Source organism: Tamandua tetradactyla, chromosome 15 (assembly GCF_023851605.1).
Source record: "Tamandua tetradactyla isolate mTamTet1 chromosome 15, mTamTet1.pri, whole genome shotgun sequence".
Lineage (NCBI taxonomy): Eukaryota > Metazoa > Chordata > Mammalia > Pilosa > Myrmecophagidae > Tamandua > Tamandua tetradactyla.
This window is the reverse complement of record NC_135341.1, coordinates 40,644,265-40,788,443: the sequence shown is the minus strand read 5'-3', so window position 1 is coordinate 40,788,443 and position 144,179 is coordinate 40,644,265. Positions and strand designations below refer to the sequence as shown.

The following is a 144,179-nucleotide window of genomic DNA, read 5'->3' as shown; positions in this document are numbered from 1 at the left end:
GCAAGAGTGAGAGCGAGGGCAAATACATAAAATCAGAAATAGGAGAAGGGACACAACTACTGATCCCGCAGAAAGAAAAGAGATAATGAGAGGATACTATGAGCAACTATATGCTAATAAACCAGACAACATAGATGAAATGGACAACTTCCTAAAAAGGCATGAACAACCAACATTGACTCAAGAAGAAATAGATGACCTCAACAAAGTGATCTCAAGTAAAGAGATTGAATCAGTCATCTAAAAGCTCCTAAAAAAAGAAAAGTTTAGGACCAGATGGCTTCACATGTGAATTCTACCAAGAATTAATGAAAGCATTAGTACCAATACTGCTCAAACTTCAAAAAATTGAAGAGGAGAGAAAGTAACCTGGCTCAGCCTATGAAGCCAACATCACCCTAATACCAAAGCTAGACAAAGATACTACAAGAAAGGAAAATTACAGGCCCATCTCTTTAATGAATATAGATACAAAAATCCTCAACAAAATACTTGCAAATGGAATACAGCAGCACCTTAAAAGAATTATACACCACGATCAAGTGGGATTCATTCCAGATATGCAAGCCTGTTTCAACACAAGAAAATCAATTAATGTAATACACCAAATCAATAAATCAAAGCAGGAAAAATCACATGATGATCTTGATTGATGCAGAAAAAGCATGTGACAAAATTCAACATCCTTTCTTGATGAAAACACTTCATAGGGCAGGATTAGAAGGGAAATTCCTCAATATAATAAAGGGAACTATATAAAAAAAAAAAAACCCACAGCTAACATCATTCTCAATGGGGAAAGACTGAAAGCTTTCCCTCTAACATTGGGAACAACATTGTCAACATTGTTATTCAACATTGTGCTGGAAGTTCTAAATAGAGCAATTAGACAAGAAAAAGAAATAAAAGGCACCCAAATTGGGACAGAAGAAGTACAACTTTCACTGTTTGCAAATGATATGATGGTATTTCTCAAAAATCCTGAAAAATCTACAACAAAGCTACTAGATCTAAAAAATGAGTACAACAAAGTGGCAAGTTACAAGATCAACATGCAAAAATCAGCAGCATTTCTATACACTAGTGATGAGCAAACTGAGGAGGAAATCAAGAAAAAATTCCGTTTGTATTAGCAACCAAAAGAATTAAACATTTAGGAACAAATTTTACCAAGGCCACAAAAGACCCATACACAGAAAACTACAATAAATTGCTAAAAAAAAAATAATAATAATAAAATGAAAAAAGACCTAAATTAGTGGAACATGAACATACGATGTTCATGGATTGGAAGACTAAATATAGTTAAGATGTCAATTCTACCCAAATTGATTTATAGATTAAATGCAATACCAATTAAAATCCCAACAACTCACTTTGCAGAAATAGAAAAACAAACAACCAAATTTATTTGGAAGGGCAGGGTGAATAGCTTAAAATATCTTGAGAAAGAGGAATGAAGCGGGAGATCTCACACTACCTGACTTTAAAGCATATCACAAAGCTACAGTGGTCAAAACAGCATGGTACCAGCATAAAGATAGATATATTTACCAACAGAATCAAATTGAGTGTTGAGAAATAGTCCATCTCATCTATGAACAGTTGATCATTGATAAGGCAGTCAAATCAACTCAATTGGGACAGAGTAGCTTTTTCAATAAATGGTACTTGGAGAACTGGATGTCCATATTCAAAAGAATGAAAGAGGACCCCTATCTTACATCTCATACAAAATTAAGTCAAGATGGACTCAAGAACTAAATATTAGTACTAAGAACATAAAACTTCCAGAAGAAAATGTAGGGAAATATCTTAAAGATCTTGTGATAAGATGTGGTTGCCTAGACTTTACACCTAAAGCATAAGCAATGAAAGAAGAAATAGATAAATGGGATCTCCTCAAAATTGAATACTTTTGTGCATCAAATAACAAAAAGTTATTTTTGCCTGAACAATGGGAGACAATATTTGGAAACCACATTTCAAGTTTATTATCCAGAATATATAAAAAGATCCTACAACTCAACAACAAAAAGGCAAACAACCCAATTAAAAAATGGGCAAAAGACATGGACAGACACTTTTCTGAAGAGGTAATACAAATGGCTCAAAAAAACATATGAAAAGATGCTCAAATTCACTGGTTATTAGGGAAATGCAAATCAAACACAATGAGATATCATCACGCATGAACTAGAATGGCCATTTTAAGAAAAACAAAACAAAACAAAACAAACAGACAGAAAATTACAAGTGCTGGAGAGGATGTGGAGAATGGTGCAACTGCTCCAGAAGGCAATTTGGTGGTTCTTCAGGAAGCTAAGTATATAATTGCTATAGGATCCAGCAATCCTATTAGTAGGAATATATTCAGAGGAACTGAAGGCAGGGACACAAATGGACATTTGCACACCGATGTTAATAGTGGCATTATTCACAATTGCCAAGAGATGGAAACAGCCCAAATGTCCATCAATGAATGAGTGGATAAACAAACCGTGGCATATACATATGACAGAATGTTATGAAGCTGTGAGACAGAATAAAGTCATGAAGTTTGCAACAATGTGGATGAATCTTGAGGACATTATATTGTATGAAATCAGCCAGAAACAACAGGACAAATACTGTATGGTCTCACTAATATGAACTAATATTAATGAGCGAACTTTGAGAGTTAAAGTTGAGAACACAGGTTTTCAGGAGACAAGGAGAGGGTGGAGATTGGGCATTTGATGCTGAAAGAGTGCAGAATGTTTAACAGGGTTGATTGTAAAGATCACACAATACTATCTGATGGTAGCACAATATTGTAAGTACACTGAACAATGCTGAGTGTAATTATGGTTGAAAGAGGAAAGCTAGGGGCATGTATGTCACCAGAAGAAAAAATAGAAGATAAAGCTGGGACTGTATAATTTAGCAAAACCTAGAGTGGACAGTGTTGGTGATTAAATGTACAAATATAATAAAATTTTTACATGAGGAAGAACAAATGAGTGCCAACATTGCAAGGTGTTAAAAAAATGGGATGGTATATGGAAAAAATGCATTCAGTGCAAACTAGGGTCTATAGTTAACAGTAACATTGTAATATGCTTCCATTAAATATAACAAGGGGTATATCAAAGCTAAATGTCAATAAGGGGGGATATAAGAGAAAGGTATGGGATTCCTGCTGTTGTTTCTCCTTTTTATTTTACTTTATTTCTTCTTCTTCTTCTTCTCCTTCTCCTTCTTTCTTTGAGGAAGAAATGGAAATGTCCTCATATAGATTGGGGTGGTGAATGCATAACTATGTGATTATACCGGGAACCATTGACTATTTACTTAGGATAGATGGTATGGTATGTGAATAAAATGCTTGAAAAATAAGCAGAAAGATAAAAGTGCTGGAGAAAATGTGGAGAGAGAGATGCATGTATTCATTATCGGTAGGGAAGTAGATTGGTGCAACCCCTCTGGAGGGCATTGTGGTGGTTCCACGGACTAAGAATAGGGTTGCCATATGACCCTGCAACGCTGTTATTAGGTATACACTTGGAAAAACTGAAAGCATGGATATGAATGGACATTTGTACACTGGTGTTTATGGTGGCAGTACTCACAGTTTGCAATAGATGGAGGTAGCCTAAGTGTATATCAATTGATGAATGAAGGGCGAACTGTGGTGTATACATACAATGGAACAGTGAGTGTAAGAAGGAATGAAGTTGTGAGGCATGCAACTCAGTGAATGAAACTACAGTATGTTGAGTGAAATAAGTCAGAAACACCTTATTATTTATATTATATTTTATAAATATTATCAAGTCTCATTAAAATGGACTAACTTTGATGTGCAAACTCTGAGAATTGAATTAAAGAGCATGGGTTATCAGAGGATGGCTTATTGTAAAGGTTCTTAGGCTGTAAGCTATTACAAAAGTCACATCTTTTCCTGTGTTGTAATGGTTACTTCTAAATTCTGAGATGCTAAGCTCTTCGTGTAGCATCTAAGATGCTAAGCTGGTCGTTCCCTGGAACTTCAGTTATCTGTGTGACATCTGAAAATCAGAGCTAGAGTTCTGCAGCTATGAAAGTCAGCAGTACCCCATACAGCAACTGTTAAAAAAGCTGAAAAAGTGATCAGACTTCAATTAAGAGACATGAATGAAGCTGGTCTGTACGGCACTAAGGTAAAGCAGACTGAAAGGTAAAGGATTATATTCACTTCATTTTAAACTTCAACTTCTGCATGAGACTAAAGGAAGAGATGCTTATTTGGTGCAAAATTTATATTTTCAGTAGCACACTATCTAATTTAACTTGTATGGTCAGTTAATTTGAACACCATAATTTCATGGAAACCTGAATGGGGGGTGGGCCACGGTGGCTCAGCAGGCAAGAACACTTGCCTGCCATGCCAGAGGACCCGGATTCGATTCCCAGTGCCTGCCCATGTTAAAAAAAAAAAAAAAAAAAACCTGAATGGGTAGTGACATCTTGTTGGTTTGTATAGGTTTGGGTGATGGCGTGATACATCCTTGAGTAATCTGGGCAGAAAATAAAAAAGTGTTTGCAAAGTCCCCTTGAGGGACTGGGGAAAAATTTGGAAATATTATACTTCTTCACCTGGGGAATTCCTGATATTCTAGCAATTTAATAGGCCAAGCTCTCCATCTAGGGCTTGCCCTTTTGAAACTTACTCCTGCAAAAGAGAAGCTAAGCCACTTTATTATTTTTTTTTATAATTATGCCTAAGAGTCATCCCCCAGAGAACCTGTTTTGTTTCTCAGATGTGACTCTCTCTCTAAGCCAACTCAGCAGGTGAACTCACTTCCCAGTCCCCTAAGTGGGACATGACTCTCAGGGGTGTAAATCTCCCTGGCAACATGAGACATGACTCCTGGAGATGAGCCTGGACCTATCATTGTGGAATTGAGAAAGCTTTTTGGCCAAAAGGGGGAAGAGAAATGAAAGACAATAAAGTTCCAGTGGCTGAAAGATTTCAAATAGAGTTGAGAGGTCATTCTAGAGGTTATTCTCATGGATTATATAGATATCCCTTTTTAGTATTTAGTGTATTGAATAACTAGAAGAAAGCACCTGAAACTACTGAACTATATTCCAGTAGTTTTGATTCTTAAAGAGGATTGTATCACTATATAGCTTTTATGGTGTGACCATGTGATTATGAAAATCTTGTGACTGATACTCCTTTAACCCAGTGTCTGGACAGATATAAAAAAAGAAAATAAAAACAAAAAATAAAACAGATATTAGGGGGATAAAGGATATGGGATGCTCTGGGTGTTGTTTTTTTATTTTTATTCTTATTTTTTTTTTGGAATAATGAAAATGTTCAAAAATTAATTGTGGTGATGAATGCACAACGATACGATGATACTGTGAACCACTGATTATACACTTTGGATGATTATATGGTATTTGAATATATCTCAACAAAATTGCATTAAGGAAGCAATAAGATATGGTGAAATGGTTCAAAGATTTTTAAAAATGGGCATGAAATAGAAGTGGAGTTTCTGATTTAAAAATAAAAACATACTTTAAATAATTTATAAGTTAAAAAAGAATTACAGGACAAATGATAAAATATTTTAAGTTGAATAACAATTAATACACCATATCAGAATATGTGCTATGTAACTAAAGCAGTGGTTGGAGCAAAACCAATGACCTAGCTTCAGAAGCTAGAAAAAGGAGAGCATATTAAACCCAAAGTAAGTTGAAAGAATGAAATAATAAATATAAAAGCAGAAATCAACAACATAGAAAATAAACAAGAGAGAAAAGGAACAAGCCCCCCTCCCCCAAATTGGTTGTTTGAAAAGGTAAAAAGAAAATGATAAAATCCTAGCTATACTGATTGAGGACAAAAAAGAAAGAGAATACATATTGCCAATAATAGTTAAGAAAAAAAAGGTTATCACTACAAATCTTAAGGACATAAAAATATTGGCAAATAAATATTATGATCGATTTTATATTAACAAATTCCACAACTTAAATGAAATGGACAAATTTCTTTAAGAATTCAACCTACCAAAACTGACATGAGGTCATACAAATCCGAATAGTCTTACATTGATTAGAGAAGTTGAATTAGCTATAAAAACCCTTCCCACAAAGAAAATTCCAGATCCAGATGATTTTTTCTAGTGATCATATCAAATATTTAAGAAATAATTAACATCAGTCTTACACAAACTATTTCTGAAATAAAGGATGGAATACTTCCTAACTCTTATGAGACCAGCATAGCCTTCACACTAAAACCAGACATAAACATTACAACAAAAGAAAACTTTAGACCAATATCCCTTATGATCATAGTCACAAAAATCTGTAACACCATATTAGCAAATAGACCCCAGCAATATATTAAAAATGTTAATAAATTATGACTAAGTGAGGTTTATCCCATAAATGTGAGCTTGGTTTAATATTGGACCATCAATCAATTTAAGGTATCATATTAGCAGAACAAAGAGAAAAACTATATGATCTTTTCAATAAATACAGAAAAGGTATTTGACAAAATTCGACACCTATTCATGATACAAACTCTCAGAAGATCAGATATCAATGGAACATAGAGCATCTATAAAAAAACATGGCATGTTTCTGTTGGTTATTCATTCCTTCAATCAAAATTTCAGAGTCACTCATGTTTTGGAGCTGGAAGGCCCTGCAGATGTAAAAGTGGTGTCTCCAGATGTTTTACATTTTACCATTTCTCCTCTCCCCATCTCCATATCCCAACTCAACTCTTAGAGAGTGAATTTACTTTTCTGGTCCACAATATAATTTGGATTGAGAAACACAGCTTTTTTTTTTATGGTGACTTTTTCTTATTTATTTTTCAAATATTATTTTTGTAGTAAAATATGTTAATTTAAATTTAAAAATAAAAAATATTCTGTTATTACACCTTAGTGAGGCAGGACACTCTATTAAGTGACTTGATAGAAATTGCGATCCCGTTATGGGGAAAAGATGTGGAGATGGAGGCAAATTAAAAAAAAAAACAAGGTAATGAACAGCAGTAGTCTTGACTAGATGTGTTTACTGCTCTATGAGCTATTCCTTCACAGGTATGACATTTGCATTTTAATTGCCATTTGCTTTCCTTACATGGCATTTTCTATTTTAACACAATGAATAGAGAGGCACCATTCCTTGCCCAAAGTGGCCGAGATCTTCAAAAACTCTTCTGCATAATGGAATATCTTATCTGCCTGAAGCCAGAGAACTGAAACAAATTGGAGAAACGCACTTTAAAATTATATACCACAGATAAAAATAAAGGCCAATAAACAAAGAAGCCCCTTCACTTCCTTCAGCAGGAGGCAAAAAATAGCAAAAACATGTTATAAGTTAGTTCTACTCAAAGTTGATTCATAGACCAGCATCATCAGCATCAGGTGGAGCTTGTTAGAAATGCAGTTTCTTGGACCCCAGTTTCTGAATCAGAACCTCTAGAAGTGGGATTCAGGAATCTGCATATACCCAGTTTCTCCAGCCCGTTCTAATGCTCACCAAAATTTTAAAAAATTTCTGATATAGATTGTTAAAATTAGAGGAAAGCATAAGTTTAGAGGACCTTACCTGAATCTTGACCTCTTTACGTGTGTCTTGAATCAGAAATTATGCTTCTTTGTTTCATATTATGCTTACAGAAACTGAAACACCTGACCTGTCTACCCAGAAGTGAAGCCTGGCTAGGGTGAGGTGGGGGCTCTCAATTGGAATATTTGCTCTCTTTCTGTCCTCAATAGGTCTAGCGATGGTTTTATCATAATGATGTGAACATCTTTTCATGTGATTTTTGGTCATTTGTATATGCTCTTTGGACAAGTCTCTATTTATATCCTTTGTTCATTTTTAAATGAAATTGTCTTTTTTGTTGTTGAATTCTTATATGCTCTGGATAGGCCAAATATATATGCTCTGGATAGGCCAAATATATAATTTCAAATATTTTTCCTATTCTACAGGTTCTTGTTTAATCTCTTCATAGTATCCTTTGACACTCAAAAGCTTTTAATTTTGAGGAAGTCCAATTTATATGTTTTTCAATGAGTTTTATATTTCAGCTCTTATATTTGGGACTTTGAACCATTTTGAGTTAATTTTTGAATATCGTTGTGAAGTAGGAGTTCAAATTCATTCTTGGTGCATTGTCCCAGCATCATTTGTTGAAGATACTATTCTTTCCCCATCTTGGTACCCTTGTGGAGAACCTGTTAGCCATAGATGTGTGGATTTACTTCTAGACTCTCAATTCTCTTCCATTGGTTTACATGGTCATGTTTATACCAATGCCAAACTGTTTTGACTAATAAAGCTTTGTAAAAAAATTTAAAATTAGGAAATGAGTCCTCCAACTTTCTTCTTTTTCAAGACTATTTTGGCAATTCTAGGTCCCTTCAATTTCCATATAAATTCAAGGATCATCTTGTCCACATCTGTAAAAAAAGGCAGTTGGAATTTTGATATTGGATTGAATCTGTAGATCAAATTGGGGAATAATGCTATCTTAACAATAGCATTATTGTTTCTTTGTTCTCTAATTCATTTATCTGTACTCTAACTTTCACTATTTACTTCCTTACATTGCTTTTGGTTTAGCTTTCTCTTCTTTTCCCATTTTCTTGGAAGGTTAGGTTATTGATTTGAAATATTTCTTTTTTTGTTATGTAGGCATATACAGCTATAAATTTCCTTCTGAGCACTGCTTTTGTTGCATCCCATAAGTTTCAGTTATGTCGTGTCTTCATTTCATTTACTTCCAAGTATTTTCTGAATTTTCCTCATGATTTCTTCTTTGATCCACTGGTTATTTGGTAGTGTGCTGTTTAATTTCCACATTTTTGTGAATTTTCCAAATTTCCTTCTGTTACTGACTCCTAATTTCATTTCCTTGCAGTCACAGCAGATACATTATTTGATTTCAGTTGTTTTGAATTTATTGAGACTTGTTTTGTGGACTAACAAATGGCATATCCTGGAGAATGTTCCATGTTTTCTTCTCAAGTGTTGTAGAGTGTTCTATAGATGTCTGTTTAGTTTACTTGCTTTATAGTGTTGTTCAGTGTTTTATTTCCTTGCTGTTTTTGTCTAGTTGTTCTATCTGTTATTATAAGTGAGGTGTTGAATTCTCCAACTTCTACTTTTGAACTGTCTACTTCTCCCATCAATTCTGTCCATTTGGGCTTCATATATTTTGGAGGCCTGTTGTTGCATATATGCTTATAGCTATTATATCTTCTTATTGTCCCTTTTACCATTTTATAATATTCTTCTTTGTCTCTTGTAAAAATGTTTGTCTTAAAGTCTAAGTTTCCTGATATTTGTATAGCCACTCCAGTGTTCTTTTTGGCTACCATTTTCAGAGAACATCTTTTTTCATTCTTTCATTTACTACTTCTTTGTGACTTTGAATATGGAGTGCATCTCTTAGAGACAAAATAACTGAATCTTTCTTTAAAAAATCATTTTTGCCAATCTCTCCCTATAATTGGAGAATTTAATCCATTTATGTTAGATGTAATTACTCATAGGGATGGAGTTACTTCTGTCATTTTGCTATTTGTTTTCCACATTTTTTATCACCTTTCTTTATTAGAGAATTAGTAAAAATCATTCATAAAATACAAAGTTCCCATATTTCTCAATTCCTCCATTATTGGATTCTTTTGTTTTAAGTAGATATTTTCTAGTGTAACATTTATTTTGAGGTAGTTATTTATGGTATAGTAACATTTTAGTGATAAGCAGCATTTGGTTCCTTTGTCTTTTTTATTAGAAAAGTTCTTGGTTTACAGAAAAATGACAGAGAAAATTCAGAGTTTTCATATTATCTACCACACACACACACACACACACACAGCCCATTATTAACACTTTGTAATAGTGTGTACCTTTGTTACAATTGATGAAACAATATTATTACATTTTTGTTATTAACTATAGTCCATAGTTTACATTAGAGTTCATTTTTTTGTGTTGTAAGTCTAATGGTTTTATAAAAAGTTTATTATGGTAACATAAATATACTCTAAAATGTCCCCTTTTAACAACACTTAAGTATACAATTCAGAGTTGTCAATTACATTCACAATGTTGTGCTACCATCACCATTACTAAATTTTCCAAGCAGAAATTCTGCACCAAGTAAGCATTAACTCCCTATTCTCTACCTCCAACCCAGCCCTTGGTACTCTGTATTCAAGTTTCTGATTCTATGAATTTGCTTATTCTAATTATTTCATAGCCTTGAAACCATATGATATTTGTCCTTTTGTGTTTGGCTTATTTCACATAACATAATAACTTCAAGGTTTATCCATGTTGTCACATGTACCAGAGTTTCATCCCATTTTATGGCTGAATTATATTTCAGCGTATGCATATAATCAAATTTGTTTATCCATTCATCAGTTGATGGACACTTGGGTTGCTTCCATCTTTTGGGAATTGTGAATAATGCCACTATGAACATCAGAGTGCAAATATCTGTTTGAGTCCCTGCTGTCAATTCTTTTAGGCATACGTCTAGAAGTGGAATTTCTGGATCATAAACTAATTCTATAATTATGTTTTTGAGGAAATGCCAAACCATTTCCATAGAAGTTGCACTATTTTATATCTCTCACCAACAATGAGTGAGTATTACTATTTCTCCACATCCTCTTCAACACTTGATATTTTCCATTTTTAATAGCAGTCATTCTAATGGGTATAAAATGGTACCTTGTGGTTTTGATTTGCATTTCCCTAGTGGCTAATGATACTGAGCCTCTTTTCATGTGCTTTTTGGCTATTGTATATCTTCTCTGAAGAAATGCCTATTCAAGATTTTGTCCATTTAAATTGGGCTGTTTGTCTTTTTGTTGAGTTGTAGGATTTCTTTATATATTCTAGATGTTCAACTCTAATCAAACATGTGGTTTCCAAATATTTTATCCCATTCTGTAGGTTTCCTTTTTACTTTCATAATAAAGTCCTTTTATCCACAAATTTTACAAGCTTTGATGATGTCTCATTTGTCTATTTTTTATTTTGTTCCTCATGCTTTTAATTTAAAATCTAAGAAACCATTATCTAACAAAAGGTTCTGAAGATGTGTCCCTATGTTTACTTCTAGGAGTTTTATGGCTTTGGTTCTTATATTTAGGTTTTTGATCCATTTTTAGTTGATTATTGTATAAAATGTGAGGTAAAGGTCCACCTTCATTTTGCATATGGACATTCAGTTTTCCCAGCACCATTTATTGAAGAGAATATTCTTCCCCCTTGAGTGTACCTGGTACCTTTGTCAAAAATCAATTGACCATAGATGTGAGGATTGATTTCTGTACTCCCAATTAGATTCCATTGGTCTGTATGTGTATCCTTATCCAATTCCATGCTGTTTTAATTACTGGAGCTAGATTTTAAGATCTGGAAGTGTGAGTTCTCCAATTTCATTCTTTTTTTTCAAGAAGGTTTTGACTTTTCAGGGTCCTTACCTTTCCGTATAAATTTGCTGATTATCTTTTCCATTTCTGCAAAAAATGTTGTAGGAATTTTGCTTTGGCTAAATTGATATCTTAACAAAACTTGATCTTCCTATTCATGATCATGGAATATCCTCCCATTTACTTAGGTCTTTTTTTGTTTTCTTTTAGCAATATTTTGTAGTTTTCCCTGTATAAGTCCTTTACATCCTTGGTTAAATTTAGTCTTAGTTATTTTATTAGTTTAGTTGCTATTGTAAATGGAATATTTTTCTTGATTTCCTCTTCAAATTGGTTATTACTATGTATAGAAATACTACTGAATTTAAATATTGTTATTTTGCTCATTATTTTGATATATTCATTTATTGTTAGCTGTATTTGCTTCATGTGGATTTTACAGAATTTTCTACATATAGGATCATATCATCTGCAAATATGGAAAGTTTAATTCTTCCTTCCAATTCGAATGCCTTTTATTTCTTTTTCTTGCTGAATTTATCTGGCTAGAATATCCAGTTGTGACAATTGGGTATCCTTTTCTTGCTCCTTGTCTTAATCTTAGATGGAAAGCTTTAAGTCTTCACCATATAGTATGATGACAGCACTCTATACCATATATCATGCTGAGAAAGTTTCCTTCTATTCTGGTTTTCTAAGTTTTTATCAATAAGTGAGGCTAAATCAAATGCCTCCCTACACCAATTGAGATGATCATGTGATATTTTTCTTTTGTTTTTTGAGTGTTGTATATTACACTGTTTGGTTTTCTTATGTTGAACCACCTTTGCATACTAGGATAAAACCCACTTGTTCATGGTGTATAATTCTTTTAGTGTGATGTTCGAGTCAGTTTGCTAGTATTTTTGTTGAGGAATTTTGTGCCTATATTCATAAGAGATATTGGCTCATAATTTTCTGTTGTTATGATATCTTTATGCAGTTTTGGTTTTAGGGTGATGTTGGTCTTATAGAATAAATAAGGAAGCATTCCCACCTCTTGAATTTTTAGGAAAAATTTGAGCAAGATGGTGATTAATTTTTCTTTGAATATTTTATAAAACTCACCAGTGAAACCATTTTGTCCTGGGGTTTTCTTTGTTGGGAGGCTTTTTAAAATGTTTTTTTTTAATTGTAAAATATAACATATATACAAAGAAAAGAAAGAAAAAGCAATTATTTTCAAAGCACACTTCATCAAATAGTTACAGAACAGATTTCAGAGTTTGTTATGGGTTACCAGTTCACTATTTTAGATTTTTCCTTCTAGCTGCTCCAAAACACTGGAGGCTAGAAGAAATATCAATATAGTGATTCAGCAGTCATACTTATTTGTTAAATTCTATTTTCTCTGTATAACTCCCACTTCTCCTTTGCTCCTTCTCCCAATCTATAGAGATTTTTAGGCAATGCCCATTCTGACATTTTCATGTTGAGAAGGGGTATCCACGCTAAAGAATAGTGGGATGTAATGAGTTGATCATCATAGAGAGGCTAATTCCTTTGGGTTTTAGGATTTATCTGGCTTAGAAATCCTCTGGAAATTATAGGTCCCAGGAAAGCAAACTTAGTGCATGAAACTTTTATAGAGTCTCAATTTGAGCCCTAGGTGTTTATAAGAGTTAGCAGGAGTGATGTTGGTTGGGGTTTAGCACACCACAGCAAGTAACACTATCTAACTGAAGCTTGCATAAGAGTAACCTCCAGAATAACCTCTTGCCTCTATTTGATCTCTCTTGGTCATTGTCTTTTTGTTACCCATCTTTCCCCCCTTTTAGTCAGGAAGGTGTTGTTGGTCCCATGGTGCCAGGGCTAGACTCATCCTTGGAAGTCAAGCTCTGTGTTGTCAGGGAGACTTTTACCCCCGGCAGGGGGGAGGGTATTGATTTTCCTTGCAGAGTTGGTCTTAGAGAAAGAAAGAGGGGCCAGATATGAGCAACAAAAAGGGTTTCCTGGAGGCAACTCTTAGGCCTTGGTATAGGTAGTCTTAGCTTCTCCACTACAGAAATAAGTTTCATGAGGGCAAGTCTCAAAATCAAGGGCTTGGCCTATTTTTTTGTGAATTCCTAATGATTGAGAGGAAACCTGGGGTTTCCCAGATAAGAAAGTTTAACAGTTCCATTTGTTTTTTCCTTCAGACCCTCAAGGGACTCTACCAATACTTTTTAATTATCATCCCACCATAGTCTGAAATGTATCTGGATATCACATTAAGCTATACAGAGTTATAAGGCCGCATTCCTGTTCTGGGCTCCAGAAGTTTGGGTTGTTTAAATGAGTTATCTAGACAGGTTGATTTAGATTGTGTGTTATGGAAAATTTAGGTTCTAGACACGGTAAACCTCTCTGCCTTTGGTCTCATATCATAGGTGAAGGTCCAGAGTACATACCCAATCATCTTTTATCTTGTTTCCTGATTTACCTTAGTCCCAGCCAAACTGGCTTCATTTTTATCTCTAATTGAGGTCTGATCTCTTTTTTGGTTACTTTAACTGTTATTATATATAGCTATGCTAACTTTCAGGGCTGCAGCACTCCATTTCTGGGTCTTCGGTGTCACAGAGTTACTCAGAGTTCCAGGGAAATACCAGCTGATACACATACAGCTCAGGGTCTTAGAATCTAGAAATACACTTATTACTTCAGATTAAGTGTAGCTGCTATGAGGGCTTATGACTTAGGCTCCAATTTTCTTATAATCTTTTCTGAAAGAGACCTTAGTATATTTGTTCTTTTATTCTGGCTTATTTTGCACAACACAATTGTTCCCAAGGTTTATTCAATTTGTTGAGTGTCTCTCTATGTCCTTCCTTTTTGTAGCTGCACCATATCACATCATATAAATGTATCACAGTTCACCATTCTGCTTCTCAGTCATTGTACCCTTTGGCTCTCTCCATCTATTGGACATTATAGATAGTGTTCAAAATAAATAAGCCATATCTTACAGTGTCCTCACTTGGTTGAGCAATCAGCAGCACTCTCAATTTTAGACAATTTTCATTGGTCCATAGAGAAAAAGAACTAGTAAACACTGTGTGACCAACTATCAAAACTACCCCTTATCACCTGTCTGTCACCCCCAATTAGTTGCCCTGATATTGTTGTGTTACTGTTGATGTCTTCCTCTTAACTATTGGCCATAGTGTACATTTTTAGTTTCCCCCATACCCCACTACTTCTGACTCTTTGTTCAGTATCAAACTTTTGAAATAATTCATATGAGAATTTATTTATAATTGTAGATTTAATCCGTAGGCTATATGGCACTACACATCCCCTTTCAATCATATTGACCTTTAATATAGCAATGTTACTTATAACCCCACTAATTAGTTACCATCATTTCTAACCATTCCTTTGCATTAAGTTCAACCTCATTGGGTAGCCTTTCCCCCACCTCTAACTTCTGTGTGTGTGCCTCTGCGTCTGCTATATTCTATAGTGTAACCTCTGAGATTACCTTTTCCAGAGTAATAATGGCGAAATCATACAGTATCTATCCTTCTGTGTCTGACTCATTTTACTCAGCATTATGTTCTCAGTGTTCAGCTATATTGTCATAAACTTTGGAATCTCATTTCATCTTACTGCTGCATAATATTCCATCATATGGTATATACCACATTTGGTTTATCCACTTGTCTGTTGATGGGCACTTGGTTTGTTTCCATCTTTTGGCAATTGTGAATAGTCCCGCTATGAACATCAATGTGCAAATGTCTGTTTGTGTCACTGCTTTTAGCTCTCCTGGGTATATACCTAGTATCGTAATGCTGGGTTATAGGGCAATTCAATATTAAGGTTTCTGAGGGATCACCCAAACTGTTTTCAACAGAAGTAACACAATTTTACGTTCCCACCCATATTAAATAAGTGTTCCAATTTCTCCACATCCTCTCCAACATTTTTAGTTTTCTGTTAGTTTAATAGCAGCCAAACTTTTAGGTATGCGATATCTCATTGTAGTTTTGATTTGCATTTCCTTTATAGATAATGAAAATGAACATCTCTTCATGTGCTTTTCAGCCATCTGTATTTGTTCTTTGGGGAAGTATCTATTCATATCCTCTGCCCATTATAAAATGGTTGTTTGTTCTTTTGTTCTTCAGCTGTATAATTTCTTTATGTACACAGGATATCAAGTCTATATCCAATATGTGGTTTCCATGTATTTTCTCCCATTGAGTTGGCTGCCTCTTCCATTTTTCCACAAAGTCCTTTTAGACATATAAGCTCTTTTTTTTTGGTTTTTAACATGGACAGGCACCGGAAGTCAAACCCGGGTGGGTCCTCTGGCATCACAGGCAAGCATTTCTGCCTGCTGAGCCACCATGGCCCGCCTGGCATATAAGGTCTTGATTTTAAAGATTTCCCATTTTTCTATTTTTTCTCTTGCTGCTGTGCTTTAGGTATAAAGTTTAAGAGGCTACCTCCTATTACTAAATCTTGAATATGTTTTCCTACATTTTCTTTTAGAAGTTACATGGTACTGGCTCTTACATTTAGGTCTTTAACCCATTGTGAATTAATTTTTTATAGGGTGTGTGCTTGTTTGAAAGTGTTGTGTACCCCAGAAAAGCCATGTCCTTTAATCCTGATTCAATATTCTAGGGCAGAAACCTTTGGTTAGATTGTTTCCATGGAGATTGACCCACTCTATTGTGGGTGTGGCCTTTTGATTAGATGGAGATGTGACTTTACCCATTCAAGGTGGGTCTTGATTAGTTTACTAGAGTAAATGAATCAAATTTATCGGAGTCCTTTAAAAGGGGAGACATTTTGGAGAAAACATAGTTCCTTCAGAGATGAACAGAGACACAGATATTTGAAGACCCCTGGAGTGCTGACAGAGACAGCAGACACCTAGACATGGACGTTTGGAGATGCAGAACCCAGCAGACACCGCCATGTACCTTCCCATGAGATGCTAAGCAAGACAGAAACCAGAGTTGTGTCATGGAGGAGCTAAGTGAAGGCCCTCAGACACAGAGAGGAAACCACTGACATCAGAAGCTGGAAGCAATAGAACTGGGAACAAAGACCAGCAGATGCCAGCTCTGTGCCTTCCCATGAGGCACACATCAGCTTTTCTTGAGTCAAGTTATCTTTCTCTGGATGCCTTGGTTTGGGCATTTTTATGGGCTTAGGACAGTAAACTTGCAATTTAATGAATTATCTTTTTAAAAACTCTTCCATTTCTGGTATATTGCATTCTGGTAGCATTTAGCAACCAAAGCAGGATATAAGGTAGGTGTCCTCTTTCAGTTTTTGACTATTGATATCCAATTCTCAGATGCCTATTCATTGGAAAGACTATTTTGTCCCAGTTCGGTGGATTTGGGGACCTTAATAAATATCAATTACATGGATTTGGTGGTCTATCTCTGTACTCCTGATTTGATTCCATTGACTGATATTTCTTTGTGCTATATTCTTTGTGACAGTATGTTGTTTTTCCTACTATGGCTTTCTAGTAAGCTTTAAAGTGAGGAAGTGATAGTCCTCCCAATTTGCTATTCTTTTTGAAGATATCTTTTGCTATTTGGGGTCTCTTTCCCTTCCAAATAAAATTGATAACTAGCTTTTCCAAGTCTTCAAAGTAGATTGTTGGAATTTTGATTGATAAGTCATTGAATCTGTAGATCAGTTTAGGTAGAATTGACATCTTAATGACATTCAACCTTCCTATCCATGAGCATGGAATGTCTTTCCATCTTTTTAGGCCATTTTTTATTTCTTTTAACAATGTGTTGTAGTTTTCTGTGTACAAGTCCTTATATCCCTTATTAGGCTTATTCCACGATACCTGGTTCTTTTGGTTGTTATTTTTAATGTAGTTTTTTCCTTAATTGTTTCCTCAAGTAGGTCATTACTTGCATATAGGACCATTACTGTTTTTTTTGTATATTAATTTTGTATCATGCCACTTTGCTGAATTTGTTTATTACTTCAAGTAGCTTTATCATAGATTCCTCAGAGTTTTCCAAGTATAAGATTATGTCATCTGCAAATAATGAAAGTTTTACTTCTTCCTTTCTTATTTGGATGCTTTTAAATTTTTTCTCCTGTCTAATCATGTCAGCTAGGATTTCTAGTACAATGTTGAATAATAGTGATGACAGTGGGTATCCTTGTTTCATTCCTAATCTTAGGGGGTGTGCTTTCAATCTCTCACCATTAAGTTGATGCTGGCTACGGGTTTTTTATATATGCCCTTTATGATACTGAAAAAGTTTCTTTAGAGTCCAACTTTTAAAAATGCTTTTATCAGGAAAGGTGCTGAATTTTGTCAGATGCTTTTTCAGCATTGAGCAATATGCTCATGCGATTTTTCTCATTCTCTTTGTTAATGTGCTATATTATGTTGACTGGTTTTCTCATGTTGAACCACGCTTGCATTCCTGGTATAAACCCCACTTGGTCATGATGTATAATTCTTTTAATGTGTCATTGGATTTGATTTGCTAGTATTTTGTTGAGAATATTTGCATTTAGGTTCATTAGGGAGATTGGCCTATAGTTTTCCTCTCTTGTAGTGTCTTTATTTGGTTTTGGTATTAGAGTGATGCTATCTTCATAAAATGAGTTAGGTGACATTCTTTTTTCATTAATGTTTTAGGAAGAGTTTTAGGCATTCTCTTTGGATTGGTGTTAGTTCTTTTTGGAATGTTTGATAAAATTCCCTCATGAAGCTGTCTGGTCCAGGGCTTTTCTTTGTGGGAAGATTTTTGATAACTGATTGTATCTTTTCACTTGTGATTGGTTTGTTGAGATCTATTTCTTCTCAAGTTAGTATAAGTAGTTTGTGTGTTTATAGGAATTTGTCCATTCTATCCAGTTTGTCTATTTAGTTGGCATGTAGTTGTTCATACTATTCTCTTACAATCTCTTCAGGATCCAAGGTAACAACCCCCCTTCTCATTTCTGATTTTTAAAATTTGTGTCCTGTCTCTTTTTTTGTCCATCTAGCTAGGGGTCCATCAATTCTATTGATTTTCTCAAACAACCAATTTTTTGTTTCGTTAATTCTTCCTATTGTTTTTGTTGTTCTCCAGTCCATTTATTTCTGCTTTAATCTTTGTATTTCTTTTTTTTGCTTTGCTTTGGGGTTAGTTTGCTGTTCTTTCTCTAATTTCTCCAAGTGAGCAGTTAAGTCCTGAATTTTTGCTCTTTATTCTTTTTTAATATAGGCATTTAGGACAATAAATGTCCCTCTCAGCACTGCCTTTGCTGCATTCCTTAAATTCTGATAGGTTGTGTCCTCATTATCATTCATCTCCAGATATTTATGGATTTGTCTAGTAATTTCTTCTTTGACACATGATTATTTAAGAGCATGTTCTTCAAGATGTGGTATATACATAATGATGGAATATTATGCAGCAATAAGATGAAATGACATCCTAAAGCACATGACAAGATGGATGAGCCTTGAGGACACAATGCTGAGTGAAATAAGCCAGACACAAAAGGATAGAACTCTATGACTCCACTTTTATGACCATGGTAAATGTAAAATCAGAGGCTTATAATACAGAATATAGGGGACTTAGAGTTACATAGAAGCTAGAGATAGGTAAACGGTTAGCTAATGAGGTTGAACTCAAATGTAAGGGAATAGATAGAAGTGAAGATGGTTCTCTAGTGGTTCTCTAAATAATATTACCATATTGAAGATGAACGAGATTGAAAGGGGTTATATAGACCCATGTGTCCCACTGATTAATACTAGAAATATAAATAAGTTCTTGCAAGAACTACTTCAAAGGTATGATTCATGTGCAAAGAAAGAGTGTTTTAGTCCAGGGTAAAGGCGGAGAACTGCTATCGTATGCTATGGGCTATGTTTAACAGGAAAACATCAGCAGTAGCACAGAAACAGTGGGGGTAAATAATGGGGGAGGGACAAGAGTTAAGAGGAGGTTTAGATTTTCTATTTGGTGAGGGTGTGTTTGTTGGTCATCTTTCTCTTGGGAGCAATGAAATTATCTAAAATTGAGAGTGTTGATGAACTGTGGACCTTGGGCATTATGTGTGATGCCTAATGAATGCAGCTGGCTGCAGAATGCACTGACTGAGAAGTAGATTGGCAAATGATAGTGGACACATATGATCAAATATTGTGCTGCTATAAAAGGGAACCAAGTTGTGAGGCATGCAACGATATGAATGAATGTGTGGGAGATTTAATGAGGCAAAATAAGCCAGAAATGAAAGAACAATTATTGCATGTTCTTCTTTAGAAAATGCTTATAAGAAAACAGGGGCCTAGACTGTAAGCTCTTATAACAGACACATTTAGCCTGGAATGGTAATTATTATTTCTGGATTTTGAGAGGACGCTTTATATATCTATAACCTGGTATTTAGAGATAAGAATGAAGCTGATCAAGTTGGGATTAAGGTAATTCAGAACACAGGGGTAAGGAAGACATTGTCTATATTTTAGAACTTTACCTACTCCTTGAGACCAAAGGAAGAAAGGTTTATTTTGTCCAGAACCTAAATTTTCTATAGCACATAATCTAACTAAACCTGTTTGGATAGCTCATTTGAATAATTGAAAACAGGGAGCCCAGAATAAGAATGAGGGCCTTTAGTCCTGTACAGCTTAATGTAATGCCTGGATGCATCTCAGAATATTTTAAGAAGATAATCAAAAAGTATTGGCAATGTCCCTTGAGGGATGGAAGAAAAAATATGGAACTATTAAACTTTACCATGAGGTAAAGTTGTTTTGATACTGTGTCAAACACTGGGGACAACTAAATCAATAGGCCAAGCCCTTGATCTTGAGACTTACTCTTATGAAGTTTATGTAGGTAGCGGAGAAGCTTAGCATACCTGTAGGTATGCCTAAGAGTTACTTCTGGAGGACTTCTTTTGTTGCTCAGATATGATCTCACTCTCTTTGAGCTCAACTCTGTAAGTGAAATCATTGTCCTCCCCTCTTATGTGGGACATGACATCCAGGGGTGAAAGTCTCCCTGGCTGTGTGGGAGATGACGCCCCGGATGCATCTGGCCCTGGTACCAGGGGTTCAACAGTTCCATCTTGACCAAAAGGGGGAAAAGAAGTATAACTAATAAAGTATCAGTGGCAGAGTTGAGAGGCTACTCTGGAAGTCACTCTTACACAAGCTTCATTTGGACACTGTTACCTATTATAACTTGCCAAACACCAACCAAAACCATTCCAGCCATTTCTAAAGAACACCTAGGGCAATATATAAGATTCTGCAAAGGTCCTATGCACTAGGGTAACTTTCCAGAAACCAACAACCTCCAGATGGATCCCCAGACCAGATAGTCCTGAAACCTTGAGGGCTTAGCCTCTTCAGAACATCAGATAGTTCCATCTTCCTACCCCATATTATTGCCAGACCTTTCCAACATGAAAAAGTTAAAATGGCCATAGCCCAAATATCCCTAACAAGTGGGACAGAAAGATCAAAGGTGATAGTAGAGTTACACAGAAAAGGTGGGGTTTAACCAAAGAATGTGACTGCTAAATCATTAAATTGATATTTCTTTTAGTCTCCAATACCTTAGAGCTGCTAGAAGTGAGAAACTAAAGTTGTGGAATTCTAGCTATACCAAACTCTGAAATCTGTTCTACAAATAATTGTTGTGCTGGGTTTTGAAATTTACTGCTTTTTTGTATATGTTATTTCTCACAAGAAAAGAAAAAAAGAAGTCAATTGTGATGATAAAAAAAATTTATTCCTTCTCGCCTCCTATATTCTGGATCAGCCAGAAGGAAAAATCTGAGGTGATGGTATGATAGCCCATGACAAACTCTGGGATGTGCTCTGTAACTACTTGTTGAAGTGCTTTTAAATCTATTGCTTTTTTCTTAATGTTTAAAAAAAGAGAGTGTGTCATTTAATCTCCATATATTTGTGAAAGCTCTGGTTCTTTGGTAATTATCAATTTCCAGCTTCATTCTATTGTGGTCAGAGAAAGTACTTTGGATAATTTCAATCTTATTAAATTTATAAAGACTCCTTTTGTATCTCAGCATATGATCTCTATCTGGGAGAATTTCTATGTGCACTAGAGAAGAATGCATATCCTGGTGCTTTGGGGTGTAACGATCTATATATATTCATTAGGTCTCTTTCATTTATCACATTGTTTAAATTCTCCATTTCTTTGTTGATCCTTTGGTTGTTCTATCTATAGTGGGGAGTGCTGTATTGAAGTCCCCCACTATTATTGTTGAAACTTCTATTGCTCCCTTCAGTTTTGCCAATGTCTGTCTCATGCACTTGGGAGCGCTTTGATTGTTAGCATACACATTTGATTGTTATTCCCTCTTGGTGAATTGCCCCTTTTATTTGTATGTACTGCCCTTCCTTGTTTCTTATTACATCTTTACACTTAAAGTCTATTTTATCTGATCTTATAATAGATATTCCTGCTTTTTTTTTTTGGTTACAGTTTGCATAGAACATATTTTTCCATCCTTTGACTTTCAATCTATTTGTGCCTCTGTGTTTTAGTTTGTTAAAGATGCCAGAATGCAATATATCAGCAATGGAAAAGCTTTGTAAAAGGGAATTTATTAAAGTGCAAATTTACAGTTCTAAGGCTATAAAAATGTCCAAACTAAGTCATTCAGGTAAAGGTACCTTGACTTAAGAAAGGCCAATGGCTCTGGAATGCTTCTATTAGCTGGGAAGGCATGTGGCTGGCATCTGCTGGGGTATTTAGCTTCTCATTTCAAACAGTTTTCCCAGGGGCATTTTATTTCTTCATCTCCAAATGTCTCTGTCTGTGTCCACTCCCTTGGTTCTGAAGCCTTTTCCAAAATGGTTCCCACTTAAAGCATTCCAGTGGGCAGATTAAGACCCACCTTGTATGGGTAGAAATACATCTCCATGGAAACAACCTAATCAAAAGGCCCCACCCACAATCGGGTGAGTCACATCTCCATGGAAACAACTTCATAAAAATGATATCACCCAACAATACTGAATTAGGATTAAAGAACATGGCTTTTCTGGGGTACACAAAAGTTTCAAATCAGCACATCTTGGGTCTAGGATGCATCTCTTGTAAACAACATATAGATGGATTATATATTTTAAATCCTTTCTGCCAATCTGTATCTTTTAATTTGTGAGTTTAGTCTGCTAACATTCGAAGTTATTACTGACAGCTCCTTCCAGAATGAAACTTATTACCGTAGTTCTTGAATCTACCGTCCTATCCTTTTTTTATTTGTCCAATCTATATATTCTTTACCCTCTCTCTCTTTTTATTCTCTAAATTACCCTTACTGGTACTCTGCAATTCTGTGACCTCTTTCAGATCTCCCTCTCCTGTCTTTGTTTTTCAGGTGACAGGACTTTCTTTAATATTTCTTTTTTTTTTTTTCAGAGTCAATGTGTATTTTATTATACATCTTAGATTTATAGATTTCATATACGCTTTTAAAGCTTCAATAAACAATTTCAATAGAAGATTAAAAAAAATACATATATGCAGCAGTGGTTCTCAGGCACAGAATTTAGGAGGCAGCTGGAGCAGGTTTTTTCCCTAACATACAGTGAATACTGTGAACCATGATAGTGGAATGTCTCCTCCTAATCTTTCTGATTGAGTTTTATTATAGTGAACAGCTTTAGAAGGTCAATATTGCTGACTGGAAACAACAGTATTTAAAGTAATAGCCTGTATTTTCCTGGCATCTTTAAGACCTAAATGATTACTTTTCTCCTAATAGAGCTCCAGGATCATCCAATGAAAATAATATTGTCCATAAAATATCTGGAGCATCTGCCTAAGAACCACTGCCCATGGTTATTCAATGTCTTCCGGCCTCACAGGATGAGGTAATGGTATGATGGATTTCTTCTCTGTGTCCCTGGAAAGTGCTTTCCTCATGTCATAAGCATCCTCATCAGGCTCTCCATTGCTGGCTGAATAGTACTCTATGACCATCCTATATACACTGTAGCCCAACTGCTTATACATGTTGACTGCAACTTGGTTGGAAACTCTTACAAAAAGATCAACAAAAAATCCACCCTCTCTTTCTGAAATCTCTTCTAACAACTCCATAAGTTTAGCAGCCAAACCAAGGCGTCGAAATTCTGGAGCAACAGACAGAGCTGTGACATGCCCATGCCATTCTTCCCTTGCTACTGACCCTTCTGCCTTACCCATGATATAACCCATTAACTCCCCACCAGGTGCCTGTGCAACGATGAAGTACTCTGGCCAGCGAGCGAGGTACTGTAAGTAAAAAGGAATCCCATAAGTTTCTGTAAGTGGATCCAAGTTAATGTTATTGAAATGGAACAGGTCATCGCAGGTAAAAGCCTGGAGAGTGGTCATCGCGCTGCCACCGAAATGGGCTCACCGCCACCCCTTGCCTGCCTCTACGGAAATCGCCCCGCGCGCGGGCCTCTTTAATATTTCTTGTAAGAAAGATCTCTTTTTGATTAGTTCTCTCAGTTTTTGTTTGTCTTTGAAGATTTTAAACTCTCCCTCAATTTTGAAGGACAACTTGGTCAGATAAATAATTCTTTACTGAAAGATTTTCTCATTCAGGATCTTAAATATATCATACCACTGTCTTCTTATCCCCATGGTGCCTGTTGAGTAGTCTGAATTCAGCCTTATGTGTGTTCCCTTGTATTTAGTAGATTGCTTTTCTAGTGCTGCTTTCAGTACTTTCTGCTTCTCTTCAACATTTGACAGTTCGATTAATATGTGTCTTGGAGTAGGTTATTTGGATTTATTCTTTCTGGGGTTCATTGGCCTCTTTGATTTGTATATTTATGCCTTTTATAAGGGTTGGGAAGTTTTCCCTTGTTATATTTTCAAGTAACCTTCCAAGGCCTTTACTCTTCTTTCTCCTTCTGGGACTTCTATGATTCTTATATTTGTGTGCCTTTTGTTGTCCATCATTTCCCTAATATCTAGCTTCATTTTTCTTGCCATTTGTTATTTTGTGCACTCAAGTTCAATTTTTCTGTCTTCTAGCTCATTTATTCTTCCTTCTGCTTCTTTGATTCTGCTATTATATGTCTTCAGTATATTTCTAATTTGGTCTACTCTATCTTTCATATCTATGAGATGTGCCATTTTTCTATTTAATCTTTCAAATTCTTCTTTTTGCTCTTCTAATGTCCTCCTGATATCTTTATTTCTTTATAGATATCCTTGTGTATTTTTTCCATATTCTTTATTCTGGTGTTTTGATTTGGTTGTTTGGGTCATTTCTGTCTCATTATTCATGTGCTTTGTGATTTTCTGTTGTTTGGGGCATTTACTTATCTTAATAAGGTTATTTTCAAGTTGGTTTCCTTCACTCATCTAAAGTTTTGAATTTATTTAGTTTTGCATTGAAAGTTCCTTTTGCACTTGGTTTGTCAGTAATTCCCCGCCATGCCAAGGCCAGGATCTCATGTAGGGATATGATTCTACTTGAGGGTCTATTAAAAGCTAGGTAGTATGTTCAGGTTGCTCAGAGGCATAATGCCTGCTTGCAGGAGACCTGGGCTTGATTCCTGGCCCAGGACCCATCCCCCCAAATAATAATAATAATAATAAATTTTTTAAAAAACCAACACACCTTAACAGTAGCAAGCCCCAACGTCAGAAGGAGACACTCCAAGGTATATTGGGAATGAACTCTGACTGGTGCTCACAGAAAGGAAAGAAAATATAAAAAATAAGAAATAAAAAATATATAAATAAAAAATAACAATAACAAATTATTAAAAAATATTTTAAAAACTAGACAGGGAGTTTGTCAGACTGCACTTACCACTTCTTCCTAGCAGGTGCTGCTCCTGAGGTACCTATTCCGCTCAGACCCATCCCTCCCCGAATACAGCTGTTGACTTGGAAGATGGTGTGTATGGCAGGGGGGATGCTTCTGGTGTGCAGCAGTGGGATGGGGGAGCTTATTACAGTGCCCATGGGAGCAGCTGATTGCAGAACCTGGCACCTGGCGAGTTCACCATTCATTGTGCCAGATGGGATGGCTGTTCATGGTGCCCAGCCAGGTGACTGCTGTCAGGTCCCAGGGGCACAGCTTTTTGTGGTGGATGGATAAGCACACCTTTGGGCTCCCCATGGGCATTACCAGCTGTGGAGATGCATGGGAAGGTTTCCCCACTCAGCAGCTGGGGCTGGCTGGAGCAGAGGGATAGTCAGTTCCTTCAGATCTGCAGTTCTCTGTGCACCACCGCCCACCCCTGGTTGGGGTCACATCCGATAAGACCCACCCTGCTCTCCCCATCTTGAGCTCCCTGCCTCTCTCCTCCCTATGAAATATATATATATATTGCATGGGTAGGCACCAAGAATTGAACCAAGGTCTCTGGCATGGCAGGCCACTGAGCTACTGTTGTCCAACCTATGAAATTTTGAAGGCCTTCTTCAATCACTCACTGCCCCCCACCCCAGGACTGCAGTCCCAGTCATTTTTTCCCTGTCCCCTATCTTTTTCTATGAAGCAAGTGTGAATCCATCCTACCCTAATCCACTATCTTCCTGGAAGTCTGTTGGGAGGTTTTTTTTTTTTAAACATTTGATATTGTTAAATATATACAAACAAAAGAAAGAAAACAATGATTTTCAACATACATTTCAACAAGTAGTTACAGAACAGATTTCAGAGTTAGTTATGGGTTACCATTCTACTACTTCATATTTTTCCTTCTATCTGCTCCAAAACACTGGAGGTCAGAAGAATTTGTTTTTCTTTTCTTTTTTTGTGTGCATGAAAAATAACATATATACAAATAAGCAATAAATTTCAAAGCACATCACAATAATTAGTTGTCAATCAGATTTCAGGGTTTGGTATGGATGACAATTTCACAATTTTAGATTTTCACTTCTAGCTGCTCTAAGATGCTGGGGACTAAAAAAAACATCAATATAATGATTCAGCTAGCATAGTCATTTGTTATGCCCAACCTTGTCTGTAAAACTCCACCATTGCCTTTGATCTTTCTTGTTGGGAAGTTTTTGATTACTCATTCAATCCTTACTTGTTATTGGTCCGCTGAAGTTTTCTATTTCTTCTTGAATTAGTGTAGGCAGTTTGTGCATTTCTAGGAATTTGTCCATTTCATCTAACTTACTTGATTTGTTGGCATACAGTTATTCATAGTATCCTATTATAATTCTTTTAATTCTGTTGGGTCAGTGATATTCCACCTTTCATTTCTGATTTTAGTTATTTGCATTGTATCTTTTTTTCTTTGTCAGTTTAACTGGAGTTTTCTCAGTTTTATTGATCTTTTCAAAGAACCAATGTTGGTTCCATTGATTCTATTGCTTTTAAAATTCTCTATTTCATCTCTTTTTGCTCTAATCTTTGTTATTTCTTTCCTTATATTTGCTTTGGGTTTAATTTGCTCTTCTTTTTCTAGATCCTCCAGTTAAGAGGTTAAGTGTCTGATTTGAGCTCCTTCTCTTTTTTAGTGAAGGCATATAAAGCTATTAATTTTCCTCTCAGAACTGCCTTTGCTGCATCCCATAAGTTTAGTGTGTTATGTTTCTGTTTCCATTCACTTCAAGATATTTCTTAACTGCCTTGTGATTTCTTCTTTGACTCATTGATTGTTTAGGAGCATGTTATTTAATTTTTACATATTTGTGATTTTTCCCATGTATTATCGATTTCTGATTTCATTCTACTGTGGTTGCAGAAGATTCATTGTATAATTTCAAAATTTTTGAATTTCTTGTTTTGTGTACTAACACTTTGTCTACCTAGAGAATGATCCATGTGCTCTCAAGAAGAATGTATGTTCTGCTTTTGTTGGGTGAAGTATTTTACATATGTCTATTAGGTCTAGTTGGTTTAGAGTATCATTCAAGTCATCTATTTCCTTATTGATCTTCTGACTAGATGTTCTACCCATTATTGAAAGTGGTGTATTATAGTCTCCTACTGTTTTGGTTTGCTAAAGCTGCTGGAATGCAATGTACCAGAAATGGATTGGTTTTTACAAAGGGAATTTATTAAGTTACAAGTTATAATTCCAAGGCCATGAAAATGTTCAAATTAAGGCACCAAAAAGAAGATGCCTTCCTGGAGGCAAGGCACCTGGCATCCAGGGTTTCTTTTTCACACGGGAAGGCACATGGCAATATCTGCTGTCCTTATCTCTTGGTTTCTGGTTTCAAATGGCTCTTATCTCCTGTGCATCCTTCTTGCTTCTCCCCAGGGTGCTTTCCATCTTAGCTTCTTTGAACTCTCTTGGCTTTCTCTCATAAAGGGCTCCAGGAAAGGATTAAGACTAACCTTGATTTGATGGGTCACATCTGCATGGAAACCACCTAATCAAAAGATCCAGCCCACAACAGGACTGCACCCATAAGAATGGATTAGAAGAGCATGGATTTTTTGGGGTACATAGTAGTTTCAAGCCAGCGCACTTACTATTGATGTAGAACTGTCAATTTCTCCCTTCCAATCTGTTAGGATTTTCTTCATGTATTTTGGGGGCTCTGCTGTTAGGTGCATATATATTTATAATTGAAATATCTTGTTGTATTTTCCCTTTTATCGGTATATAATGACCACCTTTGTCCCTCATAATTGTTTTTTACTTAAAGTCTATTTTATCAGATTTTGTAGGGTGGGGGTTGCTAGGCAAAGTATCCTATAATCTTGTGATTAGGTCTCAGTCTTTTTGTGGTCCTGCATCTCTGAGCTTCACAAATTTCTCTGTTTTTTTCTTTCTTATTGGGACAGGAAGGCTCAAGGCATTGAGAGTTGGATATCTCTTCCCCTACTTTGCTTAATGCTCTGTTAATATTTTTTCCTTGATGGGTCAGCCTTTATTATAGATAGATATCCAGTCTTATTTCAAAATGTTTATATTCCTTCTCCTCCTGGACAAATATGAAGGGGTTTATCTCTGATCAACAATTTGTGAACCTTATGGGGCTCCTGGAGGCAAAGCCCACAAAATGTGGGTCCCCCCATCTAGGTTAGACCCCCAGAAGATTTTAACTCTCACACTAGTCCAACTCAGCCTCCAGAAATTTGTCAACATTGCTCTTTCGTGTTTCTACAATTTACTGGTTCCAGCACTTTCTTCTTCGGGTAAGTTGACCTATACTCTCTGTAACCATCTGTCTCTCCAGTTTTCAGGGTAGCAGTTGGCCTTATGACTTCAATTCCCTGCTAGTATTGATTTCCACTTTGCTCAACTTTCTGTTTGAAGGTGGGAGTAATAACTTCAACGTCTTTACATGTTGGAGCTGAAACTGGAAATGCTTCCAAGTTAGCATTTTAAGTCATATCTTTCCAGATATTTTCTCCATACTTGAATAATCTCATACACATTTTCATATACTCATATGCACAGAAATGCATAATGTTTATTAAAAAATGGACTCTTACTACACCTATTCATCTAACCTTCGTTTTACCATCAAGCCAAACTGACGGACTATTGGGTCATGGGTATGCAAGTATTATATTTTGGTAGATATTGCTTGATTACCCTCTAAAATGGTTGTACTGGTTTACATTCCCACAGTACTATACAAGAGTGCCGATCTTTATATACCTGGTAAAAATTTCATGTTATTAATTTTTAAAATCTTCATCATTTTGAAAGGAGAAGAGTAGCGTCATGTTGTTTTGATTCAAATTTTGTATTATTTTTTATGCCGGGCATTTTCCTGCAGATTTATTGGCTCTTTGTGTGTGGGTATGTATGGTGCACATGTGTAATTGCTCTTTGCTGATAGATGATTATTGAGAAGATTCATATAGCAAGTGCTTAAAAAATGTTTATTTCCTAAATATGAAGTCAATCTGAAACTTAAGTTTTCACACTTCCTCAAATATGGTTTTAATGCAAAAAAAAAAAATCATGTTCTTGCCTAAGCAGGAAGTTCTACAACATAATTTAGGCTGGACAAAGAGGAACTTCCAGAGGTGAAAGTCCAGTTCAGGAGCATCACAATATGAACAAGGGGTTCAATTACCCATAGCTAGGGTCAACCCACAACAATTCAATGCCACTGCTTAAAGGATTAGAAAGATCCAAGTGTTTGTTTGTTTGGCTGAAACATGACTTATCTGCCATAACTACCTTAGTTTAATGTACAGGAATGTATCCAAATCTTGGGAGATTGGAATATTACAGAGGATTTATCATGTAAGGCCTGCTTAGCCACCCTGTGAAGCTCCAGAAGATATACCTTTCACCACTACTATGGGAAGTAAATTTGTGAGAGGAGATCCAGCATCCTTGAGTTCTTTGGCCATTCTTCCCTATAGGTCAGAAATCATAATGGAAACTGCTGTCACCAAACTGGCAGTCTTAAATGCAATGGAGAAATTGGATCCCAGAGTGTCAGAGGCCAAATGGTAATATTTAATCATCAAAGAAAAAGTGGGTGTGGTTAACATAATGGAGAGTGGAGTTGGAGCAGTTCAGAATGATCTGACTTAGAGACCTATGGTTTGGGCTAGTTGATCACGTCCCTAGATGAAAAGTAGATGGGAAGTCTACTGAATCATTGCTTGGTCTGTAAACACAGATGAATTTTAGTTCAAATGAATAAAAATCTAACTTGAATCACCAAAATAAAGTCATAGCCACTCTATCAATTCCCAAACTTGAGCCTCTTTACAAACTTGGAACTCTTAAACTGAATGGAAAGCTGGGTCCCTTGAGAAAGATCTTGCTACACTATCCAAAATTTATTCTGTTAATCTTTCTCCTGACCTATACAAGGAGACCTATGGCTTTTTACCAGGTGACAATGCATTGCAGAAAGGAAAATGATAAAACTTTGTGGAGGTATTACTGGACACTGGCTTTGAACTGAAATTAATTCCAGGAGTTCCAAAACAACACTGTGGCCCACTAGTTAGAGTTTGAACTCATGAGAGTCAGAAGATCAATGGACTTTTAGCTTAGGTCCATCTCACAGTGGCCCAGTGAAAAGCTAGTGGAAATCACTAGACATGCCTCTACCCAGAAAAATAGTAAACCAAAAGTAACACTGCATGCCTGGAGGGACTGCAGATCTTAGTGCCACCATCAAAGACTTGAAGGCTGCATGGGGGGTGATTCCCACCACATCTCCACTCAACTCTCTTATTTGGCCCAAGCAGAAAACAGATGGGTCTTGGAGGAACAGTAGATTATCTTAATCTAACCAGATGATGACTCCAATTGCAGCTGTTGCTCTTAATGAGGTATCATTGCTTGAGCAAATTAAGAAATCCGTGGTACCTGGTATGCAGCTATGGATTTGGCAAATCCTTTTTTTTTTCTTTTTTTTGATATATGTTAGTAAAGACCATCAGAAGCAGTTTATTTTTCAGCTGGCAAAACAAATAATACACATTCACTGTCTCACCTCAGAGTATATCAACTCTCCAGCTCTATGCCATAATCTACTTTGCAGAGACCTTGATCACGTTTTCATTCCAAAATACATTACACTGGTCTGTTATATTGAGGACATTATGCTGACTGGACCTAGTGAGCAAGAAGTAGCAACTATGCTAGACATATTGATAAGACATTTGCATGTCAGAGGGCGGAAAATAAATCCCACAAAAATTCAGGGACCCTCCACCTGTGGAATTTCTACACATGGAGCATGTTGAGATATCTCTTAGAAGATTAAGGATAAATTCTTGCATCTGGCCCCTCCTACAACTGAAAAAGAGTTGGTCTTTTTGGATTTTGGTGACAACATATTCCTCATTTGGGTATGTTTCTCCAGCCATTTACTGAATGACTGAAAAGTTGCTAGTTTTGTGTGGGGACCAGAACAAGAAAAGGCTGTGTAAATCATCCATGTTGCTGTGAAAACTCTGCCACTTGGAATCTTTGATCCAGCAGATCCAATGGTTATTAAAGTATCAGTGACTGATAGAGATGCTTTTTGGAGTCTTTGGCAGGTCGTTATAGGTGAATCACAGTGCAGATCTTTTTTAGGATTTTGGAACAATGCCCTGCCATGCTCTTCAAATAATTACTTTTCTTTGGAGAAACAGCTTTTGGTTTGCTACTGGCCCTTAGTAACTAAATGCTTAATTGTGGTCCACCAATTGTCCATGAGACCTGAGCTGCCCACCACAAGCTGGGCATTATAGCACCAAGCTATAATGTTGGGCATGTACAGTAGCACTCCATCATCAAACAGAAATGGTATATATGAAATTGGGCTCAGTGGGCTCTGAGGCATAAGTAAGTTGCATAAGTAAGTTGCCCAAATGCCCAAGATTCCCACACTTACCACATTACTTCTCTCTCCCAGACCACACCTAGGGCCTTATGGGAAGTTCCCCACAATTAGAGAAAGCTGGGCCTGGTTTATAGCTGGTTCTGTGTGATAGCACTGCAGCCCATTTCTGACATGTCTCTGAAGGACAGTGGTGAAGGGAAATCCTCCCAGTAGGCAGAACTTTGGGCATTGCACTTGGTTATTTATTTTGCTTGGAAGGAGAAATGGTTACCCAAACTCTTAATCACGTTATTTATAGATAATCTCTGGGTGCAGTTCCACAGATTCCAGCCTGTGCACACAAATTTGCTAGTTGATTCAGAAAGATGTTAGTTCCCTGATTTCCAACTTAGAGAACAGTGAGGGAGGACCTCTCACTCTTACTTCTATATAAGTGGAACATGCAGCTTTCATATTTCACTTACCACTTCTTTAGAAAAAAGAGGAAAGGATGCCTGCTTACTTTTCACTTCCACTTGGCTGAGGTCTGTCCACCAACGTCCCCTCCAAGATTCTGTTTTTGAAGGGGGTACAACTTTGTTGAGATGTAAGTCAAGATTCTACCAGAGAACTAGAACCAACAGGATATATATCTATGTATATAATTTTATTTATCTACATATATCTTACTATATATAATATTATGTTATATACTATATAATACTCCATAGTATATAATGAGGAATATGTTGTCACCATAGTTAGGATATAATATTATTTATCTTGAAGAGATTTATTGCAAGGAGGCTTGGCTGGAAACTCTCAGGCAGGAGCTGATGCTGCAGTCCACATGTAAAATGTCTTCTTCCTCAGGGAAAATCCCAGTTCTGCTTTCATGGCCTTTCAACTGACCGGATCAGTTATTCTTCAGATTTTCAAGGATAATCTCTTTTGCTTGAAGTCAGTTTATTGTAGATCTTAATCACATCTACAACACCTCAATTAGTGTTTGAATAACTGGTACTATAGCCTTGCTAAGTTGACATATAAAGCTGACCATCATTGTCTGCTCTGTCAACGTGGTACCCATACATATCTCCGTAAACAGTACTCAATCTCCAAACAAAGCCAAAAACAAAGTCATATTTTTGCAGAACCTGATGAAACTATCCTGCCTACAACCAAAAAGTGCACTAACTCTTTCCTCAGAATAGGATACAAAATCCTTGGGTGATGTTTGCTTTGCTCCTTGACATCCTGAAACTTAAAATCTGTGATAGGAAGCTAATTAATATATCCTTTGTTAGATTTGACAAGGGGTTAAGATAATGAAAAAATTAAAATATGCTTAATATACAAACATATCCATAATAGAAAAAGAAAGAAAAACTCAAAACAATTACATTCCTCATTTCTGCAGTTGGTCACACAGTCATAGCTGGTATTTGTCACTACCTTCTTCTACTCCGCATTCCCTTTGCCCTCCACAAGAATGTCGACTGGTGGTAGTTTTTTGCCTGATGGTGACCAAACCTTCATTCCTGAAGGGTCCAGGCTGTTAGCAGTTCTGTCTGAATTGGGTTGTCATAGTTTTCTATTCAACTTAATCACAGGACATAGTAATACTAAGAGATATCCTAAGGAATCTCTTGTATTCTGGGCATACTCTTCCTTACTTTCGTTGTATAGCAGTAGCTCAAGTTCTCCTTGGTGATCAGGATCAATCACCCTAGTCAGTAACTTAATGTCCTTCTGGCCTGTTGATTCAGAGGCATAAGGAGCCCAAAGTGACCAGGTAGAAGCCTTAAATTCCAATTCAGTGGAACCATTGGCGTGTCTCCTGGTAGAAGCATTCTCTTCTAGGAAACTAAGTTCACTAGACCAGCAGAGCATGAGACTGTGTGTGTAGGAAGCAAAAATGTTGCTTGTGTATTAGTAAGGCTAATAGTGAATGGTGCCATTCTCATATCCACCCCTTGATTCCTGGACCCACGAATCCTGGGTGTGGGAGGAACAACACCATATAATGGGTATTGTCTTGGAGCACATACAGTCTCTCGGACAACATTGTTCCAGCCCTCCAAAGTATTGCTACTTTGTTGTCACTGTAACTGAGCCTTCAAAGGCTATTCTACAGTCCTGTCAAGCCAGCTGCTTGAATGTGGAAAGACCAGTAAAATCCACCAGCATGGGATCATTGCCACACTTAATTTATTATGTGGAATACCGTGATGGTGGATAAGACATTCTGTAATCCCATGGCTTGTAATCCCATGGTGAAAACATTGATAGTTGAGAAAACAAATCCATTTGCAGAGTTAGTGTCTAATCTAGTAAGAACAAAGTTCTACCCCTTCCACAATGGGAATGGTACAATATAGTCAACCTGCCGCCTTGTAGCTGCTGATCACCTTAGGGAATGCAGATGGGGCACTCAACAATGGCAGTAGCCAGGTTGGCCTTTTTGAATGGAAGTCCATGTTGCTAAGCCAGTATAAAACCTCTATCCCTGACACCATGGCCACTTTGTTGATGAGCCCATTGGACAATGACAGAAGTGGATGGGGAAAAAGACTTGACAAGATCCACAAAATGTGTTATTTAGTCCACTTGATAATTAAAATCCTCCTTTGTTCAGGTCATTTTTTGGTGAGCATTCCCGTGGATTCTCCCTCTTTTATCCCCCTCCTTTTTTTATGATTATCAATTTATATTTTAAGTTCTCTTAAGTACTACATTCCTAGAATAAAATCTTACATAAAGCTGCTCAGCAAGTTTTTAACAGGGTTTACCCATACCATTTTACCACCTACTAAAACACTTAAGTTTACTTTATACATGACACTGTCAAGCACCATTTCCCTCATTCTTAGATTCAGCCCTTCCTCCATCTCCCAATATATTTCTTAAAGTTTTTTTCTTTGTTAGAGAAGTTGAGGGCTTACAGAAACGTTGTGTGGCAAATATAGGATTCCCTTACATTACTCCATCACCAACACCTTGCATTGGTGTAGAATAGTTGTTACACTTGATGATAGCACATTTTTATAATTGTACTAATAATTAAAATCCATGTTTTAACTTAGGGTTCACTGTGAACTGTAGTTACATGGATTTTTTACATTTTTTTTTCTGTTACCATATATACAATCTAACATTTCCCCTTTTAATACTGTTCAGATATATAGTTCAGTGTTGTTAACTGCATTCACAATATTGCGCTACTAGTACCACCTCCCATTACCAAAATATTTCCATCATTCCAAATAAGAACCCTGTACTTTATAAGCCTTAACTTTCCATTCCCTATCACCACCCTGCCCTCTGGTAACTTATATTCTAGATTCTGACTCGATGAGTTTGCTTATACTAATTGTTTCTGATCAGTGAGATCATACAATATTTGTCCTTTTGTGTCTGCTTATTTCACCGTACATGAGGTCTTCAAGGTTCCTCCATGTTGTTGCATGTTTCCTTTTCATGGCTGAATAATATTCCATTATATGTATATACCACATTTTATTTATACATTCATAGATTGATTATCCCCCTTGAAGCATGGTTTCTGGTGTTCTGGTTTGACCTGTAAGGCCACTCTCAAGCCTACTTCCATGGCCTCCAACAACCCTTTGGAATAGGCCTCTCCAAATCAGAAGATGTGGGCTTAGTCAGTGGAAACTGGAGCCGAGGTTTTTTGGGGAGAAGGGAGTGTAGTGAGTTAGAGGTACAGAGAATGGAGGTCTGGTAGTTGATGATGGAAAGAGTCCTAGGGAGTGCAGGGCTTGGACCCTTTTCCCTGATCTCTTGGGCTCCTGGGCATGGCAGGTAAATGTAGACTGTTGAATCAAAGGCTTAGATTTTTTTTTTTTTTTTTTTTTTTAAAGAGAGAGGGAGGAAGGGAAGGAAAGACAGAGAGAAGGAAGGAAGGATGGAAGAAAGGGAAACATCTTTTAAACATTTTCTTGTTTTATTATATTTTGTTTGTTTGTTTGTTTTTTACATGGGCTGGGGCCGGGAATCGAACCGAGGTCCTCCGGCATGGCAGGCAAGCACTCTTGCCCGCTGAGCCACCGCGGCCCGCCAAAGGCTTAGATTTTGAGGCCCAGTTAGACCCAGCACAGGGGGAAGACTAATGTAGGATTCAGAAAGTCTGGCATATAAGGTATCCATTCCTGGAGCCCCCAAAGGCAGGATTTTGAGGGGCAATGAACCATGGGGGAAGTAGCAGAAGGCTCTGGGGGAGTCTCAATAAGCCACAGGTCAATTTTGATAATGTCCATTACATAGACAAGCTGATGGTAACGAAATTGGGTCCAGGATATCTCTGGGAATTTGGGATCTTATCAGTGAATGGTTAGAGTTCAGGAGAAGGTAGATAGATTCTAAACTTGTCCTGGCCAGAAAACATAAGAACCTGAATGCTCTGAGAAAATTCAAGTCTCTGGGTAGCAAGGCCAATGAATGTGAATTCCTGTAGCATCCGTGGAAGTGCCCGGTCATACCTTTTTCAGGAGACTTTGCTGCAGGGTTCAAGATTGATTGACAACTCCAGTTTGCTACCATAAACACTGAGGCTACATGCCACTGTCCTCACTCCAAGCTGCTTTGAGCCAATGACTGAGCTTGGCAGGGTATTAGATTCATCCCATTCCTGCCTGGACCAGCATTCCTCTAAAGGGCACCTTTTGCTCTGAAACTACACATTGGTTTGGACAAGATTTTCTCAGAACTGTGTTGCAGTGTGAGATTTTTTTCTACCTGATCCTCCTTCTTTCCCTCCCTTCTTAAACAGGTGTTGATCCTGCATCTCTGCTTGAGTACCCTCCCTGCCTATTTTGCTCCCTTTCCCTTTATCCTTTCAGGCATTTCCACCTATACACCTCCTGTACATCTAATCCCCTCTTGGTTGTGTTCCAAGAGAACAAGGGCCCAAGAGCCAGTCTGAAATGCCTCTAGTTTGACTCGGGGCCATCCTTTTCCAGGGGACAACAGGTCCTAGGGAAAAGGAGCAGGAAGAAGAAACTGACATGATCCAGAGGGCCTTTTGAAACTTTCAGCCTGTCTTTGGGCTGGGGTAGCTCTACTTATAGGAGAAACTAGAGCTGGCTTTGTTTTTTTTTTTTATCAGCATAGAGGTGTGCTACAGCTCATCCCAGTTCATGCTATACTTTTAGAAACTTTTTTAGCTGGTGATATATCAATAGATTGAAATCATCCGTGGTGGAAGTTTTCACAACTCAGAATTTGGCAAACACTACAAATCAAGGCTTTTACCCTGGAAAGCAGGTTATTAAACATTATCAGCGCTCCACTAGATGTAAGGTCATCATTTTCTTAGACTTCTAGATAAAGTCCTAAATTCTTATCCTGGTTGATGTAGTTCTATTATTCAGGATCCCAACAGGAGATGGCCCTCTCAAAAGTGATTGAGGATCGAGGTAGGGACTATTTACAAAGTGTGCACAGTGTGTAAGGAATCCAAGAAGGGATGGTGAAGTATCTCTGAGCAGTACCAGGAAATCTCTGCAAATCCCAGGTCTGAAAGGGCAGAAAAGGGAGCCTTCAAAGAACCTGGTGAGACCTATAGCCTTAGAGGAAGGCAGCTTGACAGGGAGTGCTGCCTTTGGCAGAGGAATGTCGTCACTTATATCCCAAGTCCAGCAGAGAGGGAACCAGAAGAGTAAGTACTCCAACTTCTCTCCCTCACGTCCACCCCATCCAAACTCCAGCTGGTGGCTTCCATTGGCTGAACACAACCAAAACCAGAAGGCGAGGGGGGCCTGTTGATGTCGTCCACACAGGTCAGCTATCAAAATCACAGGGCAGGGTGTCGAAGGTGGAAAGGAGATCTAGAGGGACAAATGGAAGTGTGCCAGTTTGAAAGGATGTATGTACTCTAGAAAAGCCATGTTTTAATCATAATCCCATTTTGTAAAGGCAGCGTTTCTTCTAGTCCCTATTCAGTACTGTATGTTTGAAACTTTAGTTAGATCATCTCCCTGGAAATGTGACTCAATCAAGAGTGGTTGTTAAACTGGATTAGGTGTGTCTCCACCCATTCCGGGTGATCTTCATTAGTTTACTGGAATCCTGTAAAAGAGGAAACATGTTGGAGAAAAGGAGAGAGCAGAGAAGAATGACATAGCCACGAAAAGCAGAGAGTCCACCAGCCAGCAACCTTTGGAGATGAAGAAGAAAGATGCCTCCAGGGGAACTTCATGAAACAGGAAGCCAGGAGAAAAAGCTAGCAGATGACGTCGTGTTCGTCATGTACCTTTCCAGATGAGACAGAAGCCCTGACTGTGTTCACCATGTGCCTTTCTGGATGAGAGAGAAATTCGGACTGTGTTTGCCATGTACCTTTTCACTTGAGAGAGAAACCCTGAACTTCATCAGCCTTCCTGAATCAAGGTGTCTTTCCCTGGATGCCATAGATTGGACATTTCTATAGACTTGCTTTAATTGGGTCATTTCTACAGCCTAAAGACTGCTAACTTGCAACTTATTAAATTCCCTTTTTAAAAAGCCATTCCATTTCTGCTATATTGCATTCCAGCAGCTTGCAAACTAGAACAGGAAGACTCCAGTTCAACCTTGGGTGATTCTCACTTTGTCCTACCTGTCCAACTTCATTTGATTCATATGGCTCCTTGCCTACCGCACTCTGCTGCACCCCATTTTCTCTCTCTGAAAGCTCCTTTGCTTCCCCTTTCTCTTATTAATTACTACTCATCCTCAGCTTAGAATTTACTCTCCTGAACATATCAGGCTCTTTGTTGATCATATTCTTTTCACCCTGTCCTCCTTCAAAGCATTTATTTGCTTACAGTGAAAGTGTTATCAAACCATTATTTGTGTAACAATCAGAATGCTAATAGCCAACATTTGTTGATCACTTACATGTGCCAGCACTGGGTAATTATTTGTTAGACTTTATTCTAGACTATAATTCTAGGAAATTTTTTACAACTCCCCCCGTTGAGAGGTGAAATCTAATTCTACTCCTCCTTAATCTGGGGTGGTCTTAGTGATTTGCTTGACCAGTAAAATGTTGCAGAGGTGACATCCCGAGACTTCTGAGGCTTGGTCATAGAAACCTTGCAGCCTCCACCCAGGCCTCTTAGAGAACTCTCCCTGGGAGCCCTGAACCAGTATTTAAGAAGTCCAAGGACATGAGGCTGCCATGCTGTTCCACCTGAGCCCAGCTATCAAACCATCTCTGCTAAGGAGCCAGAAATGTGAGCAAAGCTATCTTGGACCAGCTTATCCCAACCAAGGAATCTCTGTTGATGCCACATGAATAACAGTTACCCAGCTGGGCCTTGCCCAAATTCCTGAGTCACAGATTAGGAGATATAATCAAATGGATCTTGTTTGAAGTCTGTACATTTTTGGGGTGCTTTGTTATGCAGCAATATATAGTCAGAACAAATAGTACTGGTTAGGGGAAAACCCCAAGTGCTTTGCAACCCCACCTCCACTCATCCCCACACACTCAAATTCCCCTAGAAGCTATTACCACCACGAGTCCTGCTGACTCTTAGCAACATAGCTTTGATGTGGCTCAAGGAGAGGTGACTTCTTTCAGTGTCACTGAACATGTTCAGTGTCATCCACAGCACTACTGGGAAATCCCCTAAGTGCAGGCCTGCTGCCTCCATAGTGCAGTTCAAAGAGCTGAGTTGTTCTGGGCCACCCGCCAGATCTCCGTACGGTCTCCTCTCAAACAAGACTGTCAGCAAAATCACCTATTCCTGGGTAGAGGCCCTTTGCTTTGAAGCCATTTTGGCGCATTTGACCATGCGCAGGCCATGGGTGGGAGCAACTGGTAGGGGATGACAGCATTCCTGGCAGAGGGATCAGAGGGAGTAAGAATCTGGAGCAGGGTAGTAAATGCAGGGCAAGTTCATGATGCAGTGAGACAGGTTCATCAGGACCAGACAATGTAAAACCTTAGACACTCTCCAGGCTGTTCTTTGGTTGCAGCCACCATTCCTTAAAGGGCAGTTGGCCTGAAACCTACAGTCTCTGGGGCTCATGACAAATGCAATTTCCCAGGCCTCAACAGACCTATTGAAACAGAAGCCCCGAGGGTAGGGCATCTGTAACAAATTTCTAGGTGGTTCAGAGGAAGGAGGGCAGGTAGTATAGAGGTTAATACCAAAGGCTCAGCAAGGAATTCAGAGTAGGTGAAGTGCTCAGTACAAAAGGTAGGATTATCAGGGTTTGAGGCTGGAAAAGACAAACAGTATGAGCTACTTGGGCTGAATTGGATTGGGCTGAATTGAACCCAGTGCCTTCAGTTCCGGCCAGCTCATCTCACACACCACGTGTAACCACGAAGCTTACCTAGTATGTAAGTGAATAACACCCCTTTTGGATTAATCAATTTGCACAGTTCTTTGGTTCATACTCCTGTCCAAGGAAACATGCACGCACTCTCGATTGGAGAAGTGGCAGAGAATTTTGGGACCATGTTTAAAATCAGCACATGAAGATTCAGGGAAAACTTCCTGGAGGAGATGACATGGGCGAAGTCTTGAAGGGAGAACAGGAGTGAGCAGGGGGAGAAGAAGACTACGACAGGTAAAGGGTCAGCAATTGTGAAAATCAGGAGACAGGAAATCTCAGGGCTGGTTTAAAGGACTCTAATTATGGCCTAAAAGAAAAAAAAATGTGTATGCCTAGAGGAGGGGTGGTGAAAGAAGTAGAAGAGGGGCAGAGGTCCTTGGTTGCTAGGCTGAGGGGTTTGAAATGCATCCTGAATGAAAAACTAGTGAAGGATTTTTAATCAGGGGAATAAAGAGATCAGTGAATTTGTTAGGCTGCTCTTGCCTGCAAGTAACAGAGCACATGGTTACGTGGTTTAAATAGTGGAAGCCATTAATTTCCCCTAGGAAGGTGATTCTAGAGTTGGTGTAGCAATTGTGTAGTATCTTTCCTCACAATTACAAGAGGGCTGCTATGACTCTCAGTTTTGGGTTTGTATAGCATCCAAAGCGTAAATGAGTGGCTTTTATTGGTGTAATTTTGCAATGTCTGGCAATGTTTTGGCTGTCACAAGCAGGGTTGGTGGCGAGGCCACTGCTGACATCTAGTGAGTAGAAAACAGGGATGCTTCCAAATGGACAGACCTCCACAAGACAGAATCACCAAAATGTCAGCAGTGCCAAGGTTGAGATACCCTTGATTCAATGGGGAGGTTGAAGTTGCTTCCCTCACATTTGTAACCCAAAGATCCACTTTCTCAGCTCAGCTGCTGAGGTACCACAGTCACAACCAGAGACATAAATATATTAGAAAGCTACAGCTATATGGAATTCCAGATAGATTTATATGTAAGAAATGAAACCATAAAACCCAGAAGACAGAAATAGTGATCAGAAGAATGGAAAAGACTTCGTAAGCATAAATGCCATGTGGCTGTGTTTCTCAGCGCGTACCCTTTGAGAAAGACCACATTATCATTTATCAGAAATTGAATCTCTTTGCTGGATATAGCTTACTTGTTCTTTCTTCTTGATATATCTGTAGTGCCTGGGCTTTCCATCTTCTGTGGTATAAATGGCTGCCTTTGATTCCTTTCAACTTTTCAAAGTGGAAATAGTTTGATTGATCCTGTTAAGATGGATCAATGGTGATAAGAGGTGGGGAGGAGAATGACTCAAAAGGCAAATGTCAACATTTGGTAAATATAACTTGCCTATAGCACATTTCAGAACTTGAAATGTTGTCTCTGGTATTTCCGCTGGAGGTTTTTGGTTTGGCCCAATTCTTTTAAAATTGTAGTGCTGACCATATACTTTTTCCCCCCTAAACATCTTCCTTTTCCTGTTTCTTATTCAACTTGGTATCTGCTGTCAGCCTTATTTCTGACAATGAAGTTTGAGCTCTGATGGTTAGATGGATGTGGGTGTAAGTACACCACGGCCTGGGTGTGAGTGTAGGCATGTGGTTCCCTATATGTTTTCCAGGTCAACACACATTAGCTGGTAAATTCTGGGCTCTTGGAATAACAAAAATGTGGTCCTCTTTATAACACACCCTCACCATGAAATCAAAACCTGAAAAGAAGAAATAATAAGAAGGAGTAAACCAAGTTACTGTGCTTGACAAATCTACACCACGTGAATCTTTGTGAAGTCTTCACACAGGCCTGGGTTGTTTTTCTTGGTAGGTGGACTTAGTATCAGACTGTTTAGCTTCATTAGAAAAGAACTTCTTGCCATAATTGTCCCCTTCATGTCAGTACTTTCATCATTTTTTTTCCGTTTTGGCTAATCTTTCTGGGTCTCTAAAAGTTTGTTGCTTTGAAGTTAATTCTCCTGAACTCTCTCCTCTCCCATTTGCTCTTTGCTTTCCCCCAGACCTGCCTGCCTTCTAGCCCCTAAGTTCCAGGATGACTCCACCACCCAGCACTGCTCTGGACAAAGTCACTAAATGGAGTCACACAGTGCCATATAAATTCACTGGGACCATTTAACTTCAGCTGAGCCATGCCTCCCAACAGTTGCATTCTTGAGAGACGTTGTTCCAAAATTGTCCCTTTCGCCTTAATCTGCCTGTCTGATGCCCACTCTCCCCTGCCTAGTTGGTGGACTTACTCCTTCTGTACTCAGGAGACCAAGCTGTCCAACATGCACTCCTCAGTGCTCTCATCCTCTCTGCACTGCTGCCTTCACTTGCCTCCTTTTCCTTCTCTTCAACTCATCTCCAAGGCTAACTTCACCCTGTGGTCTTTTTTTTTTTTAATTGAGAAATCTTCACACACACACATTCCAACCACATGATACAATCAATGGCTCACAATATTATCACACAGTCCTGTATTCATCACCATGATCATTTTAGAACATTTGCATCACTCCAGAAAAAGAAATAAAAAGAAAAAAGAAAACATCCGTACATCCTATACCCCTTGCCCTTCCTCTCATTGACCACCAGTGTTTCAATTTGCCCAATTTTTGATGCTTTATCCCCCCATTATTTATTTAATTTTTAGCCTTATTTATTTATTTATTTTTACTCATCTGTCCATCCCCTGGATAAAAGGAGCATCAAAAAACAAAGTTTACATAATCACACAGTCACACTGTAAAAACTAAATAGATAAACCGCCTTCTTCAAGAATCAAGGCTACTGGAACCTTGATAGCTTCAGATACTTCCCTCTAGCCACTTCAACACACTATATACTAACAAAGTCTATCTTTATAATGCATAAGAATAACCTCCAGGATAACCTAGTGACTCTGTTTGAAATCTCTCAGCCACCGACACTTTATTTTGTCTCATTTCTCTCTTTCCCCTTTTGGTCAAGAAAACTTTCTCAATCCCGTGATGCTGGGTCCCGGCTCATCCCCAGGATTTCTGTCCCATGTTGCTAGGGAGGTTCACACCCCTGGGAGTCATGCCCCATGAGGGGAAAGGGCAGTCCTCCATGGTGTCAATCTACCTCTAATACTTCAGCTGGTGTTGTTTTGGGTTCTCACCTCTAAGTTTATGTGGCAGCTTGCTTTAAAAGCTGGCCACATTTATTACCCTCCCTGCATGCATGCTCCTTTGCAGTGTGGTTTCACAGATCATCCAAGCCCTTCAAATCTGGGCCAGACCTATCATGTGTTTTGATTACTGAAATGTAGCAGAGGACACGTTGCACCAGTTTTGAGCCTGGTCTGGCACTCTTCTGCTCTGGCTCTTGGAATAGCCTGCTTTAGGGTGAGGTATCAAAGGGAGACAAGTCCCAGCCAGCTCCAGGTCACTCACCTGCTGGTCACAGCACTCTGCTGCAGGATAAGCTAAGACCAACTAAGCCAGGCCCAGATCAGAAACTGCCCAGCTGACCTGTAGACAGTAATATAAAATTATTATTTTAGCCACTGAATTTTTGGGATAGTTTGTTGCACAGCAATATTAACTAATACAGTGCACAAACATGCAGGGGCCCTTGTTCTCCCAATAGCATATTCCTCCTGCCAACAGCATCTTCCAGTAATAGTCTTCTCTCTCTTTCACTGCCACACTTCTCGAATGAGCAGATTGGGCTCATGGTCTTATTTACTCACACAGATCAATGTCTTCTCCCCAGTGAGGTCTGGCTTTCCCCCTCTCTGCTGTCCTGAAATGGCTATCTTGTTATTGCCAGATTGCCAAATAAAATGACCTTATTATAATCCCTGTCTCCTTTGAGCTCAGGTATGCCCCTCTGGAAACTCTCTGCTCCCTTGACCTCTGTGGCTCTGTCTCTCCATGTTCTCCTCCGCTCTCTGCCAATGCCTTCCCTGTCTCCTTCCCTGGCTCCTCTGCCTTATTTGTTCTGTAAACATAGGCCATGCAGGGTCCTCTCCTTGAAGCATGTCCTCCTTTGTGGTTCTTTCATTGTTGCCTTGTGAGGAGGGCTTCCACACCCATCTCTGGACCGCCAGCCTCTTGCTTGGCATTTCCTGATGGCTAGACAGTCATTTCCATCTGGATATCCTGCTGGCACCAATGTGACCACATCCCAGTATCCTCTTCCATAGGAATTTCCTGCCAAGATAGGTTACCCACTAATTAACGACGTCTTCATTCTTCCTGTCACCTAGCTCAAAACTCTTCCCTTAATCTCTCATTGTTCATTCATATGCAATTCAACTCCTGAATGCTGGGAGTCCAGGATGAGAAAGACAGGGTTCCTACGTTCAAGGAGCTCGAAGTTGAATGCAGAGTCCCCCACACTTTGGCCATTCACGGTTTGCCTTCACAAGGTTTTGCTGAACCCATACATGACTGAAGCATTACTAGTCACTTAATAACTTACTTTGATTTTTTTAAAAAGACCTTTATATTGCTATTATAAATGGAAAATCAGTGTCATTATTCATTAATAGACAATAAGCTCCTCCCTCCTCAGCAAATAAACAATGGGGACAAAGTTGTATATGCGCTCACTAAACACTCTTGCCTGACAAAGTTTCTGAGCCTGAGACTTACCTTCCATTAAAAAAAAAATGTTTTTTCTAGCAATGTGTACAACATAAAACCTCCCATTTTAACCACTTTCAGGTGTACAATGCAGGGGTATTAATTGCTTTCACAATGTGGTGTTACTATCAGCACCATCCATTACCACCTCATCACCTTAAACAGAAACTTTTCACCCACTAAGAAATAACCCCCATTCCCTGACCCCACACCTGTAACATGTAATCTACTTTGTGCCTGTATGAATTGACATAGTCTAAGGACTTCATATAAGTAGAACCAGACAATATTTTCCTTTTAGGTCACTTAGTATGATGCCTTTCATCTATGTTGTAACATGTATCAGCACGTTCCTTTTTAAAGCTGAATGATATCTCGTTGTATGTATGTACCATATATTGTTTATCTATTCATCTGTTGATGGACACTTGGATTGCTTCCACATTTTGGCTATCGTGACTAATACTGCTATGAACATTGGTATATAAATATTTGTTTGACCCTCTGCTTTCATTTCCTTTGAACATATACATAGAAGTAGAATTGCTGGGTCATGTAGTAATCCTATATCAACTTTCTGAGGAATTGCCAAACAGCTTTCCACAGTGGCTTCGGAATTTTATATTCCCACCAAAAATGTTCCAGGGTCCCTACTTCTCTTTATCTTCTCCAACACTTGCTTTCTTTCTGTTTTTAAAATGATAGACATCCTAGTGGATGTGAAGTGGTTGCTTTCTTTTTTTAAAACTCATTTTTATTGAGAAATCTTCCCAGACATTCAGACCATATACGGTGTACAATCAGTGGCTCACAGTATCATCACATAGTGTGTATTCATCAACGTGATCATTTTTAGAACATTTGTATCATTCCAGAAAAAAGAAAAAATAAATACATCCCATACCTCTTACCCCTACCTCTCACTGGTCACTAGTATTTTCATCTACCCATTTTTTTCTCCTTTATCCCCACAATTATTTATTTATTTTTATCCTTATTTTTTTACCCATCTGTCCATACCCTGGATAAAAGGAGCATCAGAAACAAGATTTTCACAATCACATGGCCACATTGTAAAAGCTCTAGAGTTATATAATCGCCGTCAAGAATCAAGACTACCGGAACACAGCTCAACAGTTTCAGATATTTCCCTTTAGCCACTCCAATATACCGTAAACCAAAAACAGATCTCTATATAATGCAAAAGAATAACCTCCAGGAAAACCTTTCGACTGTTTGAAATCTCTCAGCCACTGAGACTTTATTTTGTCTCATTTTTCTCTTCCCCCTTTTGATCAAGAAGGCTCTCTCAATCCCACGATGCTGGATCCTGGCTTATCCTGGGGGTCCTGTCCCACGTTGCCAGGGAGGTTTACACCCCTGGAACATAGTCATGTTATGACTAAGTCAAGCTAAGTAGGCTTAGCTTCTCCTTTGCAGGAATAAGTTTCATAGAGGTGAACCCCAAGATTAAGGGCTCAGCCTATTGAATCGGTTGTCTCCTCAGTTTGCCAGAATATCAGGAATTCTCCAGACAAAGATGTTGAATATTTCCTCCTTTCTCCTCAGTCCCCCAAGGGGACTTTGCAAATACTTTTTTATTCTCTGCCTAAATTCTTCTGGAAAACATGGCTGCTTTCCTTTTTTAATAAAGAGAAATTAGCCAGAATTTGACAATATATACTAGTAACACACTGAGACTCTCCCTGGAAGAGATCTGAAGAATTAAAGAATTTACAAAGAAATAGCTTTCTCACTATGCAGCCACTTGTTATTCAGTGCAGAGATGGTGGCAGGCATGAAGCCTGTAACGGCATAAAAGAAATTCTATTTGGTGCCTCATCATCCTTCCTGGCTTAGTCATAAGCTTCTCTTTTGAGTGACACCCAGTTAGCCCTGCTGAGTTTAACCGCAGTTAGAACAAAGCCTGCACCTCTATAGGGCTTGGGATGAAAAAACCACCCCCAGCTTTTTAATACTCCTGATGCTTCTTCTCCGAACAGGCCTTGCTGCAGATTCGTTGAAGTTCTTTGTGGCTTCTATTGTTTTGTGCGGCATAATTTACTAGCAGGGCAGATACTTCCTTATGGCTTTGATGACACGGGGAGCTGCCTTCAGCTTCTCCAAATAGTCCTCGCTGCTTCTGCTTTCCACATCTCTAGTGTTTGAAACTGCCCATCCCCAGTATCCATGGGAAAACCTAGCCCTCCCCTCTGAGCCACAAGAAAGGCAGAGAGCCTGGGACCCATGTGTGCCTCTTCACCGAACTGACTCCATGGACCCTCCCAGGAGCCTAGGTTAAGGAAGCCCATGGGCCCCACCGCCAACCAGCCTCTCCCCTCTTCCCCCTCCAGGGCCTTTGATCTAACAAAGCTATCCTTTCTTGCATTCTAGGCTGGCTGGCTACCTGTGTTTACACCCAAAGAATTTCATATAACATCCAAAGCAAAACCGCGTCAAGAACCTTCTATGACCTCTCAACAGTCCTCTTGATGCTGGGAAAGACTTCAGACAACATTGGTCAAGGAAAATTCTATCAATGCAAATCTCTCTCCTTCAGTGCCACGCTCCTCCTCCTTTCCATCCTCACATATCTGGCCTTTTTTCTTTTTTCTTTTTGGCCCATTTTGCCTCTGCCACAGGCTGCAGTGATATGTGATGTTTCTTCAATAAACTTTTCATCTCTTACCTTCTCAATGCTCTGAAGCATTCTTTGTACTTAATTCACCTAATTTTTTTTTAAAGAACAGCTATGATTGAGACCTAAGATTTCTGATTCTGGGGCAAGCTGTAGCAGAATCATTTCTCCCCATTCCTCCTGCTAAGTATAGCTAAAAACCCTGAATATCATATATGTAACAAATATAAGAAGATTCTGAAATGTGGAGAGAAGAAGGAAGATTTGCCAGGGATCTCAGGATCTGAGGTGGTAAGTTCCCTGGGTGTTCTCGTTCCTAATATATCCCAGACTGGTACTGGAGAAACCAGCAATCCACAAGTACCAACAGGTGCAGGAAAAAAAAAAAAGCCCCAAGGAAAGCCTTCTCTCTCTAGCTCCAGATAAAGCATAATTTAGCAGGAAGAACCTTGAGCCTTGAGGAGGGGTCAGGACACATGGCTCCTTCTTCTGGTTCTAGTAATAATTGGCTGGGTGACCCTTGGGACAGTCATTAAATCCCCTGAGTCTCAGTTTCCACATCTGCTGGGGGTACCTCCCAGGGCTGTTGAGAGCAACAAAAAAGCTAACGTAAATGGAATCTCCTTGTGAAGGACTATTACCTCTCAGGGACAATGACAGTTCTTAGATTTGAATTCCAATCTGAAATGGTTCTTTGAACAGGAGATTTCAAAATAGGTATATGCAAATTAAAGCACCCAGACATCATTTTGTAACCACGTGATTGGCAAAAATTAGAAAGTCATAGGGCTGACTGAGAATGGGGAAAATGAGGACCTCCCTGGCATGGCTGGTGGGAGTGTGACCTGGCATAGCAGTCTAGAGAACAATCCAGAAGTCAGGATCACAAATACCCTCCATCCAGCAGTTCCTCTCTTGGGTTACTCGTTTGGAAAAACTCTGTCCTAGCCACAAGGAGAAATGCGAGGAAATGCGTGTTGTAGTTTGGTTTTGATAGCTGGGATAGGACACAACCCAGGAGTCTGTCACTAAGGAAATGGCATATGCACACTGATAAGACAAAGCAACAATCGCAAATGCATGTGCTATAGCTACACGGTTACAATTCAAAAGCATAATGCTGAATAGAAGAGAATCAGAATGATCTCTCTGACACAGTGCCATATGTAAATTAAAACACACACACTGGATTTTTCAAGAGCATACATCATCTGTATCTATCTATCTAATCTATTGAAAGTTAACGAGAAGAATTTACATTAAATATACTAGGAAGATAGTACCTGAGAGCGTGGAAGGGTATGAACTTGGAATGAGGGAGGAAGGAGGAAAATAAGAAAAATAAAATAGAATAGAAAGAACTTTGCATGGACCAATGATTACAATAATCCATGATAAGAACTTTCAATTAAATTCTGTGCACCTAAGGGGCTTGGAAAAATGTTCCAGGGTGGATGCTGAGGACTGGCCAGGTTTGAGAGTCAGAACTGCGGAAGCAAAAGTGGTTCTCAATTTAGTTATACAGTGAATCCCTCGTGCAGCTGTGAGAACAGTGATGTCAGGGTCTCACAGCCAGAGATTCCTATTTATTTGGTCTGCAAGTGCAGACATGGACCACCAAGATTTCCAGGTGATTCTCTGTGTGACCAAGACTGAGAACCACTGCTCAGGATTGTATGTTAAAGAACTGGCCCACGTGACCCTGCACCTTCGGACAAATTTGGAAGACACTTGAACCTCAGCTTCCTCCACTATAAAATGGGGACAACACTCATCTTGCAGAGATTGATGGATTAGAAGTGATGTTGGTCAACAACGGACATTTAGTAGGGGCTCAACAAATGGTAAACCTTATTTTGGAAAAAAAAAGATTATTGAAATTGTCAGCATCAGAGTTAAAAGATGGAATTGTGAGTCCCGATCAGCTTTCATGTTTCCCTGAGAAGAGAGGGGCTCAGGGTCTACATTAGTGAGATAAGCAGCTGGATCTTGAAGGTGCTGATGTCCTGAAGGTCCCTGCTACATCAGGCAGCTCAGTCTTCTTGGCAGTTTTGATCTGAAGATGCCCCAGAAGTTTGCTGTCAGCCACTGCCCTCTATTGAAGTAATATTGTCATTTCTGAGTAGAGAATATTTAGACTTGCTGTATAATTGCACTTGCATATCAATTCACTGGAGAAAGTCTGACCACTGGGTGAGTAATCATAGAAAATGCTGCTCCTCTTGCATAATTTCTATAATCATAATAGCTAATACTTATATGACACTTCTTATGTCTATTCTAAGCACTTCACAATTGATTTGAAAAAAAAAATTACTCCTTACCACAAATGCAACTGATCTCATGGCAAACACAAGTGGCAGCTGCTGTTATTATCTACATTACACAGATGAGGGAACGGAGGCACAGTAAATAACTTGGACAAAGCTGGCTCCAGAGTCTGTATTCTGGATCAACTCTATTATTCTGCTCCTCCAATGCTTCTGATTTCCTTTGATCTGACCATGACAACTGTTGTATGGCTATATTGCCCAAGTATTTTTTTCTATTGAAAACACACTCAAGTCTGTGTCCCACCCCCTGCTTGCCCCTTCCCATTCACAGCAAAATTCTTCAAGAAGGAACAGTCCATACATACTCTCTTCCCAGTGGCAGGACTGTCAGCAGTTTTGCCCCCACATTCCTCAGGGCTCTGGCCTTGACCTGCTGTTCTGATCTGTTTACATGGGCTCTCCAAATGCCCTCACTCACTTCCATGGTTCAATAATCACATTTAATACAAGCACCCCCCAAATCCATGTATTCAGCCCAAATCTCCTTCTTGAGCTCCAGATTCATAATCTGTCAGCTTTGGTTAAGGGCCTCACTGCTCAGTGCGGTCCTTGGATCAGCAGCAGCAGCGTCTGGAAGCTTGTTAGACACGTACTGTCAGGCCCCACCCCAGCCAGACCTACTGAATCAGAATCCGCATCTTAGTAAAACGTCCTGCGTCAGTTAGGGTTCTCCAGAGAAACAGAACCAATAGGACATATACATATTTAAGGAGATCTGTTTTAAAGAATTGGCTCATGTGATTGTGGAGCTGGCAAGGCTGAAACCTGATATGCTGCAAATGCAGGCTGGAGTTGATTTCGTTTTGAAGCAGGATTTCTTCTGTGGGAGACCTTAGCGTTTGCTCTTAAGATTTTCAACTGATTGGATGAGGCCCACCCACATTATCGAGGGTTCTCTCCTTTGTTAGTCAATAATCTGCAGATGTTAATCATCTATAAAATACCTCACAGCAACATGTAGGCTAGTGGTTGACCAAACAGCTGGCCGTCAGAGCCAGCACCCGAGAGATTCTAATGCACATTGGAATTTGAGACGTGCTGGTGTAGTGTGATGTTGCAGGTGCTGTAGTCCCCACCCAGGCCTCTATGCGCCGGTGCACCCACTTCCTCAGGGCTTTGTGTGCTGGCTGCTAACTGTTCACACCCGTAAGCTTTTCTGAAAGAGTGCCCTTAGCTCAAGCTTGTCTTCACATTCGAGTCTCCTGGGGTCTTTGAAAAATTCCAAAGCCCAGGCCACACCTTAGAGCAAGTAAATCAATCTCTGCGGAAGAGATAGACATTAGCGTTTTTGAAGATCCCTGGTGATTTCAGTGTGTAGACACGTTTGGGAATCGCTGGTTTAGCCTATGGGAGCTGCCTTGCTCAGAGATTCCTGGAGGGTTCACACCCTCCTGAACCTATGCAGTGACTGCCTAATACCTGGCTGTAAAAGCTCAGCCTCCTTGTCTCAATGAGGTACCACCTCTGTAGTGCAAGGCTTGCTTAGGCATTCCCCCTTAATATGGCCTGAGGCCAGACGTCTGCCCTGCGCTATACTCATAGAATTCTCCTTGAAGAAGAATCTCCTTTTTAGGTCTCCAGGACCAATCCAAGACATAAGATCCAATTTATCCCAAACCGAACTCAAGAGTTTCTCCCCACATTTTCTCTTCCTCCAGGCCCCCTTCCCATATTCAAATCTAAAAATGGCTGATGTCATGCCCCCGCATCCCTAGCCTGTATGCCTCTCCTTTCCCCTGGGTTGGATCTTGTACATCTATAGCCTGGACCATGACATTTGGTTGCTAATTGTCATTCTCTCTCATCTTACCCCTTCTCGGATCCATCCTCCACACAGCTGCCTCTAAAATGCAGTTTTTATTATATCAGTCTCCCACTTTATGGCCCCAGTGGCTCCAGGACTGGGGTTGTTCTCTCATCAATCTCCACATTCTCAGGGAGAGGTTTAGAGTTGTTCATCTTCATTTTAATGGTATTTAAAAAATCAGTTTTTATGAACATATTCCTGTTTGTGGGACCACACCTGTTACCTGATTTCACGGGCCCACACTTGGGTTTATGATCTTGTTTGGCTCGAATGATCACTCAGAGAAATAGCATTTCATTTTTAAAGTGTTGGTAAGTGAGTCTGGCTTGTGTTATTTAAGGTCCTAACATCAAAATGACAACAACTCTCATGGAGCCTACTCATGTTACTACTATTACAGTGATAGCTACTAGTTGAGTGCCTAGTATAGCACAGGACCTGAGCTTTACACGTGATCTCATTTGACCTTCACACAGCTTTAAGAGATAGTCCTATCTAAATAACACATTTGTATCAGGGATCTGTTGCTATCTAAAGAACCACTCCAAAACATCGTGGCTTAAAACAATAGCAATTTATTATTTCTCATGGTTCTTTAGGTTAGAAATTCAGGCAAGGCTCAGCTAGGCTGTTCTTCGGTTCCATGTAGTATCAACTGGGGTCTCGCACTTGGTTGAATTCATCTGGTGGCTAGACTAAGCTGGAAGGTTCAAGGAGGATTCAACTATGTCTTTGGGCTCCTTTAAGTGACATTTTTTTTTCTTTGTGTGGGTTTTTGTCTTTTTAGTACTGTAGCCCACGTTTCTTTACAGTATGGTGGCTGGCTTCCCAAAGGCCGCACGAGCAGGACATAGGCCTAGAACTGGTTGAGACTTACTTTGCCCATTCTGTTGGTCAAAGTAAGTCACAAGGGCATCCTAGATTCCAGGGGAAGGCGAATAGGTTCAGCTTTTGATGGGAAGAATAGCAGGCATGTGCATAGAGGGATGGGAAGGATTACTGATGACCATATTTGGGTATGCCCATTTAACACATGTAGAAATTAACACATGTATGTGTTAATTTACATACAGCCAATTTACCCATGGCTAAGTGGCAAGGCCAGGCTTAGAACCCAGAAGGTTGGGCTTTAAGGTCTATGCTTTAAACTGTGATAGAGTGCTATGCTTTGAACTTATCCACCAGGCTATAAAGACAGAACTTCTCTTTCATTGTGATAATTTGCAATCCAAAGACATCTTCATAGGAATTGAGACCTAGACAAGATGTCATGTCAACTACATGGTGAAGGAGAAGGTCAAATGAATTCTTGGGTTCTACTCTCATACTCCCTCCCGACTCCTCACTTGCTGAGCCATTTGCAGTCCCTAAACATACCAGACTTTCCAGCATTTTGAAACCTCAATGTCCTTTCCTGCTTTATCCACCAGAGGGTGTGCCTTCTCCTCTTAAAGACTAGATTCTCCCTCCCCCATGCACAGGTGAAGTGCACAGGTCTGCCTTTTGTGGCTACTGAGCACTGGAAATGTGGCTTGTCTGAATTGAGAGGTGCTGTAAGTACAAATTATACCCCAATGCTGACAACTCAGTATAAAAAACAATGTAATATATCGTATCAATTAATGTTGTGTAATGACATGTCGAAACGGTAAAATTTTAGATAAATAAAAAATATTATTACAATCAATTTTACCTATTTATTTAAAAAAAATTTTTAAGATGGCTAATCAAAACTTCAAAATTGCACATGAGGCTCACTTTATATTTCTATTAGAGAACATTGGTCCAGAGACTCCATCTCAATGGCAGACTCAAGGTAGTAAGTTCTGCTGAACTTCAGGGTTACAAGGAATCTAGTTTGAAACCATTAACTTGACTTTACTTATGAGGAAAATGGTCCAGCAACTTGCCCATGGGTATCCAAGAGATGGGATCTTGGGTTTAGTTCGAACCCAAGTGTCCTATACTCTGTTTTTGTCTCCTCTCCTATCATGGAGAGTCTTGAGTGCAATATAAGGTGTACACCAAGTTTTACCCTCTCAAGTCTCTCTCCTGTTCCCTTTCATAGGTCTGCAAAGCCAAGGTCCTCTGCCTATCCCATGAGCATTTTTCTGCTTGTTGTTTGGAATATCAGTCCACACTTTGAAGCTCTGCCCAAACGCTTTGTCCATAGTCCTGAAAGAGCCTGGCTGAGACCCTGAAGACAAGCAGTGACTGCTCAGCCCTTCTCACCCCTTTGTATTAAGCCACCCTCCTGACTTGCCTAATTCCAGACCTACCCAGGGGTTCTTAGTAGCTCTTGCTGGAGTAAGTCCATTTTAGCTGGAAGGACGAGAAAACAGAACCAGTTGGACTTGTCACTTGCTGACCCCATGACCACCATACTCTGTTCCCTGCTGAGGACTCATGCCCTGCGCGTGGTGGGGTGACTGGTGCTCACGTGACCAGTGATTCACATGGGAACTGAAAGTATTCCTTGATGGGGCAACTTCTCTAAAGTGGGCATATGAATCAGCAGTAGGGGTGCTGACAAATGGGGCCCGATTCTGAGTTGTAGTCAGGGATCCTATGGGTAAGCCCCCGTACCACAAACCTCCGCCGCAGCCCAGTAGAACCGCAGCCTTCATGGGGTCAGCAACATTTTTGTTTGGTGTGAGTTGAGGCCTAGGACACCGTGTGACTGTATGTGCAAGTCTGCCTATGTGAGAAGAGGTCCCTGTCACTGGCTTGCTGTTCTGAGTCATGAAGGCCCCCAAGCAAGAGGGGCAAAGGGTCTTTCCTTTCTGGTCAGAGGTGTTGTGTAGGTCCAGACGCTGAATGCAGCCAAAGTGACTTGGACAATCGCTGCCCCATGCCTGCAACCTCACCTCTGCCTCTTCTGAGGCCACATCAGAGAAGTGCTGAAGTGGATCAGAAGTCACGAAATGAGGGATCTCTTCCCAATTCTGCATGATCCTAGCTATGCGCTAGTCACTGTATGTCTATGAGACTCAGTTTCTCATCTGTTTAATGGATGCATGAGTAACCTATTAATGCTCAAATGTAGTAGCTTAAAGAATACACATTTAGTATCATACAGTTTCTGTGGCTCAGGAAGTCAGGAGTAGCTCAGTTGGATGATTTTAGCGCAGAGTCTTTCATGGGATGGGCTAGATGTCAGCCAAGACTGCTGTCATCTGAAGGCTTCACTGGGTCTGGAGGACCTGCTTCCAAGATGCTTCTTCATGTGGCTACTGGCAGGAGGCCTCAGATCTTCACCACCTAATCCTCTCCATGGAACTGCTGGAGTGTCCTCCTGACATAGGAGCTGGCTTTCCCCCAGAGTGAGCAATCTAAGAGAGCAAGACATAAGCCACGATATCTTTTATAAACCACCTTGGAAGTCAAGCTCTAACATTTCTACAATATCTTATTTGTTATGCCAATCGACTCTGTGGCTGTAACTAGCAGGACATGCAAACCATTGAGAACCATTTTGAAGGCTGGCTATCACAACAAAGTTAATATCTACTTTGCCCATCTCATGAGGGATTGTTAGGTTTCATTTGCTTAATCCACTGCTAGGAGGATGCATCTGCTGAGAGCCAGAGCAGCTGCTGCTGAAAATAGCTGTTAAAGAGGCTCCACTGGGACTGGGTTCTCAGACTGCCACTGGAGCAGAGGGAGGGACCGCTGGGCCACTTTGTAGCTCAGAGGCCCTCCAGCCCTCTTTATTCTCCCCATGCAAAGGTAGAGGATAGAAACAATTAGGAAAGGGCCTGGCAATGTGCCATTACACAGTGGTACTCACTGAAGGGAAGTTTTGCTCATCCCTTAGTGTTCTCACTAAGAAAGAGAATAGGGTCATAGACCTTAGGAGTTCTGGAAGGGAGTCTGAACCAAGAAGGAGGTTGAATTGTGGCCTAACCCTTACCTTTCTGAGGTTCGAATGAGAGAGTTTGTTCTTCATGAACTCCAAAGGCCAAATAAATGTGGAGGTCCACTGATCATTACCACTTGTGTTGGCAAGACCTTCCCAAACTGTTCCTCAAAGAATCTGTCCACCTGATTCCTTAAAACTGCCACTTAAAGAACTTAGATATCTTCAGTGTTTCATAACCATAAAAAAATGTTTCCTGGTACATTTATGCCCACTTCTTCTGTAAAGATGTTCTGGTTACCATTGCTGCTTAACAAACAGCACCAAAACACAGGGATATATAGAATAACAGCTGTTTTATTTTGCACATGAATTTTCTAGGTCAGGAATCTCAGAAAGGCTCAGCTGAGTAGTTCACCTGTGGGATTTTTCATGTGGTTACAGTTTAATGTCAGCTGAGGTTTTGGTCATCCAAAGGCCAAATTGAGCTGGATGTCCGACATGGCTCACTCATGTGGCTAGTAGCTGATGCTGGCTGTTGACAGAACTCAGCCAGGATTGTCAACTTCAAAGCCTATACATGGCCTCTCCAGCATAGCAGGCTAACAGAGTAGTTGGATTTTTTAAATGGTGCTGGGTTCCCCAAGCTAGAGGCTCAAAAGAACCAGATGGAAGCTGCATGGACTTTTTGGAAGTCATGCAGTGTCACTTCTGACATATGTTATTAGTTATATGCTATTATGGCCCCTAGGCATAAGTCAGCCATAAGCACAGCCCAGATTTGAAGGAATGAGAATTAGATTCTATTTCCTGATGGGAAAGCAGCAAGAACCCATTCTGGATGGGCATGTAGGAAGGGAGAAGTTGCTGGGGTTGTCTTTGGAAAATATCTTCCACAAAGGACTAGAATCATTTCTTATACTCAAAGGCCTGTGTTGAGTTATCCATGAATATAACTAAAGAATCAATCTAATTTCCTAGAGTCAAAGATGACGTAGAGATAGAATCTTCAAGATTCTGTAGTTTAATCATTTTATTGTAAGACAAAAAAAATTGAGGCCTGAAAGAATTGAAGTGGATTATTCCAGTTTACCCAACTAGTCAGAAGCATGATAGCATGAGAATCCAGGTCTCCTGTGCATCTGAGCTCTATCCTGCCTTTGGTGAACTCTACTGGTTAACTTGCAGGTATGAAAATGGAATACTACACTAACTATCTTGATTTGCTCAAGCTCCCACATTATTCAGGGGAGGACTGAGACAATTGGGAATCTGATGAAACATCTCCAGCTTGACATACCCATGATCCCTTGAGTACCCAGGACACTTCTGCAGCTACAGCAACCAAAGTCTCCTCGAAAGAATCATTTTAAGCTACTTACAGAAAAATCCACTGGCAAACATCCTGGCTCCAGGTATCTGAACTGGCTCACTGTGCTCAAAGACACTGTACCCAAAACCACCACTAACAATGCCCTACACCCTCCCAAAGTAACCAAGTCCCAGATAACCCATATAAGCCACTCTCTAAACCCCATTCCCTGAGCAGGTGCTTCTTTCTGGCTCTGCTCCACATGCATGTTTGCTCTTGCTCAATGAAAATTAATTCTTGCTTTTGCAGTAAGTCCTGGTTATTTCTTTCCATGACACAGCATTATTTCCACTTCCTTCTTCCCAACAGAAGAATGATTATGTTCAGACATCCACCCTGCCCAATGGCTTATGTGCCCCAAGGGAAGCTGACCCCGTGATGTTGCTCTGTCTGTATCCAAGGCCAGAATAGCAGGAGCCGTTCTGAAGATGACATCAATATCCTGAGAGAGGCAGAGTCAAGAAAGTCACTGGAATGTGGAACTGGAGCCCCTGGATTAGGTTAACCATAAGGTCTACTCTGCTGAACTCCTTGTGTTGTGTGTCAATGATCTCCTTATGGCTTAAACCACATTGAGGTCAGTTTTGTGTGACTCTCAGCAGGATGAATCCTATATAAAATACTCCTCCCATTTCTGGGATCATTCCTGACTTTGTAAAAGGACGTTTAAGGAGATTTAGGTCAATATTCCACTTTAAGTTTGGCCTGTGTGCCTCTAATACTGATTTCTGATCATTGGGATTTTCTCTCATTGCCTCTACCCAAATCTCTTCCTGACAGTAACCCAGAACCTTCAGAACACATTCTTATTACTTCTGTCATTCTCAGTTCCTGCTCAAGGCTTGAGTCCTCTCTTCTTCCAAAATATTACTCCAGTGACTTCAGACCCATAACCCACACATACCCCAGGTATCTTCCTCGCTGCTGCCCATCTGCCTGGATTTGTGAGAATCATTGTTCCCAGGGTCGTCCTTGTTAAGAGTTCTGTCCCCCTTGGTGCATGGCTGGATGGACCCCAGGGCTGGATGCTCAACCAGCATCACAATTTTCTATCATTGTCCTGTGCAAATCCCAGCACCCAGTCCCACCTGCTAAACTGAATCTCCTCCCTGCACCTGCAGCTAGTCAGATAAAGCCTATCCCTTTGCCAGTTCCCTTTGTACCTTTGTGAGGGTGTCTCATTGCAGATCTCTCTGGTAGACACACTGGGGGAAAATGTTTGGTTTGGAAGGTGCATCATCCCAAATCTCTACCTGCACTGTCTACCCTTCACAGAATAACAGAACGAAATCATCATTTATATTTCACAGTGAACAAGGCTAATTTGTACGCATTCAAGGTTCATGTTTTATCATATTTCTTTCCTGCTGGTTGGTTGGAGAGTGAGTTCACATCTTGAACAAGCAGTACTTGCCTTCAATAAATTTTTAATGAAATAATTGGTGTGTATAAATAAAAACACTAGAAAATTAATTTACATAGTTGTTACTCAAGTACATGTTTATCTTCGCTTGTGATCTCTGCTTTTATTCTTTTGGCTCATATCCTTTATGGCTCCCAAAGTCATACTTTTTCACTTGAAAGCATTGCCTACTTACTATTAAATGTGTGTATTTTGAGAAGAATTCATTCTGAGGTTTGCTTTTAGGATAAACAAGAATGAGGTTGAGAGGGTGGAGGTGGCCCTTGACTCATTTAACTAATGTAGGCTGCTGATATTAACCAGCAGTAACCTCACGGTTGTACAGGACCAAATTGGCTTAGGTCAGTTCCAAATTCTGGAGAGTAGGAACATTAATGAGCAGTGGAAAATATACTAAAGATTTCAGAGATTTCAGGGAGGAGACCAGGACAACTTGAATCTCACACACATCCAGCAAACCCCTTGTAATCTTCCTCCAGCTATGGCAGCATCTCTCCTCTTTTTCCCTGGCCTTTTGTCCACAGCACCCAGCCCTGTTCCATATTCTCCCTCCTTCATGCTATCGAAACACTCCCTTCTGCAGAAAACCTGGGAGCAGCCCAAAGTTCAGGCTGGAAGTGAGAAGTGGACTTCTCAGACTCTTTCTTCTCAAATAAATTCTCATGATAGCAGCCAGAAAGATTTTATCCATGTCTTTGCAGTCATCTTGGAAGTGCTGATCCATGGAAAGCTAGGGTAAGGATTCAAGGTTCCTCATGATAAGAGCGAGGCACCATGAGTTCTAATCTCTCTGCATTTGCTCATGGTGTTTCCAGGGTGTGGCTGGGATGGGTGTTGGGCTGCAGTCTTGGTATGGCTCCATGTTTCTGCAGGCTCCTCACTGCAGCTGACACCCATCCTCAAACTCTCCCATGCCAGGTCTCTAAGGAGTTCCAGCTTAGACCCTAATGTGCAGTGCAGTTCCATGGAGTCCCTTGTGTCCTCTTGCTCCACCTAGTATTCCAATGCTGGCTAATGGATCTTTGCCTTGTTTCCTGGATCCTGCCCTATCTCTCCTTCATGGAAACTCATTCATTCCCCAGTCACTCTATGAATGGACGTTGGCTTGTACTTAACACCCTCCCGTTACCTATTTAGGGGTTAGATCCTGCTTTTGTCTTCAGCCTAGTGGCTGGGAGCCTGAGACTTGATGGAGGACAGACCATCCTAATGAAAACTGACTGGCTCCCTGAATTTTCAAGGGCATCTCCTACTTTTTAGATGTTGGAACTGCCAGAAGCCAATTTGATCCTATACAGCCCGAGACCCCTGGCTTACCCAAGCCACGGGCCCCCTCCTGGTACCAAAATGCCCAGATAAGACGAAGGAGCCCACCTTATCTAAAAAGCTGTCGAAACCAGTTTGCTGTGCATGTGCTGAAAGAAGGACCCTGAATTTAAAGTGACCCCAGCACATAAAATACCCTGTGAATGAAATTAAAGTGAACAGCAACAGCAGAAAAAGAAACACTGGACCCAAAAAGAAAGGAAGAGACCAGACCATTACCAGTCCTGGCAATGTCAGCCTCCTCCACCCCACTCTATCACAATAAAAGACCAATTAGCAGAAGTAGCTAGTTTGCAGTCCCTAATTTGAATATTTTAAATAGCTAATGGCAATAGTTAACCTGCACTTGCTAATTTAGATATTTACTAACCAATCACCATATGTCACCTCCCTTTGTTTGATTTTAATAAAAGCCCACATTTCTCTAGTTTGGGGAGGCAGGTATGAGACTGTGAGGTCCTCTGTCTCTGCTGGCTAATAAATAGGTTTCCTTTTGTGACCAAACCAGTGTGACAAACCATTCTTGGGCAAGGACCCAAGGTCCGCAGGGTTCCCTTCATAACCACAAGGTTCCTTTTGGTTAATAGCAGCTGCCAATAGTTAAAAGAGTGGTGGGCCAGTTCCTACCCCATAAACTTGCTTCGGGTTTCCATAAAAGCAAGTGGGGCTGAATTCTTCCGAGTACAACCACTTACTAGCAAATTAGTCGCACTACCTCATGTGAGCTCTCAGTTCTTTAGGGCATTCAACAAGGCCCTGCAGGAAAGCGAGGTCCGTTTGAGGCAAATGTGACAATATTCGTGCAGTTGGATTAGTGACCCACCTAGTCAGACTCAGGTTGACCCACATTCTCTGAAGCAACAGCTTGACACACAGGCCATGGGCAGCTTCCTAAGTGGGGAGGGTGGAGGCCCACTAGATTCAAATACGCTGTTCCTGCATGTTTGGGGAATTCCTCTATACTTTACCAGTAAAACCCATTTCTATACCATTATTCTGTTAACAAAATCTTTGATGCTTATAGTTGAGGTGCACCTGGGTGGAAGCCCTCAGGTGTATGGCTTTCTGATTCAATGCTAATTAACCACCTCTGGAGGGCCCTTCATTAGGGCAACTGGCCACCTCTGAGGACATAGAGTAAAAGGAACACACTCATATAATTTTTTTAAAAAGTTGTAATTGTTAAACAACACACAAGCATACAAACATTCTTGACATGGTTACAATCAATGGCTCACAATATCATCACACAGTTGTGTATTAATCACCATGATCATTTTTTGAACATTTACATCTCTCCAGCAAAAGAAATAAAAAAGAAAAACCTCATACATGCCATACCCCTTACCCCTCCCTTTCATTGACCACTAGTATTTCAACCTGCTCAATTTATTTTAACATTTGTTCTCCCTATTATTTGTTTTTTTAACCCATATTTTTCACTCATCTGTCCATACCATAGATAAAAGGAGCATCAGACACAAGGTTTTCACAATCACATAGTCACGTTGCAAAAGCTATATCATTATACAATCGTCTTCAAGAAGCATGGCTACTGGAACACAGCTCAAAAGTTTCAGGCACTTCCCTCTAGCCTAATACACCTTAAACTAAAAAGGGGATACCTATATAATGCGTAAGAATAACCTCCAGGATAACCTCTCAACTCTGAAATCTCTCAGCCACTGACACTTCATTTTGCCTCATTTCTCTTTCCCCTTTTGTTTGAGAAGGTTTTCTCAATCCCTTGATGCTGAGTCCCAGCTCAACCCAGGATTTCTGTCCCACATTGCTGGGGAGGTTTACACCCCTGGAAGTCATGTCCTGCTTAGAGAGGGGGAGGGCAGAGATTTTGCTTGCGGAGTCTGCTGAGAGAGAGAGAGGCCACATCTGAGCAACAAAAGAGGTCTCTGGGGATGACTCTTAGGCCTAATTTTAAGTAGGCTCAGTTTATCCTTTGCAGAGATAAGTTTCAAAGGGGCAGACCCCAAGATCAAGGGCTTGGCATATTGATCTGATTGTCCCTATCACTTGTGAGAATATCAAGAATCCTTCAAATGGGGAAGTTGAATTTCCGCCCCCCTTCTCCACATTCCCCTAAGAGAACTTAGCAAATTCTTATTTATTCACTGTTCAAATCACTCTGGGATTTTTTTTGGTATCACACTAACCTGGATAAACCAACAAAATCTCATGCCCTATTCAATGTACTTATGTTGCTCCATGTACTTATGGTGTTCAATTAAACTGACCATACAAGTTAAATTAGGAAATGCACTAGTCAAAATATAAATTTTGCACCAAATAAACATTTCTTCCTTTAGTCTCACACAGAAGTTGAAGTTTTAATACTGAATGACCATCTGTTTTCAACACCCTGCAGTACTGACATTTCTTTGCTCTTCCTCACACAAAAATATTTTTAAATTTGTACATTTAGTCACTATTATTGTACACTCTAGACATTCCTAAATTATACCATCTCAGTCTTTATTGTCTATCTTTTCGTCTGGTTTCATATGTGCCCCTAGCCCTCCTCCCTCTATCATTCTCACATTCAGCTTCATTCAGTGTACTTACATTATTGTGCTACAATCAGGTATTGTGCTATCTATTTCTGAATCTTTATGGTCAGTCCTGTTGCACAATCTATATCCCTTTAGCACTGAGTATCCAATCTCGATCTTATTTCTATTGCCTAATAACCTGTGTTCTTAACTGAAATTTTCCAAGTTCACTCATTAATGTTAGTTCAAATCAGTGGTACCATACAGCATTTGTCCTTTTGTTTCTGGCTTACTTCACTCTGTATAAGGTCTTCATGATCCATCCATGTCATTACATTACTTTACTCTGTCTTACAGCTGTGTAATATTCCATTGTATGTATATACCACAGCTTGTTTAGCCACTCATCTGTTGATGGACATTTGGACTGTTTCCGTCTCTTGACAATTGTAAATAATACTGCTATAATACTGTGCAAATGTCCATCAACAGATGAGTGGCTAAACAAGCTGTGGTATACACATACAATGGAATATTGCCCTCATGTCCTTGTCCTCATATCCTCTGAATAGATACTTAGCAGTGGGATTGCTGGATCATATGGCAATTCTATACTTAGCTTCCTGAGGAACCATCAAACTGCCTTCCACAGCAGTTGTACCATTTTACATTCCCACCAACAGTGGATAAGTGTGCCTCTTTCTCCACATCCTCTCCAGCATTGATCATTTTCTGTTTTTTTGATACTGGTCATTCTGGTGGGTGTGCGATAATATTTCATTGTGGTTTTGATTTGCATTTCTCTAATAGCAAAAGTGAAGTTGAGTATCTACTCATGTGCCTTAATTTAGCCATTCGTATTTCCTGTACTGAGAAGTGTCTCAGTATCTTTTGCCCATTTTTTAATTGGGTTGTTTGTCTTTTTTGTTGTTGAGTTGAACAATCTGGATGCTTGACCCTTATCTGATATGTGGTTTCCAAATGTTGTCTCCCATTGCATAGGGTGCCTTCTTACTTTCTTGACAAAATTCTTTGATGCACAGAAGTGTTTAATTTTGAGGAATTCCCATTTATCTATTTCTTTCTTCAGTGCTTGTGCTTTGGGTGTAAGATCTAGAAAACTGCCTCCTGTTACAAGTTTCATAAGATATTTCCCTACATTTTATTCTAAAAGTTTTATGGCCTTAGCTCTAATGTTTAGGTCTTTGATCCATTTGAGTTAATTTTTTTTTGTTTTATTTTGTTTTTATGAGTTAATTTTTGTATAAGGTGTGTGATATGGATCCTCTTTCATTCTTTTGTATATGAATATCTAGTTCTTCAAGCACCATTTGTTGAAGAGACTGCTCTGTCCCGGGTGAGTTGGCTCGACTGCCTTATCAAAGGTCAATTGTCCATAGATGAGAGGGTCTATATCTAGCACTCTATTTGATTCCATTGATCAGTATATCTATCTTTATGCCAGTACCATGCTGTTTTGACTACTGTAGCTTTGTAATATGCCTTAAAGTCAGGTAACAGTTGACCTCTGACTTCACTTTCCTTCCTCAAGAAATTTTTAGCTATTCAGGGCACCCTACCCTTCCAAATAAATTTGATTATTGGTTTTTCTATTTCTGCAAAGTAAGTTTTTGGGATTTTAATTGGTATTGCATTGTACCTATAAATTTAGGCAGAATCAACATCTTGACTATATTCAGTCTTCCAATCTATGAACACTGTATGCCCTTCCATTTATTTAGGTCTTCTGTGATTTCTTTTAGCAATTCTTATAGTTTCCTGTGTATAGGTCTTTTGTATCCTTAGTTAAATTTATTCCTAAATATTTTACTCTTTTGGTTGCATTTGTAAATGGAACTGTTTCCTTGATTTCCTCCTCAGATTGCTCCTTACTAGTGTATTGAGACACTACAGATTTTTGAGTGTTTATCTTGTACCCTGCCACATTGCTGTACTCATTTAATAGCTCTAGTAGTTTTGTTGACACACATATTTTAATTACACTGTTGGTGCTGAAGTATTTTAAAGGAAATTGCAGAGGCATTCCAGCCTAAATATTAATAGAGGTAAATTGCATTTCTTTGGCTTTGGTCCCAAAGTGTTATTCCATAGTTTTCAGCCTCTTGCAAAGCAGGTATCCTGAATTATTTCTAACCTGCTTCTCCAGGCATTTCACACAAGCTCACCAATAGTTCCAGAAGCTATATGCAACACAGCTCCCGCTTTGTGCATTTCCACTTCCAGTTTCCTCTGCAAAGGGCATTTGTTGTTTGGCACTCCTCAAACTGTGTCTTCCCTACTCCAATTATCTGTGATCCTATGGCAATGATCACGTGGCCTGCGTGGGCCAATCACAGTAGCTTTGCCCCTTTGGCCAAAGTGTTTGCTCAGGAATGGGCAAGTGGGCCTTACAAAGCCAATCAGAAGCCTTCCCTGAGATGTTTTTCCATCCAGCACTGGTAGTTTCTTTCCTCTCTGGTAGTCACATTCAGAGCTGCCTGCAGGTATGAATTTGGCCTTGCAAGGATAGCTGAATTGAGAGAATGAATCCAATGCTCAGAGAGAATCAAAACATAGAGAGGGGGAAGTCCTGACAATATTCAGATCTGGGAATCCAGTTGTCCCTGAGTCAGCTGCATCTCTGCACTCTGTGGTTTAGTTATGCAGCCCACAAATTCATGGGTTTTTTTTTTTTTTTTTTTTTTTTGCTTAAACTGGTTTGATATGAGCTTCTGATTTGTTTTTTTATTTTTTCATTTATTTATTTATTTAAAAAATTGAACAAACGAACTAAAACATTAATATATATAATCAGTAATTCACAATATCATCACTTAGTTGCATATTCATCATTTCTTGGACCATTCGCATCAATTCAGAAAAAGAAATAAAAAGACAATAGAAAAAGAAATAAACCAGAAACAGAAAAAAGAAAGATTATACATACCATTGATTTATTTGTTTATGATCCACAGCCATAAACTTGTTGGTATCCAGGACAGAGCCCTTACTCCTTGCTGAAGTCCTGGGCTGTTAGGGTCTCTGGTGTTTGCTACTGTGAAGTTAGAATGGTAAATAGCTTTACTAATCATCTTAATTTGCTTAAACTTACATTTTTTTATTCAGGAAACTACAAAAAAGAAACAAAAAAGCAATTAAGACAAACTGACGTACCCACTATCCTTTGCAGTGCTAATTAAGACCCCTTCCTCCCTGGGAAAGGAGGAATTGTAATAAACAACGCCCAGCAAGTCTGCTTATCGTCAGCAGATAAGCCCATGCCTATGTCATCATTCTCCCGGGGCAGCTTTTGCAGATTCGTGGCACCCAAAGGTGATACTGCCCCAGACAACTCACATAGCTCACGTCCTTCTTGCCTCCCCCTCTCCATGACCCTATACCCTTTATTTGTTCTAAGCAGGTATATAAACCGTTTCCTCACCACTTTTCTTCGAGCAGTAATTTTTCTTTAGTTCTGCTCCCACGCGTGTCACTTAGCTCAAAAAAAACTAATTCTGCATCTTGGTTTTCAGAACCTGTTTTCAACTCAACACTACCAAGGACCAAAATTGCCACATTGTCCTGGCGTTGCCTTGCATGTCCTCAGTTAGAGGACCACTGAGGTAAAACCAAGACCCTCGGTCTCCAGGTGCAGTTTGCTCGTGGCTGGCATGCCTGGCAGGCACACACTCTCAGGCTCAGTCGGCAGTCCACATATCCAGGCTTGCTCACAACTGGTTTATGCATATTGCAGAGCAGTTAAAGCCTGTGAATTGTTTTGTTTGTTTGTTTGCTTGCTTTAGGGTCTCCTTTTATTCTCAAAAGGGCTCCTGGTTTGGACAATAAATTATATTGTCATCCATGTAGTCACACCAGCCTTACCCTTCTGGAATCATATTCTGAGAAGGACTTTTTTCCCCTAGGACCTAGAGCTAGCCATGTTCTCCCAGGTCCTGGCACCCCTCTCTTTTCCTACCCCCATCCCTGGGCTGCGTCTTACACCCTCCCCATCTGCCATATGCTACCTGGGCTGTGCCATCACACCTGCATTACTCAGTGAGAGCCGTGTGTCTGGTTGCTCTGTAGCCATTTCAACACCCCAGTCTCACATCTCATCTGCGGGTGTATTGTATGGCTGACTCACCCTCTGCTTGTGGTCTCAGCAAACAGGACCCTCATGATCTCTATCTGCACCTTTCACACAGAGGAAGCCACATCATATCGTATCACATATGGATGCTTTGTTTCCATAACATTAATCAAGAGGCCAGAAGATATCAATTCTGATGCATCTTTTCTTCTTTGATTGATTTGGGGCTGGGACTTGAGGACAAGCAATGAAGCATCAAGGGTTCAGTTACCCCACTTGCAGAATGGAACCACTATTGAAACATTGCTTAAACCTCACCTCTAAATGGGACTGAGTCTCCTGGATGTGAGGCAAAGCCACCTTGGTGCCTCAAGTCCCTTAAGAGAAGGGCATTTCCTGAGAGGACGCCCACCAGGAAGAGTCAGAGTCAGAGCTTCTTTGGGTGACACAGGCAACCCACAGTGGACACCCATTGGTGCTCTCTGCTCCTCACGGCGTCATTTGTCCATTTGGCAGTTCTCTTTGCATTAGGCCATGTCATAGCCACTGGCAATTTACAGTAGGGTGACTCCCCCTCCCCCACCCCGGACCCATCCATGGGCACTGCTGACAGAGGTTATATCCGAACTTCTTTTCCTAGTCTGGGTGGGGGTGGACAGACATAGGCCAGGTAGTTTCAGCCACAGTGGTCAAAATACCAAAGTATTGAGGAATTGGAAGTAGACACTGGTGAGGAGTTAGGCAAGTTCTAGCACTGGGGAGGTTCTACCTAAAGCAGGAAGAGAGACCCATGAATGGTGAGTCCTTAGTCCAGTCAGAAGGGCAGTGGCATGAGCCAGAAGTGAGACCCCAGGATCCCTGGAATACACCCAGCAGCAACCAATCTCTGAGTAGGGTTTGGGGGTAGGGGTATGGGGTATGGGACCAAAGAGGTTTTTAGGCCACAATTGGAGCCCAACACCAGTCTTAAGTCTCAGACGCAAGACCAAGGCCAGTTTTCATGGTGGGATACAAGGTCTGCTCATGGTCTTTCCACTTCTCTGCCTGATTCTGTGCCTGATTCTAGCAGAGGAGGCCAGATTGCTCTGTTGGATTCATTCTCCCTCTTGCCCTGCTATCAGCATTTAAATACGTTCTCACTCTAGCTCCTAAATGAGCTAGACACCCAGACAATACATATGGAGGGCTTATCATAGGAGAACAGGAGCAGCCAAAGGTGCTCTGGTAGATGGCACAAACTCAAAGTGGCAGGAAGGGGAGAGGGAGCAGATATCCCAATTGCCCATTGACTACCTATTCTCCCCTTCTTCCTTACAGACAGAACCCCAATATTTAGCTGGGCACATTGGTTCTGGAGCAAACACAATGTTTCTTAGCCTCTCCAACATCTCTTAGCCTCTCTGCAGTTTGGGATGGCCAAGTGGCTCAGCAGAAGGTATGGACCTGCAAAGAAAATCTTTCAGAGGTGCTGGCTTGGCTAGTGGAAGCACTATTTTTTTTCCCCTCCCTCACGTCCCTTGCTGTTGGCTTGGAGCCTGGATAGGCAGGCTGGAGCTGCAGGGGCAACCTGGATTTCATAGTGAACTTAAGTTTGGAAACCACCTGCTGAAGATGGAAGAGCCGAGTAGCTAATGCTACTGTGGATCCCCGCATAACCTGGCAGGTCAGCCTCCATGTTTCTTTTAAGTGAGAAACAAACTTCTGTCTCATGTAAGCCCTTGTTACTCAGTGTCCTCTATGGTTCAGCAACATTGGCATCTCCTGGGAGCTTGTTACAAATGCTGAACCTGCTCCAGGCCTGCCCCAGACCTTTTCAATCAGGCTCTGCATTTAAACAAGATCCCCAGGTGATTTGTGCACAGGATGGTTTGAGAAGCATTGGTTTGAGCCCCTGTTATACTTGTTCCTGTTTATTCTAGCTGAAACTAATTCTTAAGGATAGAGAAGATACCCATGTGGGGTCACTGAGGGAGTGGACTGGAGAAGAGAAGCTGAGAGGCTCACTAATGAGCACGGCCCCACCTCCCTTCCCTGCCCCCAAAGACATCTGAAAACCCTCATTTCCTCATGTCTCATGGGAGAGGATTGGGAATCCTTGACCAGAGTTGCTCTGCAACCTAGCTTCTTCTTTTTTTTTTTTTTTTAAATGCTGTGAGGGTTACATTTCATTCTTTTCCCTGTGAATAACCCGGTGTCGTAGTTTGTTGAATGTGCTGTTTTGTTTTTGGTTCCTGGCCCGGGATCCAATCGGGTCTCTGGCATGGGGACAAGCTTTCTACCTCTGAACTACCCGCGCACTCCGGCACATGGGTTCTTGAAAAATTTCTCGTCAGCTGCAATGGCCCGGACCTCCAAATCCCTCTGTCTCCAGACCTGAGAGTGTCAGGGCGTAGATAATAGAGTTTAATTTAGAAGAGGTGGGCGAGGGAGTCTGTAGTCATTCTGAAACCTTAAGGTACAATGAGGTTGATCATGCTTCCCGGAAACTTCGTCCTCTGCTTTTCAAACAGCGGCGTTTCTAGGCTGGGTTTCCGGGCTGGCCGCCACCCCCTCTCCCTCCGTGCCTCAGGCTTGACCCGCCGGGCGGAGTCACACCCTCTCAGCACCCCGTTCCCATCCCGAAGGATGGCATTCCAGGAGACGGGTCTTAACCCATTACCAGCTGGAGAACCGCTTCAAAACATTCAACTCTTGAGAGACAAAAGGAAAGTGATGATTCAGAGCATGCGATCTGGGATTCAAAAAGATCTTGTTTTAACTTCTGTTTCTTCCTTTTACTACTTTTGACCTTGGGTTGCCTCATTTGCATATGGAACTGATAATAATAATACCTTCCTTAGAGGGTTGTGGTGGGCTCAGGCCCTTGACATCGTCAATAGCTAAACCTGAGTTGGTTTTGTTGTTGTTTTTTTAATGCAATTTTATGGAGATATATTCACACACCACAACACAAACCATCCAAAGTAAACAATCACTGGCTCACAGTCTCATCACATAGTTGTGCATACCTCCCCATGCTCAATTTTAGAACATTTTCATTATTCCAGGAAAAAAATAAAAAGAAAAAAGAAAGCCCCAATCCTCCCATACCCCTTATCCTCCCCATTATTGACCCATAGTATTGGCGTTACATTTGTTACTGTTGATGAGAGTATTAACATATTACTATTAACTAACATAATTTTCTATAGGTACATTTCCCCCATATGCCCCTCTATTACTCACTCCTTGTAATAGTGTCATACATATGTTTCCAGTTCATGAAATAATTTTTTAATGTTTGTACAGTTAATCAGAGACATTGTCCACCAAAAAATTCACTATTATACATTCCTATGTTTTAACCTCCCACTTTCCTTCTAGTGACGTATATGACTCTAAACTTCCCCTTTTCATCACACTCACACACCACTCAGTACTGTTAATTATTCTCACAATAATGTGTTACCAAACTTCAGTTTTTGATGTATGTAAGATGAAATATTCGGCCTCTATATTAATTTACTATTACCAGTTAAGCAGTTGAGACCGTTGCAAGCTAAATTACTTAAAACATGGCTTCATGCAAAGGTTTTGATTAGAATCAGTGAGAGTAACCTTTATGGGATATAAACAAAAAATCTATATTCACTCAGTACAATAGTATGTCTCAAATTTGCAGACTTCTAGGTTCTTGTAGGCTAGTGCTTCTCAAATTTTAATGTACAAGTGCATCACTTGGGATTTCGGATTCAGCAGGTCTGTCTTGGGGATTAAGGTTCCATATTTCTAAAAGCTCCTGGGGAGGCTGACGCTGCTGGTCTGTGGACAGCAGTTTGGGTAGCAAGGCTGTAGATGTTCCACTCATAACTGGTGGGCGTTCCTTAATTACTGCTCTGAAACTCGACTCCAAAAGTTGCAGACACCGTAACTACCAAAATTGAACGAATTGCCATTTAAACTATTTTTTTGTTGTTGTTTAGGTGATCTCACCTCAAACGCATCTCACTTTGAAAAAGTGAAGATTAAGGTTTATGTTTCTGTTTGCTCACTTATTTTGTGGGGTTTTCTGGTTTCTTGTTTTTTTGTTACTGCCATACTACATATAGGACTTTCTTCATTTTGGATGAAATGCCCTTGCCTTGGTCAAGATGTTGACAAATGCTTAACCCTAAAGACAGCAAGATTTGGCTCCATCTGGGCTCCTGAGGAGGGTGATAACTCCAGGTTCAGAGAGCACCTCTCAGTTTGATGTGGCAGTTTTTCTGTGGTTGTGGCTTTCAACACACTTCCTGCTTTTCTTGCAAAACAGAGACTGCTCACCCCTGTCTCAGAGGCCACAGCCCAAACAATTCGCGATGTTTTCTTCGAGGGCCTGAGCAGGGGACACATGCTTGGCCCTCCGCGCGTGGGGTCTTTGGCCGTTTTCCCTGTAAGCCCCAAGGTTAACCTATGTGGACTTTACTTTCTGCTGGACCAAATGACCTCAATGCTGTTAGGGGAGTGTGGAGTCTGCAGCCCTTCATAGCTTCAGATGTCAAGCAGAAACTGTGTTCACCCCCTCAACAGCAAAGGAAAACACAGCTCAGACATTTTTGTAGTCACGAATACTTGTGCCACATGATTTCAATGGCACAGGTCACATTTGCTAGAAATTCAGAGCTTCATAAGCTAGCTATGTCAGCTGAACAGGACCTGAGACATCTTGAAGCCAGCTTCTCTGTGTGCAGAGGCAGGATTGAAATCCAGAGAGCTGCCCCGGGTCAGCTAGTTTGGACTTCACGGCTATTGTAGAATCTACTCACAAATATTCCAGACTAATTTCTTTGTCTAGTTATCCCTATTTCCCACTGTTTCTAACCACTGTGTTATAAAAGTATGCATTAGTTATTTCCCCCTTTTTCTTTATGAATTTTCCACCATGGAAATAACATAAAAGTACAAAACAGTATGTGGAAAATAGAGGGGAAAAAATCAGTTATGCAATCTCTTTCTGCCCCTGTGGCAATGTCATCGTTACTTTAAAATTCTTTGGTAGTTATCATATTTGGCCCTTTCATTATAAAAATACAGGTGCCTGGAAATAAAAATTCAAATAATATAGGAAGTCATGAAAAGTAAGTCTTCTTCCTTACTCCCTTCCTAGGTTTCCTCTCCATACATAGGTTTCTTCTTTTGATTGTTTCTGTTTCTGGTTCTTCTGGTAGTTACCTCCATTCTGCTGAATAACATAGTTTCCCTCTGTTTTCAATTATCAGCTTTAAGCATTATCCTTATACTTTTAACTGTGACAGGGGAGTAACTTATTCACCCCTTCTCCCACTGCATTTTTATTTCTTCTGATGGTTGACCTTATGAATTTAAATATTATTCTTCAACTCCATAAATCAACCCATTCGATTATTAACTTTAGGTAGTAGTTCTTGACTCCCAAGTTTATAAGAAGGAAATCAATACCCCTATACTTCTCTCTACTTCTCTTCTCTCCTCCACTCCTCACCCTTTTGCAGCTATACCTCTTGTTTTTATATTGTCAAGGTTGATAGCATGCACATGCATTTTGTTTACTAAAATTTGTCCTCCATGTTTTGTCAGTTAATTCTGATAAATGGCAACAAAGAATACTGTTTAAAATATGAGGATTATGTAAATATTACTGTAAGTATTATCTTGACATCTCTAGAGGGGAATGTAAGTATTATCTTGAGATCTCTAGAGTCAAGTTGACTCTGCCAACTACACAGAATCATGATTTTATATTTGGACATATATGTATATACATATATGTATATATAATGTCTATACGTATGCATATTATATATGTATTTACAACTTCGAGTTCCTTCTTTAATGAATTCATCTTTCTGTTGATAATAGAAGCACATGCCTTCTTTATAATATTATAGACACCTTCCAGCTCTTTAATTATATCATATATTGAATACAAAATGTACTGACTTGTTTCTAGGTTGGCAGTACATCTATCCTGGAATTTCTTTGAGTTGCATTTCTGGACTAATTTGATTGTTTATTTATTTATCTTTTTAAAGTTCTCCCATCTTTTCCTTTCTTGGTAGTGGCACATCATCAAGTAAATTTCTTTTCGGAAAGAGTATATGGGAGTTAACTCTCTGAGTTCTTGCATTTCTGAAGAGGTCTTATTTTTCCTCTGCAGCGGATTCATAGTTTGGCTAGATATCAAATGCTAGGTATAAAGTTATTTATTTTACTTTGAAGGTAATTACGCTGTTGTCTCCAAGCACTGGATGCTGCTGATGAAAAGAATAATGCAATCTGATTTTTATTCTTTTATTAGTTATCTGTTTCTTGTCTCTCTCTGAGAGAATTTAGAATGTTCTTTTGTCATGGAATAATTCCATGAAGTTGTTTCTGTGGCTTATTCTTTGTTCATTGTGCTTGGCATTGGCAGGGGGGTGTTTCAATCTAAAACTTATCTTTCACCAACTCTGGGAGATTTTCTTCGGCTATTTCTTCGAGAATTTCCTCCTCTCCATTTTCATTCTTCTCTCTTTTTGAAACTCTTAATACATAAATATTGATCCCCCTGAAATGAACCTCTACATATTTAACTTTTTTTCTCCAATTGTCTACTGCTTTGTTGTTTTACTCAATAATCTGCAGAATCTCTTTGATTTTTTAAAATGCAGTCCTTCTATTGAAATGTTATTTTATATTCTTGTCTAATGTTTGAATCTTTTTCCATTATTACATGCATTACATGTATTATAAAGAGTGCAAATAAATAAAAAGGAATTTAAAACAAACTTTTTCTTAGTCTCTAACTGCTCCTTTTCAATAACTGTTCTTGTTTTATGGATGAAACATCTTCTTGAATCTCAGTGAAGATGATGCTTATTATTTTTATTCAGTTCTCTTCCCTTTGCTTCTCTTTACCTCCTCCAGGTTCATTTGTTGTGTTTATTTTTTCTTTTATTTTCTTCCTGGAAATGCAATTTTTAGCTATCTATTCCTTTTTATGTATGCCAGGCTGGGTTGCTTAACTGAGGGTTTCCTTTGACATTGTGAGTCTTGCCTCTGAATGAGAGGGCTTGGTATGGGAGGGCATTGACTGGTAGTGAAGTTTATGGAGAAGGCCATCAGGCTGCCACACTTCCCCACACAACCCCCTCAAAACTTAAGGAGGGCCCTACTCGGAGATTTTTACCCTGCTCTGTAAGCTCTAGGCCCTCCTACGATCTACCTCCAGGCAGATGCTTGCTTTTTTTCAAAATGATTTTTCCAACTTCTCCTTTGCAGTAAAATTTGCCACCCAAATCCAAAGTATTGGAGAAAGGTGGGATGGAGAAGACCAGCTCCTCCACCAGCTTAGGTACATTTGTTCCTGCATTCACCTCCTCTTATGCCCATCCTGCTCTTTGTACTTGCCCATTTTGGGAGAACCTTCACTTCTTCCAATCAAGCAATCAAGACCTCTTCACTGCAGCCCTAGAAGTGCTCTGAGCAGTGGCCTCTTCAGTTCAGATTTTTTTGGCCAATGTTTCCATCATTTTCCATTTTTACAACATTTATCATGATCTTTGGTCTACATCTTTCTTCCCCGTAAACAGAGTTCTTATGATTTTTTTCATCCTTGCAGTTCTTTATTATTTTGTTCTTTTTGTTTTTAATAGCTTCTTACACAGATATATTCACCTGAATGTTGCCTGATTTAACTTAGAGTTTGTAATAGGTTGACAAAAAGAGCACTGACTGAGTTCTCTCCACTACTGAGATGGCCTGGTAGGTTGGCTTGAAGAGTTCAACAGATTTTCTATAGAGGTTGATAAGCATGGCTGTCTATTATCTCGACCTAGAAGTCAACCATTATTTTAAATAAAATTATTTTCTTTTAAATGAAGTTAATTTTTTGTTTATGTAATAATGTATGCTCATCATAGATAATTTGGAAAATAATTAATCTAAATAACTCCAAACCTCCCAAATTTGTGAGTAAAAATGATGTTCTGTTAATGTTATATTTTACCAACTCATCAACCTGCACTTTCAGTACTATAGGAGTGTCCTCTATTTTCATCCAAATCTTTCCATTTTTTTCTGAGTGTTTCTGAGGGAGTACCAAGAAAGAAGTGTTTCTGGGAAATACAGGTAGGACACAAAGTTATTTGCTGTTATGTTATTTATACTAATGAAAAATTAGGGAAAATATCCAGCAATAAGAGAATATTTAAATAAATTGTGGCATCGTCAAGAAATATGTACAGTACTTAAAAGTGATGCTTATGGACAACTTGTAATGATGTGGGGTATTTTTTAAGATGGAGTGTCCAGTATGAAGGGATACTAAATTGCATATATCATTTTCACTATCGATGATGTACATATACACATTTATATTAATTAGTGTTATCAGTGGGGGAATAGATTAAGTGATGCTTATGTTCTCCTTTATACTGCTCTGAATTAGCTTTGTCCTTGATATATTGGTGGGAAGGGTTTCTCCTCTAGAAACTGCATCCCCCCACCAACACCCTGTCTATTTCTTTAAAACTGGGGATTTAAGTAACACTTTTCAGAATCTGTCCATTCAGCTTCCTCCTGCCGCCTCACCCCCCACCCCTCACCCCTATGGTTTCTGAAAAAAGCAACTTGACGATGTCAAGGTTTTTCTGATTCTGCTCTTGACAGCATTTTTTAAAGTATGATATGGTGTGACACTTGCTCTTTCTTTGGCTTGAATGCTGCTGGAGAACTTTTGTCTTTTTTTTTTAATCTTCTTTGGTATCTATTAGATTTGGAGGGAGGGAGAATTTCAAATCTGCTTCATCTCTCACATCTTTTCCTGCCTTCTCACAGAACTAATATTGAAAAGCACAAACAACTCTAATTTATTTTTCACTTTTAAGAGAAAACTCCCTCTTCTTTGAGATTTAATTGGTTTTGTTCTTTTTAGTTTTAATAGCTATTTACACAGCTGTATTCGCCTGAATGGTACTCCATTTTGCTTAGAGCTGTAATAGGTAGAAGGAAAGAGCACTAGCTTGGTTTCCCTCCATTACTGATATGGCCTGCTAGGTCAGCCTGAAAAGTCCAGCTCTGAGAAATGACAGAGCAGGAAGCCATAAAATGAAGTCTTGGATGCCAGCACCCCACACCACTGATGACCGTATAAACTGGTTCCATATTGATGGAAGGCAATTGACAATACACATAAAAACTTTAAAATTTCCAAACACCATAACCCAGAAATCCCACTTATCCTAAGAAAAAAATCATGGGTGGTCTCTACAGCAATGCTTAGAATAGCACCCCTGGCCCTTCAGTGCTCAACTCTAGGGGACTGATAGATGAATCCAGACCAATTCAAGAATAATATAAAATGCCTATTGTGTTTATATATGTCAGGCACTGTTTTAAGTGATTTATACTGATTTAATGTTCACAACAACCCAGTGAAGGAGAGAATATTATTTCTCCCATTTTATAGATAAGGAAACTGAGGCTCCTTTTTTTTTTTAACATGGGCAGGTTCCAGGAACCAAACCCAGGTTTCCAACACAACTGGCAAGAATTCTGCCACTGAGCCACTGGTACACTGCCCCACATTTTTTTAAAAACATTTTTTTATTGTGAAATATAACATATATACAAAGCAAAGAAAGAAAAAGCAATAATTTTCAAAGCACACTTCAACAACTAGTTACAGAACAAATCCCAGAGTTTGTCATGGGCTACCATTCTACCATCTCGGATTCTTCTTTCTAGTTGTTTCCAAACACTGGAGGCTAGAAGGAATATTAATATGGTGATTCAGCAGCCATACTCATTTGTTAAATCCTATTCTCTCTGTTATGCCTCCTCTTTCTCCTTTGAGCTTTCTCCCAATCTATAAGGATCTTTAGGCAATGCCAGTTCTGCCATTTTCATGTTGAGAAGGGGTGTCAATTGTAAAGGATAGTATTGATAATCACTAATAAATTGATAATTAACTGATAGTCTTGGAAAGTCTGGTCCCTCTGGTTTTCAGGATTTATCTGACCTAGGAACCCTCTAGGAATTATAGTTTCCAGGAAAGCAAACTTTGTATATGGAACTTTTATAGGGTCTCAGTTTGAGCCTTGGGTTTTCTTAAAAGTTAACAGAAGTGTTGTTGGTTGAGGTTTAGCAAACCATCAGAGCCCATGCTTTTTTTTTGGCATGGGCAGGCACCAGGAATCAAACCTGGGTCTCCAGCATGGCAGACAAGAACTCTGCCAGTGAGCCAACGCCGCCCGCCCACAGAGCCTACACTTTGAATCACCATGCTCTGCTGCTCTAACCCATGATCTTTAAACACCAAAATGATGTTGTAGAAGAACATATGAAAAAACTATAAAATGGGGGGGACAAAGCAGTTTGCAAAGCACTATATTCATTCTGGTTATTACTTTTTTCTTTCAGTATACATGAATAGTATATACATGCATAGAGCAAAGAATGGAAGGATGTCCATCAAATGGGGGGTTGGGTTAAATGTGATTTTTACTATAATAAAGCTATAATCTTAACACTTTCAGTGAGCTATATGAGTGGTTCTAGTGAATTACTGAACTTAGGGAGGTGATGGGAACCCCCAGTTTGTAGCCTGTTGGTCAGAAGAGTGGATGGTCTGGGCCCCTGAACTTGCTATTGATGCCTGAAGGGTTGCTTTGCAGAGGATTACCCTTCTCCTGTGGTGTCTGGCGTAACTCTGGGTAGAGTCAGAATTTAATTGATTGAGTTACTACATCTTTGCAGCTGCTGGTTGCACTTTTTTACCCTTATAGTGAGCAAAGTCAGAGGTATTTGAGGATTGGAGGGAAGCAGGAAGTCTTCATCAAAGAGGGATTTGGATTGGACCTTGAAACAGTACAAAACCAGCAACAAGAAACACAGGGTCAAAATGATGGCTTTTCTGCTCTTCATGAAAATATCCTCTTGTTTCTAGAGTCACATTCTCCTTTTTATTTGCGCCTCTGTGTTGCTGAGTCTGAATCATTCTTTTGGGATGGTTGGTGGGTGCTTTCCAGGGTGCAATGGAGTGATATCTACCATTGCCTTGGGGGCTCTCTGTTCTTTGAGAGAATGTTTCCCACCTGCTCAGTCAGATCACTGCCATCTCCTGAATACCAATGATTCAAAGGGGGCAAGGTCCCTTTTGCGGCTTGCAGAAGTAAGTTTGGAAAGTTAATAATTTTCTTTTCCTGGAGATGACTGTACTCTACATAGGGGTGGGGATCATTTAGGTTTCAAAAAGGGCCCCACTAAGAGGACAGTGAACCCCACAGAAGCAGGTCCCTGGAGGGGTCTCTCCAAGGCTTGGCCTCTATGAGGTTCACACTTGGCCAGGCACTTCCCGTGCACCAAGTTCCCACAATAGCATCTCAGCGACTCTAGACTCAGTGAAGAACTTTAGGTATTTATTCTCAGAGATGACGCCAAAATATACTGGGCACATTCCTTGTAAAACCAACACTCTAATTGAAGCAGAAGCATCTATCACTGCAGCAGGAAAGCAGTTACCACCTTCCAGGTCCTGAAGAAATTCCCTTTGTGTCAGCTGTTGGTCATCACCTGCTCCCTAATCATTTTCCTCTGGAATTTGTGAGGTAGTTGGCTGTGGAATTTCCTACAGAATTTGGGGAAGGAGACCCATGTCTCACCCATGTCTCAAAGCCTCTCCATTACTGTGTAAAGGTAAATTAAAAGATTCAATGTTCCCATTGCCTAAAGGAAAAGTGCTTTTCTCCTCCCTTTTTAAGAGTATTTCTATGAGAAAACTAGAGTTAGTGAATCTTTCTTTAGACAGATGTGTGTAAATCTTCATAAAGTCTAAGTAAGCCTCTGTTTTGGTTTTCTGGCTGCTAAAACAAATACCATGCAATGGGTTGGCTGAAATAATGGAAATATAGGACAGGCCATGGTGGCTCAGCAGGCAGAGTTCTCGCCTGCCATGCCGGAGACCTGGGCTCGATTCCCAGTGCCTGCCCATGCAAAAAAATAATAATAATGGGAATGTATTGGTCACGATTTTGAGGCTAGGAGAAGTTGAAAAGCAAGGTATCATCAATGCAATCCTGTCTCTCAGCAGTGGTGTTCTGGGGCTGACTGCCAGCCACCCTTGGTCCTTGGCTTTTCCGTCATAGGGCAAGGCACTTCATGGCCTCTCCTCACTTCTTTAAGTTCTGTTGACTTCTGGATTCTCCCCATCTGGCTTTCTCTTTCTCTGTGGCCTTCCCTCCAAGGCCTTCAGTCATACCCGTCCTGATTCAGTTGGACCACACCTTAACTGAAGTAATCTAATCAAGATGCCCTATTTACAAAGGTTCCCACCAGCAGGAATGGATTCAGATTAAGAATATGCTTTTCTGGAGTACATAACTCTAAGCTACCACAGTTTCTTGCCAGCCTTACAACCCAGGAATGTTTTTCTGCAGCTCAGATCACCTCTTAAAATTCAAACATCAAGGAAGATAGCACCCCAACTTCCCTGCCACCAAGGGAGCTGAGCTTAGGTGCCTTGCTCCAAGCTGTGACCATCTCCTTGTCACAGGAGTAAAGGCGTTTCAGGGAAAGGCAATAAGCACAGCTGGCCTCCTCGGTTACTGGGTGAACTTGCAAGGAAGTATGAAAATATGCACAGAAAACTGAAAGACCGTAAGTCTCTTTATGGGATGACAAGTCACTGTTAATCTTGAGAGCATGTATGCAATGGATTGAAATTGTTCATATACAAGGAGTGAGATTTCTTTCTGTCAGATTATGAACAATTCACATTATAGGTAGGTTTAATGATATTTTGGAATGAAACTGTTTAATTTCTTTTCTACCCATTGCATTCTCTGAGTCAGCAGGATTTTTAACTTGCTCCAACACTCACAAGCACCCATTTTGTTTGTTTGTTTGTTTATTTGTTTTTGCATGGGCAAGCATTGGAAATCGAACCCAGGTCCCTGGCATGGCAGGCAAGAGCTCTGCCTGCTGAGCCACCATGGCCCGCCTGCAAGCACCACTTTTTTAGTTCAGTGTAAAGACTGTCCATGATCTGGCACTAATGATGCTCATTTGTGGACAGTTTTCCAACCCAACATGCCTCATTCTTTTGAACACACTAATCTCTCTCCCTGGAATTTTCCTTCTCCATCCCTTCTCCCTAGGCCAGCCTTGGTCTCAGCTTCCCTTACCCACGTAAGTAGGACTGAATGGCCTTGCCCTGGCAGTCCCTCCTGCAAAGCCTGGCAGCTCCTGCGGGTCTGGTTTAGGAACTGATACTCCTTGGTTTTCCAGGCCTTGTCCAAACTGCCTAAAGTCCTCGCACCTATCCTAGGGCCACGATGCTGCCATATTTATTATCAACCAGTGCTAAAGAATCCCCACAAACAGGGTCCTGACACTTATGAATAGAAGCACCATCTTGCCCCCCCCCCCCCGCCCCCGGGAGAGCTGGGTCAGCAAATATTGAGTGGGGTGCTTTACGTCAGGACCCCACATTGGCAGGAATTTGCTGTGCATTGGTCAGGGAGACCATAGCACCTCTCAACTGGCACCTTCGTGGCCCCTCAAAGTCAGAGGTGACTCGCTGCCCCAAATGCTCTTCACATCTTCTAAGCCAGAACGTGGCTCTTTCCCCCGTGCTGGCTGGCGCGGTAGGTAAGTGCAAGGGGAAGGTACATGAATCAAAAGCACCTGGAAGACTCTGTACTTTCTCCGTCTCTCTCTCTGCCTTTTTTTTTTTTCTTACTTTCTTATCAATCCTCTGTGGGTATAAACCAGATAGAAGCCAGAAACATTTTTCTCAGTTAATTTTTCCCTTTTTACCATGGGAATAGACCCAGGAGGCTTCCCACTGCCCTCAGAAGTCCACTTCTATCACTGTCACCGAGAACCCTCAACCACTTCTCTTCACTTGGTGGATGGGGGAAGCCACTAGGATAACTTATTACATGGTCTGACTCTAACTTGCTCATAGTCAACCTCGGATTGAGCCACCGGGTTAGGGCCACAGGGGTGACTGGTGTTTGGGGCACAGTCAAAGTCATACAAAAGGGTGAGAGCAAGCCCTTGAGCGCCGACTCCGAGAAGAAAAGCTTTTTGGTTTCCTTGGTCTCTTTCTGGACTCAGCTCCTTCTTATCATTCTCTCCTGAAGACAGAAAAGATCCAATTCCTCCATTTTTTTCTGCTCTCTAAAAAGAGAACTTATCCCTAAGATTCAGGTGATTAGTTTGAAAATCTTTCTGGAATGTAAGGAGTTAAGATGACAGTGAGGCACTTAGAATTTCAAATAGGCGTGCCTTAATCTATATAATAGATATGTCCTAGAATAACAATTTCCATTTAAGGGATTCTTTTTCAAATGCCGCAGGAGTACTTTAGTATTTAACTTAGTCTTGTACTTGTTTGAGGAGAAAATATTCAGGAATAATGAAACTGTTCATTCAATAATTGATCCATTTTGGAAGTTCAGATTTTTTCATAGATGTTCTTCAGTGCTTAAAAATATATATTTCTATTCTCATTATGTCTACTAAAGCATCTTGAAAAATTTATGTTTAATTTAACTTTGTTTTATGATTATAAAAGCAATACAGGTTTACCGTGTCTTGTGTTATAAAGACATTTTAAATTTTAATGTAGTCAAATGTATCAATCTTTTCCTTTTTAGTTTGTGCTTTTTTATTTCTTGTAGATTGCACAAATGGCTGGACTATTTCGTCTAATACGCATGTCTCCGTGCACGTGTGTTTGCAGCAACTCCTGTCAGGAGGTGGAGTATATTTCTATACTTTAAAAATTTCTACACTTGCTTTGGCCAAAGCCTTGCAGTGAAGGTAATGCTGTGCCAGACCCAAGCACAGGTTCTAAGGCGGTTTGCTCTGCCTTCGAAACCCTGCCGACAGCCATGAAAACAGGCTGAGGCCACCCACTGGGAGGATGAGGTCAGTGGCCTAAACCCTGACGGCCAGTCCCCAGCTATCCCAGCAGCTGACCATAGCTGCACGAGTGAGCTCAGTCAAGACCAGAAGAACTGCCCAGCTAAGCACAGCCGAAACTGCCTGCCTGCAGAATCATAAGCAATGACAAATTGTTGTTGCTTTAAGCCACTACGTTTTGGGCTGGTTTGCTAGGTAGCCATACTTAAATGAGGCCTGTCTTTTTAAAGAAAGTGCTTCCTCTCTAACTTGAGATCATAAATGTGGTCTTCTATAGTCTCCTGCCAAGGTTTTTCCACTTTGCTTTTCATATTTATGCACCATAATCAATTATTTTTTATTATATGAAGAAGGACCTAATGCATGTCTTATTTTTTCCTACATGTCTGAGTGCCTGAATATTTCATAATTAAAAATAAAAATTGTTTCGAAAAAGGAATATTTATTTACTATAGAAATATAAGAAATAGAACAAAAATTAAAACTTAACAATAACATAATTCAGAAATAACCACTTATGACATTGGAAGGTGTTTCCTTCTGGTCTTTTTTTTTTTTTTTCGGTTGAGATAAACTTTTTCCCATTTTTATCACTTGGAATTGTTTTGTATTTCCCTAAGTCATTTCAATTCTTAAAAAATCTTATTTTTAGTGATCATGCATTTTTGTCATATGGATATATTATAACTTATTTAACCAGGCATACACTGGAAGATATTTAAGCTGTTGCCAACTTTTCAATACGGAGCCTAGTGCAGCATTGAATATCAATGTGTGCGTATCTTTGGTTACTTCTTTAGGATTATTTTTAGAAATGAAATTTCTGAATCAAAAGATATGAACAATTTTAAGATCTAGAACATAGAGAAAATACTGTCCGGAGAGGGTATGTGAATTTCCACCCCACCTCCACCAGCAGCAGTCAGGCAGCTTCATTCCACCACAGGCTCCCTTCCAATGCTGAAATCAGTGAATAATCCAAGTCCAGCTGATTCATCATGTGAGAACAAGATCACATGCTGATGAGAATGCAAAATGTGGAAGGAGCACAGAGCAAGAAGGAATGCCTGTAATGATTTGCTAAGTGCCTTGGTTCAAAGAAACCAGATACAGTGACCATTACTGCCCAGCTACCCATTGCCTCAATTTCGTGCAACTCGGATGCACGAAGACTCTGACTGCATGGTTTCTTACAGCAAAAGAAGAACAGCCTGGGGCATAGCCAGTGGGCCCGGCATTCACTCCTTCCAACATTTGTGTCTGTTATTAACCACTCATTGTACCAGGAGCTGGGAACAGAAACTTTACCAACCTAGAAGAGAAAATTATAATTTAGAAAGACAAGGGCCCTTGTAGGATCAAGCTGTGGGGCACTGTTGGAATCACAGGAGGGGCTCCACTTTGTGGCATGGTTGTGTTAGGGACAGCGTCTTAGATTGCCTGAGCAGCTATCACAAATACCACAAACTGGTATTGGCTTAAAAACAGGAATTAATTGGTTCATGATTTGGGGGCTAGAAAGTCCAGAATCAAGATCTCGGCAAGGCTTGCTTTCTCTCTGAAGACTGCAGCATCTAATGCTGGCTGCCAGCAATCCTTGGGGTTCCTTGGTTTGTATCTCTGCTTCCTGTCACATGGTGATGTCCACTCCTTTCTCCTTCTGTGACTCCTGGGTTCTTTTTATAATGCCTTCAGTAATTTGGATTAAGGTCCAGCCCTATTCATTTGGGCCACACCTTAACTGAAAATAACATCTTCAACAGGTCCTATGTATAATGGGTCACGACCCAGAGGGACCCAGATTAAGACGAAGAACATGAGTTTGTTGGAATATATTATTCAAACTACCACAGAGAGCTTCCCAGAAGAGGTGATGTCTAGGCTGATATTTGAAGAGAAAGGAGGGTTTGGCTAGGCAGAGAGAGAAACAGTTGTTCTAGGTAACTGCAGGACAGGCAGATCCTAGGATGAGAGGGAGAGCACGGTACAAGGAGCCTGGGCCAGGACAGCAAGTGAGAAGGCCAAAGAAGAGGAAGGGACTAGGTGGTGAAGACCTCCTGTGGTTTGCCATGGACTGTATAGTCTTTATAAGAGCCCACACAACCTGGGACCCATGGCCTTTCTGACACTACCTCTTATCCCTCTCTCCAACCTTTCTAAATCGGCCATGGTGGCCTCCTGGTTGTTCTCCAGGAATACTCCCACCGCAGTATTTTACACTTCCTTTTCTCGCTGCTTAAAATGCTCTTCCCCAGATATTCATATGGCTTTCTTACTTCCTCCCCTCAGATCTCTGTCCCAGTGTCATTATCAAAGCAGAGAGACTTCCTCTGACCAAGTTATTCCACAGTATGCCACTTTCATTGCCCACCTTGCGGACCTCTGTCCTCTAACTGCTCTATTTTTCCTTTAGAATTTATTGTCCACCTTCCACACTGCCACCTACTAGAATGTAAGCTCTATGACGGTAGGAACTTTGTTTATTTTTCGTTGCTCTACTGAATAGAATCTATGGAATTGTCTATTCCCTGTTCTTAGAATAGTATCTGATGCACAGTAGGTGCTTAATAAAATTCTGTTTAACGAAAGGATGAATTTTGTCATAAAGATAATGAGAGCAATTGAAGGGATTTTAGGTTGGGAGGGAGTCATAGCTGTACTTTAGACAGTTCTCTGGCTGCAGGATAGAAGATGAGGCAGGTAGATGATGAGACCCACAGACCCGAGCAGGAGATGCCCGAGGTCATTTTCTGGATGGAGGAAAGGAGAGAGAAGAGCGAGGTGGCTTTGAGGCTTGAAGTAGGAGGTCTTCTATGTGGCCTTGGAGCATGGTTGGATATGGGAGGTCAAGGAGGGAGGGGCGGCAAGGATATTTCAGGTTAGTGATTTGGACATCTGGGTGAGGGATGCTGCCTTTACTTATATCACAGGATATTGGAGAAGAGTGGATTTGGGAGGAATGGAAATAAATTCAGGTAAGTTTAGGGCATGCTGAGTTTTAAGTTCCCTGGCATCTCAAAAGGGACATGTTCAGTAGGCCATTTGAATAGTGAGGCCACTGGAGTTATTTTTGTGGATGAAATCACTGAGGGAGAATATGTGGAGAGAAGGTAGAAGAGTAATGAAGCCAGAATCCTAAGGCATATCAATATTCACAGAGTGGGTGAAAGAAGACCAGGAAGGAGTGGCCTTAGCAGTAAGAGGAAAGCCAGGGATGGAGTGTGAAGAAGGTAGGAGGGGTCAATAACATCCAATGGCAAGATGGATCAGTTAAATAAGGACTGCTTCAATTGCATTTGGCAACTGGGAAGTTGCCAGTGAGTGTGAAGTATAGAGGGTGATGAGGGAGTGAAGGCGGAGTGCAGACAACTCTTTCACCAACACTGAAAGTTGAGATGAAGTCAGAGAAAGGCAAAAGTTGGGCAGCAAGTTAGAAGGGAAAGATGTTTCTTTTTTAGTTTTATTTTGCTTTTAATTAGATCTGACTGCTTCCAAAGCTGTTTATTTATGTCTTAAAAATACTTTGTCAAACCTTTTTTGAAATAATTATAGATTCACAGAGAAAGTACTCCTCACCCACTTTCCCCACTAATTACATCTTATATAATTATAGTACAATATTAATACCAGGTATTTGACATTGGTACAATGTGGTTATGTATAATTCTGTCCTCTTTTTTTTTTTTATCATGTGTAGATTTGCGTGGCTACCACCTCACTCAAGGTACACAAAGCCTTGATAGTCACACTAAACCCCCCTCCCACCATCCCTAGCATCTGACAACCACCAATCTGTTTTCCCTGTCTATAATTTTGTCATTTTGATAATGTCATATAAATGGAATCATAGACCACATGATATTTTGAGATAGGCTTTTTAAACTCAGGACAATGCCTTTGAGATCCACTCAAACTGTTGTGTGTGTATCAACACATCTTTTTTTGTACACTGTATGGCAGGGATCACATTTCATTCTTTTTTCATGTGAGTATCCCCTTATTGCAGCACCATTTGCTGAATTTTTTTTCAGTTTGGTTTTTCGTTTGGGCCAGGAATTCAACCTGGGTCTCCCGCATGGCAGGTGAGAATTCTACCACTGATCTCCCCTTACAGCCCTTTCAATAGCTCATTTTTATTGCTCAATGGTAATGATATGGATGAACCACACTTTAATTAGCTACTCATCTATTGAGAGGCATTTTGGTTGTTTCCAGCTTTTGACTGTTACAAATAAAACTGCTATGAACAACTGTGTACAGGTTTGTAGGTGGACAAATTCTTAGTGCTCTGGCATAAATGCCCAGGAATTCAATTGCTGTATCATACAGTATTTGTATGTTTAATTTTTTAAGAAACTGCCAAACTATTTTCTAGAGGGACTGCACCATTTTACATTCCCACTAGCAATATATGGGTGATCCATTTCACTGCATTCTGCAGCATTTGATATTGTCACTGTTCTAGTTTGCTAGCTGCCAGAATGCAATATACCAGAGATGGGATGGCTTTTAAAAAAGGGGAATTTAATAAGTTGCTAGTTTATAGTTCTAAGGCTGAGAAAATGCCCCAATGAAAACAAGTCTATAGAAATGTCCAATCAAAGGTATCCAGGAGGGAAAGATACCTTGGTTCAAGAAGGCTAATGAAGTTCACGATTGCTTTCTCAAGTGGAAGGGCACATGGCGAACATGGCGTCATCTGCTAGTTTTCTCTCCTGGCTTCTGGTTTCATGAAGCTCCCCAGGAGGCATTTTCCTTCTTCATCTCCAAAGGTCACTGGCTCATGGACTCTCTGCTTTGTGGTGCTGCTCTCTCTGAATCTCCCATTCTCCAAAACGTTTCCTCTTTTATAGGCTCCAATAAACCAATCAAGACCCACCCAAATGGGGGGAGACATGTCTAGTTTAACAACCACTCTTGACTAAATTACCTCATCCAGGGAGATGATCTGATTACAGTTTCAAACATACAGTATTGAATAGGGATTATTCTACCTTTATGAAATGGGATTTTGATTAAAACATGGATTTTCTAGAGGGCAAACTTCCTTTCAAACCAGCACAGTCACTATTGCTTATTTTAGCTGTTCTAATAGGTATGTAATAATATTTCATTTTTGTGGCTTTAGTTTTCATTTCCCTATTGGCTAATGACATTAACATCTTTTCACGTGCTTATTTGTAATCTGTATATCCTCTTTGACGAAATGTCTTTTCATGTTTTTTTGCCCATTTTTAATGGGATTGCTGTTTTAAATTTTATTTTGAGTTTTGAGAGGTCTTTATATGTTAGAGATGTGAATTTTTTCAGAAAAGTTATTTGCAAATATTTCTTCCAGTCTGTAGCTTTTATTTTCATCCTCTTTATGGATCTTTCATAAAGTAAAACATTTTTAAATCTGATAAAGTCCAATTTATCAGTTTTTGTTTCATGGATTGTGCTTTTGGTGTCATGTCTAAGAATTCTTAATAAGTCATCAGTATTGAAGATTATCTCATGTTTTTTTTCGATAAGTTTATTGTCCTTACATTTAAATCTATGATCCATTTTAAGTTAATTTTTGTTTAAGGTGTGAGATTAGGCTGAGGTTCATTTTGGGGGCATAGATGTACAATTGCTCCAGCATCGTTTGTTGAAAAGACTATCTTCTTTCAATGAATTGCTTTTTGCACCTTTGTCAAAAGTCAATTGGCCGTACTTATGTGAGGCTATTTCTGGATTCTTTGTTCTCTTCCATTAATCTGTGTTTCTGTCCTTTTGTCAATATCACATCATTCTGACCACTGTAGTAAGTCCTGAAATCAGGTAAAATGGCTCCTTCCACTTTCTTCTTCTACATAAACTTTAGAATAAGCTTGTCTATATTTACAAAGAATCTTACTGTGATTTTGATAAGATTTGCATTAAATCTGTATATCCATTTGGGGAAAATTGAAATCTTTACTATTTTGATCGAGTCTTCCAATCCACGAACATCATATCCCTCTTCATTTTCTAGATTTTTTTTTTATTTCTTTCATCAGCTTTTTGTAGTTTTCAGCATATAAATCCTGTACATTTATTGTTGTATTTACAATTAATTGTTTCATATTTTTGAGTGATTATGTGCTATTGTGTTTTTAACTTTTCTGTCTACCTGTTCATTCTGGGTACACAGAAACACAATTGATTTTTGCATGGTTTATCTTGTATACTGCAATATTGCTGGACTCACTTATCAGTTCTAGCAGGGTTTTGTTTGTTTTCAGTACATTTCTTGGTATTTTTCACATAGACAATTGCGTCATCTGAAAATTGGGACAGTTTTATTTCTTTCAGTCTAACATGTATGCCCTTTCTTACCTTATTGTCTAGGTAGACTTTCCAGCACTATGTTGAATAAAAGTGGTGAGAAGGGACATTTTTGCCTTTTTCCCAATATTATAGGGGAAAGCATTCAGTCTTTTGATATTAAGTACAATGTTAGCAGTAGCTTTGGTAGATATTCTTTATCAAATGAAGTCCCTTCTATTTCTATTTTGTGAGACTTTTTATCATAAATGGATATTGAATTTTGTCAAATGCTTTTCTGGCGTCAATTAAGATGATCATGTGATTTTAATTTTTTAGTCTGTTAACATGGCAAGCTACATTGATTCATTTTTAGTGTAAAACCAGCCTTGTATCCTTAAAATAAATCCCTCTAGGTCATGGTATATAAATATTTTAATATATTGATGAATTCTTCTTGTGAAAATTTTGTTAAGGAAAAATTTTTGCATCTATATTAATAAAGAATATTGTTTTGTAGTTTTCAATTGTCCTATCTGATTTTGGTATCAAGGAATACTAGCTTCAAAAAATGAATTGGGAAATTTTCCCTCATGATCTGTTTTCTGGAAGGGATTGTGTAGCATTGGTGTTAATTCCTTAAATGTTTGGTAGAATTCTTCAGTGAAAACCTCTGGGCTGGAGATTTGTTTTTTGGGAGTTTTCAGCTGTGAATTATATTACTTTAATTTTTTATGATGCTATTCAAATGATCTTTTTCATATTGAATGAGTTATGGTAGTGTATCTTTTTCAAAAAATTGGTCTAGTTCATGTTAGTTGTCAAATATATGTATGTAAAGTTGTTTATAGTACTTCTTTATTATCTTTTGATGGCTGAAAGATCTGCAGTGATACTCCACTTCATTTCTGATATTGGTAATTTGCATCTTCCTTTTTTCTTTTCAGTCTTGCTAGATGTTGTATTATTAATATTTTTAAAACCAGTTTTAATTCATGATTTTCTCTATTATTTTCTGATTTCAACTTCATTGTCTTCCACTAAATAATTTCATCCTTCTGCTTTATTTGGATTTGTTTTTCTTTCCTTTTTCTAGTTCTAATGGTGGTAGATTAGGTTATTTATGTGAGACGTTTCCTCTTTTCTAAAATATACTTTTAGTAATATAAATTTCCTTCTCATCATTGCTTTGTCAGTGTCCCACAAATTGTGGTATGTTGTATTTTCATTTCAATGTAATTTTTATTCCCTTGAGATTCCTCTTTAATTCATGGATTATTTAGAAGTGTGTTGTTTAGTTTTCATGTGTTTGGAAATTTTTTTGTTATTATTCTGTGATTGATTTCTCGTTTGATTCCATTGGGGTCAGGATATGGTTTATCTTGATATACATTCCATGGGTACTTTAAAAAGAATGCTATTCTGCTGCTTTAGCAAAGTGTTCCATAAATGTTCTAATTACATTGTGTTGGTTGATGGTGTTATTAAGATCTTCTATATCCTTGTTGACTTTATGTCTAGTTGTTCTATCTATTGTCGAGGAAAGGTTGTTGAAGTGTCCAACTTAGTGTGAATATGATTTTTTCTCCTTTTATTTCTATTAGTTTCACTCCACGTTTTTGCAGCTCTGTTGTCGGGATTTAGGATTCCTTATGCCTTTTTGGTGGAGCGACCCTTTTATCATTTATTTAGTGGACTTCTCTGTCTCTGTTATTTTTCTCTGCTCTAAAGTCTACTTTATCTGATATTAATAGAGTCACTCATGTTCTTTTGATTAATGTTTGAATAGTATATCTATCTTTATAATTTTTCTTTCCACCTACCAAAACCATTTATATGAAGTGAATTTCTTACAGTATATAATTGGATCATGTTTTTAAATGTACTTTACTATTATTGTCTTTTAACTGGTGTATTTAAACCATTTACATTTAATGTAATTAATAATATGTTAGGGCTTAAGTCTTCCAATTTATTTTTTATTTTTGTTTTTTTACTCTTTTTTCTTTTTCCTGTCTTTTTGTAGGTTTCTCAAACATTTCAAGAAATCCATTGTAATTTATAAATAGTGTTATTGAATGTTTCTCACTGTATAGCTTTTTTAGTGGTTTTTCTAGATATTACATTCTAAATACATAACTTATCATAGTTTAAAGGTGTTGTCATTTTACCCATGCACATGAAAGGTAGAAATCTTAATTCCCTTTATATCTCTGTATGCATTCCCATTTATAATATAATTATCTTTTAAAATTTCCTCTCCATATACTTAGAACCAGATAGAATTACCAGTTTTGCTTCAACCATCAAACATAATTTAGACAGCTCAAGATGAGAAGGAAAGTCTATTGTATTTGCTCATATTTTTGCTTACTGTTTTCTTTTTTATTGCTGTTGTTTCAAGGTTCCTTTTTGAATGGTTTGCCTTCTGTTTACATAATTTTCTTAGATTTTTTTTAGGATGGCTTTGCTAGAGATAAATTCTTTTAGTTTTCCTTCATATGGGAATATCTTGATTTTGCCTTCTTTTTTTTTTTTTTTTGCATGGGCAGGCACTGGGAATCGAACCCAGGTCTCCAGCATGGCAGGCAAGAACTCTGCCTGCTGAGCCACTGTGGCCCATCCTTGCCTTCATTTTTGAAGGATATTTTCACTGAAAGAGGATTCTGGGTTGAGAGCAAAGTCCTTTACTTTGCTTCAGAAAATATGCTACTTCCTTCTGGTCTCATTGGTTCTAATGAGAAATACGTTGCCATTCAAATTGTTTTCCCCCATAGGTAAGGTGTCATTTCTCTTACACGGCTCCCAAAATTTTTCCTTGTTTCTTGTTTTCATAAGCTTAACTTTGTGTGAATGTCTTTGGGTTTATTTTCTTTGTTGTTTGTTCTATTTCTAGAATCTGCAGATTTACATTTTTGTCTAATTTGAGGTTTTCAGCCATTATTTTTTTGAGTACTTTTTTAGCCCCAACTGCCTTCTGCTCTTCTTCCAGGACTCTGCTTATGTGTTAGATTTTTTTTAATAGTCCCACATGTTCCTGAGGCGTAGTTCCTTTTTATTCATTCTGTTTTCTCTCTGTTGTACATATTGAGCAATTTCAGTTATTTTATCTTCCAATTTACTATTTCTTTCTTGTCTCCTCCAGTCCACAGTTGAGCCCACCCACTGCATGTTTTTATTTTGGATATTGAATTTTTAAACTCTAAAATTTCCATGTGGTTCTTTATATTTTCTGCTTATTTGCTTAGACCTTATAATTTTTTTTTCAAGGGTGTTTATAATTGCTTGTGGAAGCATTTTATGATAGTTGCTTAAAATCTTTGTCAGATAACTCCAATATCTCTGTCATCTCAGGGTTGGTGCCTATTGATTTTATTTTTTCATTCAATTTGAGAACTTCTTGGTTAAAATTGGTAGAGTGAGCGATTTTCAATTGAAACCTGGAAATTTTGGATTTTATATTATGAGACTTTGTGATTTTTTTAAACCTCTGTTTTAGCATGCTTTAGCAGAAGAAAGGAGGGCACTGCCTTATTTCTGCCAGGTCGGGGTAGAAATCCACTTTCCCCCGTTGACCTCTGCTGACATGAGAAGGAGTAGGGCTCCTTGCTACAGTTGAACAAGGTGGGCATTTCAGCTTCTTACTAGGCCGCCACTGATAATTCTCAGGCTGAGAAGGGTAGACGTGCTTCCTTCCTGCTCCCCACATGGCTTTCACATATATGTGGGGGTGGGGGTGGGGGAACACGTTACTTTTGGAAAATGGTAAAAGTCTAACTCTCCACTAAGCCTCCTTTGTCATCACTCCAGTGTAGAGGAGGAAGGATGCCTTGTTACTGTGAAATGGTCAAATGGGGGTGGAAGCCCTGAGTCATCATGTGGGAACCCACAGAATCCCATTACAGCCCTGTGGGGATGAAAGTCTGGGTTCCTACTTGGTTTCTCTGGTACCACCCAAGCAGGGGCTTGCAGATAGCAGGCTTTCTTTGCCTGTTGGTGGTTCCTGGTTTCCATCATCTTCAGCTGCAATTCTGGGTTATATGAAACAAAAAGAAAACTGAAGGAACTTATTACTGTGTATTCCTCAGGACCTGAGGTCCCTAGCTGGTCAATCTGCCTTCTTCTCTCTGCCTTTTAAAGTCTTCTTATTTTTACTTTCTATATACCATTCAGGGTTTTCAGTTGTAATTAGTGGGAGGAATAGAGAAAAGTTGGCTTTAGCTTTTTATTTTGTTAAGTTAGGCAAGTCCCGACCTGCTCTAAGTGGTAGAAGGAAGCCACTGGAATGGTTGAAGGTGTAAGACAGTGAAGGAAATGGTTGGCAGAAGCAGATAGCAGGGGAAATGGGTAGGCTGAGATATGAAGGCCAAGGAGAGGGTTAGCCTTGGGAAGGAGGAAGACAAACCATGAAAGTACAGGTAAGAATGGGCAGAGAGTACAGATAAGCGTGGATGAGAGAATGCTGAAGTCTGCTCTAGGGGCTTTTGTCTTCTCTGTAAAGGGAATGGCAAATGACATGTGTTTATGGAAATGAGAAGCAAGGGGCTAGAGAAGAATGAAGTCTTGGAATAGCTGTGACAGCTCTGGAGAAATCTCCCATAGCTCACATGTAGAAGGACCACCAACAATAGGGACAATTATTACCAGGGCTAACTGATGATGAATGGTGTGCTAGGCCCTAACCCTCTTAAGAACCCTAGATGCAGGTGTGTTTTGGTATTCCCATTTAGTGATGAGGAAACCAAGTCTTACAGAGATGAAGTAGCACATGCAACTTGTCATGGCTAGAAAATGGCAGAGTCAGGCCTTTAAACACTTGGTTTCTGATTATCAGTCCAGCTATCTTATGTACAGTTAGACACCATGAATCTGTGGTGTCACCAGTCCCCAAACCTGGGTCATTTTTCTCTAGTTTGGGCTAAAAACAGAGAAGCAACAGAGAGAATTGTTAGATGGAGCCAGGGTTGGGGTTCTGCTAGCCAAGTAGCTCAGAAGGACGCGGTGTGTGGAGTGTATTGGAAAGAGAAGGCCTGAGGTAGCAATGTGTGTTCTTGTTATATAAGTAATTGTGAAGATAGCAAGGGACTGCTAATGTTTGGGGAAAATAGTGGGTCTGAGCAGCCAGAGGTGTTGGTGGGGTGCGGGTGGGGGTGGGGGTGACAAAAGAAGTGGGAGTGATGGCAATGAGGGTGTCAGAGAATAGGAACCATAAAAAGTTGTGGACTTCCGGGTCAAGATGGCGGCTTAACAACGTGCTCATTTCAGTTCGCCCTCCAGAACAACTACTAAATAACCAGAAACAGTACAGAACAGCTCCCGGAGCCACGATAGTGACCAGACACACAGCGTACCCCAGTCTGGACCAGCTGGACCGGCTGCGAGCACCCCCCAGAACCGTGAGTTCCCAAAGCTGCAGTGGCCTGTGCCCCTCCCCCACAGGCTGCTTCCCAGAGGGGAAAGGAAAGGACTTTACCAGCAGCAGGGACTGAGCACAGTCAAACGCCAATTGTGGAACTAATTAACAAATTCTGACTACTAAAAATAGGCCCCCAGCTTAGGTGAACCTGATCAAAGCAGAGGTTGCTCATTTTTGCCCCGGCGCCAAGGAGGCAGGACTGACAGAAAAAGGGGAAAAAAAAAAAAGAAGGAAACAGAGGTTTTTGTGGCTGTGAATCTACAAAGGCTTGACTGCCTCTGGATACAGCGGCAGGACTTTTCAGGCTGCAACTGCCCCAGGCATAGGCAGAAGTGAGCTCTTTTGGGGGCTTATCTGGAGCTTGTGCCTTTCCCAGGGGAAGGGTGAAGCCCCACCCAGGTGGAATCCCTCTCTCAAGGAATTCAGACACCAGGGCTTGATAATTTGAAGCCATTAAAACCAGCCTACAACCTCTTCTCTGTCTCCACCATGCCCCCAGCCAAAGTTAAAGGTCCACATCATCTTATGCTGGTGGGACCTGCAGTCAGACAAGTGCCACATACTGGGCAGGATAAGAAAAACAGAGTCCAGAGACTTCACAGGAAAGTCTTTCAACCTGCTGGGTCTCACCCTCAGGGAGAACTGATGCAGGTGACTCTTTCCTCCTGATAGGAGGCCAGTTTGGTCTGGGAAAATCTGGCTGGGGTCCATAATATCTAAGTAGACCCTTGGGGGAAAGGCACCATATAAGCAGGGCAAGAAACAAGAAAACAAGAACTGAAAAATTCTCCTCTGTTAAACAAAACTTAAGCTAAAGGTTCAGATAAAGCTGAACGAAATGTCAAAGAACAGATAGACAACAAATTCACCCAGCAAGAAAACCCTAGATAAAAGAAGTGAAAACAATCTCCAGAATAAACTAATTAAGGTAATTAAATGCCTAGATGCCAGCAAAAAAATAACAAATCACACTAGGAAAACTGAAGATATGGCCCAGTCAAAGGAACAAACCAACAATTCAAATGACATACAGGAGCTGAAACAATTAATTCAGAATGTACGAACAGACATGGAAAACCTCATCAAAAACCAAATCAATGAATTAAGGGAGGATATAAAGAAGGCAAGGAAAGAACAAAAAGAAGAAACTGAAAGTCTGAAAAAACAAATCACAGAACTTATGGGAATGAAAGACACAGTAGAAGAGATGAAAAAAACAATGGAAACCTACAATGGTAGATTTCGAGAGACAGAACATAGGATTTCTGAACTGGAGGACGGAACATCTGCAATCCAACAAGAAACAGAAACTATAGGAAAAAAAATGGAAAAATATGAGCAGGGACTCAGGGAATTGAAAGACAATATGAAGCGCATGAATATACATGTTGTGGGTGTCCCAGAAGGAGAAGAGAAGGGAAAAGGAGGAGAAAAACTAATGGAGGAAATTATCACTGAAAATTTCCCAACTCTTATGAAAGACTTAAAATTACAGATCCAAGAAGGGCAGCGTACCCCAAAGAGAATAGATCCAAATAGACATACTCCAAGACATTTAATAATCAGAATGTCAGAGGTCAAAGAGAAAAAGAGGGTCTTGAAAGCAGCAAAAGAAAAGCAATCCATCACATACAAGGGAAGCCCAATAAGACTATGCGCAGATCTCTCAGCAGAAACCATGGAGGTGAGAAGACAGTGGGATAATATATTTAAATTATTAAAAGAGAAAAACTGCCAACCAAGAATTCTATATCCAGCAAAATTGTCCTTCAAAAATGAGGGAGAAATTAAAACATTTTCAGACAAAAAATCACAGAGAATTTGTGACCAAGAGACCAGCTCTGCAAGAAATACTAAAGGGAACACTAGAGACAGGTACGAAGACAGAAGAGAGAGGTGTGGAGAAGAGTGTAGAAAGGAAGACTATGAGTAAAGGTAAAAAGAAGGAAAATTAGATGACATATAAAATCCAGAAGGCAAAATAGTAGAAGAAAGTACTACCCATGCAGTAATAACACTGAATGCTAATGGATTAAACTCTCTAATCAAAAGACATAGTCTGGCAGAATGGATTAAAAAACAGGACCCATCTATATGCTGTCTCTACTGAAAGGACATGAGGCCAAGGACACAAATGGACATTTACACACCAATGTTTATAGCAGCATTATTAACAATTACCAAGAGATGGAAACAGCCAAAATGTCCATCAACAGACAGTTGGCTAAACAAACTGTGACATTTACATAAGATGGAATATTATGCAGCTTTAAGACAGAATAAAGTTATGAAGTATGTAACAACATGAATGGACCTTAAGGGCATTATGCTGAGTGTGATTAGCCAGAAACGAAAGGACAAATACGGTATGGTCTCACTGATATGAACTGACATTAGTGAATAAACTTGGAATATTTCCTTGGTAACAGAGACCATCAGGAGATAGAAATAGGGTAAGATATTGGGTAACTGGAGCTGAAGGGATACAGCTTGTGCAACAGGACTGAATATAAAAACTCAGAAATGGACAGCACAATATTACCTAACTGTAATACAATTATGTTAAAACACTGAATGAAGCTGCATATGAGAATGATAGAGGGAAGAGGGCTGGGGCATAAATGAAATCACAAAGAAAGACAGACGATAAAGATTGAGATGGTGTAATCTAGGAATGCCTAGAGTGTATAATGATAGTGACTAAATGTACAAATTTAAAAAATGTTTTTGCATGAGGAAGAACAAAAGAATGTCATTACTGCAGTGTGCTGAAAATAGATGGTACTTAATATTTTAAAATTTCAACTAATGTGTGAGACTAAAGCAAAAAATGTTTATTTGGTACAAATCTATACTTTGACAAGGGCATCTCCTAATATAACTTATGTAGATAGTTGATTGAACACCTTAAGTACATGGAACTTTGTATAGGACATGAGATTTTGTTGGTTTGTCCAGGTGATGCCCTGATGAATCCCAGAGTGATTTGATCAGTGAGTGGAAAAGTATTGGCAAAGTCCCCTTCGGGGAATGGTGAGAACGGGGGAAAACTCAACTTCCCCAAGTTGAATTCTTGATATTCTCACAAGCAGTGCGGACAATCAAAGCTATAAGCTGAGCCCACAGTCTTGCGGTTTGTTCATATGAAACTTAACCCCACAGGGGATAGGTCAAGCCTACTTAAAATTAAGCCTAAGAGTCACCCCCAAGAGAACCTCTTTTGTTGCTCAGATGTGGCCTCTCTCTCCAGCCAACACAGCAAGCAGACTCACCACCCTCCACCTGTCTACATGGGACATGACTCTGGTGTGGATCTTTCTGGCAGCGTGGGACAGAAATCCCAGAATGAGCTGAGATTCAGCATCAAGGGATTGAGAAAAAGTCTAGAATGAGCTGAGACCCAGCATCAAGGGATTGAGGAAACCTTCTTGACCAAAAGGGGGAAGAGTGAAATGAGACAAAGTGTCAATGGCTGAGAGATTCCAAACAGAGTCGAGAGGTTATCCTGGAGGTTATTCTTATGCATTAAGTAGATATCACCTTGTTATCCAAGATGTAAGGGAGAGGCTGGAGGGAACTGCCTGAAAATGTAGAGCTATGTTCCAGTAGCCATGTTTATTGATGATGATTGTATAATGATATAGCTTTCACAATGTGACTGTGTGATTTTGAAAACCTTGTGTCTGATGTTCCTTTTATCTACCTTGTCAAGAGATGAGAGGAACATATGGAATAAAAATAAATAATAGGGGGAACAAATGTTAAAATAGATTTAGTTTGAAATGCTAGTGATCAATGAAAGGGATCAGTAAGGGGTATGGCCTGTAAAAAATTTTTTTTCTGTTTGTTATATTTTTCTGTTGTCTTTTTATTTCTTTTTCTGAATTGATGCTAATGTTCTGAGAAATGATCATGTTGATGAATATGCAACTATGTGATGATATTGTGAATTGCTGAGTTTATGTGTTGGGAATGTTTGTTTCTTGTAATTTTTTTTAATTAATAAAAAATTAAAAGAAAAAAAAAGTTGTGGATGAGAAGGGAGATATTAAAGTTAGATTTCTGGATAAGGCACATCCTGGAGGAGATAAAATTTGGGGTGTGGGTAGCTGAAGGTGGGGGAAGGCAAAGGATTCAAGGTCAAGAGACTCAAGGTTGAAAAGGTTAAGTCCTAGTTACTGGGAAAGAAGGGTTATGAATCAGACTCGGATTCCAGAAAGTCCTGGGTGAGCCTGGGGGCAGGACAGAGGGGATGAGGAATGCTGGGAATAACGGGGGCGGGTGGTGGTGCAGGGAGATAACATGACTCTCTAAAGAGAAGGCTTTTACAAAAAAAGTGTGGGAGAGTATTGGCCTGGAAGCCCAGTCCGGGCAGAAGGATCCTGACCCCACATGTGCGTTTTTTTATTGTCTGACTCTGTGGGAGGTGTACTTCTACGCCCCTGCTGGGGACCTTGAAATAAAAGATATATTTGCTGCCCGCCGAGAAACACACAGTGGGTTGGGGCAGGCAGACATGCCAGCCCACCTAAAAATACAGCAGCATGCCTGCTGTGTCTGCCTGCTGTGCCCTGCCCGCGGTGCAGGGGCTGGGCCTCGAGTCAGCGTCTGCGCGCTGGCGCTGCGGAGGAGGGGAGGCCTTGAAGGAATCCAGCCCACGCAGCAGCCAGAGAAGGAGCGGAAGGATACAGTGAGAGCGAGCTCGGCGGGTACGGCCCCGCCGACGCGGCTTGGCCCGGCACCAGCTGCCTGCGGCCACCGGCCTGCACGTCGAGCCCGCCCCTTAGCCCGAGGGCAGTGCGTGCAGGCGGGTGGCCCGGAACGACTTAGAGTTTAGAAAATGTGAAACACACACAAACAGGTGACACGAAGAACACAATGTATACAACTACGTGAAATGCGTGAACATGGAAAAACAGTTTGATTCATAGAGTAGGATTATGCGCCCTTTCCTCCTGTGGACTTCTCCTTCCATGACCAGCTCCTTATTTTTACAACAAAGGGTAGTTAAAATAAATAGGGAATAAACATCACATTTTCTTGGCTGGAAAGAAGTTACGAGAAAACAGACACTGCCTTCTGGTACCTTTTCCATCAGCCCCCAAGCGGAGTTAGCTCGCGGTTCCTACTCTTGAGGGGGAGCCGCCTGGAGACGGCGCTCCGGCGGGCGAGGGCTCCGCGAGGGCGGACAGGAGGCGGCAGGGCGCGGCGGGGTCTGCAGCCAGCGAAGGGAGGGCGCCTCGGTGCGCCACGGACCTCCACCTGCCTGGAGAGCCGGCGGCCGGCGCTGACCCCGGGAGGGTGACCGGAGAGACGCGGCAGCTAGGGGCCATCGCGGTCCCAGAGAGGATGCAGGGTGGGGCGCGTCGCTCACAAAGGGCTTTGTCGGGGCAATTGGCAAAATGTGACTAGGGACTGTGGCTTAGAAAACGGCCTTGGATTGATGCTAAATTTCCAGGTTTTTATCATTATTCTGTGGTTATGCAAGAGAATGTCCGTGATCTTAGAAAATAAATACTGAAGTGTTTAGGGAGCATCCTTAAACGGTTCAGGAAAAATATGGGTAGGTGTATTTATGAGTGTGTGTGTGTGTGTGTGTGTGTGTGTGTGTGTGTGTGTGTAGATGTCCGTCTGTCTCTCTCTCTCTCTCTCTCTCTCTCTCTCTCTCTCTCTATATATATATATATATATATAAACTCCTATTTATATACATAAAAGGATACATAGGGGAAGAGAGGATGGTAAAGCAAAATGGAGCAAAATGTTAGAAATTGGTGGATTTGGGTAAAAGGTGCATTAAAAAAAAAACTTTGTGTAAACTTGAAATTATATCAAGACTAAAACGTGCAACAAAACAAAAACAAAAAGAAAGGGCTCAGGGCTAGACGCTGCTAGGGATAAATGTAAACCCAGAGCAAGAATAAATTAGTTTGTGAGGGGAGCTACAGAACAAAAACTGGATTTTTTGTTTTCTTTAAAATCATCCTCTATGGAAGATTGACTTAAGTGTGTTTGCATATATTATCAATTTCTCATTATTGTGCAGTTTTTTGTTTTTTGCATGGGCAGGCACTGGGAAACGAACCTGGGTCTCTGGCATAGCAGGCAAGAACTCTGCCCACTGAGCCACTATGGCCTGCCCAATGCTATCCTTTTAATAGAGCTTACCTTATGTATTGATTTTTGGTCAGAGGCTTCCAGAACAGCCATCACTGGGGAGTAATTTTCTCCAAATGTGTCCCCTGCAGTTATGCAAACAGTTGGCAGCAGTGCCTTGTGTGGCTGGTGGGACCCATTGACATAAGCAGCTTGGAACTTTTGGAAGAGGGAGAAGCATTCTACATAAGGAGCCACATGCCCTGGGAGGGGAGAGACTGCAGGTATTAAGCATTGAGAAAATCTGGCAGAGTGGCCCCGGGTGGCACTAAAGAACCAGGGTTTCAAAGGCAATAGTAAACTCACCAGAAGGGAGGATTCTGAGCTTAATGCAGGAGCCTAAGGCTTTGGTAGGGGCTGGAAGGAGCTGGTGATTCTGGCGTAACATGCATCTGATGCCAGCACCTGCGGGACCAGTGACTTTGGCGTGGCGTCCTGCCTTGGGAATGATGGTGAGCAGGCAGGAGCTGCTGGAACTGTGTAGTCTTGGGGGCTGGTGTGTGACTCCTCTAAGGTGGTCTGGACAGAGCCGGGGCAGTGAGACATCACCTCGTCAGCAGCCTGTCCATAGGGCTGGGCCAGCCCTGGCTCCAACAGTGACCATGGAGTGTCTCTAGAACAGGGTAGTGGTGGATGGAGCAGCCTCTGCAGTTCTCTTACGGCCCATGTTTTAGAAGGATTGAAACTTTTTTTTACACACTTTGAGGGCGAAAGCCTCAGAGAAGAGACAATCTATATGAGTTGTCTTGAACTATGAATTAGTGAAATAAATAAAAGATGGGATTTTATTTCTACCCGTTGGTAGGTGATCTCCTAAGGTGGTCACCACCAATTCTTCCCCTCCTGCACGTGTTACGGGCTGGACTGGGGTTGCCCTCCCTTTGAATCTGGGCTGGCTCTGAGGCCGCTTTGATCAAATGTGGTGCAAGTGACGTTCTGGGGCTTCTGAGCCCGGCGTTGAGAAGACAGGCAGCTTCTGCTTTTTCCTCTTGGAACATTCCCTCCCAGTTGCTCCCTTTTGGAATCCATCACCATGCTTGTGAGAAGCCCAGGCTGGCTTTACAGAGGGGCCACGAGGAGGAGAATGGCCTCAGCTGAGCTCCTAGCCGGCGGCTGGCCCCAATTTGCCAGCTACGTGAAGGAGACCATTCTGGACCTTCTGATCGTCCAGCACCAGCTAACGATGTGTGTTAGCCCACAGCATCTTGAGATAATAAGTGGCTTTGTTCTCAACTGCTAAGTTTTAGGGTGGTTTGTTATGCAGCAGTTAGTAATTAAATCCTGCCTTAAATCGAGAAGGAGAATGAAGCATGGATTATGGAGAAGCAGAATTGATTCTAGAGAAGCATAGTTGCGTAAGGCCCAGCAGTCGATTGTGCCTGAACCAGGTGGTTCACACCACAGTCTGAGGGCCTTGTCTTCCCCTCTGCACAGCTTCCTGGACCTGGGGACCCTAGAATGTCAGTGCTGGACAGAGCCCCAGAGATCATTTGGTCCAGAAGCTTTGGTTTGTAAATGGAGAAACCGAGGCCCAGAATGGGAGAATGGGAACTGAGGGCCCAGCCTTCCGAAACCACCCTTTTCCTTTATGCGCGTCATCATTAGAAAAGTTAGCACTTCTCGACTGCTTCTCGTGGCCCCGCACTCCAGGTGAATGGCCTCATCGAACCCTCACTGAGGTACTGCGTCCTCTGTGGCCAATACTATGGGGGTTACTCACTTTCTAGATGAGGAAACTGAGGCTGAGGGAAGGTGAAGAGATCCTAGGTCACATGGGTAAGAAAAAAGTAGCTGGACTTGGAACTCGAGATTAACAAAGGGGCCCTGGTGGTAACTGCATCCAGCTCTGCCTTTTCCAATGTCACAGAATGGGTTCAGCATTCTGCATTTAGTTTTATCTTCATGGTAAACCCCTAGGCAAGTTAGTTTACTGGTCAGTGGCATGGATGGGTTACAGGAGCTTTATTTCTTTCACCCGAGAAAATGAAACGCTCCTACCTCCCATCCTGCCCTTTTGTGTGTGTGAGAGAGACAAAATGGGAAACTAGCCTCTACAGAACTGAAGTATGTAGATTGTGTACTGATAATCGTGTGATTGTCAGTAAGTATGAAAGCTCTCATCAGCAAAATGAAATACTTTGCAAACACACCATCATGGTTTATGTTTCATTGCGCGGGCTTTATAGGAAGTTTTAAGAAAGGGCCCCTTCTGCTTTTTCTCTCCCCTTCGTTTTTAAAAAATGGTAAATCCAGCACATTTCAGAGAGAACTTGTCTCTCCTGCTCTGCTGACGGTCCTAGTGGGAGGGTGTGGCTTCAAACACTGCATTTGTATTTATTCAGTACCCTGACTTCTGGTCAGAGTTAATATTTAAAATATCCCCGAGAGCAGGCAAGGAGGAAGAACTTCACCCCCTTTTGCAGTTGAGGGAACTGGAGCCCCGGGGGATGATGACTCACAGCTCCTGCCCATCTGCCTCAGGCAGCTGCTGGGGCTGCTGGGGTAAAATCGCTCAGCCTGGAAGACCAGCCTTGGAAGGGTTCTCAGAGCTGCCCAGAAATGCTTTTGTATTTCCCCCATTCTGTGCCACATGCATTTCCAACTTCATGCACTAGAATTCTCTGATTGGCCCCCCATACCTTGCTATCCATCACCTGCTTCACCAAGAACATAGACACCGCCAGGATGAAACACTGTACTGCTTACCGGAAATCCCCCTTCTCCACATGCACGTCCACCCCTCCTCGCTGGACGTATGTGAAGGGAAATCCCGCCCATCCGTGCTTACCCCTGCGAAGACTTTGCTCTGTCAGCTGCGCCCCCCCCCATCTTTCATCTCTGACTCTCTCATTCTGATGAAGTCGTTCCCTCGATCCCTCCAGCTGCTGCCCCATCTCTTCCCTTTTCTTCATAATCAAAGTACTTAAAGTCATCTGCGTTATTGTAACTCCCATCTGCTCTTCAGCCCACTCAGATCTGACATCTGCCTCCCCCTCCCCGCCCCGTTCCTCTGAAGTTCATGTTCCCACAAACAGCCCCCTTGTTAAACGCACAGAGTTCAAAAGGCGGCCTCTCATGCGCGTGGCACCGCTGACCACTGCCTGTTCCCCAAAGTGCCCTCTTTTCTTAGCTTTTAGGGAACAACTGTCTCTTCCTTTTCCTCCTACCTCTCTGGCTGCACCTTCAGTCTTTTCCTTTGTCTCCAAAAGGTAGGTTTTGCCTTGTCTTCCGGAGGTTTCTTTTCTTGCTCGTCGCACTTTCTCTGCACCAGGGGTCTAGCCAGTGGCGGGGGAGGATATGTACCTGAGGGAGGCTGGCTGGGTGGGGGGTCACAGGGCATGGTGGGGACTGGAGCACCAGGCCAGGAGCGCATGCCCCGTGGGAAAGCGGCATCTGCAACTCAGCCCTAGCAGTTGTTGCCAAGAGCAAACTTCTCCTGTGAAGGAGCAGGTAGTAAATATTGCAGGCTTCGTGGGTCACATATGATCTCTGTTACATGTCCTTGTTTTGTTTTGTTAAACAATCCTTCCAAAGCATAAAGACCATTCTTAGCTTAAGGGTTATATAGAGATAGGCCAAGGGCCAGATGTGGTATGTGGGCCATAGTTTGCTGAGCCCTGATCCAAAGTGAATGCAAGCCCAGAGTGGCCAGATCTGGTTTTCCAGAGAAGCCAGAAATCTGGAATTTTGTTTGGAATCTCTTGGTTTCTGAATTCCGGTATTTAGAAGTTCCTGCGGACGTGCCTGTCTCCAGGAACCTATTGAGAATCTCCACAGCCATCTGAAACATGGTATCTCCAGAACCCAATGCAGCATTGTGCTCTCTGCCTCCAAACTGGTTTGCAATCTTAGCAAATTGCAATGCCTTCAACCAAGCTTTCAGGAACAGATCCCTAGGAGTTTCTGCCTCCACATGCGTCTAATCAATGCCATCTGGCCAATTCTTCCTCCACAACACTAGTTCACTTGGCTCTGTCCTCTCTTCTGAACATTGGGTCACCATCACCTCATGTCTTAAGGACCACAAACTCCTTCAGAGGCCTCCACCCTACCCCCACCTCCTGTCTTAGCCTCTCTTAATCCTTTCTGCAACCAGGCTGATCTTTTTAAAATGCAAATTTGATCTCGTCTTGCCCAAGTTTAAGACTTATTTGCCGAATGGTTAAAGTCCAGACTCCTTAATGTGACAAGGCTTCTTGCGGTTTTGTCCTGTTGGGTTCTCCTGCCTTCTTGCTCTCCCAGCTCACCCCTGCCTCTCTCTATGCTCCTGTCTCTGTGGGCTACTTTCAGTTCCTTAAATGGGCAGTCTCTCTCTCCCTTCCAGCATCTACTGTTTTCTTTGCATCTGTTGTTCTCTCTGCCTGCCACTTCCTTCACTCCTCACCCACTTACTGCTGCATTCTTCCTTGTACCTCATTTTAGAGGTCACCCCAGTAAAAATCTTTCCCAGACGTCCCCACCAATTCCTGCCACCTTGCCCCCCCATTTTTAAGAAAAAAGAAACAGCTTTGAGATTTAATTTATATACCACACAATTCACCAGTATAAATTGTAAAATTCAATGGCATAACCATAGCTATGCAGCTATCAGTATCATCAATTTTAAACATTCTCATCACCACCATCGCTCCCAAAGAAATCCTGTACCTTCTAGCAGTCACCACTCATTTCCCCCCTACAGTCCCTCCACTACCCTAGTCTTAGGCAGCTACTCATCAACTTTGTGTCGCTGTTGATGGGGCTATTATGGACATTTCATTATAAATGGAATCATGCAATATGTGGTCTTTTGTGATTGGTTTCTTTCACTTAGTATACTATTTTTAAGTTTCATCCATGTCGTCATGTTTCAGTACTTCATTTTTTTATTGCTGAATCAGATTCCATTGAATGGATTTAACACATTTTACTTATCCATTCATCAGCTGATAGATGTTTGGGTTGCTTCCACTTTTTTGATTATTAGGAATAATGTTGCTATACTGTGTGCAAGTTTTTGCATGAGCAAACATTTTCATTTCTCTTGGGTATATACCTAGGAATAGTATTGTTGAGTCATATAGGAATTCCGTGTTTAATCTTTTGAGGAACTGCAGGACTGTTTCCAAAGTGGCTGCGCTATTTTACATTTCCAGTAGCTGTGTATGAAGATTTTGATCTACATTCTTCCAGTACATGTTATTATCTATCTTTATGCATTTCCCTGATGATTGATGTTAAGCATCTTTTAAAAATGTGTAATTTTATTGAGATATCTTCACACATATACAGTCCATTCAAAGTATCCAATCAGTGGCCCACACTATCATCACATAGTTGTGTATTCATCACCTTTTAGAATGTTTGTATCACTCCAGAAAAAGAAATAAGAAGGAAAAAGAAAGAAACCTCCTATGTCCCATGCCCCTTACCTCCTTCTCATTGACCACTAGTACCTTCATCTAACCATTGTTTTTACCCCTTCTCCCCCACCTATTACTTGTTTATTTTTTGTCCTTTTTCTTTAACTCATCTGTCTGTACCCTGGATGAAGGGAGCATCAGACACAGGGTTTTCACAATCACATGGTCACATTGTAAAAGTTATATAGTTATAAAATTGTCTCCAAGAATCAAGGCCAGGGTGGTGCAATGGTGGCTCAGTGGCAGAATTCTCGCCTGCCATGCCAGAGACCTGGGTTCAATTCCCAGAGTCTGTCCATGTAAAACAAACAAACAAGAAAAACAAGGCCATTGGAATACAGTTCAACAATTTCAGATACTTCCCTCTAGCCACTCCAAAACACCATAAACTAAAAAGGGATATCTATATAATGCATTGGAATAACCTCCAGGATAACCTCTCAACTTTGTTTGAAATCTCTCAGCCACTGAAACTTTATTTTGTCTCATTTCTCTCTTCCCCCTTTTGGTCAAGAAGGCTTTCTAAATCCCATGATGCTGGGTCCCAGCTCATGCCCAGGAGTCTTGTCCCACATTGCCAGGGAGATTTACACCCCCTGGGAGTCATGTCCCATATAAGGGAAGGGTAGTAAGTTCACTTGACTGAGTTGGCTTATAGAGAGAGGCCACATCTGAGCAACAAAAGGTTCTCTAAGGGTAACTCTTAGGCATAATTATTAGTCAGCTTAGCTTCTCCTTTGCAGGAATAAGCTTTATAGGGGCGAACCCCAAGAAGGGAATTCCCCGGATGGGGAAGTTGAATATTTCCTCCTTTCTCCCCAGTTCCCCAAAGGAACTTTGCAAATGCTTTTTTATTCTCTGCCCAGGTTACTTTGGGATGTATTGGAGCACCTAACTAACCTGGACAAACCAATAAGATCTCACGCCCTGTTCAAGATTCCATGTAATTATGGTGTTCTAATGAATGACCATAAAGTTAAATTAGATGATACGCTATCCAAAATGTAAATTTTGCCCCAAATAAAAATCTATCTCTTTGGGCTCACAGAATTTGAAGTTTTGAAATATGGACCATATCTTCCTTTACCCTATATTCTGATTCACAGTTGTCCTATCCAGATTAGCTTCACTCATATCTCTAGTTGAAGCCTGATCATTTTTTCAGTGTTTTTGATGTTAAGCATATTTTCATTTGTATATTTTCTTTGGAGAAATACCTGTTTAGATCTTTGACAGTTTTTAAACTGAGTTATTTATCTCTTTATTCTTGGATTATAGAGTTCTTTATACAATATAGCTATAAATATCAGATATACAATTTGTAAATATTTTCTCCCTTTCTTTGAGTTGTCTTTTCACCTTCCTGATGGTATCTTTGAAGTATGAAAGCTTAATTTTGGTGAAGCCCAATTTCCTTGTTTTTTCTTTTGCGGCATGCGCTTTTGATGTCATATGTTAGAAGGATGTGCATAACCCAAGGTCGCAAATATTTACTCCCATATTTTCTTTGGGAGTTTTATAGTTTTAGCTCTCACATTTAGGACTTTGAGCCATTTTGAGTTACTTTTAGTGTATGATGTGAGGAAGGGGTCCAACTTCATTCTTCTGTATGTGACTATCCAGTTGTCCTAGCACCATTTCTTGAGATGACTCTTCTTTCCCCTTTACATTGGTACTTTTGTCAAATATCATCTGACCATCATGTGATGGTTTATGTACGGACTCTCAATTCTATTTCATAACATATATATCTATCATTATATCAACATCATACTGTCTTGATTATTGTACCTTTGTAGCAAGTTTTGAAATCAGCAAGTGTGGTCCTCCAATTTTGTTTTTCTTTTTCAAGATGATTTTAGGTATCCTGGATCCCTTAACTTTCCTTTTGGATCAGCTTGTCAATTTCTGCAAAAACGCCACCTGGAATTTCAATACAGACAGAATTAAATGTGTAGATCAATTTGGGAAGTATTGCCATCTTAATATTAAGTCTTGTGATTCATGAATACGGAATATTTTCCCACTTAATTAGGTGATCAATTTATTTGGCAATGTTTTGTAGTTTTTGGAGTATACGTTTTTCTTTTCTTTTGTTAAATTTACCCTAACATTTAATTTTTTTGATGCTGGTATAAATGGAATTATTTTTCTTATTTTATTTTCAGAGTGTTCATTGCTAGTGTATAAAAAATGTAACAGATTTTTTTAGCATATTGAATTTGTATCCTGAAATGCTGCTAAACTCATTTATTTGTTTGAATAGGTTTTTGGTGGATTCCTCAGGATTTTCTATGTAAAAATCATATCATCTCTTCTTTCTAGAACATTATACTATGTTGAATAAAATTGGCAAGAGTGAACATACTTGTCTTATTCTTGATATTAGAAGAAAGCATCCAGTTTTTCACTGTTAAACTGATTTCGCTGTGGGGTTTTCGTAGGTTTCCTTTATTAGATTGAGGAAGTTTCCTTCTGTTCCTAGTATGTTGAGTAGTTGGTTTTTTTGTTTTGTTTTGTTTTTGTTTGTATGAAAGTGTTGATTTTAACAAATGTATTTTCTGCATCTGTTGATATGAATGTGATTTTTGTCTTTTACTTCATTGGCATGATATATTAAATTAGTTTTTCTTGGTTGTTAAACTAACCTGCACCCCTGAGATAAATACCCAACTTTGTCATGGGTGTATAATCCTTTTTATATGTTGTTGAATTCAATTTGTTGGTATTAGGTTGGTAATTTTTTCATCTTATATTCATAAATGATATTGGTGTATACTCTTCTTTTTGCATGATGTCTTTTTCTGATTTTGGTATCAGGTTAATACCGGCCTCACAGAATAAATTGGAGGGTGAGCATGCACAGATTGATTACATGTTTAGTCACAGAATGTATGTACTAAATGGCGGCCTTAACATGATGATGGGTGTGATTTTTAGTATTATAATGAGTTATAGGTCACTTAATAGTTTGAAGTTTAAGCTACTGTTTGGTCAGTGCAGGCCAGTTCTGGCTAGAATTAGTTTTGTCTAGTAAGATAGTTAAGGAATTAGGCTGGATTAGTTTTGAGCTTACTCAGGTTTCTTCATTAGTAAACATTAAGAGGCTGGTTATGATCACAAGACTTCGGAGTCATAAAACAAGATAAAGTGTTACTGGCAGAGCCAGCCACAAGTTATTATGAAACTTTACATTTTCGGGGTAGGTTTGCATGGCTACGCAATAAGGCGTCGTACCAAAGCATCCAGACATCTGGGCTACAGTCCAGTGCTTTACTATAGTTACAGATATTTTCTACTGGCTACTTCAAAGGTTAACAGACATCAAAGCTATAGTTCAGTTGTTTGCAATGGTTTCAAGCATTTGTCTTCCAGTTACATCATAAGTTAACATGCATTCCCGTTGGAGTGCAGTGAGCGTCAGTGGAGAGTTATTCTACAGTATACTAAAATGTACTAAAAGGTTAGAAAGCGTCTGTATAATAATTTAATATCAGTGATTGCAATTGTTTAAAGTTGATGCTCAGTTACATTGCTGTGTGGCCCCGGGTGGCTCTGCTATAGAGCTCAAGTGGACTCTCCACGCGCCTCCCTCCCACCACGGTTGTCTTGGCTCTTGCCAACACCAAGCTTTTCCTGCCTCTGTGTCCTCTTCTCCCTGAGTTTACCTCCCTGCAAAGGGCCTGAGCAGAGCAGAGGCTCCTCCAACTCTCCTTCATTCGACTGGATCTTAAAAAGCACACAGAACCTTTTCCAAGGAATATTTTGTCTCAGAACACAGAAAAACAGAGAGCTGTAAATTAACTTTGTGGAAGTCATTACAAGACATGTCAGAGTCTCAGTGTCAGCTGCTCCTGGTGTAATTCAAAATAGATGGTTCTAGTTCTGCCCATCTGAATCTCCTTCCTTCTGTTCTTTCTAAATGAGTCCTACCGCAGGCCTCCTCTTTCTTCCTTTTAAGGCCATTACCACGCCCTGCACAAAGCCTGAGTACAGGCCAAGACCCATACCCTTCCTCTGCTCTGAACCCAGGGGGGTAGACGCTCCCTAAGCAGAAAAGCACTGAACTCTGTCCTACTTTGATCTCTGAGGTCTTCTTCTTTGGCTTCCTTATGGAGAGAAAGTGAACACACAGCCTTACAATGCCTGCCAAATTTTAATTTCTCTTACAGTGATCCTCTTTTATTAATTTACAGAATAGTGTTCCATGTAATATTTACTACCTGTCAATTTTGAGGGGGGAGGCACAAGTTAGTATTGCTAATGCAAAGGGAATAGCAAAGGTGAAGATTCTAAAGGATCTTCACAGGCTGGGTCACTGAACTGAAACTAACAAGACAAAATTTAAGAGGAGAGAATGTAAATGTATGCTCTGATATTTACAACAATTAGCCATGCACAAGAACCAGATGGTGAAGGCTGTGACGGATAGCAGTTCATGGGAAACAACCACCTGGAGAGCAAGTCTAGGTGGAAAAGACATACCTTGCAACTACGCCAATAAGAACCAATTGTGTGACATTTGCTAGGAAATCAGCTGCAAATGTAAGTTCTGATTATCTTTGGGCTTAGAAAACAGATACTACCCCACCCCCACTCCACCCCCAAACACTTGGGAAAAATCAAAGCAGCACTGTGGATAAACTACCCCTGAACTCAATGAACACCCAATTTAGGGATATACACAATGATCACCAGATATAACCCAGCAGCCCCTCGGTACTAAGTATCTGGTCAACTCCTCTAAAGGAGGGTTATTAGAAAGTCTCACTCCTGATTCTGGGCTTTCTCCAGATGCTTTTATGTTCTCAACTTCTGTTGTCCAGTTCTTGGGTCTTAGACTGTCAGAAATTGGCAGATCTAGAGCAAGGGTACATTGTCCTTGGGGACATTTGGAGAAAGACAAGTTCCTAGCTAGTAGAGGAACCCAAGGGGGCCTGAATGACTCTTTGTTGGCCTGTGGCAGAGGGTATTTCCACATTAGACATGATCTCCAAATAGCCTTTTAAACTCCAAAGGGGTCAGATACGGAACTGAAAAATTATAGTGAGTTTTGACCCTAATCTAGCAACATTATCTGTCTCAAGGACTGTCAAGAAATTCTTAAAATAAATTTTCCAATACTTAAAAAACAAAACAAAACAAAACAAAAAACCAAACTAGGTGCCATAAAGACATCTTGGGATCCATTGTCTAGATGGGAAAGGACAAATGAATTGCTGACTCCTGATTGATTGAATGATCAGCTCTAGAAAGGTTGGAAATTGTGACCCTATGGTCTGTATTAGTTTCCTGTTGCTGCTGTAACAAATTAACACAAACTTAATGGCCTAAAAGAATCATTCCTGAGACTCAGAATTAGAGCTCTGGAGCTATGAAAGTCATCAGTACCCAATACAGAAACTGTTTAAAAAGTTGAAAAAGGGATCTGACTTTGAGTAGAGATATGAATTAAACTGATCTGGATGGGACTATGGTAAATCAGAATATAGGGTAAAGGATGATATCATCCATATTTTAAAACTTCAACTTCTATGTGAGACCAAAGGGAGAGATGTCTATTTGATGCAAAATTTATATTTTGGGTAGTGCATTTCCTAATTTCACTTGTATGGTCAGTTTAGTTGAACACCATAATTACATGGAATTTCAAATAGGGTGTGAGACTTTGTTGGCTTGTCCAGGTTAGTGTAATGCCCCCCAAAATCCCAGAATAATTTGGGCATTGAATAAAGAAGTATTTGCAAGGTCCCCTTGCGGTACTGGGGAGAAAGGATGAAATATTCAACTACCCCATTTGGGGAATTCCTGATATTCTCACAAGCAGTGGAGACAACCAAATCAATAGGCCAAACTCCTGATCTTGGGGTTCGCCCTTATGAAACTTATTCCTGAAAAAGATAGGTTAGCCTACTTAAAATTAAGCCTGAGTCATCCCCAGAGAACCTCTTTTGTTACTCAGATGTGGCCTCTCTCTCTTAGCTGATGCGACAAGTGAACTCACTGCCCTGCCCCCACTACATGGGACATGACTCCCAGGGGTGTAAATCTCCCTGGCAACGTGGGACAGAAATCCCAAGATGAGCCAGGACCCAGCATCAAGGGACTGAGAAAACCTTCTTGACTGAAAGAGGAAAGAAAGAAATGAGAAAAAATAAAGTGTCAATGGCTGAAAGATTTCAAACAGAGTTGAGAAGTTAACTTGGAGGTTATTCTTACTCATTATATAGATATCCCTTTTTGGTTTATGGTGTATTGGAGTGGCTGGAGGGAAGTACCTGAAACTGTAGAACTGTGTCCCAATAACCTTGATTCTTGAAGATGATTGTATAATGATAAAGCTTTTACAATGTGCCTGTGTGATTATGAAAACCTTGTGTCTAATGCTCCCTTTATCCAGGGTATGGATAGATGAGTGAAAAATATGAATGAAAAATAAATAAACAATGGGGGCATAAAGGCTAAAATAAATTGGGTAGATGGAAATACTAGTGGTCGATGAGAGGGAGGGGTAAGGGATATGGTGTGTACAAGTTTTTTCTTTTTATTTCTTTATCTGGACAGATGCAAATATTTTAAAAAATGATCATGGTGATGAATAAACAACAATGTTGATGATATTGTGAGCCATTGATTTTACACTGTGCATGGAATATTTGTATGTTGAGAATGTTTGTGTGCTAAGATTTGTCAATAAAAACATTTTAAAAAAAAACTGCTAATCCCTGACAGTTATACAATCAAAAGTCTAGATGCCAGCAGTCTCTGGCTTGTGGCCACATCACCTTAACTCTACTTCTGTTGTTTCAGTGCCTTCTCTTCTGTGGTCAAATCTCCCTCTGCCTCCCTCTTATAATGACAGTCAGATAATTCAGAATAATCGGCCCATCTCAAAATCATGAATCACACCTACAAAGTCCCTTTTGTCGTATAACAGAGATTAGGACCTAGCCAACTTTAGGGACCATCATTCAGGCCTCCAGTTTCTTAGAAGTCTCTTCCATTTGAGCAAAAGGTGCTCATCCTTGGAAGTGCTTGTAGTTGCCTTTTATTGAGATGGCTGCAAGAGCACTAACACGGCAGGCATACACTCAAGGGTCTACAGGAGCCAGGCAAGTAATAAGTGTGAGTAGAGATGATAAAGAGTTTGGCCTGTGGCTACTTAAGAAATACAGTTACCCAAATATCTAAGGCATTAAAAATTAAATTATTCAAATACTGGACTTGTATACTTTGTACATTCATTCTGTGTTTTCAATGATTTCAACAAGTCATTCTACTGAAACACTCCAGAGGGATCTAAGAAAGAAATTTCTTGAGGAATGTCAGTCTGTTTCCCCTTTAATTGGGAGAGGACAGGACTGGCTTCTATAAACCGCACACACCTAAACTTAAGATGAGCGTATGATTTAATTCTAAATACAGGAAACACGATTTTTCCAAGAAAAGATCTTAAAAGACGTAATTATTTCCTCATCTAGTCATTTATATTAGAAAGGAAGCCCCAAATGAACTCCTCAGCTATCAGTCAAAAGATAACTCCAAATCTGTTTTACCAAGCACTCGTCAGACCATCTATAAACGTGTGGTGGGTGTTCACCTTTTGCACAGTACTGCACTGGGGAGTTCCAGAGGAAGTACAAAGAATTCTTGTCTTCGGTAGAAGACATTATTCAACAAGAGGACTTTATTTTTTTTTAATTATGCATGTATATGCAACAGCATTTCAGTCTCTACCAACCGTTAACAACAAATGTGCTCCTGTTGACATTAAATCCGTAATTTATTGGCATCCTGCTCGATGAAGAGATACTAAGTCTTCCACCGAGCCTCATTCCCCAGGAGTTCTTGGCCTTCAGAGAGTTTACAAGTGTTCATTCATCCAGGCTGGGTCGGTTCCCTGATACCAAATACCCAGGCCCAGCACATCCTGAGGCTGCCGTTCTGAGCCGCAACTTCCATTCACAGAGGTGGAAATGCCTTGTAAGGTCCTAAGTGGGTATAAAGGGCTCTGGCTTTTGGAGTGGAGAGGGTGAAAGAGGGGAAAGCTGGGCATGGTGTAGGCTTAGTCATTCGACAGCGTTTGCTGAGATGAGCAAGACAGTGACCTGATGGTCTCCCCAACCCTCTGCTCAATCATGGTTTACCCAAAATGCCAACCCTTTGGGGAAAAAAGAGTCACTTTACTGTGGAGAATCTTAGCGAACACTCTCTCAACCAGGCGAGCAAGGTCAATGCTAACTGATAAGCCATGTGGTTAAGTGTGCACATCAATGTGAAAAGATGACCACATTAGCTCTCTTGTCTTCCTCCCCCAAACCCATAACGTCAGTTTAATCATGAGAAAAACATCAGACAAATCACATTTAAGAGACATTCTATTTGACCATTCTCATCAAAAACAGAGAAAGTCTGAGAAACCTTCTTCAGCCCAGAAGAGCCTAAGGAGACATGACTAAATGTTTCTTGGATGGGATCCTGGCTCAGAAAAAGGGTAGAATGTAAAAACCAAAGAAATTCTCAATGCAGTATGGACTTTAGTTGATAGTACATATCCATATTGTTTCATTAATTGTAACAAAAGTACCATACTATTATATAAGGTTAGTAATAGGGAAAACTGGGTGGAGCGTGCACAAGAACTCTCGATACTATTTTTGCAATTTTTCTGTAACTAATATTTTTTTGAAGATTTTCGCACCTAAATTCATGAGAGAGATTGACTTCCAGCTTTTGTTTTGTTTTGTTTGTATACAATGTCTTTGTCTGTCTGGTCTCAGGATGATACTGGTCTCATAAAATGAGTTGGGAAGTGGCCCCTTTTTTCTATTCGCTGGAAGAGGTTCTATAAAATTTGTTCTTCTTTAAATGCTCAGTAGAATTCTCCAACGAAACCATTTGATTCTGAAGATTTCCTTATCAGGGGTTTTCATTTACAAACTCAGTTATTTAATGGTTATAGTAACATTCATAATATCTATTTCATTTTGGTTGAGTTTTGGTGGTTTGTGATTTTTGAGGAATCGATCAGTTTCTTACATATGGTTGAATTTACGAGTGTAAAGTTGTATTTCTTAGTATCTCTTTAATGGCTGCAGAATTTCTATTGGTAATTCATCTTTTCTCTTTTAATCTGTCAGTCTTTCAAATGGTTTATCTTTTTTTTTTTTTTTTTTTTTTTTTTTTTTTTTTTTTTTAGAGAGAGGGAGGAAAGGAAGGAAAGACAGAGAAGGAAGGAAGGATGGAAGGAAGAAAGGGAAACATTTTTAAACATTTTCTTGTTTTTTATTATATTTTGTTTGTTTGTTTGTTTTTTACATGGGCTGGGGCCGGGAATCGAACCAGGGTCCTCCGGCACGGCAGGCAAGCACTCTTGCCCGCTGAGCCACCGCGGCCCGCCCTGGTTTATCATTTTTATGGATTTTTTTAAGAACTAGCTTTTTTTAAATGAATTTTTCTATTGTTTTCCTATTCAATCTCATTAATTTCTACTCATCTTTATTACTTTCTTTCTGCTTGCTTTGTTCTTAATTTTTCCTTTTCTTTTCTAGTTTCTTGATACAGAAATTAAGATTATTGATTTGAGAACTTTCCTTCCTGCAGCACTGTGTAAGAATTTAGCACTGAAAATTTCTCTGGTAGCAGTGACTTAGCTGCCGCCCACATATTTTCAGATGTTCATTTGTTCTATTTTTAGATTTCTTTTGAAATTTCATTTTTGATTCATAGATCATTTGGAAGTATGCTGTCTAATTTCCAAGACTTTGGAGATTTTCCTATTTTCTTTCTGTTATTGTTATTGATTTCTGGTTGATTACATTATGGTCAGAGAGCATACAAACCCTGTATGATTTTTTAAAACTATAGTGAGGTTTGTATTATGGCCCAGGATATGTTCTATCTTAGTGAATGTTCCACAGGAATTTGAAAAAATATGAATTCTGCTGATGTTAGTTAGAATGTTTTATCAAGGCAATTCACTCCTTTTGGTTGATTGTGCTGTTCGGTTCTCCTATATTCTTGCTGTTTTTCTAATAGTTCTATCAATTGCTCAGAGTATGGTATTCAAGTCCCTATTTATATGTATGGACTTGTCTATCCTTTCATTTCTATGAGTTTTTCCATCTTGTATTTTAATGCTCTGTGTTTGGTATATATACACTTAAGATCATTATCTTTGTCATGGATTGATTCTTTTATTATTATATAACATTCCTCTTTTCCACTAGTAATTTTCTTTGCTCTGAAGACTATTATATCTAATATCAATATAGCCATTTGCTTCATCAAAATTTTTTTTTAATATAGCGTTGCAGGTTTACAGAAAAATCATCATTCGCATATACCCCGCTATTATTGACACTTTGCATTAGTATGGGACCTTTGTAACTACTGATATAAGAATATTAAAATTGTACTGTTAACTATACTCCTAGCTTAATTAGGTGTATTTTCCCCCACATATCAACCTGTTATTAACACCTCGCATTAGTACAAGTGGAACATGTGTTGTAATTCATGAAAGAATATTTTTATACTTGTACTGTTAATTGTGGCCCATTAATTACAATAGGGTTTATTGTGTTATACAGTCATACGTTTAATCTTTTAATTTTTATCCTAGTAACATATATATGACCTAAAATTTCCTCTTTAGCCACATTCACTTATATAATTCAGTGCTGTTATTACCCTCGCAATACTGTGCTACCACCACCATCAATTTCCAAAACTTTGCAAGCAACCTAAATAAAAATTCTGCACAAATTAAGCATCAACTTCTCATTCTCTACCTCCAAACCAGTGCCTGATAAATCTATCTGCTAGATTCCAACTCTATGAGTTTGCTTGTTCTAATTATCTCATATCAGTGAGATCCTTTTGTGTTTGGCTTTTTTGCTCAGCATAATGTCCTTCATGTTGTCCCATGCATGAGGACTTCATTCCTTTTTACGGCTGAATAATATTCCATTGTATTTAGATACCACATTTTGTTTACCCATACATATGTTAATGGACATTTGGGTTTCTTCTGTTTTTGGCAATTGTGAATAATGCTGCTATGAATATCGGTGTGCAAATATCTGTTCTACTCCCAGCTTTCTATTCTTTTAGGTATATAATGAATAGAGGGATTCATTCAATACTTAGTTCTCCATATCCTCTCTGAAACATGTAATTTTCTGGCTTTTTTAATAGTCATCATTCTTGTGGGTGCAAAATGCTATCTCAATGTGGTTTTGACTTGCATTTCCCTATCGGCTAATGATGTTGAACATCTTTTCTTGTGCTTTTTAGCCATTTGTACATCCTTTTTGGAGAAATGTCTATTCAAATCTTTTGCCCATATTTAAATTGGATTGTTCGTCTTTCTATTGTTGAGTTGAGAATATATAAAGATGTCTTTATATATTCTCAATAGCAAATCCTTATAAGATATGTGGTTTCCAAATATTTTCTCCCATTGAGTAGGTTATCTTTTCACTCTCATGACAAAGTCTTTTGATATGCAAAAAAACTTTAATTTTAGGAGGTCTCATTTATCTATTTTTTCTTTTACTGATTGTGCTTTGGGTGTAAAGTCTAAGAAACCATTGCCTAACACAAAAAACCTTGAAGATGCTTCCCTAAATGTTCTTCTAGGACTTTAATAGTCCTGGTTCCTATATTTGGGTCTTTGATCCATTTTGACTTAGTTTTTGTATTGGGTATGAGATAGGGGTCTTCTTTTATGTTTTTGCATATGTATATCCAATTCTCAATAAAAAGAAATGAAGTCCTCATGCATGGGACAACATGAAGGACATTATGCTGAGCAAAAAAAGTCAAACACAAGAAAAGCATGGTTTGTGGAAGAGACTGCTCTTCTCTGATTGAGTGGACTTGGCACTCAATTGAATTGAATTGAATTGAACTGAATTTACTTTGGTTAATATGCCTATCCTTTTGCCAATACCATGCTGTTTTGACTACTGTAGCTTTGTAGTGTGCTTTAAAGTCAGGGAGTGAGAGTCTTCCAACTTTGTTCTTCCTTTTCAAGATATTTTTGGCTATTCAAGGTTCCTACTCTTTGAAATAAATTTGATAAGTGGCTTTTCCATTTCTGCAAAGTAGGCTATTGGAATTTTGGTGGGATTGCATTGAATCTGTAAACTATTTGGGGGTGGAATTGACATCTTAAAGATATTTAGTCTTCCAATTCATGAACACAGAATGTCCTTCCATTTATGTGGGTCTTCCTTGATTACTTTTAGCAATGTTTTGTAGTTTTTTTGTGTTCTAATCTTTTAGATTCTTGGTTAAACTTATTCCTAGATATTTTATTCCTTTAATTGCTATTGTAAATGGAATTCTTTCTCCTGATTTATTCCTCAGATTTTTCATTACTTGGGTATAGAAGCACTACTGATTTTTGGCTATTGATCTTGTACCCTGCCACTTTGCTGAATTCCTTTATTCAGTCTAGGAGCTTTGTTGTGGATCTTTCAGGGTTCTCTGTATATAGGATCATGTCACTGCCTTATGCCACCTTGTTCAATCTTTTTGCTGCCTGGTGGTTGTGGAGGTTCAGTATTGCACTGGGTGGAGAGTAGAGTGCTGATTAACTTGATTTACATTGCTTTGTTCAGTCTTGTTGATATCATGTGGGGTGGAGGCCCAGCTCACTGCTGGACCCTGCCAACATGACCCTCTTCTGGTGAGGGAATAAGAGCACTGATGATGGCTTCCGAGAGGGGAGGTTGGGGTGGAAGATCAGCTTTCTGCTCAGTTCCATGGAAGCCATGGTGGGGTAGGGGTGGCTTTTCCATTGGTGCTCAGCTAAGGTAGGGTATGTGCTGCCACAGAGATCTTCTATTGTTAGGCCACCCTTTTCCTAATACTTTGGCCAGGGGGTGTAGGTTTTTCCTGGAGTTTTTTTGTCTGTGCCTGTTGGTGGTTCTGGTTTGCAGTCTTCTGAAGCACCCTGTTGGGGATACAGTGGAAGCAATAAGGAAACCCAGGCACCTCACTGCCATGTTGTTCCTTAAGACCCAAAACCCATAGGCTGTCTGTCCTCTTTCCACCTTTCAGAGTCTGCCTATGCTTTTGCTATGTTATGCTCAGAGCTTTTAAATTGTAAGCAGAAGAACCTGCAAAGAATGGGGTCGCTGCTTCTTGGTAGAATGAAAAGTCATAAATTGTAGCATTTGAATACTTAAAGGGACATGGAGATTATCTATGGAATTAATAGTTTCATTTAGTTCAACCATCTAGTTTTATGGGATAGGAAATCTGAGACCCAGAGGGGTAAAAGGGCAGCTTTGAGATCACACAGCTGTATTCTAAATGTTGCTCCATAGCCGGTGATTTTGGGCACAGGCAGCATCTTAAGGAGTTTTGGGAGCAGCATCAACAAGCATCCTTTATCCCTTTTCCTACACCTAAGGACATCAAGTTCCCTGATTCCTATTTGCTCATCAAAGACACCAGAACATGGCCAACTCCATCTGAGAGCCTTGAATACTGCCCGCTCTCCTCATGTCCTCACCACACATACTCCTCTCCTTGTGCCGGGGGTGCTGCCTAGAACCTTAGGATGCTGGTCATTTGGACTGACTCATAGGCCTGGTACTTCAGTCAGCTCTTCCCATGTGAACCTTCACTTCCTCAGTGGCCTTCTTCAAAGAACTGCTTTGGTCTGAAGTGCCTGGGAGTCACGTCTCGCCGAGTGGCCTGCAGTCACTGACTAACTAGAGTGGAAGTATGAAATCCAGGCTCCCTTGCCCATGGGATCAGGCTGGGGCTGGGTCTTTGCCTGAGTTAACACCTTTCCTGTCAGCTCCCCACTTCACCCTTTACCTGCCTCCCCTGGGGGCACTTCCTTAATAAATCATGTACAAGAAAGAAAAAAAAAGTCCATCAGATAATAATACATCTTTCTTGTCCCCAGGCTGCTGTGTGCTCTCTCTCCCTGCCCAACCTCTTAGGCCCACTCTCTTCTCCCAAATCTTTCCAGGGGCTTGACCATCCATAAGAAGCAAGTTCACCTACATCAGTAGTACTCATCCCTGATGGCACGTCAGAATCACCTGGGGAGCTTTTAAAATATGCAGATACCCAAGCCCCTCCTGCACAGAGACCGATTCAGTGGGATTAGGGACATGTTTTGTAAAAGTTTCTCCAGATAATTCTAGGGCTACAAACCAGTTCTCTTTACAGCAGTGTTCCCCAACTTTGCTGCACACTGGAATCAGCTGGGATATTTAAAAAACGCTGCTGCCTCCTCCCCCCCACAGACCTTCTGATTGATTTGGTCTAGAGTGTGACCTAGTATTGGAAGTTTAGAAAGCTCTCCAGGGGATTCTAACCTGCAGGAAAATTTGAGATCCACTGCTTTCTACCCTCGAGCTCTTTGATGCAAATGGCAGGTTGCATGGGTCTTTGATCATACAGATCATGTTTCCTTCGGCCCACTTGTGGATAGGATATGTCCACGTACCAGCGTCTGTGTCTACCTTTTTCCCCAAACTGAGTTCAAGTCCTTCCTCCTTCAGAGCTCATGCCACCAAATCTACCAATGTCTATCCCTCCTCGGGGCCACCATCTCCCAGCCTCTCAAGCTATCCTCCTCATTCACTGATGATCTGGGCTCCTTTTTCTTTCTTCCTCTCCACCTCTAAATTCTACCCTTACCCTAAGTGTCCCAGTGTCTACTGGAGCCTCCTGACCTCCTCATCACCAACCACCTTCTCTCCTCCACCCCATTTCAGCCACTCACTCCCATTGCCACACCCTGGGGCTTTTGAACAAAGGAATAAATGAAGGGTTAGCTCAAAATCATACTCTTTCCTCATCACCAGACTCTGTGCTATTTCTGAATTCAATTAAGAGGAGACAGAAAGTCTTCCACAATTAGAAATGGCATCTGACAAGCCTCAAGTACCTTTTTCTTATTGTAAGCAGCCAATACATTCTTGTTTTGTTAATACTCACAAAACTGGAGATATTTATAAGTATATACACATACACACATATAATAGCAAATAGAAATACAATAAACTACGAATATTTGAAGTCAGTTTGGAAATGTGAATACACCCATGAGACCATCACAATCAAGATAATAAACATTTCAATGCCCTTAAAAGTTTCCTGGTGTCCCATGGTAATTCATTCTTCTCTCCAATCTCAGTCCCCAGGCAACTACTGCACTGTTTTCAGTCGTAATAGATTTGCTTTCATATCCTAGAATTTAATACAAATGGAATCATACAATATGCACTCTTTCACTACTTCTTTCACTCAGCATAATAATTTTGAGATTCATTCACGTTGCATGTATCATGTTTGTGAGTTAATTTCATTTTATTGATGGGTAGCATCTTACATGGTTATGCCATTTTTTTTAATCCATTCACCTGCTGATGGATCTTTGCAAGTTTTTGGCTCTTACAAATAAAGCTGCCATAAACATATGTTCATGTAGAAGTCCTTGTGTGTATGTATGTAATTGTTTCTCTAAGAATGGAGAGAAATGCCTGGATCAAATGGGAGACGAATGTTTAATTTTTAAAGAAACTGCTAACCTGTTTTCTAAAATGTCTCCTCCAGAGCCCTTTTTATACTACATGAACCAGAAACTCAGTTCAAAATGGAGAGAAACACATAGGCCGAAAGACTGTAGTTTATTCACAAAAGGGAAGAACCACCCACACGCCAACAATGGAGGCATGATTAAGTAGGCTGTGCTGGGCCAGACAAAGGCACACCACACAATTTGTAAGAATACTATCTTTGAGGACTTTTCATGGAATGGAGAAGAATGTTCTGGAGAAAATGGCAAGTGGAAAAAAAACCATAATATATCAATCCCTTGTACAATTATTACAAACAATTGAAATAGTATATACCCAAAGAAATGGAACTCTTTCCTTCTTTGGTCAATTTTTTCCTCTGAACATCAAATTTTCTTCAGGGAGAAAGAGCCAGATTCATCCCTGGGAATCCCCTCCAACATTGCCAGGGAGACTTTCACCCTGGGATCTCATGTCCCACGTATGGGGGAGGGCAATGATTTCACTTGCAGAGTTGGGCTTAGAGAGACTGAGGCCACATTTGAGCAACAAAAGAGGTCCTCCAGGAGTAGCTCTTAGGCATACCTACAGGTAGTCTAAACTTCTCCGCTGCCTAAATAAATATATATATATATATGCAAATATATTTATCAAACTTATTGTGGTTTATTTTTCATATTGTAAAATTCACCCATTGCAAGTGTGTAATCTGATGATCTTTAATAACTCTGCTGAGTGTTGCAATCATCACCACAGACCTGTTTTTCATCCTCCCTGTAAAATCCCTCATGCCCACTCTCAGTTATGTCCGTTTCCCACCCCCAACCCCAGGCAATTTTTTTTCTAACTTTTTTATTGTATAGTATAACATATGTACAAAGCAAAGAAATAAAAAAGCAATAGTTTTCAAAGCACTCTTCAACAAGTTGTTACAGGACAGATTCCAGAGTTTGTCATGGGCTACCACATAATCCTCTACAGATTTTTCTTTCTAGCTACTCCAGAGTATAGGAGGCTAGAGGGTTTAAATATATATATTTTTTATCATCACAGTTGACTTCTTTCTTTTTTTGTGAAAAATAGCATATATACAAAAAAGCAATACATTTTGAAGCACAGCACCACAATTAGTTGTAGAAAATATTTCAGAGTTTGATATGGGTTATAATTCTACAATTTTAGGTTTTTACTTCTAGCTGCTCTAAGATACTGGAGACTGAAAGAGATATCAGTTTGATTCAGCATTCATATTCATTTGTTAAATTCTATCTTCTCTGTATAACTCCACCATCACCTTTGATCTTTCCATTCCTCTCTTTAGGGGTGTTTGGGCTATGGCCAGTCTAACAGACAGAAAGGATCTGTCAGGGGATACGGGGTAGGGAGATAGAACTATCTGATGTTCTGTAAAGGTTGGGCCTCTATCCTTCAGGACTTATCTGGTCCAGGGACCCATCTGGAGGTTGTAAGTTTCTGGAAAGTTACTCTAGTACATGGAATCTTTGTGGAATCTTAATATTGCCCTAGGTGTTCTATAGGATTGGCTAGAATGGTTTTGGGTGAGGTTTGGCAGGTTATCGTAGGTAGCAAGGTCTAACTGAAGCTTGTGTAAGAGCAACCTCCAGAGTAGACTCTCGACGCTATTTGAACTTTCTCTGCCACTCATACTTTATTAGTTACACTTCTCTTCCCCCTTTTGGTCAGGATGGAATTGTTGATCCCGAGGTGCCAGGGCCAGATTCATTCCAGGGAGTCATCTCCCACATCACTAGGGAGACCTTCACTCCTGGATGTCATGTCCCACGTAGGGGGGAGGGCAAAGATTTCACTTGCAGAGTTGGGCTTAGAGAGACTGAGGCCACATCTAAACAACAAAAGAGGTCCTCCAGAAGTAACTGTTAGGCATATTTATAGGTAGGCCAAGCTTCTTTACTACTACATAAGCTTCACAAGAGTAAGCCTCAGGATTGAGATCATGGCCTATTGATTTGGGTGTCCCTAAAGTTTAACACAGTATCAGGGCATTCCCTGATGGCAAGGTTAAATAGTTCCATATTTTTTCTCCCATCCCTCAAGGGACTTTGCTAATACTTTTTGATTATCTGCTTAATATATTCTAGGATGTATCCAAGCATTACATAAAGCGATACAAGATTAAAGGCTCTCATTCTTATTCTGGGCTCCCTGTGTTTCAGTTGTTCAAATGAGCTATCCAAACAGGTTGAGTTAGATTATGTGCTACAGAAAATTTAGGTTCTAGACAAAATAAACCTTTCTTCCTTTGGTCTCAAAGAGAGTTCAGTCATCAAGATAATTTAGGACTTGTGGTGGGTTAGTTCCAGGTGAACCCAAGACCTTTCATTAACAGCCATTAGGGGCTGTCTTTAGTGATTGCAGTACTCTAAAAAGGTACAGATCAGGGTCATTCACAAGGTCTTTACAATCACAGGGGCAGAAGATAGGGGCTGTATGACCATTATCAGAGACCAAGGCAGCAGCTGGATGCAATGAAGAGATTTCCAGTATTTCCCTGTCTATGCTCCAATATTCCAGAAAGCACAAAAGAATATTTATATAACGATTCACTAATCAAAATCATCCCTTAAATCCTGATTTTTTTGTTACACATATTTGGGTAGGTGTGAGGTGAGACTCTAAGCTCATCTGATAGTATATACAGTACATGTTAGTACCTCTTTTTTACTTAGCAAAATAGTGTAGACAAGTTTCCATGGCACGTGACATTTTTTCTATAATGGTACTATTGCTAATAACAATATTCCATTTTATGAATATAAGCTTTGAGGTGTTGGTGACAACTGGCTGTCAAAAAAGGGGAAAGCCCTGGTTTGTTGCAGTCACCATTTTCTCTGGTATGCCTGCCATGGCCAATTTCATGCTACCAGCAGAGCAGTAACTGATCACAGCGTTGGAATGTGATTGCACAATTGGTGCTGGCACACTGCTACAAGCTGGTTCCAGTACTTTACCTAATCTATAAAACCAATCTCCCCCTTTTTTTGCTTCTTGTTTGTTCTTCCTCCTACCTTCAACATACAAAAGTGCATCAACACAGGACACAGTCTATTTTATTCCCGATTATAAGCAAGTGCTGGACCTCGGGGAGAGGGGGGAGGGGGTTCTGGTTCCGCCTCATTTTGAAGGGCTGTGGCCAGCATTCTCACAGCCTCTCTGTGGTCACATTTGCCAACACCCATTGTGTTCACTTTCAAGACAACGCCCAGCCTTGTTCCTGGTGAAGACAAAGAAAATCAGGTTTTAACAAAACAGGGAAAGTACAAAGCTGCTTGGGTTTCTACCATTTTTCAGACACCGTCAAAATTTAAATAATGGAGGTAACCCCTTTTTCCCCCTCCCTTCCTGTAAACAGGTATTGAATGAAGCAAATGCTGAATTTCCTTGCCTAGGGTGAAATGGTTGTCTCAGCAGGGGCTGGAGTGATGCCAAGGGTGAGAGGCCATGATGTGTCAACTTCCTGGAGGTAACTTGGGCATCAAAGCAATGCAAGGAAATCACTGGAGTGTGACACTTTTCAAAGAAAACGCACCCAACCTTCCTTTCGAGGAAACCTTTTTTAAGAAGTGCGGATAGAATGGGGGGACCACCTGGGGCAGAGACTTTCTTTTTTTTTTTTAGGATTTTTTTTTATTTAAAAAAATTAACAAACAAAACATTAAGATATCATTCCATTCTACATATACAATCAGTAATTCTTAATATCATCACATAGTTGCATATTCATCATTTCTTAGAACATTTGCATGAATTTAGAAAAAGAAATAAAAAGACAACAGAAAAAGAAATAAAACGATAACAGAGAAAAAAAAAGATTATACATACCATACCCCTTACCCCTCGCTTTCATTTACCACTAGCATTTCAAACTAAATTTATTTTAACATTTTTCCCCCTATTATTTATTTTTATTCCATATGTTCTACTGTTCTGTTGATATAGTAGCTAAAAGGAGCATCAGACACAAGGTTTTCACATTCACAGAGTCTCATTGTGAAAGCTGTATCATTGTTCAATCATCATCAAGAAACATGGCTACTAGAAAACAGCACAACATTTTCAGGCAGTTCCCTCCAGCCTCTCCACTACATCTTGGTTAACAAGGTGATATCTACTTAATGCATAAGAATAACCTCCAGGATAACCTCTCGACTCTGTTTGGAATCTCTCAGCCATTGGCACTTAGTCTCATTTCACTCTTCCCCCTTTGGTCGAGAAGGTTCACTCAATCCCTTGATGCTGAGTCTCAGCTCATTCCAGGATCTCTGTCCCACGTTGCCAGGAAGGTCCACACCCCTGGGAGTCATGTCCCATGCAGAGAGGGGGAGGGTGGTGAGACTGCTCGACATGTTGGCTGGAGAGAGGGGCCACATCTGAGCAACAAAAGAGGCTCTCTTGGGGGTGACTCTTAGGCCTAATTTTAAGCAGGCTTGACCTATCCTTTGTGGAGTTAAGTTTCATATGAACAAACCCCAAGACTGGGGGCTCAGCCTATAGCTTTGGTCGTCCACACTGCTTGTGAGAATATCAAGAATTCAACTTGGGGAAGTTGAATTTCTCCCCGCTCTCACCATTCCTGGGGCAGAGACTTTCAATAAATAGTTATTTAGTACCTGTTTTGTAGCTCTGTCGCAATGCACATAGCTTTATCCACATTATTACTAGGGGAGAAGAGGCAGAGACCTGGGGATGCGAGGGAATAATGAGCAGTGAGAAGTCCAGGAAAAAGTGGGCACTGAATAGGCAAGAGGTTTTGGACAACTATCTCTAGCTGACAAGCCATGGATTCCAAGTCTTTGCTATAGCACTTTTAAAAAATACTTTTTTCCATAAATATCAAAACGTAGGACTCAGAGAGATGTGAAAGTACCTATCCAAGTGTCCTGGCACGTAAATACGTATACTTTAAGGCCTGTGCTCAGAGTACACACTGGGAGTCACCCCTGAATGGGAAACGCAGGCTCAGCGCTTTATGGTGGCACCTCCCAGCTCATCTCTCCCTGCCCCTGCCCCCCATCACCCCTCCCCACCCTCCTCTGCCCCCCAGCACCCTAGCTCCCGGAATGCTCACCCACCCCGTTCTAGAAACACCTGCCAGCTTTTTCTTTTCTGTCTCTCTCCGATTTTTCCTCTATTCCCTGCCCTCCCTCTTTGCTTTCCTCCCTCATTTTTTTCTTTCTTTTCTTATCACAAATAATATTTTTTTTCTCTTGTGCTCATTAAAAAAACTGGATATGATCAAAAGAGTGGACAGAAGAAAATAAATGTCACCCTATGGCCACATACAGTGTCAATCTAGCTAAGCTGAAACTTCATATCCCAGAATTCTTTCCCTGTAGAGTTCTAGGTTAGAGAGGCTATAAAGGATGGTTAGAATGGGGCGTGGAAGAAGAGTGAAGCGACCGTGATCGCTCTGAAGACAGAAGCAGGCACCAGGCAGGGGGTGGCTCCCACACACTGTGGTCCCCTGCTGGCTCACCTAGATGCGCAGGACCACACCTGGACCCGCTGGGGCTCCAGCTCCTCCCTGCTCCCCTCCTCCTGCAAACCCTGGACCAGGGGCACGTGCATCTCCCTGGCAAATGGTGGAAGCCCCGGCTGCAGATCACTTGCAGCCTCCAGGTAGGATGAGGAGAGAGACAAAGGAAGGTTCCCTTTGGTTTTCACAGGTTCCAGTTGTCCGTGTGGGTTCCGGTTTGTCCTTTCTGTTTCTGCCTTGTCCTTGCTCTCGTCCTCTGCCCTTCTCCTTTCTGATGGTGGTGGGCTTGACCTATAGGGACACGCCGTATGGCGAGCACTGGGTGCAGAGGTATCAGACTCTCCACTCTGCACAGGCTCCTCCACCGCCTCCCACCATTGCATGGTCTAATTCCTAAACAGATCCCTACTCCAGAGCTTCCCGAGCTTTCTAAGTCCCTGGTGCCCTCAGTGGTTTAGTACTTTTATCTCAGTGCCCCTAGGCCAAAAAGAATACCAAACAGTGGTTAGATACAAACAGTAAATATTTTTGTTCCAACAAATTACCAGGTGTTTGGAGGGAAAATGCACACGAAGTGAGTGAGGAAATAACATTTGCTTTTATTCTTACATAGTCAGGAGGATTGGGTCTATACACCTGTCAGGCAGGTGGCCCACCTTCTTAAACCTTAAAAGCAGGTGGAGCAGCCACCCTCATTCCCTGTTCCATGCTGTCGTTCCTTATGCAACCACTGAAAAGCCAGCTTTACAAAGGCAGGATACTTTGAAACAAACATACTGTGATCTAAGGATGAATCTGTGAACTACTTCAAACTTGTCGTTTCAACGGTGCCTGAGAGTTGTCAGGTGTGGTAGTTAGTTCACTTGTCAACTTGGCCAGGTGAAGGCACCTAATTCTGTTGCTGCGGACATGAGCCAATGGTATGTGAACCTCATCTGTTGCTAATTTACATCTGCAGTCGGCTAGGAGGTGTGCCTGCTGGAAGGAATGCCGTTTGACTTAATTGGCTGGTGCTTAAATGAGAGAGCTCAACATAGCACCGCCCAAGCAGCTCAGCATACCTCATCTCAGCGCTCGCAGCTCAGCCCAGGCCTTTGGAGATGCAGAAAGGAATCACCCCTGGGGAAAGTTGTTGGAACCCAGAGGCCTGGAGAGAAGGCCAAGAGAGATCGTCCTGTGCCTTCCCACGTAAGAAAGAACCTCAGTGAAAAGTTAGCTGCCTTTCCTCTGAAGAGCTAACAAAATAAATCCCCTTTTATTAAAAGCCAATCCAACTCTGCTGTTTTGCATTCTGGCAGCTAGCAAACTAGAACATCAGGGTCAATGTATTTCCCTTGGAAAGGTAAAATATCCCATAGCACCTCTGTGTGTTTGTTGTGTCTCCAAATGAAGCATCTGGATCCCATCGGCCAGTGATGAGTGCTATTAAATCTGGGGTACATTTCCCTCCTGTCTCTGCTCTGCAGATATATCATGGAATATGGATCAGAATAGTTTTCTTTTTCTTTTTATTTAACACAATTATTATGAGCATATTCCCATGTCAAGGAAAGTTCTTTCATTTCATGTATGTGTCATATGCCCCATTTGCCAATATTTATGTAACCCTTCTCCAGTTATTGAACTTTCCAACTGTATTCTGTTTTATTATTACCTGTGAATATTTCCTTAAAATAGATGCCTAGAAGCAATATTACCAACTGAACTCTTTTTAATGATCTTTATATCCATTATCAAATTGCTTTCCGGAAATATTGCACTAATTTATATTCCCATCAAGAACATATGACGATGACTCTTTTGCTACATCTTTACCTGCATCAGATATTTTTGTTTGAAACAAAATAAGATAAAATAAAATTGAATAGAATCGCTTCATCATTTTTGATAGCCAGAAGAAGTATTACAAGTGAGACCTGTTTATAACTTTGTTCGTTTTAAAAACATCATTGGGTAAATTAATGATTTTCTTATTTATTTGTCAGATGGCCTTATATTTTAGTAGAGTTAATACTTTTGGTATCTTAGTCAAATAATATCTTTAGTTGTTATTTATAAATTTTTTTGTACAGCATATTTGCACTCCATGCTTTATAATGCATGCTGTTATATAAGCAGGCACATTTCTCCCCAATGACAATACTTTTCTTTTTTGAAATTTGCTTACAACGTTTCATTGCATTATTTCTTGAAATGAATTTTAGATTTGTTAAAAAACAAGCCAAGATGGGTGGGCCATGGTGGCTCAGCAGGCAGAGTTCTCACCTGCCATGCCGGAGACCCGGGTTTGATTCCTGGTGCCTGCCCATGTGAAAAAAAAAAAAAAAAAGAGCCAAGACAAAATGCTTTGGAGTTGAATGAAAGCTACAAAGTCATTTGTGCTGGCCTTTCAAGGCTGTGGTCAACCATCATTTCATCTGGCCCGTTTCCCCTGGCTGAGCTGACCGGCGTGTGGCTCCTGTCCCATCATGGCACGTGGAACACTTAATGCATGTACGGGACGGGCAGCAAGTCATTCTCCTCGGGAGCCCTTGGCCTCCTGGAGTCCGGCTCAAGGGGCTTGTAGTGAATGAGGGATGGATGGATGGATGAGTGAGTGGATGAATGGCATCTGGATGGACGAATAAACAAATAAATGGATAAATACAATTTATTGTCCAATCCCCTTCCAATGTTTGGCTTCCAGGGAGGTAAGGCAGGGCAGCAAGTGTGTGAGGCGAAAGCTGGAGTTAAGAAAGCTCCAGTTAAGAAAGCACTTAAGGGCTTCCTTCTATGGAGACATGGCGGGGAGAAGCAGGGCACAATGAAGAACGCCTGTCCTGCTTCCAGAGGGCTCAGCACCGAGGTGTGGGGATGTCATGGGGGACCCCATCACCCTCCTTAGACAGTCACAGCCCTTGTTCCTTTCCTGCCATCTACGTTTCAGTCTTTTCACTGTTCCTCATTTCCTACCACAGAAACATAGAAAAGGAAATGAAAGGACCAGAAGCAAATGTTGTGCAACTTCAAGGCAAACTAACCCTACCATGCTAAAATTCTTGTACAGATCAGAGATCTGATTGCACTGAATTATGTCAGAAATAAAGAGAACAACATCTGTGGACTTAACATCGGTTTTCTTTCTTCAAAAATGTATCAGAATGATTTCATGATAAAAGATGGGTTGGTGAATCATTTTATGTGCTACTTAAGAGAAGGAAAAAGTAGGTGAGGAAATTGATGTAAAATCAGACATCAGGGTTTGTTATTGCCCCTGCCAATACCAATTCCTCTAACTGTGGAAAAATAAAAAATGTTTTCAGTCCTATCTGTGTTTCCCAAGATTTAACTAGTACAATTTTTTTTTTAATTTTTCTGTATCATCACACCCTTGTAGTATTCACTGAAACACATTTATTTTAATTACAATAGCAATCCTTTATATGGTGGCAGCTATCTGTTTGGAACTCTTCTAAGAAATTTTTTTATGTATTAGCTCATTTATATCCTCATGACACCATTATGTAGATGCTATTATTATCTCCATTTCAGAGAAGGAGATAATGAGAATCTAGGAAGTTAAGTAACTTAGCATGTCACACAACAGATTAAAGATTTAAATTTTAAAAAGTAATACTATTATGGTAATAGAAGAAAATGTAGGAAAATTTCAGAACAGAGAAGGTGTCCTTAATGTACATTTAAATAGCTTAAACCAAAAGACAAAATGTGATGAATTTAATCATAGCAAAATTAAGGATTTCTATTCAACAAGGAAATGCACAAAGTTAATATACAGGTACAAGAATAATAGAAGTCATTTACAAAGTTTAAAGCATTAAGGAATGAAAGCCCAGCATAACCAAAACCTCTTGAAATCAGTAAGAAATGGCAGCAAAACCCAATAAAGACTGGTGAAAGATATGAACAGTTAATTTTAAATAAAAGCAGGTAAACATAATAAAAAACATACCTAAGTATATCATAGCCAAACTGCTAAAAATGATGTCTAGAATGACTCTTAAAAGCAGCCAGGAAAAAAAATGACACATTGCATAGAGGCTAACAATGATACAAATGATAGCTAACTGCTCATCTGAAAGAATGGCATCCGCAAGGCAGCAGAATGACATCTTTAAAGGGATAAAAGAAAATACTATCAATGCGGAATGCTGTATCTGAAAAGATATCCTTCAATTATAAGGGTGAAACAAAGACATTTGCAAACAAATGAGAGCTGTCAGAATGCTTTGCCAATAAACCTATACTGAAGAAATGCTAAAAAAAAAAAAGTTCTTCAGGGTAAAGGAAAATGACACCGGATTTAAAAAAAAATTCGAAATTGTGCATCTCCAAGATTGCATGAAACACTTTTATAAAAAGGAAATGAAAACCAAAATAAGCAGAAGAAAAGAAATAATAAAGTCAGAACAGAAATCAATAAAGAAAAATCAAGAAATTTATCAATAAAAGTGTTCTTATTATGTGGGGAAAGGGAGAATATTAGTCAGGGTTCTCTAGGGAAACAGAATCAAAAGGAGATAGCTATAAATGTGAGATTTTATAAAAGTGTTTCCTGCAACTGTGGAGATGCACAATTTCAAATTCTGTTGGATAGGCTGCAAGCTCTGATGGTCTTCAATGAATCCCCCAGAAGAGGCTGGCTGGCTGATGCAGAGAGATTCTCTCTTCTAAATTTTCCTTTAAAGCCTTCAACTGATTAGATTAAACATCACCAATTGCAGAAGGCACGCTCCTTGGCCGAATGCAGGTGTACTTAGCCTTGGATGCAATTAACGTGCTGATGTTTTAACAACCCAGCCTCTTGGTTTATTAACCAGCCACAATGTGTCCTTGCCTGACCAGACAACTGGACACCATCTCCTGGCCAAGTTGACACATGAACCTAACAATAACAGGGAAGGCCAGGGCTATGTGGATTTTTAAAAGGAAGAGATAAAAAATTAAAGAAGGGTGGTCTAACTCTCTCCTACTCCTTGGAGCTAAGATTGTGTGGAGACTGGGCCATAAGGCTGGAGGGTCTGCAACTGGTGTGCAGAATCTCATTCTATTGGCAATAGTGGGCATTAGGCTGACATGTTCAGAAGAATCATCCCTCACTGAGGAATTATGCAAAGAAGAAAATATACTGACAATAATGGGAGCTTGGTTTCTTATTAAATAAGAAAGGTGGTTTCAAATGTGAAAAAGGGAGAGACTAAAAAGAATAATGTGAGCTTGGCTTTGGTGTGAGTAGGGTGAATTCATGGTTCTTAATGCACATAGAGATGTAAAGATAGATATAGAGAGATGCGTATGCTTGTATCCATGTGAGTGTGTTTGTGCTTTCCTAGGTAGCTCTCCTAGCTCTGCCAACTGAGAAGACCCAGAAGCAATAACAATCCATTAGCAATGAGCACACTTAGTAACCAGACCTTGGTTTTGGAATGTTAGTCTCTGCTATAGGAAACCAGATTACTTGGAAGACCATCTGTTTCCATGGCTGGGGCAGGGAAAATACAAGATGAATCTGAAACTGCTTGTGCCAAAAAGTAGGGAAGTACTCAACAAATGATGAGGGGACAAAGCAAAAGGACAAAGAAGTCAGCTTGAAAGAGTTCCCATTGGACAAGTCTGGGACAATTTGTACATCAAAATGAACAATGATAATATTAGACTATATCCCATTGAATAAAAATGGAATCCATGGGGCCAAACTGAAATAAATAAATGAATGAATGATGAATTTATAAATAAAGTAGGGGAGAAGAGAAGCCTCTCCTTTACAGTAGAATGCCAACTCATAATGCCCACTCACTAATTAACACTTTACAGTGGAGAAATCTGGTAGACACTTTTCTAAGCAAGTGATAAAACTAACATCTCCAGTCATGGGTCAGCTGGACATCATGTGCCTCCTGCTATGAGGCAGTGAGAAGAATGCAGCATCACTTCTGTGAGATTCCTGCCATAGTTACAGAACCTGAATCTAATAATTGGGAAACATCAGATAAACCCACGTTGAAGGATCAACCATCGTTTAACTATAGTCTTTAAAAATGTTGAGGTCATGAAAGACAAAGCCCAAGGAACTGTTCCAGATTGAAGGAGACCAGAGAGACCCCACCACAAATGACATTGTTAGCAAGATGGGCAACATTGGAAAGAGTGCTGGCTGTAGATGATATTGCATCAGGGTTAGTTTTCTGATTTTGATGGTTTTATGGTAGTCATGTGGGAGTGTGTCCTACTTGCTAGGAAAAATATTATGACATATTAAAGTGTGGTGAGGCATCATATTTGCAATTTACCTTGAAATGTTTCCAGATGAAAAAAATAGCATTTCTGCTTCTATATCTCTATCTATCTATCTATCTATCTATCTATCTATCTATCTATCTATCTATCTATCTATCTATCTATCTATCTATATCATCTATCATCTATCTATCTATCTATCTATCTATCTATCAGGAGATAGAGGAGAGGAGAGAGAGAAGAGGGAAGAGGATTGAGAGGGTAGAGGAGAGCACAGCAAGGAGAGAGGAAAGAGGAGAGAGGAGAGAGAGAGAATGAATTAGGGTAAATGTGGCAGCATGTTGATAATCTAGGAGTCTAGATGGGGGATGTGAAAGTTGTTTGTGATAGTGTGCTAGTCTATTCTGAAAGATTGAAATGGAAGAAACTCACATGGGGTGTGAGTCCTATGAAGACTAGATCTGAGAGTGGGAGGTGAGGAGAGGGAGGTAGTCAGGAATCACTGCAGATGTCTTCCTGGTTGAAGGAAAGGCATCAGTAGGGAGAAGACTCCAGACAGCTTCTTGGACAGTGTTGTAGAGAGATCACCCTAAGTTCCTTGATTTGTTTCATTCAATCATCAAACAGCCTCATGAGGCAGACAGTCTTAGCCTCACTTTATAGATAAGGAAGTTGTAGACTCAAAGAGTTATTCTTATAGCCAGCATTTTGACTAATTACTTACTACCCATCAAACTTTATAGCAAGGTTACATAAAAATTAATATGTAATTATATGTATGGGTGCTCTGATGGTTAAGTGTACGTGTCAACTTGGCTAGATTATGGTGTCCAGTTATTTGCTGGTTGCTAGAGGCCTGATCTGCTACTGTGAGGATATTTCATGGACTTAAAGCATTAGTCAGCTGATTGCACCTATGGCTGATTACATCTATAACCAACAAGGGAGACTGCCTTCAGCAATGAAAGGCATCTCATCCAATCAGTTGTAGGCCTTAAAAGGAGAACTGATGATTTCAACACTCAAAAAGAATTTCCATTTCTACTTCAGCCAGCCAGCTTCCTCTGGGGAATTCATCAAAACCCACCATTGGTGTCCCCAACTTGTGGCCTGCCCTACAGAATTCAGACTTGCCAATCCCATGTGAACCAGTTCCTATAATACATCTCATAACGTTTACATAATATTTACATATACAAACACACACATATTTCCTGTCGGTTCTATTTCCCTGGAAAACCCTGACAAATACAAGTGCACGTAGGAAGCAATACTGGAAAGAAGTGCACTAAAATACTAACATGCTAACCGAAGTTATATTTGGGTAGTGGGATCACTTCCGTTTTTTGGGAGAAGTGGGGCTTCCATTTTTTAATTTGTGCGTTTTTGCTGTTCCCAGTTTCTTACACTAAGCATGTATTGCCTTTATAATAAGTAACAATGGAACAACGATCATTACTTTAAAAATGTAACTGTGGGGTGTCGTGCAACATTCCTCATGAAACTGTGTCTTCTGTAGATCACAGTTGTTTTTTAGTGCAGTTTTATGTTCTTAATTTTGTGTTTCTTAATTCAATTAAGCTTCTTGCTCTCTCCATCCCAGAGCAGGCGTATAAGGGAGGGAAGGGCTGACAACCACCTGGACTCCAAAAGCTTATTTGTGACCTGTATGTGGAGGTTATAAGCCCAGTGCTGTGTGATGTCTTCCTCCCCAGGCAAAAGTCTTCAGTCTTTCATGATATTAGCTTCTCTTCACGAAGATGATGGGAACACAAGACAATATTCCCACTTGAACAAGCCAGTCTCCACCTGAAGGTGAAGGAGGCTTGGTAGGAGCCACTCAAGTGTCCAACACAGGAAAGCAGTAGCCCAGGGGTGTCATAAGGGGGGACACCCGTGGGCTGAGGGTGCTTTCTGACTGACAAACCCCTTCCTTCACTTCACCGCCCTGGCACAGTAAGCTCCATGGCAGCCCCCACCCCTCCTATCCTGGACTCCGCTGGCCTCTGAGCACCTGTCTGGCCTCCTGAGCTGGGGGCTCTGCAGGAACAGAACCTCCTGTGTCTGTTTCCGCCTGGGCTCAGGGAGCTTGTTTGAAGGAAGCAGGCCCTCAGTCAGCATTGCTGCATGGAATTGCTTAGTGCAAAGTGATGGAGAAGTGGGTGGCAAATAGATTAAGGGGCACCCCTGTCATGGAATTCAGTGCTGGCACAAAACCAATGCTTTGAAATGATTTATTGGTCTGGGAAGGTGATCACAACATATTGCCAATTAAAAACAACAAAAGAACAGTGAGTACAATTGGAGTCCAGCTTTGTTATAAACATAACTATGAAAAACATGCATGGGGATAAAAAAACTAAGGAAAATATATCAAAGTGTATAGTGGTTGTTTTGAGGTAGTGGGATTCTAGGTGATTTTGCTGTTTGTATTTTTCCTCTGGGTTTCTTAAACTTTCTTAGAAACAATTTTTGCTATTGATGAAAAGGATGTTAAAGAAATATATGTTTAGGACATGGTTTCTTAGATCTCATACCCAAAGCACAAGCAATGAAAGAAGAAGTAGATAAATGGAATCTCCTCAAACTGAGTACTTCTGTACATCAAAGGACTTTGTCAAGAAAGTAAAAAGGCAGCCTAAACAATGGACAGAATAAATAAAAAAATCCTAAACTTAACAACAAAAAGACAAACAACCCAATTAAAAGATGGGCAAAAGACATGGATAGGCACTTTTCCATACAGGAAATACAAATGCCTAAGAAGCATATGAAAAGATGCTCAACTTCACTAGCCGTTAAGGAAATTCGCCTACTAGACAATTTCACACCTTCTAGAATGGCTATTATCAAAAAAGAGAAGAAAAACAAGAACAGAAAACTACAACTGCTGGAGAGGATGTGGAGAAATAGGTACCTTTATTCATATTCACTATTGGTTGGAATGTAGAATTTGTGCAGCTGCTCCAGAAGGCAGTTTGGCAGTTCTTCAGGAAGCTAAGTATAGAATTGTCATATGATCTGGCAGTTTCGTTACTAGGTATATCCTTGGAAGAACCGAAAGTAGGGACACGAACAGACACTTGCATAACAATGTTGAAAGTGACATTATTCATGATACAAATAGATGGAAACAACGCAAATGTCCAGCAACTGCTGAATGGATAAACTAACCCTGGTATATACACATGACAGAATAGTATGCAGCTGAAAGAAGGAATGCAGTCATGATGCATGCAACAACGTGGGTGAAACCTGAACGTATTATATTGAGCCAAACAAGCCAGAAACAAAAGGACGAATATTGTGTGGTCTCACTAATATGAAATAATTATAATGAGAAAATTCTAGAAGTCAAATTCAAGGGCTTAGGTTACCCAGAGATCAAAAGAGGGCAGAGATTGGGCAAATGATGCTTACAGAGTACAGAATGTTTAATAAAGTTTATTGTAAATGTTCAGAAATGGATAGCAAAATACTATGCAATGGTAGCACAATACTGTAAGTGTAACTAACAATACTGAGTGAGAGTACAGTTGAAAGGGGAAGGCTAGAGTTGAGTATATGACTAGAAGGAAAGTTAGAGGATAAAATCTGAGACCGTATCACATAGCAAAACCTAAAGTGAACAATGACTGTGGTTAATTGTACAACTTAAGAAAGTTCTCAAGTGAACTAGAAAAAATGAACATCAGTGTTACAGGTGTTACTAATAGGGTGGTATATGGGAAAAATACAATTAATGCAAGCTAAGGTCCATAGTTAACAGTAACATTGCAATATTCCTTTATTAATTGTAATAAAGTCACAATACGAAATATCCACTTAGGATAGATTGTACAATGTGTAAATAAAACTTGAAAAAAAAAAGACAAGTCATATAGCATAATCCAGCAGCTATTCAATTGCAAACCTATATCAATGCTGTGGTTGATAAATACAATTTACCTGCACATATATGATGAAACAAAAGTTTTATGAAGCAATATTTACCCTTTAACTTGTGTATATCTAAAACAAAAGTTTATGAAACAATGCTAGCATTTATTACACATAATCCCTACTGACATTTTAAAACAAGTAAATGAAATATATGTTTGAGGGAAAAGGGGGGAAAAGAATGATAAATAGGACTCTTCGGTGAGAGAGGAGGAGTTAAGTTGTCTGGAAGAACACTTTGAATACCCGAGAGGCCCCACCCGACACTTTATGCAAGGGCAGGCATCTTCCTTGCAGTCATTTTCAGCACCAGCCCCCTCCCAGCGCCAGACACTGTCAGCTACACAATAAGCCATTGCCTGCTCATGGGTCTGAGGTGGGAGCCAGACTCTGATGTTTAAAATCGGGAAGCTTGGACGGGGAGCAAAAAGAAGGAAGAAAATCAACCTTGCCTCTGTTCGCCTTTATTAATTTCTGCTTTAAAGCCATCAGAATTTACCACCATGTCACCCAACTTACAGGGAAAGGAGATTTTGGAAAATATTCAGAAAGAAGGGAATGGTAAACAGAAATGATGAGTGCTTCCCCTCTATAGCAGCTTTGAGACGCGCACATGTTACACACATGGTCTGTGCTTAGCCTACTGCGTGGATTGTTTGATTTTAGTGAATATAAGAATTCTAAGAGTTTTCTTTGTCCCACTCCCAACAGCAGTCTCCCAATCTTAATTCCCACTGCGTCTCAAGTCCTTCCACCGTCTCTGCTTCCCTAGGGCTTCTAAGGGCCTAAACCGCGCAGTTGTGAGCGGAGAGTAAGTTGGGGAGATGGGGAGGTTAAGAGGAGGCGAATGCTGGCTACTGACAGGCTCTGGGGTTCGGAGTGGAGGCATCTCTGGAAGTCACTATATCCAAGTTCATCGGGGGATTGCGTGGTGGGGACAGGGGTGGGGGTGGGGGTGGAATGCTGCAGTGGTTTTGTTTACAAATGCTAATGTTCTCACAAATCTGAACTCCTGTTTGGATCCAAGCCCTTCACTCACACCCTTTGTCCCAGTCTTCCGGCATGTTCCGTCTTGCTTGTTCATCTCCTTTCTATCAGGGAGGAGTTCATGGAAGAGACTGGAGGTGATTTAGTCTAGACCACTTTTAAGCTCCCTCTCACCCCAAAAGGGCTGTGATTCCATGCTGTGTCAGGAGTCAGGTGGAGAGCAGTTGCCTCCTGTCCCGGGTGGCCAGCCTGGCCGGCAGGTTACTCTGGCTGGGTCCTGGATTGTCCTCCAGGGGGCTGAGTCAGAACCCAGCAGAGAGTTCTTGCTCCCCTGTGGAGGGAGACATGGAACTGACCCTCTCCAACCTCTCTGTGGCGAGGAAGGGAAACACCTTGGCCAGGTGCACAGCAGTGAGCCTGTGGAACAATTGGCGGAGGTACCTGCGGAACCTCTCGCCCACGAAGGCGTAGATGACGGGGTTGACGCAGCAGTGTGTGTAGGCGATCACCTCGGTCACTTGTATGGCCAGGTCCAGCTGTTTGCTCTGCTCACACTCATTGGTGAAAAGGAAGTCTTGGAAAGCAGAGACAAGTAAACTCAGATTATAGGGGGTCCAGAAGAGAAAGAAGATGACCATGATGATAAAAATCAGACGGACAGCCTTGATCTTCTTTTCATTTGGCCGTCTGAGCAGAATCTTTACAATCCCTGTGTAACAAACAATCATGACCAACAGAGGCAAAACCAGCCCCAGGATATTCAGTTTCAGAGCCTGGAACTGTTTCCACTTCCTTAGGTTTTCATGGGGGAAATGAAGACTGCAGGTGTAATGAGTGAACTCCCACTGGGCCTTGGAAAAGTACAAGCCCGGGGTAGAAGCCAAGATGGCCAGGGCCCAGGTAACCACGCTGGTGAGGGTCCCAAAGGCGACAGTCCTGGCCCTCAGGGAGAACACCGCATGGACGATGGCCAGGTACCTGTCGATGGTCAGCAGGATGATGAAAAAGATCTCGCTGAACAGACCTGCGAAATAAAGCCCAGAGAGCAGCTTGCACATGATATCCCCAAAGATCCAGTTATCCTTCAGCTTGTAGTCAATCCAGAAGGGCAGCGTGAAGAGGAAGAGCAGGTCGGAAATGGCCAGGTTGAGAAGGTAGATGCTGGTCATGCTTTTGAGCCTCTTGTATTGCAGGAGGATCAAGACCACCAGGAGGTTGCCGACGAGGCCAATGATAAACACCAGGGAGTACAAAGGGGGCAGCAGTTGGGCCCCGAAGGCTCTCACCTCCGTCTTCTGGCATGGGGTTGTGTCCCCATAGTCATATTCTGTGGTCAAGTCATAGTTCTCTGAGGTAGTTGACAGTTCCATCCTGGCTTCTTCTGTGGGCCAAGGAAAATGGGTTGTGTATTTATTTTTGCTGTTAAACACTGTGGGCTCTGGACAACAAAGACAAGGCAATGGTGACATTTCTTCAACCACTTGACAAACGTTCATGGGCATGCCTTAGGGGCGGGATGGTAAACAGGGAAGACCCAGGTCCTCTCTGCCCTCCTGGAAACTGTTGTCTGACATGGGGAAGTGTGAAGTTAATTATTTTGGTGTGAATGTGGTAAAGGAAAAGTTCACTGGGCAGAAAGAGACCTTACCACACTAATGCTCCCTAAGCACCTCCCGTGGGCTAGGCAGTGGACGGAGCATTAAACAACCCGTCAGCATTCCCTAATTTAGAGGTGATGACACGAAGGTTCAGAGTGGTGAGGATACTCACCCAAGACACACAGCTGATGAGAGCAAGAGTTGGCGCTCAAACCCAGATGTGTATGACTTTCAAGCCCATTCCTGAAACCACTTAGCTTTCCTACCCCCAATCACAGAGCCATGATTTTGTACTATAGAGGGGACAGGAGTACCCAGGAAAGGGAAATAGTCCTCGTTGAGAGTGAAAAACTTGCAAACAGATCTTTGCGGCTTTAGGGACTAGAAATATTGTCAGCTTGGGGTTGAAAATGTGTAGGTGTTTTGAGTTTTTGTTGTTTTTAAATTTAATTTTTTGGGTCATGCTACTGTCATTTGATGGGCAGAGCTGAGGATTTCCTACAAAGCAAAAATTACCCTACACCAAATGCCAGTAGTGCTGCCATCGTGAAACCTTAATAAGTCAATCCCATCTCTTTGCAGTTGAGGGCACTGAGTGCACCAGAGTGGACTCATCCTGGCTTCTGTCATAGAGCCCATAGTAGGTAGGGAGATAGGTTTACAGGTAACTCTGCACCCTTGTGAGAGCAATGAGGAGGGATTTAGAGGACAGCACGGGCTGGGAGAAGTAGAGTGAGCTAGTGGAACAGAAAGCTGGGAAGGAAGAGCTCAGAACAGCCTCAAGTCATGAGGCGGTATCCCACAGTGACCAGGTGGAAGCTGGAACTCTGCTGAAATAAACTCTTCGATATTTTTACCGAGGGTTGCCTTGAAACAAACAAAAAGAACCACTCGATAGCTGTCTTTGGAGGACTTCTCTCTGCCCATACTTTTTGACACACATTTTCAATCCTTTCTGATCCACCTGCTGAAGTCCCCTGCTCCTCCCAAAGGGAGCAGGACTTTGGCATGATCTACCAGGTGCATGAAATGTGGAGGTTAATTGACCTCTCTGACCCTCAGTTCCTCACCTGCAATGTGGGGGAGCAACACTTCCCTCATAGAGCTGCTATGAGGTAATGCATGAAAAAAATGCACCCCTGGCACTGAGTGGTAAATGTAAGGGAACTTTCTTCCCTGCAGTGGCCCTTTTCTGAGACCCATCACCACCAGGATGTCCCAGGCTCTAATCCCGTACTGGCTGTTGTCCCCTGTACCCCAAATCCCACACTGCAGGCCTCTCTTTTCTATTGCTAACTTGGGAAGTGAAATCTGCTTGACAATGAAGGACGATGACTGTCCCTTCAAGATGAACTCCACTTTGAAATTCTCTCCAACTGGAGAAAGACTGATCCTGAAAGCCCAATTTCTGGGGAGTTTTTGGCTAAGATGAAAACAATTGAGTCAGCATCCGCAGGTGTCCACATTTTGAACAAAGAGTCACCTCTTCTCTGCTTCCTCCCACTCTCAACTCCCAACCCCATATGCCTTTTCCCCAACTTGTCAGGTTTCATGCAACAACTTCAATATGGCTCCTAAAGGGAGATGGCCTACGAGAATCTCTCCAAGGGAGGGGCCTTGGGGAATAAAACAGAGAACTGTGTTGCCATTCAGTCCTCCAGCCCTGCTGTAATCTGCTGCAAAACTCTGGTCCCAAGGTCACTGCACAGTGGTTAGGGGCTCCTAAGGAGGGAGAGTGGAAGTAGGTACCTCCAAGTAGCCCCCATGCCCTTCTATCTTCATCAATCATTTATTTTCCTTCCTATTTGACACAGTTCCAAGCAACTGGATTCAGAACAAAATTCTGACCTGCCTCTTTGTTTGTAGAATAGAATGGATGCATCCCAGCAGGTCATCTGGCCAGCTCCCTATCTTCAGGTGGGTGAAAGCCTACCTCCATCTAAAGCAGTCAGCACTCCTGGTTTTGAGAATCCTTGAATCTACTCTTAAGAAATTGTTTTACTATCAAATCACCCTTGCAATTGCAAAGCTCTTCCCAATTAATAGTTCCCTTCCCAAGAAGCTACACCTTCTTTGTATACCTTACTTGTTTTTCCTTTCTTCCATGGGGAACTTTGTCAAGAAAATTCCCCTTGCATCACTTTCTACAGAAGGCATCTCTTGTCTCCTAACACTGGGCTGACTTTCCTTAAACAGTCATAAGTAATCAAGCATCCAAGAAGGCTTCCCTTGTAGAAAAGAAAATCACATCTGAGCACTCAGCCTTGAAAATCCACCTGTTCTCAGTATTGCTATTCAGAAATGACTGCCTTACATACACATCAAGGTGTAACTTAGATACTTGCCTGGCCCTAAAAGAACCTTTGGGGAGACAGACGGGTAAACAAATGATGTCCTACAATGTGAGAAGGACTGCTGTCCTGCCCAGGTACGTACATGTCTATAAACAAGATTGCCCTAAGCAGTAACTCACAAGACAGGAAACAAACAATTCCACTTACTCTGGTTCCAAAGAATTTCGTCCACAAGGGCTTGTGTTTCGGTGTCTAAAAGACTGCTTATGAATCTAAGTTTCAAGGTCCTAACCAAGTAGGAAATACTCAGCTTCCTGTGCGACGATGGAGATTGGACTCTGGGTTTCACTGCCTCTCAGAATGACAAGAGTCGAGCAAAGTTCTTCTTTTTGTATCATTAGGTGTTCTTGGATGGCCACAACGCCCACCAGTGGCTAGTTCATAGAGGCCAAGTTCACCACAAAGGTTTTCTTTGCTGTCTCAGTGGTGCTTTGAGTCTTCTCTCCGGGAGATCTGTCTTAAAGGAATTCAGTAGGGTGGAGTTGGGTGGAACTGGGTGGAAACGAGGTGTTCCCAGAACTCTGGAGCAATGGAAGGCAGGGATTGGGGGCAGGGCGAACCCGGGGAGGCAGGGCATAGAGTTCTTGTGATCAGCGGACACCCTTTAAAAAAAAAAAAAAAGATTGCAAATGGGACAGAGGGACAGATATAAACAGAAACTCTGAGTCCTGTTCCTCAAAACTGGTCTGCTTGGCGAGGGGACAGAGAGAAGTGTCAGCTTCTCTTTGGCGCCCCCTACCTCCTCTACCTCTGACTGACCACTGTCCCTCACCTCTCTGTTCCCCAGCTTCCTTTCCCCACAAACCCCACAAGTGGTTTTACTTCGAGGAACCTCCAGCCCTGAGTGAATACAGGTCTGCTGGGTGGGTTTTGGCTTTCCCTTTCCAATCCCCCCCACCCCCACTCTGTTTATGCAAAAGGCCAAACGTGGGCCCGATTCGAATCCCAGCCCCCCATTCGGATTGTGGGCAGATGACTACGCCTTCTGAATCTTCTAAATCTTGGTTCCCCTTTGCCAAATGAGAACACTGCATACTTACGCTTGTGGAAGGATGCAGGAGGGCAGCTTGCACAAGAAAAGTGCCACAGAGAACCTGGCACAAGGAAGCTGCCCCATAAATGAGTCTTCCCTCAGCCACTAATACCTACGCTGTCACTGCTCAAATCCCTTCCTCTTGGCTTCATTTCCTGTTCTGTAAAATGGGGACGCCTAAGGGCCATTTCAGAAATGATAAATGTGCACATGCTTTGAGAATGTCACTTGTCCCTTCAGGCTCAGTTTCCTCATGCGAAGTGAAGACTTGAGACAAAGGAGGCCTCGGTGCCCAGTTGACTTTTCTGGAGTTGGGTGAAGAGGGAGACGGAAGGCACCTGGATTGATGAAGGCACCCCTGGCTGGGGAGCTTGCCACCTCTGTGACAGGCAGAGGGGAGCGGTGGGGAGAGAGGCAATGGGAGGCTTCAGATCAGACAGCTCTGTGCTCAAATCCTAGGTCTACCTTTTGCTGATTTGGGACATGATATTTAAACTCTGGAGTATCTCTTTCTTTGTAACATGAAGTTCATGGTACATATTTTATGTAGAACAGAGAGGATGAAATGAAGTAATGTGATTTAGTGTATGAGACATTAAAGATGCCTGGCTTATTTGGGGTTCCATGAAAGCAAACCCTGAGACGAGGAGGCAGGTGCAAGTAGTGTGCTTGTAGGTGAACCCGGGAAACGCTGCAGGGGAGGCGAGAGTGGGACAAGGCAGGGAAGGAGCCCCCAAAGGCATGCTATCAAGCCCTTTAACACAGTGGGCAAGCACAGTTCAGTCCTGCTGAGAACTCAGAGAGGCAGCTCAGAGGTAAGCCAACCAGGGGGCGCCAGGGATGAAGAAACCGGGACATTTAGCCAAAAAACTCCCACCCCACCCCCATCACTGGTTGAGAGCTGCCTTTGCAGTAGTAATTAACTGGGGGTGGGGTGGGGGTGGGGCAAGCCTGCTCCCCAGGCAGGGAGGCCCCGTGCCTGCACGGGACAACCTGCAGCCTGTACAGGTCCTGCTGCGGCAGGTGCACGGAACAGTGACAGATGCAGCGGTGCTCAGCCAACGCAGATGCTGCCGAGCCAGCGCCGCTGGGCTCCCAGATGCCCCTTCCCCACCAGCCAACTCCACCATCCCTCCGCTCTGTCCCCACAGTAGTAAACAAGGGACCTACATGTAACTGGAGATTTGTAGCCCTCTGCTGGTGGGTCAGTTTCCAAGAAGAACAAGAGGCTTGCGAGACCTACTTCTTCTTTGGCCATGTGTTAGGTAAGATACATGACTAGGGTCAGAAGCTATAATCCTTGACTTGCCTCCCAGCTGAGCCGGACCCATATCGGGCAAATAAATAAACTCCTTCACTGAACAAAGGCTTATTGAGTACCAGCCACATGCTGGGCCCTGTGTTAGGCGCTAAGGACATAGCAGTGGCCGAGATAGGCGGTTACGTCCTTCTTTGTGAGCGCACAGGTTAGCAAGGATCACGGACAATTAAATAAGTCACTACGACAAGCAACAATACATCCCTACAATAAGGAAAAATGATGCCTAGTCACATGGACACGAAAAATGGTTTTATAAAACCTACCTTTCAAAATTACGTTCAAAGGTGTTTAAGACCAGAGGAGGTGATAAAAGCTAAATACACACAATTGATGTATGAGAAAAATGCACACAGGTTAGCGAGAATCACAGACAATTAAACAAGTCACTACAATACAGAACAATTTTTATAATGGCCTGAGAAGTAAACTGGGCCATGAAAGGATGTACTTGCTTTGGGAGAGGAAATTTAACTGAGGGGTTAGGGACTCCTTTAACCTAGGGGTCAAGCACTCCTTTAGAGCAAGGGTTTTTAAAGCGCCGACACTAGGCCGTGCGCTGCGGGAAGCAACGCAGGGAGTCCTGCCAGAGGCAGCCTTGGATGACTGGATTTACAGTCCTGCAGAGCCCATTGGCCCTGGTTTTTGTCTGGATCAACCTCATACTCGTCTCAGATGTTGGGCTTTGTCTTCCGACCATGCGCTTTCCCCAAGCAGTGAGGCTGGGGACGGTGGAGCCAGGGGCCTGGACAGAAGGAGCCCAGCGAAGCCATCACGTCATCACATCATCGACACTTAAGGCCAGAGGATTACGGTAAAGGCTGAGAAGAGGTGGTCCCAGAGGTAAAGAAGGTAAGGCTCAGAGCAGTGCTTCTTCAGCATCACTGCACATTAGAATCACATGGGAACTTGAAAAACTAGTAGGGCCAACGGCCTACCACCAGATATTCTGATTTACTTGGTCTGGGGTATTATAGCCTGGGTATGGGCATTCTCTTATGCACAAATTTTGAGAAGTGGAACCTCTGGCTTAGAGCAGTGGTTCTCAATCTTTGATGTGCACCAGAAGTTCTCAGAGGACTTGCTAAAAGGTTCCTGAACCTCGTCTCCAAAGATCCTGGGAAAGGGCCTGAGAATTTGCATTTCTAGCAAGTTTTGAGAGCCGCTGTTCTAAAATAATTCCTGGAGATGTCATTCTGTTTTGCTTTTCAAATAAAAAAGAATAATAATGTAAACAGTAAGGCCCCATATCCCTGGCCCCTATATCCCCATTTGGTAAGAAGAAACTCTAACCTTGATTTTATCTAGGACTCGGCTTCCTTAATTTGATCCCCGCCCCTACCCCCCCATGTTAACTCCCTGACCTGGCCTGCTGGCCCCCACTCTTTTATCCCACATACCAGCTTTTTTTTGTCCTGTGTGTATTATCTGCAACATCTGATCTCCACCCAGCCCTGCTTCTGCTTCCTCTTTCCTGTCTCAA

At 40.5% G+C, this 144,179-nt stretch overlaps 2 protein-coding genes, 2 long non-coding RNA genes and 1 pseudogene across 7 annotated transcripts in view; 1 reads left to right on the top strand and 4 right to left on the bottom strand.

The window, feature by feature from the left end:
- XCR1 (X-C motif chemokine receptor 1) overlaps nucleotides 1-7,677 on the bottom strand; it is a 16,952-nt gene extending 9,275 nt beyond the window's left edge. The window contains exon 1 of the mRNA XM_077130384.1: nucleotides 7,618-7,677. The gene's annotated coding sequence lies outside the window, so the exon portion shown is untranslated. The remainder of the gene's footprint in view (nucleotides 1-7,617) is intronic.
- Nucleotides 7,678-22,906: 15,229 nt separating this feature from the next.
- LOC143657942 (N-alpha-acetyltransferase 20 pseudogene) lies at nucleotides 22,907-23,916 on the bottom strand (annotated as a pseudogene).
- A 30,493-nt stretch (nucleotides 23,917-54,409) lies between these two features.
- On the bottom strand, nucleotides 54,410-97,918 carry LOC143657941 (uncharacterized). Of its 2 annotated transcripts, none has more exons than XR_013163031.1 (3): nucleotides 97,690-97,918; nucleotides 64,868-64,975; nucleotides 54,410-54,765 (listed from the first exon to the last, which is right to left on the bottom strand). It is a non-coding gene; the product is annotated as an uncharacterized LOC143657941 (long non-coding RNA). The 2 variants fall into 2 exon arrangements; XR_013163030.1 differs by lacking the exon at nucleotides 97,690-97,918 and adding an exon at nucleotides 65,095-65,130.
- An 89-nt stretch (nucleotides 97,919-98,007) lies between these two features.
- LOC143657940 (uncharacterized) lies at nucleotides 98,008-110,304 on the top strand. The gene is made up of 3 exons (XR_013163029.1): nucleotides 98,008-98,166; nucleotides 108,554-108,706; nucleotides 110,144-110,304. It is a non-coding gene; the product is annotated as an uncharacterized LOC143657940 (long non-coding RNA).
- A 9,618-nt stretch (nucleotides 110,305-119,922) lies between these two features.
- Nucleotides 119,923-141,094, bottom strand: CCR1 (C-C motif chemokine receptor 1). 3 transcript variants are annotated; one of them, XR_013162797.1, is made up of 2 exons: nucleotides 140,493-141,094; nucleotides 119,923-122,968 (listed from the first exon to the last, which is right to left on the bottom strand). XR_013162797.1 is itself a non-coding variant. In XM_077129556.1 (2 exons), exon 2 carries the CDS (start codon nucleotides 137,761-137,763, stop codon nucleotides 136,696-136,698), a length of 1,068 nt encoding a protein of 355 aa, XP_076985671.1. In that variant the 5' UTR covers nucleotides 137,764-137,831; nucleotides 140,493-140,960; the 3' UTR covers nucleotides 133,696-136,695. The 3 variants fall into 3 exon arrangements, 2 of the variants coding, with proteins under 2 accessions (XP_076985671.1, XP_076985672.1); XM_077129556.1 differs by lacking the exon at nucleotides 119,923-122,968 and adding an exon at nucleotides 133,696-137,831 and having other exon boundaries at nucleotides 140,493-140,960; XM_077129557.1 differs by lacking the exon at nucleotides 119,923-122,968 and adding an exon at nucleotides 133,696-137,774 and having other exon boundaries at nucleotides 140,493-140,959.
- Between the last annotated feature and the right edge of the window lie 3,085 nt (nucleotides 141,095-144,179).

What these genes read in the sequence shown, in the direction of transcription:
- CCR1 (XM_077129556.1), bottom strand. Translation starts at nt 137,763, where the DNA reads ATGGAACTGTCAACTACCTCAGAGAACTATGACTTGACCACAGAATAT.